The sequence below is a fragment of the Cupressus sempervirens genome, chromosome 7 (assembly GCF_028749045.1).
Source record: "Cupressus sempervirens isolate cs-2001-9-10 chromosome 7, ASM2874904v1, whole genome shotgun sequence".
NCBI lineage: Eukaryota > Viridiplantae > Streptophyta > Pinopsida > Cupressales > Cupressaceae > Cupressus > Cupressus sempervirens.
The window spans coordinates 2,350,980-2,495,158 of NC_143124.1; the positions used below are offsets into that span (position 1 = coordinate 2,350,980).

At 36.2% G+C, this 144,179-nt stretch overlaps 1 protein-coding gene across 1 annotated transcript; it reads left to right on the plus strand.

Moving 5' to 3' along the window:
- Window positions 1–43,802: 43,802 nt before the first annotated feature.
- Window positions 43,803–110,338, plus strand: LOC149545119 (E2F-associated phosphoprotein). Its single transcript, XM_089790519.1, has 3 exons — window positions 43,803–44,104; window positions 44,496–44,661; window positions 109,430–110,338. The coding sequence occupies exons 1-3, from the start codon at window positions 44,059–44,061 to the stop codon at window positions 109,716–109,718; spliced, it is 501 nt and encodes a 166-aa protein (XP_089646645.1). The 5' UTR covers window positions 43,803–44,058; the 3' UTR covers window positions 109,719–110,338.
- The last annotated feature ends 33,841 nt before the right edge of the window (window positions 110,339–144,179 follow it).

The window sequence follows — 144,179 nt, forward strand, 5'->3', positions numbered from 1 at the left end:
TAACCTAGCTCACTTGGGTACCAAAGAGAATTCACAGAAGACAATGTCTACTAAGTTCACTCGGGAGACAAAGATAGTTGGTATGAAAACCAGTGTTAACTGAGCTCACTTGGTTAATGAAGGAAAATCTATTTATGTTAGTGCCTACCAAGTTGGGTTGGCTAACAAAAGATTTTTCCTATTTTAGCTTATTGAGTTAAATGAATATGCTTGATGGTTCTAGTCAATTGAGGAGATGAATATTAATTATTCTAAGTTACATTCAAGTTGACTTAATGATATGTAAGATATAAATATAAGTTCAAGTTGAGATTTTAAAGTGTGCAAATGAATAGAAGATTTGAAGATGCCAAGAGGAAGCGAATTTAAAGGATAAGCAAAATATCCTTGTGGAGATGCAAAGATACATTCAATCAGGAAGGATCGAGTGTTGAATCTAGAATTGAAATCTATAGTCAGCAATTCAATTGCACTAGAAATAAGGTCATCTCAATGTTACTCTCTAACCATTATAGTAGTGATCAAAATCTCTTAACAGAGTTTGCTTAACAACTATTTGGAAATCCTCTAACAAGGTGGCATTTCTACTTAAAGTGTCTTAAAGACCTCTAACAAGGCGACTCCTAACAGGGTGATTAAATCCTTTAACAGGTTCACAGCTAACACTGTGTTTTGTAACCTTTAACAGGGTTGGCTCCTAACAGGGCTCACTTCATAATAGTGAAAATCAATAACTAGTTGCAATTGGTGGTTTTTCCCAAATTGGGTTTCCATGTTAAATCTTAGTGTCACTTACGTTCATGCTATTTATTTTATGGGTATGCAACTAAGTTAAAGTAAAGTTAATTATAATTAATACTCTTAAGATTGGTATTTTTAGTGCTTGTCGAGTTACAATATTTTCTAGTGTTAACCGAGTGCCTATGTGTTTGTCGAGTTACAACAAAATTCAGTTTAATTAGAATGTATGTTTTGACATATAAGGGATCTAGGATTTATTTTTATGGTAACTGCTTCACCCCTCCCCTCTCAATTACTTTATTTATATTTCCAACAGGTTGTGCCCCTTGCAAGGTCTTCAGGTAGCACCCAGCTACACTTCTTATTGTAATACGAGGTGGGATCAAGGGGAAATGCCCCCATGGGCCCTCAAAGCTAAAAATGAATTGACCATTATAAAAGGTGTTGACTATTATTTTTTCTATTAGATGACTTATTCTAGCCCTAATTTTATAAGTGACAAAAAAAACTTGTATAAAATGGCTTAGGGTTAGGGATCTCATAATGTATGATGATATTGTAGCTTCTTGTGATAGTATTGAGTTATAAGGGATTATAGATTGTAATCATCGATAGTAATAATATTGGACTTGCTATTGGTGGATGTAGCCTAGGGATTGCGTGAACCACGTTAAAACCTTGTGGCTTGTGTTCTCTTCTATGTGACTTAATATTTTTCTGATTTTGGTTATATTTGTATGTAAATAGGGGTTCCACTAAAGCTTGTATGTGACAAGCTTTAGTGGAACCCACTAAATCTGTTACTTTGAACTAGTTTGTGTTTCTAAACTATTAAACCTAGATAAACCTAGTTGGAATGCTTGGACAATTGCAAACTAGTTTGGATTGGTTTGAATTTGTATAAATCTTATTGAACCATTTTGAAATGTACTTTACACTTGCATGTACCTATGAACCTTCTTGAACCCATTTTAAATTGGTTTGAACTCGAATGAACAAGTACAATGAGGTTCAAGATTTATGTTTCCACTTACCAAAATGTAAATTCAAAGAGAAAATATTTCCCAAAGTGTGTATGCAAGTGAAGATGACCTATTTTGAAATTTTGAAATATGGATCTATATGTGGGTTAACAAAGTCTAAAGACCAATTTTGAAGGACGAGATAAATCAACAATAATAAATGGACAATCTCGCAAATGATATGAATTAATAAGGTTGAAATTAATTTATTATTATAAGAGAAAGTACGCCTTCTCAAAGTCCCACTTAAGAGAGGGGAATACATATTTAGTAAAACTCAATTGATTATTTTTAATTGGTGATCAAACCATATTAAATTATATCTAAAAACCATTCATGTAAGGGAAGGTATGCCTTTCCAAAGCTCCCTCTTCAAAGCAAGGATAATTGTATTTAACATTATTCATAAGACATTAGTGTTTCAAGCTATACAAAAGGTTTTCTCCCCCATTCTTTTCCCCTCAATGCCTACACTTTGAACTAGGAAAAAACATATTTGCAACATTTTTAAAATTAATAAAAATATTTTGAAATAGCCTTTTACAAATAAAAATATTTTTAAAAAAGAGAATATGAATAAACTAATTCAAGACTTACTAGAGAGTAGATCTTAGTAATCCCGAGTTAGATTCAACAAATTGATTATGAAGCTTTGCCCTTTTGATACCATGCATCTCACAATTTTGACCATCTCTAATGAAACTAGCCTAAGTTGGTGTTATGTCCTCACTTCTTAAACCATCTAACATTTAAATTATTAAATGCCTATAACCACATTAATATAATAATGTAATATAACAACTTTAAATATTTACATTAAAAATGGAAAATAAACCTCAAATAAATTAATGCTTAATCCCCGCATTAGCAAATGTAGTGAGACAATAATATCACAACTTAGGCTCTCATGCTACAAAATTAACTTAATATTGAAAAAATGATCAATGTACAATTGATGTAGTATACAAGACATGATTTATGAAATGTAATCAATTGGTCCTAAGTGTCATCAACTACATCAATAATTTGCAAACTTGAGAGGTAAGAACATGGATCAAACACTTTTTTCCCTACCACAAAGCTTACACTTCCCCAAATGCTTAATGATATAAAGGATACTTGACCCTACATGAAATATCTAATAACCTAGAAATAATAAGTAGGAGGGAACATCAATGCAAATTGATATCAAAAGAGTCTCAAACATCTTTGTTGGCCTTGTCCTATAGTTCAAGATATTTAAATCTAAATTCACGATTTTGGTAATCCTTTTAGGCTTAATATGTTTTTGTGTGCATATCATATTATTAGGGGATTTCCATTCCCTTCAATTATACTCAAAATTGACTTACTTTTAGAGCAAGGATTTATTTTAGCATTGAAAAATATAAACTTACTTTTTGTTATTATTATTTTTTAAACAAAAGATATAAGTCTATATCTATTAATAATAAGTATAAATTTTTTACAATATCAAAGATGACAGGGTGCCAAAATGCCAAAAGAGACAGAGAACATCGATCGTTAGCAGAAAGGAAGAACACCATGTTTACAACAAAAGTAGACCAAGAGATACAGGAGGAACAATGGGAAGAGAGCCCAAACTATAGAAAGGAAGAACCAGGAAAAGAGGACTATCAAAATAATAAGACTAGAAACATAGAAACTAGTTCACTGTACCTATCAAGAGAATTATAGTGCACATGGGTGAGATTAAGAAAAAATCAAAAAGGCATCCACTAGGTTATTAGAACAGTAGCATTATCTAGTATTAAAATTCTATGAGAAACAAAAAAATGCCAACCCCGGGAGGAACATCATACCCAAAGGGACATCAATCATGCATGTCATCGTTGTGAGCATCCACCAGACCATGAGGCAACAATCCCATTGAAGAAGCAAGAGTAGGATGATGAAGATGACAAGCACAATGAAAAGGAGGAGGAATGTTAGCATCGTGGGAGTGATTCATAAGAGTAGAAAGTGCATTCACCTTGGACTTTGCAATAAAGACCATTGACTCAATCAACTAGTCAATGTACTTAAAGAGGACCCGATTGACAAACCTGAAGTCCTACACCTCCAATATACTTTTTGTTATTATTATTTTCTCATGATTATCTTTTTTTCTCTATTTTAAATAAATGATTATTTCTAAGGTTTTATTGTGGAATCAAGTGTATGCAAATAAAGTTAAACTTAATGTTGCCTACAAGATATGTGTTATTGGATTATTGAAGTGATAGGTATGTGCAGAATCATGATCAACCAAAAAATCAACAAATCAAGGTTATGTCATCTTGACACACAATTTTCAACTTTCTATGGACTTTATATCAAAAAGTTGTAAGAAATGAATCTATAGGAAATTGAATTTAGTTTCTAAACTACTAGGCCTAATTTGAAAAAAATAAAATTGATTGGTCAAAATTTTGGATTTTAATGCAATGGTACAAAAATTTTAGGATAAAAATAAAAAGTAGGTGTATGTCTGACCACCTTGATCAAAATCAAATGATCATATTTTTTAATAATATTATAAATATAAGAAGTAGACTCATGCCCCAATGTGACACAATATTTTGGGTATTTTTATTCTAAATAAATAATTAATTATGATTTTTTTTTAAATTAGAAAACTCCCATGTCTAACCACCTTAACTAATTGAAAAAATTACAAATTTTTTCCCATATAGTAGAAGAATCATATAATGTGACACATCTTTTAGATTTCAAAAATGTTATATGATTTGAAAGTTATAGTTGTTTCTCAATCAATGTGTCAATCAGTACTTGTTGAACTTGTAATTTGACAAATATTACATCGATGAAAAGCTGAGAACATTCTTAAGAAACCCTTTTTATTTCATCAAATTTGGGTGAAAAAAAGTCATCACATAAATGCTCGAAGTTAGAAACACAGAAGAACATGCCAAAAACATGTTTTTGGGACTCTTTTTTTCATTGACCATGTAAAGTTGGTGTCCAAAGCAATACTGGGCCTTCTTGAGTACTGTTCTCAAATCAAGTACCCGATATATAAGCCCAAATCATGGTGCCAAATTTAAATGCAAAGGGAGTGGTGACCAATTTTAAATTAAATATTGATTTTATTTGCCAAACTCAAAATGGGGACCAATTTTTAAGCTATATAGTCCTAGTATAATATAGTTATAGTATAATTGGGTCGGGGGGAACCAACTATTGTTTATAGTTAATAAAATTTATTATAGGGTATTATATAATTATAATTATATATCACACACATATTATTGAAGTTATACATTGATTATTATATAATCATTCTATATATATATATATATATATATATATATATATATATATATATATATATATATATATATATATAATTAATTAACCTAAGTTAATTAATTAGATGATGATGTATGTTCCTAGGGGTCCTAAGACCTGTAGGGACATACAAGTTGTGTGTCAATGGGTAGAAAAAGGTCATAAGGTATCCTATGATACCCTTCAATCCATTACATGATAATATTTGTTCCTATGTGTCCTAGGACCCCTAGGGACATACATGTGGTGTTCCAATGGGTCGAGAGAGGTCATAGGGTATCGTATGACCCCAATCCATTACATGACAACATATGTTCCTAGGTTTGTAGGGGTCCTAGGCCCCCTATGACCATATTTTGTCTTGTAATGGGTCGAAAGTTATAATAGGATACCTCATGGCCTCTTTCTACTTGTTGGCTCCTGATTCAATAGTTTTGAAAATGACCAAGAAACCAGACAAATGCATCTAAGGCTAGCAACTTCCTATGATGGATACACCTGACTGCAATCTTGGGCCAACTATAAGGCATAACTCCTTCTTCACTTCAGGCTCTAGAAGACCTAGGCGGGTTAACCTTGAGGTTCTGAGATATGGTACCAGTGCATTTAAAACATAAATCTGAACCTATTTACTGCAGATGAAAACCCTTATATCTCCTAATAACTCATGAAATGACACATATCTATAGCAGCCAAATGCAAATCTATTAATCTCAAAAGTTGAGTGAGGGTTAATTCTTTTTAGCCCACTACAAAACATGAAATACCGAATTTATTTTGAATAAAATATTTTGTGCAAATGACATTCATATCAGCTTGCATCTGATTTAGTGATCAGTGCCTTATCCATTGAAACATATAGTCATTACCAGCAGGATGACCTAACTTGTTTGCATTACAATCAAGTTTATCAACTGAAATCCCCAAATTCTATTCTTATGCAATATCCCCTTCATACACCCAGAAACCCTATTAGAACACTGAAGCATTTACTTAACTCCTTGGGTCAAAAGCAACAACAGATTTGACATTCAACTCATCCAAGTTGCCTTAAATCAAATGAACCTTATCCATTTAATCTCAAAGTTAATGACATATGAAGAATTAAGAGATAAAATTAGAAAACTCAGATAATTCATGTAAATCCCCTTTTGTATTTATCCTTTAAAAGACCAAATACACAAACTGGTAACACAAAATGTAACTCAAGATAGTTCACATAATCTAGCATCAATTTCCAGTATCTCAAAATGACAATACATGACATGAAATGAAAATCTATACAAGGTGGATGTGTGGCCTTCGCTGTTAGAGCTCAACTCAATAGTCAGGCAGCAAAACCATCTAAAATCCTGGTCTCAATAGTAGAACACTAGAACCCTGCTAGTATTACCCAGAGAAAACTGCCAACAACCTTGCAAAAGAGAAGAAAAAAGAAAGATATAGGAAGGAAACAATTCTCAAATTGAATCTACAACTGACATGTGTACCCTCACAATTCCTTCCCAAGAAGATGAAAATCTTCTCTCTACCTTCTCTCTATAATTGCAAGAATCAAATCCTCATCATTTTGTTTCTACCAGCAAGAAATATTTGAGATATTTGATTCACCATCATAGCTGATTTTCTATGCTAAAGTGAACTCCCGGTAAAAGTGTAAAATCAATTGAATATGGCCTTTAGAATACAATATAGTCTTTTCTAGCTTATTTTTATCACATTCAAGCTTCAATAAGTCTTCAAATTTGCTCTTTAACAAACTCTGATGCTCAATGATCAAATTTGCTTGTTCTTTCGCCAATGCCCCAGGAAACACAAATTGACCTACAGACTAAACTAGTAAGCACCTGTGCAAAAACTAACTTCAAATTTGAAAAGTTCATCTCATTTTGGTTCCGATGGTATATTGGAGCATCTATTTCGGTTAAAAATCGCCCCAGTTATGGCCCTCTGAAGTTCAAGCCTCTGTCTTAGGTTTGCACATAATATTTTGCAAAAAGGTAAACTTTTATAGTGTGAACTATATAAAGTTTTAGACTTTATTTAAATGTCTAACCTACACGTTTGGAGGAGAAAATCTTTTTTAAAAAAAAAAATTTAACTCTTGAAATTTTCCCTCACAAGCTTCATTCTGGGTCAAACATAGTTTGACCATCCTACCATGTGTCATCACATGATTTGCTTGGGCTTATACAACTGGGTGCCACATCATTGCCACCTCATCATCAGTTGGTCTTACCACATAGGCACTCGCTATGTCACTATACTAACTTCCTTGCATCTTTTCTTTAGCGACATAGCGAGAACCACTCGATTCGCCATGGGTCGCGATCTCGTTCCATCTCCATTTTATGTGCCATGTCATCACAATAGGGATCCATCAGTGTCCGACTACCACTTGTCAATTTTTGGTTTGCTGATGCTACCACATCACTGCCACACAAGACCCATGATTGTCTGCCATATTTTCATGGTTTTTCGACGACTCGCTATGTCGCTGGCCAAAAAACCTGGGACTTTTCAACTAGCGAGGTAGCGACGGCCAGATTTTGAGACTTTTCAGGCGGCTTCAATTTGTTGATGTCATCACTTCGTTATGCATACTCTTTCAAAATTTTAACTCTTATTTGCTGACCATGGGCCCACCTACACAAAGGAGTTGCCTTTTAAAAGGTGCTTGTTATAAGACACTATGCATTTTGTTTGAAATTGTATTTAAAAAGATGGGAAAGCTATTCCCTCCCCCATGTGGGATAATGTTCCAATTAAACAACTTTTGATGCTACTTCATGTCGTAGTTGCCCCTATCCCTCGTATCCTCTCCTTTCCATTGTCAAAATTTATTGAAGGACGTCTTGCAATCAATTCACAGCTGGGACAATGAGTTATTTGTCTAGCTCTCTCCCATTTTCAGTGCCACAACAGTCAATCATTTGGTAAGTTATTCAATTTGTAAGAAAGAAGAAAAAATAGAATCCTGACCATGGGGTGCTGTCTTAGTCCACACCATTATCTTTCTTAGCTCAGAGCATCATCCTCCCTGTCCTACGCAAGCAGCATTTAGGTAATCATGCGTGTAGTTTCTACCTTGGTAAATCTATGAACTCCCTTCATTGAGCTCCCCTATTTTTGCCTTCCTCAATTGCGTAGGACTCTAGCTTGACTCATCTGCAGAAATATGGGGCTTTGTCCTTTTTATGCTGGTGACTTTCCATTCATTAGTCTTAAATCTGTGGGTTCTCCTTCAAATTGCTAGCGACTATTCCTTGCCATTGACTGCTTCTTATGCTTTGACATTTCTCTATTTTTTTTAGATGCCCTTTGCCCTTTTGTCCTCTTTATGAATTTCCTTCCCTCCTATCATACTCATGTCGAAGTAAGACTCTATCATCTCAGATATCATCAAAATGACTCGGATGATCCATTCGACTTGCACTACTTCCAGTATATCTTGTATCCCAAGAAGAAATTCCAACAAGACCTTTTCCAAAATTATAATCTCGACCAGGAGGTAAGTTGACACCATAACCTGTATGTGGTGACCCCTGACCATATATATCATCGAGACCTCTCCCTCTACTACCTCCAAGAACAGAAGTAGCACTACCAACACCACGATGACCTAGCAAGGCCACGTCTGAATCAAGCCTTGAACCATAAGATCTATCTAATAGGTCCCTCATAGGGGCTCCATATTCTTGTGATACAAGGTGCATAGAATTGCCCCTTCCTAGCAAATAATCTGCAGGCCTTGCACTTGCATCAAGTGACATAACAACAAAACCCTACCTTAATGAACCAATAGATTACAGTTGTTGTGCTTCCATAACTTGTGGCTGGTGAAAAAAAAACCTTAGGACTGTAGCATATAGAATTTAACACACCATGTAACGCTTTGCACATGTATAGTCAAGACACTATGAAAGTGGTGGCTATGCTCATTAAGCGCAGTGGCATCAACTGCCCTATTCATCTAACTAATTTCCATCAAATTTTGAACATCTAATGTTGATTCAACTCGAAACATGCTAGCATCAGGAACACAAAGTCCAGTTTGCTAAGATATGCTTCGGATCTCAAGTCTTTTTTGTGATCCGTCATTTACAAGTAGATCCTGAACTTGTTTGTTATATATTTCAATCATTTGGACACCAATTTCATATCTAAACACCTCTCTTCCTCTTTGCAAAATTTGAAAAAGATCATTTATTGCTCTGTAATTAACTCCCCAATCTTCCTCAGATGATGAATTTGGACAAGTTATTGTGAAAGTCTTTCCAAAACTAGTTTGACAATATGCACAAATGCATACATTATTTCCATCTAGAAAGCGGTAAAGCAACTTCATATTTATAATATTTGCAAAAAAATTGAATAAGGCATCTTTGTTGATCTCTTTAAACCTCAAATCCAGTTCTCAAAAGTATATCCTATTCAAAGTTTTTTATTTTTTTATTTATTTTTGCAAACAACCTCTATCTTTATTTCCTTTTGAAGCTTCTTTTATTGTCCATTCATAGCATCTTAAAATCTCATGATATTTGGGAGGTAGATGTTTTATATTACTCCTCTGATTATAGGCACTTTCCTCTTAAGAATCTTCATGGGCAGATTATGTTGTCCTATACATTTGTAAGCTCACCTCCTCTCAATCTCTGATACATTGTCTATTCAAATCATGATCTTATTTTTGCCTTTGCATCTCATTATATATCATTACATGTTGAGGTTTTAATATCATGATGCATAATCCCCACTCACAATCTCTTAGCAATCTGATGTAGATTAGTTGGAATTAACTGGGCCCCAAAGTGGGTCCAGCTAAAAAAAATTCGTTTCCGAACAACTGAAACCTCCAAATTAATCCATTGACCTTCTCAGACTAATTGGAATCCAATTTGAGCACTAATTGATCCCTAAAAACTCATTTTTCATTAATTTGCAACCTGTTAATTTTGCATCAAGAGGTCTGTTGACTGGTCTTAAAAACTAATCCAAATAGATAATTGGGCTTTGAAATCTGGGATACTGATTCTTTGCTTTGCATACTTATACCACATCGAATCTTATCTCATGATGAATTCAAGGCCAAAAGATATTTGTTGTCAAAGCTGACCTCTCAAAATTGCTTGCACAAAAACATGTCAGAAAGCAATAAACTGGGTTTGGATTTGGCTTTGAAAACTGGGCAAACTAATACTTGGGGGCTCAAAAAATGAGACGTTGGTTCTCTATCATGAGGTAAGTATGGATTTTCTATTTGAGCTCATGACAAATAACTGGACGCAAATGGAAAGCAATCAAAGTGGGCTACTTGGATTTTGCAGATTGGAAACATTGACAAAAAAACATTTTTTGCAAATGGAATTGACCTAGAAAAGTGTGCATACAGATTCATCATAACTTGAAAACTAACACACTTAAATTATTTTTAGAGGACAACATAGTGGTACAATCCATTCAATCTAGGCAATCATGAATCTCAAGTTATAACGTCTCGAACAAGGGTCCTAACAAATCTGCAAATGCTGACACCAGTAAAAAGATAGAAATTTTGTTTGGAATCGCGTTTGAAAACTAATCAAACAGATTTGTCATAAGCTGAAACTTGAAACATAACAAGTCTCTAAAATCTAAAATGAAACACAAAAGGAATTTTAACATTTTGGTGAACTAGTCAAAAGTTATAGCACGTCAAACAGGGCTTCCCAGAATTTTGAATTAATTGCATCAGCATGACAATATTAAATGACCAACTTTGAGGGATTCAAAACTTAGTCAAACGGACTCGAAACAACTCAAAATCTAAAACATAAGTTCTCAGGTATGGACACTAAACATTCCCAAAGTGGTAAGTCATGAAACATTCCTGGGTGCGAGATATTCAATTGCAAACATGGCCTCTTGTCGCTATTTGACACAGGTGAAAATGTAGATTTGATAATTACTCAAAACAAGACTTCACAAAATAGCTCGAAACGTTGATTTAACATCATGGAACATGTGGACATGCTGAATGGAAGGTGTTAGAAACATTAAACACCTCTTAGGCCTCAAAGGTACAGCTAGGTACAATCTCATTTAAAAGCACTCATACGACTCAATTTTCTTAACAGTGCTCAAAATTTGAGCTACAATTTTGAGCACCAAAACTATCCTTTGGAACACAACCTATAAGTTTGTAGGGGTCCTAAGACCCCTAGAAACATATGTTTTCATGTAATGGGTTGAAAAGGATCATAGGATATCCTATGACCCCATTCAACCCATTGGAACACAACATGCATATTCTTAGGGGTTGTAGGACCCCTAAGAACATATGTTGTCATTTCATAGGTTGAAAAAAGACCCATTGTGTGAGAACATATGTTGTCATGTAATGGATAGACTTTTGACCATTTGGAATACAACATGTTTATCCCTAGTGGTCTTATGACCCCTAAGAACAAATATTATCATGTAATTGGTTGAAAGGTGTCAGGATATCCAATCACCCCATTTGACCCATTAAAACACAATAGGTATGTCCCTAGGGGTCCTAGGATCTGAAGGAACATATTTTATCATGTAATGGATCAAAAGTGATCATAGGATACCCTCTGACCCCTTTCTACTTATTAGAACATAACATATATATCTCTAGGGGTCCTAGGACCCCTAGAAATATATATTATCATGTAATAGGTCGAAAGGGGTCATACCCTATGACCCTTTCCACCTATTGGAACTCAGGATGTATGTCTTTAGAGGTCCTAGAATCCCTGGGTACATGTGTTGTCATGTAATGGGTCGAAGGGGTCATGGGATACTCGATGACCCCTTTCGACCCATTATACAACAACATATGTTCTTAGGGAGGGGTCCTAAGACCCTTAGGTACATAAATGGGATCCCTAGAGATATATATTATCATGTAATAGGTCGAAAGGGGTCATACCCTATGATCCTTTCCACCTATTGGAACTCAAGATGTATGTCTTTAGAGGTCCTAAAACCCCTAGGCACATGTGTTTTCATGTAATGGGTCAAAAGGGGTCATGGTATACCCTATCACCCCTTTCGACCCATTATACAACAACATATGTTCTTAGGGAGGTGTCCTAAGACCCTTAGGGACATAAATGTCACCTTCCAATTGGTCGAAAGGGGTAACAGGATACCATATAACCCCTTTTCCCCCCTTGGAACACGCATGTATGTCCATAAGGGTCTTGCAATACCTACAAACATATTTTGTCATGTATTTGGTCAAAAGAGGTAACAGGATACCCTATGACCCATTTTGACCCATTGGAACACAACATGTTTGTCCTTGGGGACCTTATGTCTTAGGACCCCTAAAAACATATGTTGTCATGTATTTGATTGAAAGGGGTCATGTGATATCCTATGACCCATTTTGACCCATTTAAACACAACATTTATGTCATAGGACCTCTAGGAACATATTTTATCATGTAATGGTTTTGAAAGAGGTTATAGGATACCCTATGACCCCTTTTGAACTACTAGAACACAATATATTTGCGCGTAGTGGTCTTAGGAACCTTAGGAACATATGTTGTCATCTAATGGGTCAAAAGGGGTCATAGGATATCCTATGACCCCTTTTGACCCATTGAAACACAACATGTTTATCCCTAGTGGTTATAAGATCCTTAGGAACAAATATTATCATGCAATGGGTCTAAACGGGTCATAGGATATCTAATTGTAGAACCAGAATCAGTATGCAAAGAACATTAACAAATAAAGTAAACATTCACAAACCAAAAACTAAATTCACATATATGCTTAGACAAAGGAAGAAAACAAGCAGTGCAAACCTCACAAGAAAAAGCACTCAATGCTTTCTTGATTCTGTAGATGTGTCCTTTTGTTGTGGATGTATGCTCAAGATGCTCAAAAGCTGCTTCAATGGAGATGGGTAATAGCAAATTGGTAGCTTTGTGAGCTCTCAATTTGGCATTATAAGGGTATGGTTGATGGCTTTGGTTCTCAAAATAGCATGGTAACTTTAGCTCAAAGATTGTTGATGAAATGGCTTGGGATGGGATTCAATTTATAGGCTAAGGGGTAGAGGGATGGAGGGCTTAGATGCAAGGATGGATGAAGGCTTAAGGAGGGCTAGGATGCACTCAAAGGAGAGCACATGGATTGTGCTTGTTTAGCACCAATGGGAAGGTGACACTTGTCACAAGGAGGATGAGTGTGAGAGGGTAGGGTAAAGGGTTGGTTAAAGGCATGATGAGTGGGGTTGAGTATGTAAGAGGGATGTAAGAGGAATGAGTGTGGAAGAGGGAAGAGTGTGTAAGATGGATGTAAGAGTCATGAGTGGGCTTGTAAGAGTCTTTTATGTTTTGTAAGAGCACTCATGACTTAGTGGTTGGGTTTTTTGAGGGGAGACTTTGGTTTGGATTAGGAAAGTTTTAAACTTGTTTAAGGAATGTGACAACATTAGGGGGTGGATTAGGCTTGGGTTTAGGATTAGCTTAGGGATGTTAGAGATGTGCAAGTGGATGGCATTAATGAGGGTGGGTGAGTTAGTGGCTAAGCTTGGTTAGTATGGGTGGATGGGGTGGATTAGGCTAAATGGAGGATTAGAGATAGGTTAGGGGTTTTTGAATTTGAGGATTTCATTTATCAAATAGATTTATTTAATAAATGGGGATTTTTGGAATTAGATGGGAGAAAAGGATTTAATTGATAAATAATAGATTATTTGATTTATAAATTAGGACTATAGATGATTAATTAAATTAATCAACTAGGGATGGCAAAGGATTAATTAAATAAGAATTTAATTAATGATGCCTTTAGAGATGGCTAAATTAGATTACCAAAGCAGTGTAATCAAATTTAGGTGTCTACATTTTGCCCCTCTTTGACATAGTGTTGAGACAACACTATTTCAAAGAAGTTCGAATGAAGACGACACGAGGAAGATGTTTTAGCAACAAGGTTGCCCCAGTCTTGGATAAGAAGAGGAGAGACTAGACTTAGATGATGCCCCCTCAAGAAGGCGGCGGGGAGAGAAATGAGGCTCGACGACTTCTTGAAAAGTACAAGAAATTGAGATGAGTTGAGACGCAGGTTGGCGAAGAGAAGGGGCTGAATTAGCTCAAACTCTCACTACGGGAGAATGATAAAGGGAAATTAGAGGCACAAAAGTAAAGCAAGCTTAAGACTTTCCAGGATTGGGGGGGGGGGGGGGGAGATGGAGGAGCGGAGCGCTATAAAAGGAATCAATGGTAGGGATATGGATGATAGAATGATAAAGCTGATGCAACAGGATTTCAAAGAGTCAGATTGGCAGAAGATGGGTTTCAGAGATCCCTAGGACTAGGATTGTGGATCTTGAAAGATGAGGCTTGGTGGATTGATTTGATTGGTGGATCCCTAAGACTAGGATTGTGGATCCCTAAAGCTAAAGGTGAGGAGTGATTCAAAGAGATACTGATGCATAAGCTGGGATAGGTGTTGGATATGGATGGGGGATAATGGAGATGAAGGGAATCCATTGAAGCTTTTTGAGCGGGGGGATACTTCAAAGAGAAGTACCACCATGTAGTTGAGCACTAGATTTGCTATAGGACTATTGGTTAATTGCCAGGGTTACCAAGAACATCAAGGCCTTTTTACCAACTGTCCAGAGGACTGACGAACTGACTCGAAACAAACACGCAAGGATTGCCCCAGTATCACACATGAATCCCAGAGGAAGCAGCATGGAAATGACACTAGGTAACCCACAAGCAGAAAAAGAAAACAAGTAAAAGACCTGATCAAGACCTTACGCTCTAATTGCCCCATTCACAACATACCCTGATATGGAAGATCGTGGCAACCTTGAGGAGGGAACAAGGAGATTGCTTGGAAAAGATATTTCAAGACCCAAAAGGGAAGATCCCAAACCAAAAGAAAGCAAAAATCCAAAAGAGAACTATTTGCCAACGAGATGGGTAGGACGAGGTACTAACGGACCAAGATTAGACATGAGGAAAGCTATATCCTACAAGGATCTATCAGAGAGCACCTAAGCTGATGGATCTGGATGAGTGATGCGTCTGGCAAGCTGAACTTAGAAGGATAACACTTTGGTGACAGGAGATCTAGCTAAAGGATGCATTGGAATATCTAACCAAGGTGTGCGATGTGTGCAAGATGTTGGCCAAGGACAAACTGACACGAACGCTGGATAGATACAATGATACTAAGCTAAAGAGGATATACAAGCTGACAGACCAAGATATGTTATAAATGTACAAGTTTGTTCATGTTTTGTTTTTTTTGTGAGATGGAAATGTTTGTGAAAGATGGGATGTCTATAATAGTTGATAGGTGGATAGGTAGATGGTTTGTGAAAAGCTTAAGGAAAATGGGATTCTGTGTGTGCATGTGATAGGATACAGGATAGGATACAAGATTATTTACAAGCTGGAATATGGTACAAGCTTTGGACAAGATTTGGATATATACAAGGTATGGTACAAGATTTACAAGGTATAATACAAGCTTTGGTACAAGATTTACAAGATGTACAGGAGGTATTGACAAGCTCCATCAGATTTTGGATATTTGATTGGAACACCAAGGGAACAAGTAGGTGTTTTATGGGATGGCGGGTGGATGGATGAGGGATAGGATAGTGATAGATAATGGATTAGTCTTTAGCACACAAGGCGCCTGAATTACCAGGTTTTCACCAAGGTACCTATCCAAGGCACTTGAATTGCCAAGTTTTCACCATTGGACGCTTATTTCTCTTTACTATTTTTTTCTTGTATTTTTCAAAAGCTGGGTATACCAAGGATCTTCAAGCATAGAACTTCTTGAGATGAATGATGTTAGTGGGATCATTCAAGAGTTCTCCTTCTGGTGTAGATAATTGATAGGCTCCGGAGCCAAAGGAGGCAGTAACCACATAGGGACCAAGCCATGTAGGTTCAAACTTGCCTTTCTTTTCTCGATCTACTTGGACTTTCATATTTTCTTGGAGGACCATGTCACCTGGCTGAAAGTGTCGTGGGAGCACCTTCTTGTTGAAATTCCTTTTGAGATGAGTTTGATAGAATGTGAGATGGTCATAGGCTTGTTGTCTCTTCTCGTCTAAGAGATCTAGCTGGGTGAGTCGAGCTACTCTGTATTCTTCATCTGAGATTTGCCCTCGCAAAGATATGTGTAGTGAGGGAAGTTCAACTTCTATAGGTAATACCGCTTCGGCACCATAGACTAGGGAGTATGGAGTTGTGCCCATGGATGTACGAAAGGAAGTTCGATAGGCCCATAGAGCCGAATTTATTTGGAGGTGCCAATCACGGCCGGAATCATTGACAACTTTCTTTAGGATTTTGAGGAGGGTTTTATTAGTTGCCTCTGCCTGGCCGTTACCTTGTGGGAAATATGGGCTAGAAAAGCGGTGATGGATGCGGAGGGAAGTGCATAATTCTTCCATGTTGAGATTTTCAAAGTTACCTCTGTGGTCAGTGAAGATGGTGGATGGGATGCCGAAGCGGCAAACAATGTGGTACAAGATGAACTTGGAGACTTGAACTCCTGTAGCTGAGACTAGGGGGACTGCTTCCACCCATTTAGTGAAATAGTCTGTAGCTGTTATTATCCATTTATGTCCATCAGATGAGAGAGGTGTGATAGTTCCAACTAGATCAAGGCCCCAACAAGCAAAAGGCCAAGGTGGTGCAATAGGCTGTAGATCCTGTGCTGGAGCGTGCACAAGATTTGCATGCTGCTGACATGGGAGACACTTTCTGACAAAGTCACAAGAGTCTTCTTCAATGGTAGGCCAATAGTAGCCTGCTCTAAGGATTTGTCATGCTAGGACAATACCACTCGTGTGGGCACCGCAAATTCCAGAATGTACTTCTTTTAATGCCATCACGGCCTCATTTTCATCTAAACATCGAGAGAGAGTATCGTGATAACCCCGACGATATAAGGTATTGGCTATGATAACATAGTGGGATGATTTTCGGATGAGGTTCTGGCGTTGGGTACGTGTGAGGTGAGGGGATATGATACCATCGTTAAGGTAAGCGTGAATTTCATGGTACCAAGGGGATTGGGGACCAACCAAGATACAAACACAGTTTGAATCCTCATTCGCATAGGCAGGTGTGAGGAGCTGCTCAACTAAAAACTCATACTGCGTAGCTTCTTGGGGAATTTCCAAGAGTGAGTCGATAGTGGCCATGGCATTTGTTGCCTTGTTCTGCATTCGAGGCACTTGTGTAAACTGAAGCTTTGTAAAATGCTGGGTCAGCTGATCAACTAGCTCTTTGTAGGGTAATAGCTTTTCATCTTTGGTTTGATATTCATTTAAGACTTGTTTGATGATGAGTTGGGAATCACCAAAGATTAGTAACTCAGTGATATTCCATTCTACAGCTATCTTTAATCCTGCTACAAGAGCTTCATATTCTGCTATATTGTTGGTGCTAGGGAATTGTAGCTTGAAGGCTTTTGGAATGTAATCTCCTTGAGGTGTAACTAATAATATTCCTGCCCCTGATCCATGAGAGGTGTATGAGCCATCAAAATAAAGCTTCCATGGGGGTTGTTCTTCAATTAGGCAGATATGCTCATCTGGAAATTTTGTGAGCAAAGGATATGCATCTACTAGAGGTGCATCAGCTAGGTGATCTGCTATAGCTTGCCCTTTGATTGCCTTTCTGTCCACATACTGGATGTCAAACTCACTTAGTAGCATAACCCATTTGGCCAAACGGCCTGTAAGTGTTGTTCTGGAGAGCATATACTTGAGAGGGTCAATCTTGGAGACTAGTTGGATGGTATGACTTAGCATGTAGTGGCGAAGCTTTTGAGTTGAGAAAACAACTGCCAAACAAGCTTTTTCCATAGGAGTGTAATTGAGTTCATAACCAACTAGGGTTCTACTGATATAGTAGATGGCTCTCTCTCTGCTATAATCATCATGTTGTGCTAGAAGTGCCCCTAGAGCAGTAGGTGTTGTTGATATATACAAGATCAAGGGACGACCAGGAACTAGTGGAACCAAGATAGGGGGATTCCTGAGATACTGCTTGAGTTGATCGAAGCTGCGCTGACATAAAAGATCCCACTTGAAGTTCTCATTCTTCTTTAGCAAGTGTGAAAACGGTGTACACTTATCTGCAAGTTGGGAGATGAAGCGCCGGACAGATTGAAGTTTTCCCTGAAGAGAGTGAAGCTGTCGCAGTGTCTGGGGAGGAGGCATGTTTAAGTTAGCCTTGACCTTTTTGGGGTCGATCTCTATACCTCGTTTAGAAACTATGAAGCCTAGAAGCTTGCCAGCTGTGACCCCAAAGACACACTTCTTGGGATTTAGCATGAGATGATATTGGGCCAACCTATGAAAGACTTTCTCCAAGTCAGCAAGATGATCCATGAAGGTGTGAGATTTGACTAGGATATCGTCCACATAATCCTCCAAAATGCTATGGATAAGATCATGGAAAATGGCTGTCATAGCTCTTTGATAGGTAGCCCCAGCATTCTTTAGGCCAAAAGGCATCATGGTGTAGCAAAAGGTTCCCCAAGGGGTAGTGAATGTCGTCTTATGCTGGTCCTCTTCTGCAATCTTGATCTGATTATACCTGGAAAATCCATCCATAAGGGACAGAATTTCATGTCCAGCTGTAAGATCTACAATCATATCTATGTTGGGCAAGGGAAAATCATCCTTTGGACAAGCTTTGTTAAGATCTCTAAAATCAGTGCAGATTCTGATGTCACCGGAAGGCTTAGTGACAGGGACCATGTTGGAGATCCATTCTGAGTAGTCGATAGGTCGGATAACCTTAGCAGTTAACATTCTTTCTAATTCAGCTTTGACTAGTAATGCCACCTTGGGGTGCATTTTTCTAAGCTTTTGTCTGATGGGCTTGATCTTTGGATCGACTGCAAGATGATGAACTACAAGCTTGGGATCAAGTCCTGGCATGTCCTGATATGACCATGCAAATTGGCCAATGTTCTCTCATAAAACCTCAAAGAGGAGGTTAGCTTGGTCTTGTGATAGGGATGCAGCAATGTGAACAATTCTAGGGATCTCTGAAGAACCAATGTTGACTTCTCTAGTATCCTCTATTAGAATAGAAGACACCTCTGGTCGATTATCTTGAGGAGGCAATACTAAGTCCTCATGTTTTGCTTGTGGCTCTGGATTTTCTTGCTGAGGGGTTCTCTTCGCTGCCTTAGCTAGTCCCAAATTTACCTTAGTTTCAGTTTTGGGTGTATCGAAACTAGGTTGGGGATTTTCTCCAAAATACCCCTTGGGATTTAGATTGTAGATGTAGGCAAAATCTGGCTTTGTCTTCTTATGAGGAGTTTCAGCTCCCATGAATCTTAGAAGCACTTCCTCTGATGTGAACTCATCAATATGTATGACACTTGGTTGGTCCCAATCTATGAGTTGTGGATGAGCGAGTGGTAGGTCAATGAGATGGATGGATAGTTCTCGGAGAACAGAGTCTCCTAGGAAGATTTGGTCTAGGATATCGTCGTAGGCTCTCTTTTCAACTTCCTCAGGAATGTCTTTGATTTCGACAAGGTCGCGGTGGATGTTCGAAAAAGCGTGACCGTTCTCGTTGGTGCCCCCAATTGTGGGTATGCCAAAGCCAAGTCCTGAATTCATTTCCCAATTATGTGCTTCGATGGGACATTGCATGCCCCTTTCTTCTGGTCCTAGTCCACCTCCTTGATAGTTCCATTTTTCAATGATGAGCTTATGTTGCTGGGGATACTTTTGGCTGAAGTGATCAAGGCGTGCTTGATTTTTTGGAGGTGCATCCTTATGTAACCAATTATTGATATCTGGAGTGAGCTCTTCATGAAAAGGGGTTTTTGAGGACACAAAGGTGGTTGGGCCAAACTATTTGTATCGAGGAGGTGGAATCTCCTTAGCTTTGTGATATGTTGGCCGTCCATGGGTATGTGGATCAAGTGGGATTGCTCCGACAGCAAATGCATCTGATAGACTATATTCTCCACAACCTTTGTTGTTGATCTTTACAGTAGATAGGGTGGAGGCGAGGATGGTTTCTGCATCATTATAAGTGTGGAATGAGTTGGCGATGGCTGTGCCGATGTCTATTCTAGGGAAATGGTTTGTATATGAAGCTTCAACCGCATTGTAGTAAGCAAAGGGTTTTGGATCGGCATGGATGGTTACCTCAGTGCCCTGATGCGGAAATTTGATGCACTGATGGTAGGTGGATGGAAAAGCCTTCATAGCATGAATCCATGGGCGACCGAGGAGGATGTTAAATGGTAGGTTTAGATCAACAACATGGCAAACTATCTCTTGAATGACTGGCCCAACCTTGATTGGTAGCAAAATAGTCCCTTCTGTGGTCCTTTCCAAGTTGTCATAAGCTTTGATGGTGATAACCTCACTGATCATATCTGCCTCAGTATACCCAGCTTGTTTTATGAATTTTAGGGTGCAAATGTTCAAGGCTGATCCATTATCTATCATTACTCTTTTCACGGCAAAATTGGATACCATGATGGCTATGTGAAGTGGAAGGGTGTGATCTAGCTCAACCGTGGGTATGTCGGTGGGTTTGAAAGATAGGGCACATGAGGATGAAAGGTGTCCAACAAGATTACAAAAATCAGTAGCATTGATATCAGAAGGGACACGGGATTCTATAAGAGCATTGTCAAGGATGTCTTTGTACACAGGACTAGTGCGGAGAAGGTCTAAAATGGATATTTGGGCTGGCATGTTCCCAAGGTGTTCCAAGATATTGTACCGGCTTTTTGATGGAGCTGATGGTGTTGATGAAACTGGTGGGCCTGCGATGTTAAATCGCGCTCTTCGAGTGGTGACCGCACACTCATTGTCTGGTCCTCGGATATTGATAACATTGACAGAAGGCTCTTTCTCACATATACAACCTATAAGGCTACCATAGTCTATATAGGATGAAGTGTGGTCATTGTTCTTCCCATGTTGTTGGTTTGGCTGGCGGTTGTTGGTGTTGTTTTGGATAGGTGTTTTTCCAGGATTTTGGTTGTTGTGTGGAGGAAAAGCATTTTGATAAATCTGTAAGCCTGCATTGGGAGAGGTTTGGGCACCAACAATGATTTCCTTCCGATCAATGAGGTCTTGCACATAGTCTTTCAGTTTCATACATCTGAGGGTGGTGTGACCGTTTACCCTATGGAACTTGCAATACTCATTGTCCTTGTACCATGCAGCTTTGGATTGGCTTGGATCAATTTGTTGGGTAGGAGGAAATTTGATGAGGTTTTCCTTAGCCAATTTCTCAAAAATAACATCCAATGGCTCACCAAGGGGTGTATAGTTTCTAGGTGCAGGTTGGAATCTGGGCTTTTGCCCTGCAGCTACATTGATGGCATTAGCTTGATTGTTAGACCCTTGAAAGTTGGGTCTTGTATTGTGGTTTTGATAGCTTTGGTTATTTCGTTGCTGGTAATTGATAGCTTGTTGGTTGTTTGTTTGATATGGTGGGTTAGACTGTTTTTGAGAAGGACCAACGATGTTCACATGTCTGGTGTCAGTAACCCCATCTGTTGCAACATGCTTGTTTTTGTTCCAATACCTAGACTTGTCATTAGAATGTGATTGATTTTGGTTGGCCTCTTTGTAAATCTTTACCACACCATCTTTGATGAGTCCTTGCTCAAGAATCATTCCTTTCTCTTTGATATCCTTATAGGTCTATAAACAGTTCATGGTCATGTGGTGAGCCAAGCTGGGATGTGCATTATCAATAAACATTTTCACCACATGGCGTTCTGGCAAGGTGCAGGATATGCGGGTGGTAAGGGTTTGCCATCTTTGCAGGTATTCGGCAAGGCTTTCTCCACCTTTTTGCTTGGTGTGGACAAGATCAACTATTGATAGCTCTGTTTCAACAAGATGGGCATATTGGGCTACAAATGCCTCAGATAATTCAGCAAAGTTTTTAATTGTGCCATAGGGGATTCTATAAAACCATTCAAGAGCTGGTCCAGCCAAGCTTTTGGGAAAAAGGCGCAAGAGGAAGACATCATTGTATGCCACGTCCTGGCAATGCATGTAAAATTCTTTGATATGTGTGACAGGGTCTCCTTTTCCTCTGAATTTGTCAAATTTAGGTACCTCAAAGTGTTCGGGAAATGGTGTCGTGGTAATGGCTCTGTCAAATGGGTAAGGACACACATTCTCAAACTTGAATGTCTTTGGATCATTCCCTTCTTGGATGGCTTTCAAAGCTGTCTTCATTTGCTCCCACTTTGAATTGATAGGTGATGGTTGGGGTGCCCCCAATGTAGGAGTGCCTTGAGGTAGGTATGTGATGGATGGGGCCACTGAATATGCATGGCTGTGAGGGATTTCCTGATAGGGATTGTACATTGTTTGGGTAGCTGCATGGTGGATGACGGGTTTTTGAGGGGGAGGCGGCGCATATTGCTGCATGTGCTGCGAGGCTTGCTGTTGATATGGGATTTGAGGTTGGGATTGAGGAACATAAGCTGACTGTGGGATAAATGGATTTCTTTGTGGAGGTAAGGTATAAGATGGTTGTGAGGCTTGGGGAAAGGATCGGAGGGCTTGTGGGGTTTGACCAATATATGTGGGTTGTGCCCCCATTTGGGATGGTATCTGCAAATAATTGGTGGTTGGTTGGGGTGGTGGATTACCTCCTAGAAGTGGCATTGAAAAGTAGTTGGTAATTGGAGGTAATGGATTAGTTGGTGGTGGAGGTGGTGGGAATTGAAAGCTTGGGAATGGAACTGATGGGGTTTGATAGCTTTGTGGCTGGATTTGGAAGCTTGGTAGAGTGCTGGCGGGAGCTGGGGTCACTTGGAAGCTTGGTAGAAGATTGGCAGTAGCTTGTGGGTTTTGATAGCTTTATGGAGTGAAGGTAGTAGCTTGTGGATTTGTGGCTGGTGGTATTGAGCTCCCAAGACTTAATGGAAATGATGGGATTGTACTTTGGGCTGTGGTGAACAAGCTGGGGGCGATGAAAGGTTGATTACTTGGCCCCATGGGTGGCATCCCTATTGTATATTGCTGAGGTTGGCCAAAGATGCTAGCACTGATTTGGGAGATGGGTGGATTTGGAAGGCTGGGTTGGGGAGCAGCAGCAATAGTGAAGGGGGTGAACGGTGAGGTGTTTTGAGTAAAGGGGGTTTGGAGCGGAGAGGTATGAACCAAGGATGGAGTGGTGGTGGTTGGGTTGGCTTGCGGCATGGAGATTTCTACTTGGGTGGATGATGGTATGTTTGGGTCTGTTGGGTCATATGGATTGGCTGGAGGCTCTTCTTTTGGAATATATTGAGGATAATTTGGATCATAAGAGCCTATGGGTGGTGGTAGCTGCCCAAACAACGGGTGAGATGGATCTGATAATGGAGGGGGTCTTCCAAAGTCAAAGGTTCCTACATTGTCCCTTTGAAAATTAGCCATGATTGTCTCTTTGTTTTTGTCTATAATGGCGTTATTTTTGTCTATAATGGCGTTTACCAATACTGCATTTCCTGGTTGGTTCATGAAAGCTTCAATGTTAGTAGGTGATGGCATAGCTTGCTCTGGGTTGAAGGATGGCTGAGTGCTCAAGGGGGGTGAGGCTGTTCGATCCAAATGATAGGGCTCCATTGTTTCTTTCTTCTTGGCTAAGCGAGTGACAGGTGGCATGAAAAATGCTCCTAGGGATGAGATGCAATAATGCTGATGGATGTAAAAGGGGGAAGGCTTTTCTATGCAAATGATTTCCTAGGTTGAGGCAAAGCTATATGACAAAACCTAAGGAGGATTGGGTTGGGGATTCTAACTTCAAAGATATGTTGTCAAAGCACAAAAGGTCTGCTTTCCTATGTGCAAGCTTGGTGGTGATTGTGTCAACTTAAGGATAGACTGATGATCCTTTAGGAAGAACACGAGATTGACCACTTGTGAATCCCAACCTTTAGCTCAAGGTGATGAGGTATAACAAGTGACAAAGCTAGATTACCCTAGACAAAGCTCTGTCAAAGGGATAACCTTGGTGAGATTGGTGGATTTGGAAGATTTTAGGAATGGCAAAACTTTTAGCAAGGTGACAACAATTTTGAAAGCTTAGATGTGCAGATTTTCGATTACTAGCTAGATGGTATGATTCTAAATGAGGTGGATGAGCTAATAATGCTTAAGGGGGTAACCTAAGATGGTTGGATTTTCTACAAAGATGACTCTAAAGTGAAGCTTATCCAAGAAAATGTGGAGAAACAAGGGTGTCTAATCATAGAAATCATGCCTAGTTGGTAAGGCATAAGCAGGATTAACTCTTGGATGTTGGCTAAATTTGATGGTGCGCTTTAACCAGGCCTCTTGAAGTGCTTCGTCGGTAGCTTTGTCCTCTGCTTTGTGGAGTTTGGCAATTCGTGGGCTTGGTGTTATTTCTTTTCTCTTGGCTGAAAGTTCTTGGTATGCTAGAGATGGCTTGAGTTTGACCTTGTGAAACTTCTGTTTGGGTTTGGGTTGTTCCGACATAAATTCCTTAATTTGCTTGGCTTTGGAAAAAATCTCAATTGTTTTGCTTGCTTCAACTTGTTCAACTTCCAAAATAGGCAGTGACTACGCTAAGTGTGCCCTAAGCTAGGATTGACCAAGTTTGGCAAACATTCATTCAATAAATAAAAACAAGCAATAGATAGGAACACCCAGATAGAAGTTTGTGGTTCTCAGAATGTGGTACTTGCGCCGAGGAGTGTGTATGTTCTACAAATGTTTCGATCAGTCACTCCAAACACATTAACATCCTAGATGGTTTTCTGCAAGGTTGACAATTGGTTTAGCTAGGGAGTCCTCGATATACACAAGGTACGTAAGGCCCAAATCCGTAGATGAGACCAAAAGGATGTCACACAGCCGAGAGGAGCAGTAACCCACTTCTCCTCTTTCACTTCTCAAGGGTATAAAGTTCCTTGAGGCTTAGCCCAAATGACAAAATCTTGATCCCAAGAGAGGTGTCTTTCGATTCACCTCCCAATTTTTATACTCCGCCGGAGCGCTGGAGTTGAGGTCGTCCAAGGGGTGATGAAATCCCCAAGCAGGCCTCCTAAAAAGAAACAAGGTTTTGGATCCTAATCTTATGCACCCAAGATGGCCTCGAAAGATGACAAGGGGAGAGAAGACTCGGATGACCTTGGGCTAAAAAACACGCTTGTTCTTTTACCAACCGACTATTATGTGTGCTAATCTAGACTTTGCAAGCACTCATGTTTAAGAGACAATGTTCAATTCCAACTTCAAGCGCCAACAAAAGTAAATCGATCGAAGAATGCAAACAATAAGAAGAGTTAGGGTCAACAAAAGCAAACTCGCGCGCCCGGAGGCCCTCCACGTCAAGTATCGATTAATTTTCTTTAAGGCATTCAAGATTGAGTGTGAGTTTGTTTTAAGCCCAAAACAAAAGTGTGTGAGATTCGATTTCAAGTGTGCGCCCGGAGGCTCTCCACGTCAGTTGTTGTTAAATTTAAGAATTTTGGCCATTTAAGAATTTTGATAAAGTTAAAGCAAACGTTCAAAGACCAAGTGAGTGAGTTAGATTGTGGAACATTTAACACCTTTTTCAAGTAGACCCATCCCCATAAATGGCGCTGAGATTGCAACCAATGGTTAATATTTGATGGGTGATTAGAAAAGAGGTGAGTCCAAGGAACTACTCAAATTGATTTTTGTAAATTTGTATTTTAACTTAACAAAGTTTCTTAAATGTCCAAAAATCAAACTTTACCTAGATTGCATGTGAAAAAGAGATTTGTTTAGTTCAATTTTAGAAGCTCCAAATGAAGTGTTTGATATTGTAATGGTTAATGGATCCTTGGCATTCAAGATTGGATTTTTTTGTTTTAAGCATGCATTCCAAAGAAAGTTGATTTTAATCCATGACATTCAAGAGTGTGTTTTGAGCAACATTCATTCAATGGAAAATGTGTTTAACCATTCAAGTTCATTTTTTTTTTAGCAACATGCATTCAAAGACAAATGGTTAAACATTCAAGTTCATTTTTTAGCAACATGAAAACCTGCAAGCAACATTAAAATGAATACATCAGATTGTATTAATTGAAACACATAATGCAAACATAACATATTAGTGTAGGGTGATCCAATCGAATTCTATTAAAAAACTTGTCCATTTGTGAGGTGTGGAAAATAAATATTTAATAATATAAAACATATTTGAAAAACAAATTCGTGTATATTTCAGAAGCCACTAAAAAGTGAAAGTTTATATACTAATTCGCCTGGTGAAGCTATATTCATTTATTTTAAATTAACCTTTTATTATCTTATACTGTTGGTAACATCTTATACTACTAATAAGATTCAGACCCTTAGTGGACGAAAACCCAAATATTGGGTAAACATTGCTAGACATTCCTACGTTGCGGTACCTAGGAAGGCAACTATTACAACAAATTACATGGCTAGTGAGTGGCATAGGTACTTAGAATTGTTTGATATATGGCCTATGTGAATTGCATGAGGTGAAAAATGCTAAATTCTTTTGCATAAAAACATGGTAACATGGTAAAGTAAATTACTGTAAGAGTCATTTTAAGATGTTTGATTGAACATATGTATCCAACGAAGTCAATTTCTTAGGAATATTAAGGAACATGTAGAGGACTATAGGCCTGTGCATGTATATATGTTTTTCTGGTATATATACATTCTGCATGTACACTTTTTTGATTCTTCCTTCCATGCTACCTATGAATCATAAATCTTCCTACATTGTTGCAATTATGGTATTAGGCAAAGAGTATAAAATATTGGTTGTTACCATAGATGACGCAATTATTGTCAGGTGTACAATTGACAAACCAATTGATGGAAGATGGCTGGTAGTTTTGAAAGAAGATTTGCTATGGTAGGCGATGCTGCTCACCTTGATGGCTTTTTGTTCTGTTTCAATCATCTTGATAACTTGCTGGAACCACTAAATGACAACATTGGAAGGAAAACATAATAATAAACATGAAAAGGTAATGTAATTTAAAAAATATGAGACATGTCCTATGTCTGTGTTTTAAATAGTTTGGAAAAGTAACAAGTAAGAGATGTAAAGGAACTGTTACCATTCAATGCCATCGCTTATCCTCATTTACATCACTCTCCAAGGGAGACAAAAGAGGAAAAGTAGTTTTCCTTGTTCATCTCTAACACAAGCTAGAAAAGGAGCAATGATCCCCTCATTGTAAGGGGGTGTTCTTTGTGGTTTCTTAATAATGCATTATCATTGGACGCAGTTCTTTCTGATTTTGGAATTGCATTGTACCTAAGATGTATTTGAAATGGGATAGAGTTGTATGCAACTGCAAAATGTGCATTTTGATCTCCAAAAAATTCATTTTGGGCTTCTCAAAATCTCCATATTGTATGAAGTTTTGAAAATGATAAATTTAATTCTATGATATCTAATATATTCTTAGCAGCAGAATAATCATCACAATAGAATAAAAGGATAGATTTAGATGGTGTATATAGGGTCAATCTGGGATATAGAATCAAGGGAGACATCTCAACAATCATGAGCTAGGTGAATTAATTGCTTTGGACACTGAAATACGGAGATGCCAAAATACGAAGAGGACAAAACAGATTTGCAGCACAGAACACAGGTGACAAGTAGAGACGCCGATTTGCGCAGATGCCAATTTTCGCAGACGACGATTTTCGCAGACGCAGATTTTTGCAGATGTCGATTTTCGCAGACGCGGATTTTCACAGACGTCGATTTTTGCAGACGCGAATTTTCGCAGATGTCGATTTGCGCAGACGCGGATTTTCGCAGACGTCGATTTTTGCAGACAGAACAGGTTGCAGACGCCAAAACTGTGCCAAAAAAGATGAAAAATGCGAATTTTTTTTTTTTAGATGGTATTTCGTCTTCCTAAGTGCGTTGTTTAACTTGCAAAAACAAGCAAAACACCCTCACAACACACTCAAACAACAACAAACATTAGATGGTTAGAAAAATGACATATAGATGAAAATAGATGATTAAATGACCCATAGTGGGGTCCCACCGGGCGTACCAAAATGTAGAACCAAAATCAGTATGCAAAGAACATTAACAAATAAAGTAAACATTCACAAACCAAAAACTAAATTCACATATATGCTTAGACAAAGGAAGAAAACAAGCAGTGCAAACCTCACAAGAAAAAGCACTCAATGCTTTCTTGATTCTGTAGATGTGTCCTTTTGTTGTGGATGTATGCTCAAGATGCTCAAAAGCTGCTTCAATGGAGATGGGTAATAGCAAATTGGTAGCTTTGTGAGCTCTCAATTTGGCATTATAAGGGTATGGTTGATGGCTTTGGTTCTCAAAATAGCATGGTAACTTTAGCTCAAAGATTGTTGATGAAATGGCTTGGGATGGGATTCAATTTATAGGCTAAGGGGTAGAGGGATGGAGGGCTTAGATGCAAGGATGGATGAAGGCTTAAGGAGGGCTAGGATGCACTCAAAGGAGAGCACATGGATTGTGCTTGTTTAGCACCAATGGGAAGGTGACACTTGTCACAAGGAGGATGAGTGTGAGAGGGTAGGGTAAAGGGTTGGTTAAAGGCATGATGAGTGGGGTTGAGTATGTAAGAGGGATGTAAGAGGAATGAGTGTGGAAGAGGGAAGAGTGTGTAAGATGGATGTAAGAGTCATGAGTGGGCTTGTAAGAGTCTTTTATGTTTTGTAAGAGCACTCATGACTTAGTGGTTGGGTTTTTTGAGGGGAGACTTTGGTTTGGATTAGGAAAGTCTTAAACTTGTTTAAGGAATGTGACAACATTAGGGGGTGGATTAGGCTTGGGTTTAGGATTAGCTTAGGGATGTTAGAGATGTGCAAGTGGATGGCATTAATGAGGGTGGGTGAGTTAGTGGCTAAGCTTGGTTAGTATGGGTGGATGGGGTGGATTAGGCTAATTGGAGGATTAGAGATAGGTTAGGGGTTTTTGAATTTGAGGATTTCATTTATCAAATAGATTTATTTAATAAATGGGGATTTTTGGAATTAGATGGGAGAAAAGGATTTAATTGATAAATAATAGATTATTTGATTTATCAATTAGGACTATAGATGATTAATTAAATTAATCAACTAGGGATGGCAAAGGATTAATTAAATAAGAATTTAATTAATGATGCCTTTAGAGATGGCTAAATTAGAATACCAAAGCAGTGTAATCAAATTTAGGTGTCTACACTAATGACCCCTTTCGATCCATTGAAACACAAAATGTATGTCCCTAGGGGTCCTAGGACCCCAAATAACATAGTGTATTGTGTAATGTGTCAAAAGTGATCATAGGATACCTATGACACCTTTTTACCCATTAGAGCACAACATATATATCCTTAGGGGCCCTAGGACCCCTAGAAACATATGTTGTTGTGTGATGGGTTGAAATGGATCATAGGGTATCCTATGACCCCTTTCTACCCACTAGAACCCAAGATGTATATCTCTAGGGGTCCTAGGACCCTTAGGTACATATGTTGTCGAAAGGGGTCATGTGAGATACCTTGTGACCCCTTTTGACCCATTACATAGCAACATATGTTCCTAGGGGTCTTCCTAGGGATCTTAGGACCCCTAAGAACATAAATGACATGTTCCAATGGGTTGAAAGGGGTGATAGTATACCATATAACCTCTTTGGAATGAATACATGACAACATATGGTCCTAGACACATAAGTTGTGTTCCAAAGGGTAAAATGGGGCCATAGGGTATCTTATGACCCCTTTCAACCCATCACACAACAAAATATGTTCATAGGGGTCCTAGGACCCTTAAGAACATACATTTTGCATTTCAACGGGTTTAAAGGGGTCATAGGATATCCTGTGATCCCTTTTGACCTATTACATGACAGAGTATGTTTGTAGGGGTCTTAAGATCCCTAGGAACAAACATGTTGTGTTTCAATGGGTCGAAAGGGGTCATACGGTATGCTATGACCCCTCTTAACCTATTACATGGCAAATAATGTTCCTAGGGGTCCTTGAACCCCTAAGAACATACATGTTATGCTCTAATGGGTTGAAAAGGGGTCTTTGGACCAAATACATGACATAATATATTCCTAAGGGTTCTAAGACCTAGGACTCCTATAGACAAACATGTTGTATTCCAATGGGTTGAAAGAGGTCATATGATAGTCTATGATAATACATGATAACATATATGTGTTGTGTTATAATAGGGTGAAAGGGGTGTGAGATATCCCATGACCCCTTCCGACCTAGTACAAAACAACACATGTTTTGTATTCCAATGGGTCAAATGGGGTCATTGAATACCTTGCGACCCCTTTCAACCCATTATTTTCCACCCCTAGGGGCATACATGTTGTGTTCCACTTGGTCAAGAGAGGTCATAGGGTATCCTATGACCCATTTTGACTCATTACATGACAACTTTTTTTTTAGAGATTCTAGGACCACCTTTTGACCTATTAAATGACAACATATGTTCTTAGGGATCCTAGAACCCCTACGAACCTAAGAATATATGTCATCATGTAATGGGTCTAAAAGGTTCATATGACACCCTATGACCCCTCTCAACCCATTGGAGCAAAACATGTATGTCTGATTAAATTTTTTTGTGTAATGGGTCAAAAGGTGTCATAAGATACCATATGACCCCTTTCTACACATTGGAACACAACATGTATGTCCTTAGGGGTCATAGGACTCCTAGGAACACATGTTGTCATGTGATGGGTTGAAAGGGTATCCCATGATCCATTTCAACCCATTGGAACATAACATATATGTCCCTAGGGGGACCCCTAGGAACATACATCGTCATATAATTTATTAACTTAGGTTACTAATATATAATATATAATTATAATGTATAATACATAATTATATAATAAGGTACAATATATAATTATAATTATGTAATAATAATATATAATTATAATTATAATTATATAATACTACATAATAAATTTTAGAAACAATATATGATAATTGGTCTCCCCCAAATTAGACTATAATTATATTATACTAGGACTTTATAACTTAAAAACTGCTCCCCACTACATTTTCATTTGAATTTGGTGCCATGATCTAGGGGCAAATAACGAGTACTTGATTTGAGAATGGGTACCCAATTCTAGAATGGGTACTATTTCGAGATCGAGTACTTCATTTTGAGTTTGGGTACTTGATAAGACAAGGTATTACTTTTTTTTATTTGGTATTAGGATTGGTGAGAAAAAAGTCAAAGTAGATTTTGAAACACTTTTAGGCATTTCAAAACTACATATTTTTCATACAACCACTTTTTGGCACACCATGATCCTATACAACCCTGATACCCCTTATGCTATTTAAGATGCATATAAATCATGCATCTTTTCAAGACTATTCTTCTCCTTAAGAGTGTCATCATGGACAAAGTCATTTTGCTTGTGGCACTTTAGGAGCCCACACTAAAGCATTCCCTCCTACTAAAAGGGATTGCTAAGGTTGTATCATGACCTACGTCTTACAACTTTGCCTCTCTACCACACGATGTTGGTGGCTTTATTTATGAAACTAAAGCAATAACTATTACACTGATAATAATGATTAAGAGTCTTTAGTTATTGCTTTAGACTCCACTAATATATGCAAATGACTAGATGCCATCCTCTTCTTTATATATAACCTTATTTCCCCCTCCTCTTAAAAAATGTATATAGTATTATTCATTAAGTCTTAATAGAATCATATTATTCATTAAGAAAATGACTTCAGGTCTAGGAGAGAAAATACCCTTATAAACCCTACCCATGATTATGGGATTACAAAGTTCAATGAAATCATGTATTGTTTCCTTTTGCTCTCCAATTATGACCTATCTAGTAATATTACATTTTGTCCACTAAGGGAGGAGTACCAATAGTATCTATTTGCATGGACCAAGAGATGATCATTTTCAAATGTACCAATAAGCATTCATTTTTTGGTCTAATAATAAGTTTCACATGTGCTAATAGTTGATCATTTTCACATGTATCAATAACCAATTTTTTTTTGGCCTACTAATAAGCATCATATGTACAACAATTGCATATTCTTTATCTTTTTTGGCCTATTTGTGCACCACTATTAAGACATTTGTATACAACTACTTTTAATTTTGAGTGGATAATTATTTGAACATCTTCAAGTAGGTAGTTCACAACATTTTGGAATAATCAGTTGTTAACCCTTTTGTGCATAACGAATCCCATAATGTGCATCATTAATATCGAGAAACTGTTGACAATAGCTATAATCAATCATATTACATATAAAAACAACAACAAAAAATCAAAATCCAATAAACCATTTAAGACTTGTAAATACACAAAGTTAGCTAAAATGTGATTAGTTCACTTTCATACTATTTTGTTTCACATACTCTTACTTCATGTTTCCATACCACTGCTTATATATATTTTTGACTTAAATTTAAACAATTATAATGTTCCTAAGAAAAATTAAAATTGTGAAAAACATAACATATACAATTATTTTCTTTTATGATAGAGCAACTATTATTGTTAGTTTGTGGTGACTAATCAGAGAAGTACTATACATACTTCATAATTCTTTGGGGTTCAGGGCATCGCCCTGAAAAAGAAATTTTCCACACCTATTTTATCACGCCTTATTTAGATAGGCATATTGTAAACCTAAAGTGAGAATATATTATATAATATAGGTTAGGGTCATGGATAATGGTAATGTGATGTATAATGAGATAGGTTGTTCTTGCAGCGGTATTGAGCTGTAAGGGTTTGTACTATAACCACTAGATAATAAGAAACTTTGGACAACTGTGTAGGTGGATGTAGCCTAGGTTTTAGGTGAACCACATTAAATATGTGTGTTATATGTGTTCTTATGGTTTTCTTCTTTTATTTATGTATTTAATTGTTTATTCATATATTGTTTCAGATTTTTTGAATCCTAACAATTGGTATTAGAGCAAGGTTTGTTGCTATAAATTGACAGGACTTTCAGATTTGAGTGGGAGCAATGGAGGATTCCAAATTAAAGATTGAAAAATTCAATGGCCATAATTTTTAGTTATGGAAAATGTAGATGGAAGATTATCCATATCAAAATGATTTGTGGAAGCCATTAGAAGGGAAAGCTAAGAGACAAGGAACGACCACAAATGAAGATTGGGAGATCTTGGATAGGAAGGCACTGGGATCGATTTGATTATGCCTTATGTCGTCTATAACATTCAATATATCAAAGGCAAAAATGATTGTAGAGTTGATGGAGCCAATAGCTAAGTTATGCGAGAAACCCTCAGCTTCAAATAAGGTATTTCTTATGAAGTGTTTATTTAATATGAAAATGGGTGAGGGAGGATCTATAGCGAATCATTTAAATGAGTTTAACACAGTCACCAGTCAATTGTCATCCATACAAATTTCATTCAATGAAGAGGCTAGGGCTTTCTTAATTTTATGTTCTTTGCAAAAAAGTTGGAAGAGCTTGGTTATGGATATAAGTAACTCTGTCTTTGGTTCAAATACTTTGAAATTTGATGAAGTTGTTGGTGTTATCCTAAGCAAGGAAATGTGATGGAAAAGAATAGGTGAAACTTCAACCTCATCAGGTTCCACATTGAATGTGGAGAACAAAGGAAGAACAACTCAAAGAGGAAAAGGCCCTTCACATGACAAGTCATGAGGGAAGTCAAAGAAAGGATGTTCTTAGTCTAAAGGAAAGAAAGATTGTTGGTACTGTGGAAAACCTGGTCATCTAAAGAAAGATTGTTGGTCTTGAAAAAACAAACAAGGAGATGGAAATGAAGATGATAGTAAGGAAGCCAATGTTGCAAGTAATGATCTACAAGATGCTTTAATCTTATGCTTAGATAATGCTAATGATGCTTGGGTAATAGATTCTGGAGCCTCTTTCCATGCCACACCCCATTGGAAATATTTTCAAGATTATGTTCAAGGTGATTTTGGATAGGTATATTTGGGTAATGATGAGCCTTGTCCTATTGTTGGAAAAGAAAAAATAAAGATCAAGTTGCGAAACAGAAATGATTGGATGTTGCAGGATGTAAGGCATGTCCCTAATTTAAGAAGAAATTTAATTTCTATAGGACAATTGGGTAGTGAAGGTTGTGTAGTCATGTTTGCAAACAATGTCTAGAAGGTAACTAAAGGTTCATTAGTGGTAGATAAAGGTGCAAAGGTTGGCACATTGAACTTGTGTATTGGAAACACTTATTCCACTTTAGCTATTGATATTGATAATGCAGGGAAAGCTACTATAAATGTTGCAAGAACATATTCAATTATTTGGCACCATAGGCTTGGGCACATGAGTGATAAAGGGATGAAAATCCTTCACTCTAAGAATTTGTTGCTAGGGTTGAAAAATATTGATTTAGAGTTATGTGAAAATTGTGCTTATGGTAAATAGAGAAGAGTTAGATTTCTCAAAGTTGGAAAAGAGAAGAAGAGTGAGAAGTTGGAGCTAGAGCATTCAGATGTGTGGGGACTGGCTCAAGTATCATCTCTTGGTGGCTCTCGTTACTATGTTATTTTCATTGATGACTCAACTCGAAAGATATGGGTGTATTTTCTGAAGCAAAAATTTGATGTCTTTAAAACCTTCAAGAAATGGAAAGCTTTGGTTGAAAATGAGACAGGAAAGAAGCTAAAGTGTCTCAGATCGGATAATGGAGGTGAGTATTGCAACAAGTCCTTTGAAGATTATTGTTCTGTTAATGGAGTTAGAAGGCATAAGACTATTCTAGGAACTCCACAAGAAAATGGTGTGTTTAAGAGGATGAATAGGACAATCATAGAATGTGCACAGAGCATGAGATTGCATGTTGGGCTACCACTTCATTTCTAGGCATATGTTGTAAACACTGTTGTCTATTTGATAAATGGAGGACCTTCAACTCCTTTGGATGGTGGTATTCTAGAGGAAGCATGGACTGGTAAAAAGGTAAATTATTCATTTCTGAAAACTTTTGGCTGTGTAGCTTTTGTCCATGTTGATAAAGAAAATAGAACCAAGCTTGATGCTAAATCTCAGAAATGTACCTTCATTGGATATGGAATAGATGACTATGGTTATCAATTATGGGATTTTGAAAATATGAAAATCATTAGAAGTAGAGATGTTATATTTAATGAGAAGGTCATGTACAAAGAACAGTTGTAGGAAAAGAAGCATGAACAGGTCAAAGAAGACTATGTGGTTTTAAATGAGACTCTTGAAAAAGAAATGCCATTGGTACCTGATGCTCAGCAACAATAGGTTATCCCACAAACTCCTATAAGTGTTAAACGTTCTACTCAGTTGAGTAGGCCTTCTAAAAGGTTTTCTCCTTCTTTATACTCTATTTTATTGATTGATTCCGATGAACCAGAGAAGTATAAAGAGGCAATATAGGTCGATGCCAGATAATAGTGGAAACTGGGCATGAAAGAGGAGATGGACTCCTTGTTGAAAAATAAGACTTGGGACTTAGTTCCCTTACTTGAAGGAAAAAGAGCCTTGCCTAACAAATGGGTTTATAGGCTAAAGGAGGAAGATGGAAGAAAGAAAAGGTATAAGGCCAGACTTGTGGTAAAAGGTTTTGCACAAAAAAAGGGTATAGATTTTGATGAAATTTACATGCAGCAACTAGAGGGATATGAGGTCAAGGGTAAGGAGAATTTGGTGTGCAGGTTAAGGAAGAGTTTGTATGGCCTAAAGTAGGCACCCTGGTAATGGTATTTAAAATTTGATAGTTTCATGGCTGAACAAGGTTACCATAGATGTCATTCTGATCATTGTGTATATTTTAAGAGATTGGATAATGGGAGTTACATTATTCTATTACTCTATGTTGATGACATGCTTGTTGTTGGGTCTAATATGCAATAGATAAATGAAGTTAAATAGAAATTAGCAAGGTCATTTGCTATGAAGGATTTGGGTGCTGCTAAGAAAATCCTTGGTATGAGGATCACACGGGACAAGAAAAATAGAACCTTGAATTTGTCCCAAAGTGAGTATATAAAGAAGGTGTTAAAAATATTTGATATGCAGGATACAAAAGCAATCAGTACACCTTTGGCTAGTCATTTCAGATTGACTAAGGAAATGTGGCATAGGAAGGGGTAGATAAAATGTCTTAACATTTTGTATTCATCAGCAGTTGGCAGTTTGATGTATGCAATGGTATGCACATGGCTAGATATTGCTCATGTAATGGGAGTTGTCATCAGGTATATGAGTAATCCGGGTATGGAACATTGGAGTGCTATCAAATGGATACTTCGATATTTGAGAGGTACTACTACAAAGGCATTATGTTTCACAAGATCCAATTCTACTCTAAGTGGATTTGTTGACTCTGATCTGGTAGGACATGTTGATACAAGGAGGAGTACTACAGGCTATGTTTTTACTATAGGGGGTACTGCAGTTATTTGGATTTCTAGATTGTAAAAGGTTAATGTACTTTCAACGACCAAAGCTGAGTATGTAGCTGCTATGGAAGCTAGCAAGGAGATGATTTGGTTACAATATTTTCTAGAGGAATTGGGTCAAGTAGGAAGATTGCCCGTTGAACAGTGATAGCTAGAGTGTCATTCATCTTGCAAAGAGTTTTGCTTTTCATTCAAGGACAAAGCATATATAGCTCAGGTACCATTTTATACGATCTATTTTGGAGGATGGCCAATTACGACTTGAAAAGATTCACATAAGTGATAATCTTGCAAACATGTTCACGAAGGCAGTCCCCAAGGAGAAGCTAGTTTCTTGCTCAACTTCTATTGGGCTTCTTGACTGATGAACAACAAAGGCTTTTATCTAGTGGGAGCCCCATGTGGTAGCGATATTACTATAGGATCAATCTCCAAGTGGGAGATTGTTGTCTAGGGTGGAGTTTGATCAATCCTCAAGTGAGAGATTGTTAGTTTGTGGTGACTGATCAAAGAAGTACTATACATACTTCATAATTCTTTGGGGTTCAAGGCATCATCCCGAAAAAGAAGTTTTTCACTCCTATTTTATCATGCCTTATTTAGATAGGCATATTGTAACCCTGAAGCAGGAATATATTATGTAAGATAGCTTAAGGTTAGGGATTGTGGTAATGCAATGTATAATGAGATCTAGTTTGTTCTTGCGGTGGTATTGAGCTACAAGGGTTTGTACTATAATCACTAGATAATAAGAAAGGTTGGATGACTGTGTAGGTGGACGTACCCCAGGTTTTGGGTGAACCACATTAAATTTGTGTGTTATTTATGTTTTAATGGTTTTCTTCTTTTATTTCTACATTTAACTATTTACTTGTATATTGTTCCTAATCTGTCGAATCCTAACAATTTTGAAAACAAAAATAAATTACTAAAATCTAAAAAATGGCTATTAGGAAATATGAGCCTACAAAACATAATGATAGAAATATAGTTACCTTGTGTAGGGTCCAAAAGAGTACTCTTCCCTTCATTGTGTAGGGTCCAAAGTGTACTCTTCCCTTTAATTATAATTATGATGAAAATCTAAAAGATAGAAAAAATTGAAAATCTAACAGAGAGAAATAAAGTTACCTTGTGTAGGGTCTAGAAGTGTACTCTTCCCTTCAATTATAATTATGGTGAAAATCTAACAGTTAGACAAAGTTTAAAAATCTAAAAGACAGAAAAAATGACTAGGAGGCAAAATAAGCTTAAAAAAGAGCTACAAAAACAAGGGCTCTACAAGAGCTGGAGTCCCTACCTTTTGATGAAAAATTAGTTAATTTTTTTAGTGATTGATTTGTCAAATCTTGTATTGGTTATTAATTGGCAACTATATAATTAGAACATAATGTAGAAATATATATTGTAGATAAGATCCATTCATTTCTTGCAAACTAATTTATGGTAATAAAATTAGCAATAGTTATTGTAAATAAATTTATTTTAAGATAGGTGTAAGAGTCATTTAGGAGGACAACAAAGATTATTTATATGGAGTGCAATGTGTTTGATTTGAACTTCTTTTGTAGTTTGCACTTGACTATAGATTACAATCTTTTCATGATATTAGGACTACTAGGTACATAAGTTGTCGCCTTTGTAAATGTAAATTTATTTAATTTTTTTTGAAATATGTTATACTTTGGTATATTAATGTATTATATATATTTTTTAAATAAAAATTTTAAATAAAAATAAAAATAATACTTAATTGTTGAAAGAAATCAATTACAAATTTATAAATATTTAATTTATTAAAATAAGGGAATGTTTGACATAAAAAAAATTTAGACTTGCACTCCAGTTTGTTAATTTCTAATAGTTATTTAGATTTATTATATGCAATTATTTTAAAAATAAAGTTGAAAAATATTATAAATAGATTATTGAAATAAAATTAATTCATTTGTTTTATTGTGACTCTTTTAAGTGCTTAAAAGATAATAATAAAATGGTTATTAAAATGTAAATTAAAAAATTCAGGGGGTTTAAAATGTTGAAACAATAAAATGAAAGTAAGATTATTAAAAATGATATTTAAATAATAAACATTTTAAAAGTTAAACATATATATATTTATTTATCTAAATTAAACAATTTATCACTCATCACTTGTTGAAAAAAATAGATAAGAAACAAGATAGATAACATTGTTAATATTTTTAAATGAAAAAAAAAATCTTAATTTATCTTTAAAAATTTATTAATTTTTTAAAAATTTAATATATATTATAAATTTTTTTAATGTATTGAACCTGTAATATAAATATTTGAATCAATTATAATTTTTTATTTTATAATTAAAAAATATTTTTCTATTATGTAAGTAAACTATAAATAAAATGAATAATATATATTATTATTAAAATTTGATTTATAGTATACAATATTTTAATCTATACTATTTTATTACTGTAAAATAGTTTACTATATAATGTTTTATTACTATACAACATTTTACCGTGTACTAGTTTATTATTTTATTATTTTACATCTTGCAGAACTTCCAAAAGCCAAATGGTTTTGTCCATCTTGTAAAGAAAAGCCAAAGAAACACATGCTAAGGAATAGAAACAGAGTGTCCACAGCTCCAAAGAAGCCATAATGCTATAGTTTTCGAAAGTTTACTAAGGCTATTTTACTGGGAGATTCAAACGAAGAATTTCGTAATTCTACTAATATATTAGTTTCATTTGCTCAATTAAGTATTTTGAGTTACTTGAGCAACTACGAAAATTTGAGAGAAAAACTAAAGAAGGGAATCTTTTTATTATTGGAATATTTGCCTTTTAATTTTGGGATCATTATATTTTTCTTTGTAAAAACATAATTTTAAAATGAATACATCAGATTGTATTAATTGAAACACATAATGCAAACATAACATATTAGTGTAGGGTGATCCAATCAAATTCTATTAAAAAACTTGTCCATTTGTGAGGTGTGGAAAATAAATATTTAACAATATAAAACATATTTGAAAAACAAATTTGTGTATATTTCAGAAGCCACTAAAAAGTGAAAGTTTATATAGTAATTCGCCTGGTGAAGCTATATTCATTTATTTTAAATTAACCTTTTATTATCTTATACTGTTGGTAACATCTTATACTACTAATAAGATTCAGACCCTTAGTGGACGAAAACCCAAATATTGGGTAAACATTGCTAGACATTCCTACGTTGCGGTACCTAGGAAGGCAACTATTACAACAAATTACATGGCTAGTGAGTGGCATAGGTACTTAGAATTGTTTGATATATGGCCTATGTGAATTGCATGAGGTGAAAAATGCTAAATTCTTTTGCATACAAACATGGTAACATGGTAAAGTAAATTACTGTAAGAGTCATTTTAAGATGTTTGATTGAACATATGTATCGAACGAAGTCAATTTCTTAGGAATATTAAGGAACATGTAGAGGACTATAGGCCTGTGCATGTATATATGTTTTTTTGGTATATATACATTCTGCATGTACACTTTTTTGATTCTTCCTTCCATGCTACCTATGAATCATAAATCTTCCTACATTGTTGCAATTATGGTATTAGGCAAAGAGTATAAAATATTGGTTGTTACCATAGATGACGCAATTACTGTCAAGTGTACAATTGACAAACCAATTGATGGAAGATGACTGGTAGTTTTGAAAGAAGATTTGCTATGGTAGGCGATGCTGCTCACCTTGATGGCTTTTTGTTCTGTTTCAGTCATCCTGATAACTTGCTGGAACCACTAAATGACAACATTGGAAGGAAAACATAATAATAAACATGAAAAGGTAATGTAATTTAAAAAATATGAGACATGTCCTATGTCTGTGTTTTAAATAGTTTGGAAAAGTAACAAGTAAGAGATGTAAAGGAACTGTTACCATTCAATGCCATCACTTATCCTCATTTACATCACTCTCCAAGGGAGACAAAAGAGGAAAAGTAGTTTTCCTTGTTCATGTCTAACACAAGCTAGAAAAGGAGCAATGATCCCCTCATTGTAAGGGGGTGTTCTTTGTGGTTTCTTAATAATGCATTATCATTGGAGGCAGTTCTTTCTGATTTTGGAATTGCATTGTACCCAAGATGTATTTGAAATGGGATAGAGTTGTATGCAACTGCAAAATGTGCATTTTGATCTCCAAAAAATTCATTTTGGGCTTCTCAAAATCTCCATATTGTATGAAGTTTTGAAAATGATAAATTTAATTCTATGATATCTAATATATTCTTAGCAGCAGAATAATCATCACAACAGAATAAAAGGATAGATTTAGATGGTGTATATAGGGTCAATCTGGGATATAGAATCAAGGGAGACATCTCAACAATCATGAGCTAGGTGAATTAATTGCTTTGGAAGTTGAAATACGGAGATGCCAAAATACGAAGAGGACAAAACAGATTTGTAACACAGAACACAGGTGACAAGCAGAGACGCCGATTTGCGCAGATGCGGATTTTCGCAGACGATGATTTTCGCAGACGCAAATTTTTGCAGATGTCGATTTTCGCAGACGTCGATTTTCGCAGACGCGAATTTTTCGCAGATGTCGATTTGCGCAGATGCGGATTTTCGCAGACGTCGATTTTCGCAGACAGAACAGGTTGCAGACACCAAAACTGCGCCAAAAAAGCTGAAAAATGCAAATTTTTTTTTTTTTAGATGGTATTTCTTCTTCCTAAGTGCGTTGTTTAACCTGCAAAAACAAGCAAAACACCCTCACAACACACTCAAACAACAACAAACATTAGATGGTTAGAAAAATGACATATAGATGAAAATAGATGATTAAATGACCCATAGTGGGGTCCCACCGGGCGTGCCAAAATGTAGAACCAGAATCAGTATGCAAAGAACATTAACAAATAAAGTAAACATTCACAAACCAAAAACTAAATTCACATATATGCTTAGACAAAGGAAGAAAACAAGCAGTGCAAACCTTACAAGAAAAAGCACTCCATGCTTTCTTGATTTTGTAGATGTGTCCTTTTGCTGTGGATGTATGCTCAAGATGCTCAAAAGTTGCTTCAATGGAGATGGGTAATGGCAAATTGGTAGCTTTGTGAGCTCTCAATTTGGCATTATAAGGGTATGGTTGATGGCTTTGGTTCTCAAAATAGCATGGTAACTTTAGCTCAAAGATTGTTGATGAAATGGCTTGGGATGGGATTCAATTTATAGGCTAAGGGGTAGAGTGATGGAGGGCTTAGATGCAAGGATGGATGAAGGCTTAAGGAGGGCTAGGATGCACTCAAAGGAGAGCACATGGATTGTGCTTGTTTAGCACCAATGGGAAGGTGACACTTGTCACAAGGAGGATGAGTGTGAGAGGGTAGGGTAAAGGGTTGGTTAAAGGCATGATGAGTGGGGTTGAGTATGTAAGAGGGATGTAAGAGGAATGAGTGTGGAAGAGGGAAGAGTGTGTAAGATGGATGTAAGAGTCATGAGTGGGCTTGTAAGAGTCTTTTATGTTTTGTAAGAGCACTCATGACTTAGTGGTTGGGTTTTTTGAGGGGAGACTTTGGTTTGGATTAGGAAAGTCTTAAACTTGTTTAAGGAATGTGACAACATTAGGGGGTGGATTAGGCTTGGGTTTAGGATTAGCGTAGGGATGTTAGAGACGTGCAAGTGGATGGCATTAATGAGGGTGGGTGAGTTAGTGGCTAAGCTTGGTTAGTATGGGTGGATGGTGTGGATTAGGCTAAATGGAGGATTAGAGATAGGTTAGGGGTTTTTGAATTTGAGGATTTCATTTATCAAATAGATTTATTTAATAAATGGGGATTTTTGGAATTAGATGGGAGAAAAGGATTTAATTGATAAATAATAGATTATTTGATTTATCAATTAGGACTATAGATGATTAATTAAATTAATCAACTAGGGATGGCAAAGGATTAATTAAATAAGAATTTAATTAATGATGCCTTTAGAGATGGCTAAATTAGATTACCAAAGCAATGTAATCAAATTTAGGTGTCTACACTAATGACCCCTTTCAAAGGCAATGGTCACTGGGAAAACAATGCAACCTTTCAGAAGTCAATAGAAAAAAAGAAACAACAGGTGGGAGTCAATAGAACAGGTAGAGGAGTATAGGCCACCGCATGTATATATGTTTATCTGGTCTATATACATTCTGCATGTACACTTTTTCATGCCATGTGGCCCAGGGGCAGACAATATACTTCGACGATGTGTGATTTAGGGCTAGAGAATATACTTGGACGAAATTCTAAGACAACTAATGTTTTTCAGCGGAACAAATATTGTGAACATAGCTACATAAACATTAAACTTGACACAAGAATTCAAATGAAACAAATATAATAGCATTTTACCCTCCATTAGATGCCATGAAAAAGCTACGAGTTAAAACCATTTCTTTTGCACATAATATAAATCCTCTTTTCTAAAACATTACCTGTGTTGCACTACTTTTGCACACAATATAAACTCTTTTGGTTGTTTGAGAATGAAAACACCTGCAACAGATAGAAACCCTTTAAAACTATATATATATATATATATAAACTATAAAAAATACATAGCTACACAATAGAATGATGAAAGTGGAGAGACGAGGACTAGTTTTGAATATCTGCAAACCCAAAAATAACAAGCTAAATTGAAAAAATGTTGACAAATCCTAAACTGTAATTTCGCACACCTGTAAAAGAGCTATATGCCCTCCTCAATCCATGCATACTCAAAGCTGAGGAAATTAATCATATTAAAACATGGTATACATTTTTTTTTGCAAAGAAAAGACAACATTTTAAAGACTACTCTCGAATTTTGTGGCACTAGGATGCAATCAATAAAGTATTAAATAAGATGTGCGCCTTCATTTAAATCATATCACGTTCAATAAATGTCCTGCAATAGAAAAATAATTTAAAACATTTTTAGAATACTGCTGAATTTTTTGGCTATTCCGTAAAGTAAAGCACTAAATAAGACGTGTGCCCTCAATTTAAATCATATCATGTTCAATAAATGTCCTCCCACGGAAAAAATTAAATTATCATTTTTTATTCTAATTTTATTTTTAAAATCACTAGGAAAAATAGTGAGAACCAATTAAGAAATAGCATTTAAATATGAAAAATATATTTTAATAATACTAATAAAAATATTATTATTTGAACAATAGAATGAAAAAATGCAAAGCTAGCTGTTGCAGGGTCCACTTGACTGTGCAACTTACATGAACCAGTTTGAAATGAAAATACAAGGGAGAAAAGAGCCTGCTGTAGGGACCATATGATTCTGCAACTTATATGCACCAGTTTGAAATGAAGATGAAAATATAAGGGAAATACAAAGAACTTAGACTATTAACACTGCCAACGGACGGGTGCACATAAGTTGGCCCGTATCCATGGCCATTTGAGAACCCTTCAGTTTTTCTGTGTAGGTAGTTATACTGTCAACAGCAACAGGTCTAACAGGTCTATTGGCATGGATTCTGAAGATCCTTCCTCTGCTACCGCGGTCGACCAAATCGGTACTTGTAATGGACACTTTTATTTTTAGATTTTGTTAAATTTACATACCTCTGGTAGGGATCAATTTCTTATATATCTTGTTCAGAACATGTCGGTCTCCTTGGTTTAGGGTTTAGAGACTTACATTCTCTGTAGACTTATCGCAGTGGGGTTTTAATTTTTTTTTCCACCACAACCATGAAGAGAATAGCCGAATAATGATCTGTTGTTTTTAATTCTATTTCTCTTAAGATGTTTCATGTCTTTTTCTCGGTGGTCTCTATCTTTCTGTAGGATGTTTGTTTTTTCCATTTTTGTCGAAGAAGGAAAAATAGCCAGAGTTTCACAATCTTAGTTGGGAACATTAATTCTTATTTAAATTAGAGCTAACTGTAACATCTGCCTGTGCAGTTTCCGACGATGACGAAATAGACTACAGTGTCAAACCAGAATTTTACGACCCTTGTAGTGATGACAAGGATGAAGCCTGGTCGGAGCGTAAAAGGAAAGGCAGAAACTCTGATGCAATACTCAGCTGCCCGGCTTGCTTCACAACTCTCTGTATCGACTGTCAAAGGTTCAAGTTCAAACAAAAGTTTTTGATCATGGGTTCGATTTTGTAACTTTTCTTAGTTTTTTTTGCATGCTACAGTTTCTTTCTAAGTAATGGATGGGGCCAGGTCTCCAGACAACAAGCAATATACCTAATATTTCGAAATTCATTGTAGTGCTTCCTTTGTCTTTTTTCCATGGGTGAGGGGTTCCTCCCCGTGGTTTAGACCTAAGACCTCGTTCTCACCGGGGCAGCGGGTTCGCATTGCATTCACCGCTTCTTCTTTGATAATGCTAGTACCATGAGAAGCCCCGGCGATCCCTTTTTCGCCTCTAAATTGCGTCCACGGCAGTAACTTTCGTACTGGGCGTCACATACAGTGGCCCTAAATATAGTAGAAAAAGGGTGAATGGAAAGAATAGGGAAATTTCTGTAAATCAAATTACAGGATATTTCAGTAGTCTCTGCATGAACGGAGTAATTTCTTTCTGGTTCACATTGCATAATATACAAATACTCATACGCTGAGCAAGATATTCCAAAAATACTCTTCTCAGGTATAATCATCGAGCAACTGGGTTTGCTTGGCTGCAATGAGTGGTATGTTGTCTGCTGAACAATGTCAAAATAGACAAGTTTTGAACTTAGGCATCCTAATTAGTACTTCGGTTCTGATCCTCTTACTTCAAAATCAAATATTTAATGGCAGTCATCTAACGAATTGGAAACAAATGGTACGGCCAGAAAGCTGAGCAGGCCAGTCCCAAGCTTCTTTAGCTTTGGGGTGAATCTTGAACACCTAAGTGACTCATTATTAGAACAGAAAGGATACTTGAAGATATAGAAGAGTCAAAATGCCGAAGTTCCTGGCCCACAATAAAGCCTCGGGAAATTAGATTTAAAGAAAAGCTAGCGGTTTTTTGGTTCAACAAGCTTCCTATTGCTTTATGCTTCAATCAAGTCTCCTGTATAAATACACGTGCTGAGTTGCTGCTTTTGGCATTCAATCTTATGTATGGTGCAAGAGCAGGTAGCCATCGATGGGACATTTTTGCTTTGTAATGTGTAAAGGGGTATTTGATTTCACTTCAGTCCTACCTAGCTTCTAGAGAGGAGAAAACCAAATCTATGAAACAAATGTCTTCTCTGATCAATGCTGATGCAGTGGATCCATTGACCTCAGGTGCGTACATAAGTTTTTATTTAGGAAATAGAAATTCTGCAATGATCCATAAACTTATATGATAAAGCCAAGAGCTGATAATGAATAAATTTACTCTAAGGGACAAATTTTCAAAGCAAAGTGAAGGAACAATTGAGAGTGTGATGTTGAAGGAGTAAAAAGTTGAAAACTTTTCCTAATCTCTCTTAAGTCTCCGTAGGTGTTTTCTTCCATGCCTGATATAAGTTAAGAGTTACAGAAAATTTGGTACAAATTCTCAATACCCTGCTGCAGGCTAGTGTTGGCCAAGATTGAAACTTGAAAGTAAATGGACTTTTGATTTGTAAATCTGTCAAACACTTTTCTTATTAACTACAAATCACCAAAATGAACGGCTGTTCTACTTAGATCTGTTAATTTGCTCTTGGGAGTTCATTGGTTTCTGCATTTAACTGGAAATAAAGCAAGGCTACACCAAGTTTCAAGGGATGGGGTTGGCAGGGGACGGGGTGATGGGTGTCTAGCACATTAATTTTTTTGGTCAATTTTGGGGATGGTTAGGGCATGACAAAGAAGATCACTATATATGTTATAGGGAAAACAAAAAAGACAGAAATTTGAAATGTCTATATGAAAACATGGATAAAGCATGCATGTGTACATTATAGTCTTACGAAAACATGGATAAAGCATGCAGATATACCATACAAACAAGACTTGGACTCAGTGCGAACTCAACAAGACTGGCCTAATTTAGGAATCAGGGTTCAAGCAAAACAAACTTGACAAGATTCAACTAAGTAAAATACCCATTAAATTAGAGATTTTTAAGGATTTTAAAGCTGTTTAATACACCTTTTATTAAATAAACCTTAAAGACAATAACAACATCAAACAAAAGCTAATTTGATCACATATAAAGTATAAAAAGATCATGTAAGTACAACTCAAATTGTAGCTGAAGGAAATAACAAACTTAGATAAATGAAATTATAAATCTTGTCAAATGTAATGTTAAATAGGAATGGAAAAGTAGCTTGTTATATATGTGTTGGTTAACAGTTTGTCTTCCTTATCTTTTTGGTTTATACCTTACTCTTAACTTGCCTAATAGCTTATGGAAGACAAAGAAATTAACAACAGAATGAGTCAGTGTAGTAATCTATCAAAGACCCCTGAATTGAAAGGTACAACTCCTTTTTATATGCAAGATTTGCAATGAATTATGTTTTTCGGGTTTTGGGGGTATGCTCTTAACCAGAGAGCAGAAGAGGCAAATACCAAATTGCTCAACACTATAAACAACCTAGGCAAGAGAAAAGGGGACTAACTCACAACATGCAATCTATTCTAAAATGAATGCAGGATATGGAAACAAGCTTGACTAATTATAACAATGAGAGAGAAGGGGAAGGATGGCTGAATGGGTAATTCCCGGATTACTAAGTAACTGACGTCTTGACAATACTCGGATTGTTTGTTTCTCAACTACTCCATTAACCAATGTCCGAATCTTTCATGCAACTAACTACACTACACACCTAAACTACGATGTACAACAGAGAGAGCAAAAGAGATACTAATGTTGAAGAAAGTAAGACGTATAATCTATTGAACGAAGGAAACAAAGCCAAGTTCATTTACATTCATTCAATTCTCAACAATAACACATTCATTCCATACACTATACTGAAACTAAATGAACAACAAAACTAGAAATGGACTCATAGTCACACGCAGTAGTCCCAGCTACAGGGGTTTGCCCAAAAGTAATTTTGCCGATCTTATTAACTTCTCAAAGAGTTACATATATAGGCCTTCTCAAAATGGCTGGTTACACTAAATGGTTGCTTCGTAGAGCATCTTTGAATAGAATAACTAAATAAGGACAAGCTTGAATCATTGTCCGTTATAGAGATTGACGAAATGCCATGAATGGCTACAAAAAGAAAAAGAAGAGGGAGAATGACAAATGTTTGGAAAAGCATCAGAGCATCATGCCTTCTTAGGGGTAACTGCTTTGGCTCTATAAGCTTTCATTACATCAGTTACTTTCTTCAGTTCCTCGACATTTGGAATGATGATGTTGTCAGCTCGAACCATCCGGTAGTCATGCATCTCAGTCAATTCATTAATTCTGGAGACCCTTGACTGGAACTTCTTTGATTCTCTTCTTATGATTGAGTCTGCTGTTGATAGTTCTTGAATCTTGGACATTTGGAAATTGAGTGGATCAACAACTTCATCAACAAATGCCAAGAACTTTGACTTCATCCTCTCAATATCCACAAGCTTACCATTAGCAGACACATAGGACTCTATATGCAATGTCTTTAAATATTGAAATAATTTCTCAATGACCTTCTGCACCAGGTCATGTGCATCCTTGATCTCATTTGTGGACTTCATAGAGCTCTCTAACAAACTCCAAGGATTGTTTCCAGTGAAGACTCCTTGCCTGTCTTTAGGATCCCATGGGTAATGACAACATTGGTCTTCATGTCAATAACTTCTTGCAGTAGGGCCAATTGCTCTGTCAGTTTGTCTGCCGCTTTTTGTATGGTGGTCTGATGATTGGAAGCTGCCTCACTTAACTTGTGAGCATCTAACACTAGACTTCCCAGATTTTCAATTAATGGGGAACCTTGAGCTTTCATTTGGTCTACCCATGCCCGACCAACCTGCCCAAATTGCCTCTCTTGTTGCAGCTTTAGGAGTAGATTTTTGTTCTCCTCTGCATTTGGGTCAAATTGGCTTGATGAAGTGCTCGTGAATGAAGACCTAATCTACTCCATTAATTCTCTGTTCGAGGCCTTTAGAATCTCCTTTTCCGTTCTAAGCTCTTCCAACTTATCTTCGATCTTCTCTTTAGTGGACTTACATATGTTTACCATGGAGTCGTGGACAGGGATGCCAAGATCCACCATTTTGATTTGGAAGTCATCTTTGGAAAGCTCATGGAATTTGCCTTCCTTTTGTGGCTGAGCAATCTCTACCAACATATGGCCAGTTGTCGAATTAGTAGCCAATGCAGCAATTGTCTTCTGCTTCTTAGTCTTCTTGGATGGTTGAGAAGAGGTGGCTTGCATGATCAAGTCCTTTGATGGAGTTGCATCTTCATATCTCCTCTTCTTCCTATCAATGGTCTCTTCGAGCCATTAATTTGTAGAGAGCACATTGATAGCCGACTGCAGGGTAGTAGGATCAAATAGCTTCCTCAGTATCAGGGGAGTTTGCTTGCTCTATGAAGCAACAGGGAAGGTAGCGACCTTAGTCATTGAGAGGGCCAAAGTATCCCCTTACTGAGATGTGTCTTGTTCTTGGCCATTCATGGGGTTGGTGTCACCATCTTGATGATTTGGATAGTGGAAGCAGGCTTTGCCACTGAATTTTCTTGTTCTTTCCCCTTGTCCTTGTCTCCCTCCTCCTCAACTTTCCTGGTTTCCGGAAGAGAGTCACCGCTGTAGGTAGGATTGATTGGCACATTCTTTTCTATAGGTTGGTCTCTACCTTGACCAATGGACTGTAATGGGCTTGCAAATGTTGAAGTAGTAGCTGTGGTGGTCGTTGTTGCAATTTACTGGGCGGCTCCAACAGATACTCCACCTGTAGAACTAGTGCTCCTGGTCCTTTTCTTCCTCGCTCGAGTCCACTCCACCCACTTATTTGTTCTTTAGATTATTCCATGCATAAGAACCTCCATAGTGTCTATGACAGGACCTGTAGGTGGGGTAGACAAAATTGGGGTGCCTTTGATCTTCTGTTAGGATGTGGGATGCATGTAGGCTCCATCATCTGCAAGGTTAGAAACATCAATTGAACCGTTATATAACTTAATCTCATTAATTGTTAGTCGTGACCAAAATTTCTCTCGGGTCTAGTATTCGTTGAGACGCTTAGGCCAGAAGTCTTCAATATTTGGAACATGCCTGTAGGCATATCCTAACTTCAAGTGATCCCTTATAAAGTTGACTGGATCATTTTGAGGCATGAGTACCTCATAGTCTACCAATTTGATCTTGTTCTCGAAGCTCTTCACCAGATTTCGAGCATCGGATCTGGAAACAGAGGAATTGGGTCCAACCACAATAGGGAAGGGAATCCCGGCTATTTTCTTTACATTAGAACTCAAGGTGTTCACTTCAAGGATCTGTCGACTCAGTTTGACTAGAACCACCTTGTCTTCTGGATACCTTGGAAGCTTCTTAGGAAAACTGTTGTAAGCTCCTATCTGCAAATAAGAGAAACTCGGAAAGTGGATGAATGAGCATCTGAATTAGTTGATGGGCTAAATTGCCTCTGGTGAAAATCTCCTGTCAAGGTATCCTTGCAATTCCCGGCGTAGCCTCATTGTGAAGGCATCATCTATAGCCACGTACTCCTCAAAACTTCTTTGCAGTTGTAGATGTGGATAGAACTCATATACTTTAGTGCGCTCATCATAGTTTTGGATGCTAGGGAGGCCGGGCCACAAGTGGTGAGTAGCCAAGGCATAAATTAGATAGGACTTGTAAAATTGCTTAAATCCTTTGGCCGAATTCAATCACGAGGCGAGCTCATTGCAGATAATCTGTGCTCAGTCAAGCTTCATATCCTTAGCACATATGGCTTGCACTAGGAAGAAATGGTGCTCGATAAACTCCAAGATCTCCTCTTTTCCTTTTAGTTTGAGAAGTAGTGCAAGAATATCCACTATTTCTCTTTTCAAATTTGTGTCGAATAGGGTCTTGGGCATTTTGCTCTTCTTTGAGTGAGCAGGTTGGAACCATTTCCTCTGCATGTCTTCTTGTTTGAGGGTCTTCTCATTGAACATAGATGTGGAAGAGCCGAAATCAACATCACTGTACTCCTCTTTAATGGGAATGCTGAACATGGACTACATTAGTGCCTTGTTGATCGAGATGAGCATGGATTGGTTAGGGAACAAAGTCTGCTTTTTTTTTCGGGTCATATCTCTCGATACATTCCCTCACAAGCTCCGGTGCATGTACTGGCATTGGAATACCAGTGGCCTCAACCAGTCTGCTTTCTTTAAGGTTTTCAGTGATTGGGTGAATTGGCTAAGAATTGAGTCTCTTATGGAAATCTCCCAAATTGTAGAATTCAAATGATGTATCTGTTAGCTCTTTCAATTCACTTTCGAAGCCAATTAATTTATCATAACCAACAACTCTGATTGCCATTCGTTATGATTGCACAGGATATAGTTCTCGATAAATAGCCTTTTTAATACACTTGAAGAAATCAATTGTAGGCAATTCCGATGAAATAGGTATAGGAATTAGAATGTTGGCGCCACACGAACGAAATTAAGTTTGGCCAACTATTCTAACAGTAGAATTTGTATTTAATTCGATGATCAACGACTATTTAAACTTTCCGTTCATTTGCATGTAAAATTTTTTATTTTCGGAAGCTCTATTGCTTTACTTAGAGTAAAGTGATAATACTAAAAATCACTTAACAAAACAAGTCTTTAAGTTTCACAGGAGAGAAAGAGAAACTTAGCTTTTCCGCAAACCCACTTTCCTTCTATTTGGAGTCGCAACACGGGGAGTGATCCTCTGTTAGCTTGTGCACTTCATTCTTTCACTTTCCGCCTTAAGCATTTAACACTGCCTTTTCTTTATATCGGGATCGCATTCTCACCACTAACTTTTCTAGAAGTATCCTTTGAGCATCTCCGAAGAATATTCACACTTTAAGGTGGCTTGTCTTTTTGTTTTCAAAGCTTTTGGGGAAGTGACCTTTTCCATTACTTGGGGATGGAAAACCCCTTTCTCAACAACATTTCTTGGAAGGAAGTAAAGCTAACAACACTTTACCCTCTAACCTCAATCTGATGGTTTCAAGGCTAGATCTGGAGCATGCTCCACTGATTAAGAGCTCGAAACAATTCATTCGACATCGTGCTCTTACTACTTCTATGTAAAGGCTTGTATTTCACAAACCATTGTAGTTTCAGAAGCAGAGCAAAACACCTTCGCTTCCATTAGTGCGCAGCGGAACACCCATAGATCCGCTCTTCCTTTTGAAAGTAGAATTTACTTGTGCAACATGAATGGGCTTCTTCCTGATCTAGATCTGCAGCTTTGTGGGTCTTTCCATCATGCCATAATCGTATACACAACTTCTAGATTACTTTCATGGCTTCCTCTTTTCGGATACGCACTTGATTAAGTTCACCAATTCAGGAAAACTAGTTCGATTGCTTAGAACCTGTAGGAAAAAGGATGTCGAGGCAAGATAACATATTGTGAAATGCAAATAACTTACTTCTCATCGGGAAGATGCCAGAACATGCCCCAACCATGCCTAGATTCCCTAGACCCCTCGCGCACTTGAAGAGAAGAAAACCCACAAAATGATTAGGTAAAGGTAAAGCAAGGGAGACCGGGAAAACAAAGAAAGTAAGGCACTCGGGCAAGATGAGAATTAAGTAACCTAAATGATACTTAGACATCACACTTCAAAACAGACTGACTTTAATACCAATGACATTAAGTTTTACAAGGGTACGACTAAAACTTGGCAACAATATGGTATCAAAACATTGGGTTCGACACTGAACCTTGGGCTCATCATTGTTTTAACTAGAAAATTGAAAATGTAACATTAAATGGAAAACAAGATGCACTCCCGAATTACTCCTTGAAAGAAATTGTAACGTTCCCATTTTAGCCAGCATTGGAGATTGAGAGATTAGCCTATTATTGTGATTCTTGTAGGCTAATTATTGTGAATAAAGGGTCTTCTGAGATAGTGGCTTGGCTTGGGAGGGCCTAGTCTTCTCCACAATTCAGTAAGTTTCAGATTGGTCTTCGTTTGACTTTGATTGGACCTTGTTTGTTGGGCGTAGTTTTGTGTACTTACTATTTCTGGCAAGTCGGGTGTTGATTGAGATAGACCCTTTCTATTTTTAGAAAGTGCATTTGGTCATATGGAGAAATAGTAGGTGTGACTGCTATTTTAGATGACATTTAAATGATGAGTAATTTGGGAATTATTTTATTTTTTAGTGGCCAAATTATCATTAATTCATTAAATGACTTATTGTGAAGTTATAATTTAACTTTATAATTTCACTTAAGTTGAGGATTGAGTTATCATTGCAAAGGGCCATTTATCTAATCAGTTATAACCCAAGTCAAGTAAAAGAATCCAATGGAAGCTTCTCATTAATGTTTTCTTGGTGAAGCTTTTAATTAATGTTGTCTTGGTGAAGCTTCTTGAGTGGAGTTTCATTTGGGAAACAAGTGGTTTTTGGAGATTATAAATATGGGCTCATTGTGAAAGGAAAGGCATCCGATTATTTGATTATCTATTTGCCTTTCTCATCTTTGTGACAATTCTGAGTTTGTGGTTTTTTTGTACTCTTGCTGAAGTATAAAGGTTTGAAGTTGATCATTCTTTCCACAACTGAGGTATTGTGGTTTGAATTCTGAAAGTTGCATGTGCAAATTGTTACTGATAAAAACAATTTGCCATTACTCCTTACTGTTTTTACTGTGCCTAAGGAGAGGGTTGTTGCTGAAGATTATTGACTGGAAATGAGAAGAACTGGTTGCAATACTGAAACTCTGCGTCCACATCATTGGAGGTCAATCTGGTTTATTACAGGATGTTCATCAATTTAGCAGCGATTTAGCATTTATTAAAATTGCACTTGCATTTAGAGAGCCTGTGTGACTCCTTTAAGGATTGGCGCCTCACATTCAAGTGCTGCGAATTTATCTCCAGGTCTGCCATTACAATTTCAGAGGCTGTTTTCTCTAGAGGCCTGCGGCTGTATTCAAGACGGAGGAATAAAGTTTCTGCTGTGCAATCAGAATTTAAGGCTAAATGATCTGTTGTAAGGAATCTGCGTTTGGGATTTAATGCTGCAAATCTGGGCTTTGTGATTGGCGAGCAGGCTGGGAAAGTTCTAAAGCCAGCATTGAGGATTTTGCTGACCAACAAGCATTTTTGTTGAAGCTGATGATTTCTACTATTGATCTGGAAGCAAATAACAGGTTCCTTTGTTTTCAAATTTGTATTTGGAGCCAATCCCATTCATAGCTGTTGTTATTATCTCAATCAATTTGGAAATTAGAATAATAAAGTTGTCATTGTTATACTACTATTGTTTCTTCATTCACTTCATATCCAAATTTTCAAAAGAAATTAACTACATGCAGAACTTACATTTGACTATGACAAAGAATGTTAAAATATGTTTATTTTTCAATCACACTGCTGGAGAGTTCGTTTGCCAACTATTTGACAAAATGCCAAATCATTTGATTGGTGTGAAAAACTGGTAAAATCAAAGTTGTCCAAGGTATAACTAGGTGGGGTCATTACAGTTGTAATGTCCCCATTTTTGTCAGCATTAGAGTTTCAAAGATTGGCCTATTATTGTGATCCTTGTAGGTTAATTATTGTGGATAGAGGGTCTTTTGAGGCAGTGGCGTGGCTTGGGAGGGTTTTGTATTCTTCACAATTCAGTAAGTCACAGGTTGGTCTTCGTTTGGCTTAGATTGGACTTTGTTTGGGCTTGGTTTTGTGTACTTACTATTTGTGGCAAGTCAAGTGTTGATTGAGATGGACCCTTTCTATTTTTGGGAAGTGCATTTGGTCACAAGGAGGAATAATAAGTGGGATCCCTATTTCAGACGACATATTTAAATGATGAATATTTTTGGAGTTATTATATTTTTAGTGGCAAAATTATTAATAATTTATTAAATGGCCTATTAATAAGTTTTAATATAACTTAATAATTTCACTTAATTTGAGGGTTGAATTATCATTGGAAAGGGCTATTAATTTAATTAGTTATAAGCCAAGTCAAGTAAAAGAATCTAATGGAAGCTTCTAATTAATGTTGTGTTGGTGAAGCTTCTTGAGTAGAGTTTAGTTTGGGAAACAAGTGGTTTTTGGAGATTATAAATATGGGCTCATTGTTAATGGAAAGGCATTTGATTATCTATGTTAACTTGTGAAAGAGTTTTTTCCTTTGGTTTATTTTATGCCCTTGCTGAAGTATAAGCCTTAAGGGTTTGTAGCTTATTGTGCATTCCACTATTGAGGTATAGTTGTTTGATCTGAGGGTCTAGATTCAGAGTGCAATGTCTCCATTTTTAGCAAGTTCCTATAGTTGGCTTGGTTAGTTCACTATGACTCTCATGAGCTGATAGTGGGATTTGAGGGTCTCAGTTGTGGGGTTATAGGCTTTTCAACAACTTATAGTGTGTTTTGGCTCCATTTGAGGGACTTACTATTTATAGTAAGTCAAACTGTTGGTTTTGATGAGCTTAGTTGAGTTAGAGGAGTTGGGTGATGCTCTCAGTTTTTATTTTGTGCTTCCGATTTGGGCTCCAAGAATATTGGAGAGAGCGTCTATTTATAGTAAGTGACCTTGTCAGGTTCATTCATCGTCTTTCATTATCAGGATCACTTTGGTGTTGTTAGATTTTGATTTTGATGCTTCTTTAGTTGTTTTCGCAAGACACGAATTATTATTATTATTCATCTAAATATGCTGAGGTTGCTATATTTGTTGGTGTTGTTTATTGGTCACCTTTGTTGTTGATAAAATGTATGGTATAGCCGACGGGTAGAATAGTATCCGAACGGGCGCGTGATGCTTGAGTCACCCCTTCGGAAGGGTATATGTACATATCCGAGATGGACTTTGGAATCATCATTGTGATAATTGTAGTCATTGTATTCGGATTGTAATCATTAAGTGCATATATGAATAAAGCATCAGTTCTACGTTGAATCGTATTATACTAGATGTGTTAAGTTCTTACCTTGTTCGGTAAACAACCTTAGTATCATAGCTCGTTGGAATCGGGACAAATTTTTTTTAAATTGTGGGAACAAGAAACAGTGGCTTTGTGTGTCAGAATATTAAGTTATGGTGGAAAAGGTCATTTTTTGGAGCCAAAAGCAATTAATAAATTATAATGACATTTTATTATATTTTAATGTTGTGTAGAGGAAGCTTCTTAAGTGGAGTTGTTTTGAGAAATTGGTGCCATTTGGAGACTATAAATATGAGGACATTTAATGAGAAATGCATCCAATCATTTGATTATCTTGTCTTTCTTTGTTGTCTTTTGTGCCCTTTGCTGAAGTATAAGGGTTTGGGATCTACAATTGAAGTATTGTAGATTCAATTCTGAGAATTATTTTGAGATTGGTTGGCAAATTGTGCTGAGGCATATGGTTTGTCATTCCTCCTGTCTATTGCTATTGTTTCTAAGGAGAAGGTTTTAGCTGGCCCTTATGATCCCTCTCATATTCTTTCGCATATCCGATAAAGGCATTGAGGGAGGCAAGGGTGCCCAAATGCTTCTTCTTGATGACAACCTTTCCTAACTCATCCAATCTTGATCGAAACTCTGTCTCATTGACGTTCTCCTCTTTGAGATCTTCAAAATCAAGTGCAACCCCAACATCGCTCATCATGGTTGAAATGGAAGTGTCAACGCTTGGACTATGCTGTGTAATCTCATTCCTTATCTCTTCAAGTATCCTCATTCTGACGGTCAAGGCAACATACCAAGACTCCACCGTACTCCTTCCTTCATCCACCAACTTTGTTCTCTCCAAATATCTCTCCAGTAGCCCAATAACTACCTATAGCATGGGAATGGACAATTCCTTGACTCGAAGTTAATCCTTCCACTCCCCCCTTCAAATGTTTTGAATTTGTGTCTAATAGCCACCAATGACTTGAATGTCGAGATAAAGGAAGGCAAGAAATTTCACCTGTCTTGAATTATATCATTGATTCAATATTTGATTTTGTGCAGTTGAGCCGATATCTTTTCTATGTTGCTCTTACTATCTTGCAGAAGGGCTACCTAATGCAACTGTTGGATAGGTTGGCAATCTCTCCAGTACTTGTTTTCGAGCTCCAACTTTACAATCCTCTTGTTTGCCTTCTTCAACCTTTCTCTAATTGAAACCATGCCTTCCTGGATCTCCTCACACTCCATGTCATCTGTGATTCTTCCCAAGTCATGCTCTACTATCTCATACTCCTGGGCTACAATCTCATCCACTACCTTGCTAACCTTTGGTATAGCGATCCAAACTTTTCGGTGACCCTTATCATCACTCTTGATTACCTTTGCCATCATTTTTACAATTTATTTTTGTTTTTCATTATCTTCCTTTTCCATTGACCCTTGAATATCTTCAACTGTTCGGACAATCACCACCTTGCCTCTTGGCATAAGCATTTACCTTAACCATAGTGGTGCAGTGCATTTGCCCAAATTTGGATTTGGTTCGACTAGCAAAGCATCAACAACAGTCTCAAGTGCCTGGCTTACTTCCTCGATATCAATTGGCCTATTCTTATCTTCACTAGTGATTGTCATATCATCTTCATGCTAGTTCTCCGAGAGAGGAAAGTATTTGGTACTGTTACTGTAACCACTTGATTCCGAATCAGAGCTCACCTCTAGCGCGACCATTTGTCCACTTGTATTAACCTCTTGGCTCCTAGCCTCAATTATGCTCTCCCTTGACGGTGCTGTATTCTGTCTCTTTGTTGGAGGCTCCTAATGTTCTTTACGTTTCTCAACCTCCAAATTTCTCTTCTTGCTCTTAACTGCTCTTTGTTGTTGGCTACTACCCCCACTTTTTTGTCCGACTGACTTCACAAAACTTTTCTCCGGTTTCATCTTCTCATAAGTAAGGTGTACCTTATGACTTTGTAATTGCCTTAACTTCTCATTGCACCATGACTCAGTGTGTAGATCAATTGTCCTTGTAGCTGCCTCTAAGGAAGGATCTTGATGATCATCCCAATCCATTGGACCCAATTTTGTTCTATCCACTGTATCATAATCTTCTCTTAGCACATTTTCATCATCTTCCAGCTGATCAGGAATATCAAGGCCTCTCCATTAGATTGCCCTCATCATGACCACTGACAACCTTGAGAAAGCTAACATCCTCACATGAAAGTCATCCTGTGCTTTGGCCCAAAAATCTTCTATAGTATGAATATGTTTGAATGTGTTTTCGTGAGATGCCTTGATAAGACCATTAGGATCGAATCCCTGTCTTGCTCTATACCATCCTAGATGATACCTTTCTAACTCCTTCGTAGCTGCAAAGGCGATAGGATTGGGGCAAGTATCATTGCCTATTCCAAATGAGAAAGTAATCCTTGTCTCACCCATAGTTTAAAAACTCGGTATCGGCAATATCACGGCTGGCCCAAATTTTTTGAAAAAATCGGAATCGGCAAAAACTTGGCTATAAAATTGGCAATAAATCGATACTTTTATCGAACATTTGAAAATATATAATTTATAAAAATGTTCTTAGAAACCACAAACATATAACACCAAATTTGTAGAACATATACTAATTGAGATTTTTGTCATATATTAATCAAGGTTTTGAGTTAAATTCATTATTAGTATTTTATTTTATCTTAAATCAGTCAGTTTGTTTTTTATTTGTATTTTATTTACATATAATTAGTAAAATACTAAATAAATTTGTCATCTACATAAAATTTAAATTTATTTGATGAATCAAATACTAATGATAATTTATTTATTTTCTATTAATATATGATGGAAATACATTTACATTAATACAAAATATATTTACATTTATATTACTATACATTAATATATTACAAATTACAAAATATAAGGTATACGAATCATTTGATTAAAACATATTTGGACTGAACAAATTAAAAGACTAGTGCAAATTTGCCGTTGAACGAAGTCTCTACATAAATATAAAACCCTAAAACGCATATATACACCAGGTTTGATGAGCACGAAAGCTGGAAATGTGGGCGGGAGGTAGGAAATGGTGCGGAAGAGACGACGGCATGAACAAATTTTTTTTTGGCAGTTTGTGATGACGACGTGGAACAACTTTATTGCCAATTTTAATTGTCAGGTTTAACATTTTATGGCGATATCAACTTGAAAAATACGCTGCGATTTTTCCAAAAACACGTTGCCATGTTTTATTGCGTTTATTTCGTCTAGCAATACATCTCACAATATATCAAGGCTTTTGCGATTTATCGTAGAGTTTCTAAACTATGGTCTCACCTTTAAGTTTCATCATCTTGTCATAATGCTCAAGTTGCTTGGCCAACTCCAAAACTATTTCGTCGAGTGGGTACCTTGGAAGTCTCTTGGGACAAACTGTACTTCCTGCTACTTTGATATATGTGAATTGTGGAAATTGGATGAACCAACTCCCATACTTCTTAACTTTTTCTTTCGCCTTTGATGAGAGCCTCATGTAATATTCTTATCGTCTTCATAGCAAAGGTGTCATACAACATCTTATAATCTTTGGTGTTGTGCAAATGAAGCTGTGGATAGCACTCATGCACCAAACATTGCTCCGGCGCATTGCCAATCACTCCTAAGGCCTTAAGTCCAGGATGCTCATATAGTCTCGCAATCAGATGGAAAAGGTAGGACCCCATGTAATTGCTTTTGAATTTGTATTGTCCTTAGTTGCAACTCAAAATTTTCACTTATAATTCTAGCCCAATCAAACTTTCTCTTTCCATTTTCAATTTCATCAGTAAAATAGTACATCCAGTTCTCGAATTGCATACCTTGAGCCATGCCCATGATTCAGCTAAGAAGCACAATAAGGTCGCCATACTCTGATTTGAAATCTGACTTGGTGAGCTTTGACAACTTGGTAACTCCCTTCTTGCCTTCCTGTAACCAATTCTGCTTTAGATGAATGAAGTAGACATTCTGATTATCCTGAAAGAACTTGGCTGTTTGATCCATCATTACCATTATCACGCCTCTAAGCTGGGGAATATTGAATACTTCTTCGACCACTTGTCCATTGATGTTAGCCAACACTCTCTTCCCTTCATCAAAAATGATGGACTTAGTCACAATATCAAATCAGGATGCACACTCCATTACTAATTTTGGACAAGGCAAGGTAGGAGGGAAAGCCCCCACATGTGCAATTCCGCTCTTGTAGATCTTTTTCGCCATGGGGAATTGTCCTTCCTTCAATCTATCCTTCAACTGTACCATGTTCACCGTGCCGATATTGGTGTCACTTATTCGGCTCATTTTCCAGAAGGTCTTAGGTATCATGTCTTCCTTGCCTTTTTGGTATTCATTCCCTTTGGGTCCTTGCTTGTACTAACATCCATCATCCTAAACACTTATTTTTGCCTCTTCGCTCTAAATGATATGGACTACACTTATAAATCTCCCAACTTCTTTCTATCAATGTAATCTGACTTATTTCTGCCTCTCCAAATGTTATCTCTACACTTATAATCTCCTCTCCAGCCTAGGGGTGGGACTACCACTTATTTTTGCCTCTTCGTTACCTTCGGATGCACTACAATTATATATCCCACCTTCAACCTATCTATGGAGATGATGAAGTGGTGGATGAATAGTGCAAGAAGATAAGGGAAACGAACCAAGCAAGAACAAGGAATAAAATCCACCTTTAAAACCAATTTTCACCTCTAAAGATGAACAAGAATCTTACCTTAAATCTGCCTTCTACCAATAATCGGGCCCCTTCAAATTCACATCTGATCTCAGAAATTTCAGTCCTCCTCCAAAATGCCTTAGCAAATGGATTACTTGCAAAAATCTGCTCCTCACCAAGTTTTGACCTCCTTGCCAAAATCGCCCAACTAGAAGGAAAATCGCTGCCTTAGGAAGAAAATCAGACCTCCAAAATTGTCCAATCCTGCCTAAAATCAAATCTTCACCCACAAATTTGTTATAGGGTAGAAATCGCCCAACCTCTAGGAAGAAATTCGCTGCCCAAAAATGGAAATCCTCAAGCCAAAATCTCGCTGCTAAAGGAGAAATTTGCCCAGCTAGAAGAAATCGCTTAACACCAACGAAGAGGAGTGGAAATGGAATGAGGAAATAAGAGGGGGGAAGCCCCTTCTTATATCTTTTTGTTGACCTCTAGAGTGGGCCAACTTGCCTAGAGGGAAATAAAAACTTAAGTTAAACCCCCCAAAATGACCTAGTTTTAAATAAAACATGAAAATAACTAAGCCTCATAAACGAAATTGACCCTTTTAATTGCCAGTTTGACCCATAATTGCAAAATAGAAATAAGGTAAGTCTAGGAGATGTCAAAATTTCATTTAACAACATTTTGGCAATTAAAATATCATTAAAATCAAATCTGGCAAGCCAAAAATCAATTTTCAATTCCAAATTACCAATTTCCTTTAACATTTCTAAAATCCTCTAGGCAAAATGGTGCAGGAGCACCCACATAAAGATTGTACATGTTGTCGCATTTCAAACTCTATCGAGTTGCAAAAGTTACCGAGCACCAGACATTGTTAAGGATAAGATCTTTTCTTGGGATTTGTTCAGACCATTGTGGGGTCATTCTTCCCTATTCTATATTGATCTAGAATATTCTATAAGCTGGTTTGGCGGGAAGTCTCTTTGGGTCGGTTTTCCTATGTTGTAATAATCTAGAATGTTTCGTAGACCATCCTAGCAAGTATAAATAGAGTTTTTAGGTTTAGGTTTAATCAAGTTTTTGGATATGAAGTTACGGGGAGAAGAAATCTTTAGGAGAGTAAGTGTATATACTGTTCATTTGATGAATCAATTAGAAGAATATTGTTATCTATCTCTTTCTGCTGTTGGTTCCTTTTGTTTTTGTTTCTGTTGAATTTATCTCTGCATGCATCATTTTTGGTATCAGAGTTTGTGGAAAGCTCTTGAGGCAATTGGATTTTATGTCTAGATCAGAGTTAGAAGCTGAAACATCAAATATGGTCACCAATGCTGAACTGGTCAAGAAGACGCAAGAACATGAGAAAACCACTAAGTGATTATTAGTTGAATTTGAGAAACTGAAGGGCCGGATGGAAAAGAGAGCAAAGGTTTCCTCAGAGCAAGAGGGAGAAGGGGAAGAAGAGGATACCCCTGAGTAGGAGGTGGTTAACTTACCTGTAGACCAGAGATACTTCATAGAAGCCTTTGAAAGAGTTGGCAAGAAGGATGCCAAAGGTGACCTACCCATCTTCTCGGGAAAGATGTATGCTGATGCTGTTGTGGATTGGATAGAAGCCTTGAACAACCATTTTGAATGTGAAAATATAGCAAAAAAGGACAACGTAAAAATTGCCAAGTCAAAGTTGAAGCGACCAGCCCTCACTTGGTGGAATTTCACCCAATGAGAAAGGGTCAAAGAAGGTAAGAACATGATAACTTCATGGGAAAGGATGTGTGCCAAGGTGAGAGAAACAAACTTACCTGAGGATTATGAAATCCAACTTCATCGAAAGAGACAAAGTTTAAGGCAAAAGGAGCTAGATGTCACAGCCTATACTGAAGAATTCCAAAAATTAAGCCTAAGGGCAAAGCAGAGTGAATGTGAAAGTGTAAAAGTTGCTAGATATCTCAATGGATTGAGGTTGAACTTTCAAGAAGAACTTAATTTATTGTGTTCTGGTATAGTATGGAAATGTTATCAACTAGCATTGAAGGTGGAAGCCAAATTGAAAAGAAGGCAAGAACAAAATAGCAGAGGAAGAGGAAGAAATCAAAGGGGAAGAGGAAATTTTCAAGGAAGAGGACAAAACCATGAAGATCATAAGGAGATAAAGCAAGAAACTAGTCAAAGCGAAGGAAATTTCAGAGGTAATTTCAGAGGTAGAAGAGGCAATTCAAGAGGTGGATTTGGTGGTAGAAGGGCAAGTCTGATCATTTGTTTCAATTGCAATAAGGAGGGACATTATGCATCTAGGTGTCCGGATAGAGCTAGTTCAAGTTCACAAGGTGAAAGAACACATTTGGTACAAGATGATGAATACCAAGAGAAGGAGATGCCTGATTCAGATAGTATACTTGAAAGAGGAGAAAGTTTAATGATGAAAAGAACACTTTTGAAAGTGCCTACTACTATGGAACCACCACAAAGGAAAACTATCTTTAGGACTGCTTGCAAAACTAGAGGTAAGGTATGTAAAGTCATTATTGACTCAGGATCTACTGAGAATTTAGTTTCTCTTGAGATGGTTCAGAAGTTAAAACTTAGGAGAATACCTCATCCTTTTTCTTATAAGGGTTCATGGCTAACAACGGGTCAACAAACTCTTGTAAATGAGCAAGCATGAGTTGATTTTCAGATTGGAAAGTATAAGGACAGAATTTTGTGTGATATAGTTGATATGAATGCATGCCACCTATTATTCAGTAGGCCTTGGCAGTATGATTTGTAGGCACAATATGATGGAAAACTCAATATATACACCATCAAGAAGGACGGAAAGGTGATTAGATTGATTTCATTTGCTGATCATGAAGAAGTGGAAGAAAATAAAGAGCGGGAAGCCAAAATTATAATGGTTGATGAAAAGGAATTCTTATGGGACATGAAGGATGAACCTAAGCCTTGTTTTCTTTTGATGCCTAACCCACAACCATAAGAACCTGTTGGAAATGAAAGAAAGGAGGTTGAAACAAAGAGGGCAATTCCTAAAACTTTTGGATAAGAATGAAGGTTTGATTTCAAAAGGTATGCTGAAGTCTTTACCACCTATACGAGACATTAGTCATTGTATTAATTTCATTCCTAGAGCTACTTTACCCAATAAGGCTGCATACAAGATGACACCTCAACAAAATGAGGAGATTGCTAGACAAGTAAAGGAGTTACTCGATTCTAGCTTGATTGTGAAAAGCTTAAGCCCATGTGCTGTACCTGCTGTTTTGGCACCCAAGAAGGAAGGAACCTGGAGGTTGTGTATTGATTTTAGAGCCATTAATAAGACTACAATCAGATATAGGTTTCCAATGCCAAGAATTGGAGATTTGTTTGATTGTTTGGGAGGTGCAAAGTATTTCTTCAAGATTGACTTAAAAAGTGGGTACCATCAAATAAGGGTAAGAGCTGGAGATGAGTGGAAGATAGCATTCAAAACCAATGACGGATTATATGAATGGAAGGTAATGCCATTTGGACTCTCTAATGCTCCTAGTACCTTCATGAGACTTATGAATGAAATACTCAAATACTTCAATGGCAAGTTCATCATAGTGTATTTAGACGACATTAATTTTCAGCAAGACAAAGGAAGAACACCTAGAGCACATTGACATGGTTTTGAGAAGACTTCATGAGGAGAAATCCGTAATAAACTTGGAAAAGTGTTTGTTCATGCAAGAGGAGCTGACATATCTTGGTTTTATGATCTCCCAAGGTAGCTTGAAGATGGATAAAGATAAGGTAAGTGCTATACTATTTTGGCCATACTCAAAAACAATTGGAGATGTTAGAAGCTTTGATGGTCTTGCTACATTTTATAGGAAATTCATAAGAAATTTCAGTCATATATGTGCTCCTATGTTAGAAACTATTAAAGGAGGAAGGAAGTGTAAGTTTGCATGGAGTCAATCAGCAAATGAAGCTTTTGAATTGCTTAAGAAAAAGGTTAGTGAGCAGCCAATTATTTCTTTGCCTGATTTTCACGAAGTTTTCCAAGTAGAATGTGATGCTAGCAAGGTTGCTATAGGGGCAGTTCTTAGTCAAGAAGGTAAACCAATGGCTTTCTCAAGTGAAAAGCTCAATGAAGCCAAGCAGAAATACTCTTCATATGACCTAGAAATGTATGCATTGGTTCAAGCTCTCAAAAGGTGGAGACATTACTTGTTGCCAAAGGAGTTTGTTGTGTATACCGATAACCAAGCACTTAGTTTTTTGAATAGCCAAGACAAATTAAGTCATAGGCACATGAAATGGGTGGAGTATTTACGGACCTATACCTTCACCATCAAGCATAAGAAGGGCATATCAAACAAGGTTGCTAATGCTCTTAGTAGAAGGAATCTGACTGTCTCCCAGATATAGCTAGAAAGTGTGGGAATTGAAGCACTCAAGAACATGTATGTAGGATATCCAGATTTTGGCGATATCTACAAGGTATGTATGGAGTTTGGTGAAAGATACCATGCTGATTTTCGTGATTTTTTGATACAAGACAGACTTCTTTTTAAAGGAGGACAACTATGTGTATCGAGGTGCTTTATGAGGACACACATTATCAAAGAGAAGCATAGTGGAACAATGGGTGGACATTTTGGTTTGGATAAAACCTTAGAATTGGTTAGAAGGTACTACTATTGGCCTAAACTTCAGAGTGATGTTAGAAACTTTGTGGAAACATGTATGATTTGTCAAAAGGCCAAAGGAAGGACTACAAATGCAGGGCTTTATCAACCTTTGCCAATACCATCTAGACCCTGGGAAAGCATAACGATGGATTTTGTAATGGGGCTGCTATGAACACAAAAGGGGCATGATAGTGTATTTGTTGTAGTAGATAGGTTCGGCAAAATGGCTCACTTCTTACCATGTAAGTCGACCAATGATGCTTCTCATATAGCAGATCTCTTTTTCAAGGAAGTCATAAAGATTCATGGGCTACCTCTGAACATAGTTTCAGACAGGGATGTGAAGTTTGTAGGACACTTTTGGAGAACTTTATGGAGGAAACTTGGAAACAATTTATCATTCTCATCAGCCTACCACCCTCAAACTGATGGCCAGATAGAGGTAGTTAATAGAACATTGGGCAATTTGTTAAGAACACTCAGAAGACAACATGCAGCAAAATGAGATGTAATCCTACCCCAAGCTGAATTTGCATATAATGACTCCATCAATAGAAGTACAGGAAAGTCACCATTTCAAGTGGTGTATGGAATTCGTCCTAGAGGGATCTTCGAGTTAGGAGATAAGAGTTCGCAGCAACAAGTTAGTGCCCAAGGAGAAGAATTTGCTACAGCCATAAAATAAATCCATGATGAAGTCAAAACACAACTCCAACAAACCTCTGACAAGTATAAGAAGCATGCAGATCAGAAACGGAGACACTTAGAATTTGAAGTGGGAGATTTGGAATGGGCAAATCTCAAGAAAGAGAGACTACCAAAAGGTAAATCTACCAAGCTTATGTTGAGAAAACTAGGTCCTTGTCAAATATTGAAGAAGTTTGGAACCAATGCTTATGAGATTCGATTGCCACCTGAGATTGGCATCTCTCCCATCTTCAACATAGCAGACCTCACACCATTCAAAGCACCCAATGAAGAAATTGATACAGGACGGATTGCTGATATAGAAGACATTTAACATCTACCATTTAAGAAGACACCATAGCTAGAAAGGATACTTGACACCAAAGTCATAAAGCAAACAAGAGGAAAGGAGTCCAAGTAGTATTTGGTAAAACTCAGAGGTCATTCAGATGTAGATGCTGTGTGGATGACTGAACAAGAAATCAAGAAGCAAGGTACCACTCTACAAGAGCTCATCTCAAGTGGGCTTGAGATAAAATTTCTTGGGGAGTATGGTGCAGGAGCACCCACATAAAGATTGTACACATTGCTGCATTTCAGACTCTACTGAGTTGCAGAAGTTACCGAGCACTAGAAATTGTTTAGGATAAGATCTTTTCTTGGGATTTGTTCAAACCATTGTGGGGTCATTCTTCCCTATTCTATATTGATCTAGAATATTCTGTAAGTTGCTTTGGCAGGAAGTCTCCTTGGGTCGGTTTTCCTATTTTGTAATAATTTAGAATGTTCCGTAGACCGTCCTAGCAAGTATAAATAGAATTTTTAGGTTTAGGTTTAGTCAAGTTTTTGAATACAAAGTTACAGGGAGAAGAAATTTTTAGGAGAGCAAGTGTATATACTGTTCATTTGATGAATTAATTAGAAGAATATTGTTATCTATCTCTTTCTGGTGCTGGTTCCTTTTGTTTTTGCTTCCGTTGAATTTATCTCTGCATTACAAAACTTCAACCAAAATAATGAGATTTTGCAATTTAATCCAATTTCAATTTTGCAATACAATCTTAATTTTTTAACAAAATAAATCCTTTTCCTGGCAATCAAAATTCAAACTCTAAATTTAATTTCACTATCAAAAATTCTTTTCATCGAAAAATTTCAAGATTTTCCAACACAACTAAATCTAAAATTCATTTTGAAAATGTTCAAGTTTGTTCAATTAAATCAAAATTTCAAAATCTGTCTAAGTCCAAAATTTGCAATTTTATCTTGTCGGGTATCGTTTTAACCATGAAAATAAATGTTGCTGTTGAAACTTGTTAGGCCTAATGACGAAATTACATGTTCCGAAAAATCTAGTTTCGCATCAGGTGAAAACAAATCAAATCCTCTCTTGGCCCAAAGGCATCCAGGGTGCAAAATTGCCAATTCAAAAACCTCTGGACAACTCCAAATTTTGCTAAGGCAACCAAAAAATTCCTAACATCCGTGAAAATTGCCAAGGCTTGCCTAAAAAAGGGGGTCCCCAAATTTTTTGGGGCGATGGTGTGAAAACCTCACAACAAAGGGCTGTAGTATTGCAGCCATTGTTGGCATTGTTGGTGACTATTGAAGGATTTGGGCCTTTTCTATATAGGCTGTGATTGGTGTTATTTAAAGCTCAAAGGTGGAATGTGTTCAGTCTGCTGCAAATTGGAATTATATCAAACATTTCAGGTTCCCCTTATATTCAATTGTAATTTTCAATTTGTGAAGCAATAAATTTGCATGTCATTAATTGCAAGATTTTTTAGACTTTGATATTTGGCATTGTTAGTTGTGAGTTATTTACTTGCATATTTCAGTATTTGATATATACCATATATTTTGAAAAAAACACAAGATTGCAAAGACATTTCAAAACAAATACAATCTTATCCATGCGACGACACCATATACCAAACTGAACACATATCCAAAAGTTGACTTTTTATCGTCAACAAAGGCTGCCCAATCTGAATATGTGAATCCACTGAGTCTAGGATTAAAACTATGAGAGTAAACTCGTCCATAATCTGAAGTGCCCTTCGCATAACGAAGCACACACTTTGCGACCATCCAATGGTGAGCCTTGGGAGCTGTCATAAAGCGTGAGATATAGCTGATTGCGAAGCTGATGTTTGGCTTAGTAGCAGAGAGGTAGATGAGGCTGCCTACTAATTGCCTGTATGTAGTATCATCAACGGGAGGAGAATCAGACTTGGCTAATAACTTGAGACCTTCCTCCATGGGGGTAGATGCAGGCTTACAATCCTGCATACGGAATTTGTCTAACAAAGCCTTGACATATTTGGACTGAGAGATGAATATAGCCAAACTTCAACACCTAGGCAATAATGCATGAGCCCAAGGTCAGTCATATCAAAGATTAACATAAATTTTGTTTGATTCCTTGAATCAAAGATGCCAAACTGTCAGTGATGATCAAATCATCCACATAAATAACTAGAAGGATGATGTCACTGTCAGTAGTCTTGATGTACAAATTTCAGTATGAAGAACTCCTCTAGAAGCCTTGATTATTGAGGTACTTATCAATTTTCATGTACTATGCTCGAGGGGCTTGCTTCAAGCCATAGAGATTTTTCACTAATCTGAGAACCTGATGTTCTTTTCCGACAACCTTGTAACTAGTAGGTTGTGTCATATAGGCCTCTTCATGGAGATCACCATTCATGAAAGCACTCTTGATGTCCATTTGATGGACCTACAAGCTAAATTGTGCTGCCATCGCGTGGACTAATTTGGTGGTGCTCATCTTTGCCGTAGGAGCAAAGGTTTCCTCATAACCAATGCCTAGATGCTGAGAAAAGCCCTTCGGAACTAAACGAGCGTTGTACTTATCCAAAGTATCATCAAATTTGTATTTGATTTTGTAAACCCATTGGCAGCCAATGAGTTTCTTCCTTGATGGAAGATCAGAAAGGACCCAGGTGTTATTCTTTAGCAAACTCTAGTGTTCAGATGTCATTGCTTGTTCCCACTCTGGAATTCTTTAAGTCTCGGAATATGTTTGAGGTTCAAACATGCTATGAATGTTGGCTATGAGAGAAAAGTTAACAAACTCTGTAGGTTTGCTCTTTTTTTGAGTAATTCTTCCATCAATGAGCACATCATCACGAAGATTAGAAATTGTCTTAGCCCACCACTTAGGCCGGAGAGGAGAACGATCAACACTAGTATCAGGAGATGCTAGGTTATCAAGTTCCTCATCAAAAGAATTTGGATCAAACTAAGGTGAAGCATCTACAAATCGAGGTGATCTTGTAGGAGAAGTTGGAGGTGTTTGTGTACTGGGATCACTGGTATAATTGGAGCTGCAGGAGCTACTGGAGTCCTCCCATTAGGTGGACCTAATGGAAGCCTAACTCCCAAATCATGAGCCTTCATAGGCTGGCCTGTTGGATCAGGAACAAGAGAAACATGCATAAATGGTCCTCGCTGCTCATCAAAGACTATATCATGACTGTACATGAGACGAGATGTCGCAATGACAATCAAGCGGTAGGCTTTGTGAAGACTACTATATCTAGCAAGCATGAGTTTCTCACTCTTGGCATCCAACTTGGTGCGTGACGCATCAGGGATCCTAACCGTGCCTTTTCCAGAATTTTACCTTTGACCACCACTGTGGGTGATCGGTTCAAAAGATAAACTACAGTGTTGATTGCTTCTTGAGCCATCTTGGTGATTGTTCTGTTTTGACGTTCAACTACACTATTCCGTTGTGGTGTGTGGGGTGTTGTTGGTGTTTGATGCCATGAGTATCAAAGAAGTTAGAGAATTCATTAAAACAAAATTTCCCCCCATTGTCTGACCTAAGAGTAATAATTGATTTCACAGACTTTTTTTCAACTAAAGGATTAAACTTCTGAAATATAGGAAATGCATTTGATTTCTTTTTAAAAAAATACACCCACACTTTTCTACCGAAATCATCAACAAACAATAGAAACTACCTGGACCCAAGAACAAAAGGAGTGGTCATAGGGCCACAAATATCGGCATGAACACACTGAAGTACCTAAGAAGCTCGCCATGAATTGCCACTGGTGAAAGTTGTGCGATGTTGCTTTCCAGCCTGGTATGTAGCACAAACTCCAAGCTGTTGAGTCTAAAACTCTGGCAAGCCGAGGGCAAGCTCTTCCCGAGCAAGCCAAGAGAGATGATGCACATTTAAGCGCTTATATCGTTGATGTCAAAGTGTGCTAACAGAAGACCGCCGAGCAACTGTAGCTAAATCCCAAGAATCACCAGAATCAGTAAGTCGGAAAAGATCATGATCCTCAAGACCTACAGCAATAGTAGACTGAGTCACCCAATCAGTCATGGTACACTGATGTGAAATGAAAGTGACACTCAAGTGTGGAGAATGTCACAATAACTGACTAACTGAGATTAGATTTAGTTCCATCCTTGGAACATAGTACACATCGAGGAAAATAAGATTCCTCTCAACAGACTGAATTTGAATGTTGCCTTTATTGACAACAGTGTACTTTTCTCTATCACCAAAAATAACAAAATCTGAATAAGGCTGGTAGTTAGTGAACCAGTCTCTGTGGTGCGTGAAGTGCCGAGAGGCACCTGAATAAATATACTAGGCAGACGATTTCAGATGATCTGTAGGTCTTTTAGCCATGAAGGCATAAAAGACAAATTCCGTCTACTTAGTGTGCTCTGCACTATTTGCTTTGGGCTGTGAACTTGATTGCTTAGATTGGGCAGCTAAACATTTCTAACATTCAACCTTCATGTGACCAAACTTATGGCAATAGTTGCATTGAATGTTCTTCTGGGAGCCTTCTGAAGTTGGAGCAGATGACTTCTATTGAGAAGACTGTTGAGACTTGCCTTTATCCTTCTGAAAGGATTTAGTAGCAAAGGCTTACTTTGTGGAGGTGGAGGTGGAGTTGCTATCGAACCGTTGATTTTATTGATCTTGCTGAAGGAGAAGAGTACAGAGATCAGTGAACTTCATATTAACAACAGAAGACGTTATGTTGAGAGTCTTGATAGAATGCTCATAGGACTTTGGTAAACTCCGAAGAGTGATAACCACAATGTCCTCTTCCTCCTTGCGATTGATGGCAAGCTACTGATCACAGATTTCCTGAATCCTATTCAGGTGAGCCTGGAGTGAGGTTTACTTATTCATGATAATATAAATCAGAGCGTTCATCAACAAGAAGGCTTTGCTTTTGTCAGAAGTCTCATGAAGACTTTTGAGATGTGCCCATATCTCGGCAAATGTCTTGCCAGATGGAATCTGAGAGAGCTGATGATCAGCCATAGATAATTTGAGAAGCATCATCGCTTCTTGATTATTTAGATCCCATGTATTCTAATTAGTACTAGAGGCAGTCTGACGTTGTGTAACACCCAAAACAATTTGATTGGTATTCCAATATTCAAAAGTTGCTATGATCCGTTGCTTCCAAGTGCCATAATTCCGACCATTGAATTTTGAATTGCTCTCGAGTAGAATATTGGTCAATGATGCCATAGCACGTTTTCCAATAAAAAAAGCGTTAAATTCTGTGAAGGTACATTCTTCAAGAAAAAAATGGAAGACCGAGAAAATTTGAAGGGGTACCCAGAAAAGAGCTCGAAAAACCTAACAATAATTTGTTGTTGGTTTGAGGATGCATTGGCTTGAAAATTGAGGCACAAAAATCAAGGCATCTAGAAAAACTTTACAACAACCCAGTTGAGCTCTCAAAAAACCCACCAAGAATTTGTAATTAGAAAAAATATCCGAGGTCAAAAACTAGGGTTTTGAGCTAAATCCTACCCCGCTGCAAAATGAGCTCCAAACAATGGCAGATTTAGACCAAAATAATTGCAGAAGTCGACCAAAAACGAGCGGATTGCAAAGATGACAAGGGTTAGGTGAAGGTCGCAACTGTATTTAGAGGAAAAGACAGGAGAAATGCAGACGTTGAGAGCTCTAGATTTGAGAAAGAGAGAATCCCGTTGCAAGTTGCCATACACCCAAAAAAATAATGCAGATAGATTGCACGAAATGAGGCAAGGAGGAAACAAATTTCGGCACTCACAAAAAACTAGACACGATTCAGAAAAAAATGCATGGGTGCAGATAGAAGACACGATTTTCTAGTCGCGAGTAGGAGAAAATTGCATGAGATGTAGTCAATGGCCGAAACTTTTCATCAACAAACCTTACACGAACTAGGGATCTTTGAGTTGCAAACAAATTTGGTGATATTTGTCTCTAAAAACTCTAGCCGAATATATTGCATATGCGAATTTTTAGTAACTACTCTCGAAGATGTGAACGTATGGACGTCTCACAAAAACGGTAACCCTAGACGGGTTTTTGTGAAAAATCTCAGAAATAATTTCAAAAAATCTTAACAAATAATTTTAAAAGAAATTATAATTTTTTGAAACAATTTGAAGTATTGGCTTTGATACCATATTACAAAGTAATTGGTAAAATACTTCTTGTTATTATCAAAGACCGAGAGGTCAATAAATTATAAATTTTTTGATTTTTTTTAAAGTATTGGCTTTGATATCATATTACGAAATAATTGGTAAAACACTTGCTTGTTATAACAGAGACTGAGAGGTCAATATATACAAAAGAATACAGCAACGTTTCCTTACGAAACGATCGTAAAGAATAGAAATATTCTATTCTAGCTAAAGAAAGCTAACGGATAACTATAACTAACTAAATATTAGAAACATTTTAATATTTACAATAGATTACAAAAAGATTACCATTAACTAATAATAGATGTTTATCTATTATCGTAATATAGTTTAATTGAATATATTTGAATAACATACTTTGACTAATAATGATATCACTATCAATATTACACCATTTTTAAAATCTTGATTGAAGAACCTTGACATCAATGACAATACTTTCATTAGAGTATTGCTCTTTTAGAATATCAACATATGATATTCACCAAATACTCCGAGTAATGGCCTCTAGAATGAGATGCAAGATATTCACCAAATACTGTGAGTAATGGCCCCCAAAATTGGTGATCATTGCGATCAAGCCACTCGATGAAGTCTGGGTATTTATGGACTTCTTTATATTTCAGTATAAGCCAAGGAAGTCTAAGGTTGTCGAGCACCTAGTATGGACCGAGTCATAGTATATGCTGAGTAGAGATAGAGGCTACCAAGGAAAGCAAAGACAATATATGCCGACTGATTCAGTTACTGCCCAACATATAGAAGCTGAGGGACAACATGAATATCAGTTATGAGCGAGTGTCAGGATATTCAAATGCCGAGTAAACCAGTTTTGACATGTGTTTCTGATGGTACAAACACTTATGTAAACCGTTTTTGGTCGACTTCTATGTGAGATTTTAGGAATGTGGAGACAACTAAGGAGGTAATTATGCATTTTGTTGGAGGACATCAGTCCCTAGGAAGGCAAAGTAATCAATCAGAAAATTGGAAGGACTAAGTGGCAAAAGGGAGAACTCTAGATCGTTGATCATAATCTAGAACCTTCTCTAGTTGTCTATTTAAAAAGGATTCAAGCCCTAAATTAGTAGTAATGATCGTGTGTGTACGAGGAGGGTCAGAAGAGAATGAAGGAAGGCTATGTTTGATGATCAGAAGCAAAGATCAGACAGAGCAACCTAGCAGTGAAGGGTTGAACGTAGTATGTTAGATAAGGAGATCAAATCAATCAAGGAAAGAGAAGATCTGAAATCTAGCATAAAGTGCTAATTGAAGGATTAGGTAGTGAGACATTCTAACAAGTGGATCAGGGTAAATCTCTTAGCAGAGTGGTTTTAACAGACCCATATAAATCTCATAACAGAGTGCTTACTTAGTTGTAAGTTTAAATCCTTTAATCAAGGTAAACTGAATAAGTCTTGTAAGCTCCTAACAAGGCTGACCCCTTATAGAGTTGATCACTAGAAGTGATCAAACATTGTAGCCTTAACTGACACTCTTTATTCTTGTAGTAGCGAAGATTTGTGGGTGTCATCCCTACCCCAGTTTTACCATCACCTTGGAGGGTTCTGAGGGTTTCGTGTTATGTGTTTACATTTACTTTCATTTTTATGGATGTGATGCAGACTTAGATCTATTTCAGCATAACATTTTATGGTTATATGGTTGATGATATAGACATGAGATGGGTCAATGGTGAATGCGTTTGATTTACTGTTTGTTTTAAAAAGTGAAAAGTTTTATAGATCTTGATTCACACCCCCCCTCCCAGTATCTTACTTTCCCATTAAGACTTCAAACACAAAACATCAAGTCGCGTGATATTCACCAAGTACTCTTTGTAACGGCCTCCAGAACATCAATGTGTTTAACATTCACTATGTACTCAAAACATGTTTATATGGCATGTGTGCACACACATTCACATAATGCATACCATATAAATATCCACCATGCAAAGTATGATCTATCATGATCTGCATAGACATCATAAGATATCCATCATAATAGAAAATTAAGTTATTGTAAATTGTCACCTTTCAATAACTTCTACAAATACAAGTGATGATCGTTAGGAAGTTGTTACTTCCCCATGATGTATATATGTGTGCACTCACACACATGATACCAAATGTTTACATGAAGTTGAAACTCCCTCTAATTATGAAATGGTCTTGATCTTCAAGGATCAATTGAAACATGTCCTCTATCCGCTCCTTTAGGCAAATGTGATACTCTTTTTGAATCTGATATCAATCATTTTTCCTACAATAACAATCTCGGAAGAAAAGATCAAGGCACATAGCTTTTATAGTGTGTATGGAAATATAAACAAGAGAGATTTACTTCATTAAAAAGTACGATACTCAAAATTGTACTTAGAAGAGAATACTTATATAGTCAACGAATAAAGACTTATTCTCTACAGCTCACATTTTATCAATTACCTACTCATATTATTGTTCACTTCCTAACACTCGTTCTTTTATTCACTTAAATTACACATCATTCTCAATCTTCTGACTTCTTCTTTAGGCCTTTTGACTCATGCACTCACACACATGATACCAAATGTTTACATGAAGTTGAAACTCCTTCTAATTATGAAATGGTCTTGATCTTCAAGGATCAATTGAAACATGTCCTCTATCCGCTCCTTTAGGCAAATGTGATACTCTTTTTGAATCTGATATCAATCATTTTTCCTACAATAACAATCTCGGAAGAAAAGATCAAGGCACATAGCTTTTATAGTGCGTATAGAAATATAAACAAGAGAGATTTACTTCATAAAAAAATACGATACTCAAAATTGTACTCAGAAGAGAATACTTATATAGTCAACGAATAAAGACTTATTCTCTACAGCTCACATTTTATCAATTACCTACTCATATTATTGTTCACTTCCTAACACTCATATTCTTATATTCACTTAAATTACACATCATTCTCAATCTTCTGACTTCTTCTTTCTTTACTAATGCAAATGCATTCTTTATATTTGCTTTATCTAATACCCATAAATATTTGAATGGGATTTAGATTAACCATCGTTAAGGAAAGTGATATTTAATCGTATGCTGATCACGAGTACCCACATGTACAAAGAGATAATTGTCTAGGTTGACTGAGAATGATTATTTGTGGATCTCACCTCATCCGTGTCATAGGTGATCGATCCACATGTGATGGTGTCCAAAATCGATGCAAGGACTTTGTTCATTTATTATTTGATCTTGTATAATCCATGTATCGATTGTCTAGATAAGCAATTGCCGATTTTGTGTGATCTTTCTTTCTTGTGACCAAGCCAGGGAAGGGTTTCATTGCAAACTATTCGTCTCCTTTGATTTATACAGACAATCATTTCGTTTATTAATTTTCTTTGCCCTTTTTTCTCTGTCTAAACCGATGATTCCCAACTCTCTTGTATTGCTCTTCCTCGTCTTGCTTATTGTGATGATTTTTAACAGTCTTCCAATGTGACTTATCCATTTAGAAAAAAATTATAATGTACTTCTTTATAGTCATGGTTTGATACCATCTTCATTCAATTAACATATGCTGCTCATGCTTCATCTTTGGTAACAAGTGATCTCATTATACTAAGTGTTTACTCATTTCTGGGAAGTTTATCAATAGCGTAGAGCTGATATTGAAAATGTTGCCCAACTTTCTTGTTGCTTTGCAACAATTCAATAACAAACAAAAGCCATTGAAAAATTTCACACCACAAATAATGAGCTAATTTGTGAATGTTTCAATTGGATATTCAATGATGAAATTCTAGGAAGCACAAAATTTGGGTTGCACATTTTAAATTTAAAAGTTAAGCTATTGAGTCTCTAGACACCGAAATCTTTTATCCATCAATTGTGAATGGCTGAGTTGTACTTTACATAAGCCTTTAACTTTCTACAACTTTTGGTCATTTTTCTAGACTCTTACTTTTTAAAAATAGAGCTTAATAATAAGGTTCCAAAAAATTGCTGAATGTTTTAGAGAACGATGGGAATCTCTCCTTCAATGTCACATTGTTTAAAACTGATTATTCCTCCTAAACTTTGCTTTTTAGATTTGCCTTCTAGATTCTAATACTAATTTGAAGGATCCTGGCTCTGATACCATGTTGAGTTTTGGAGGATTGTTGCAAATGTAAAAGAACTGCCATGTGTATGTGTTTTCCAAATGGCAGTGACTTCTTATATCTGTAAAGAATATACGCTTTGAAGAGACATGTCTGTTCATTAATTAGATTATTAACATAATCACAAATTTCATTATATATATATATCATTATTATATTAATTTCTCTCATAAACTTATATCTCATATATAATTATATATATTCATAGGTTTATCCAACTGAAGCTACCAAATTGATTTGTTTGTATGATCGGCACAAGGGTTTGTGTGGTTGTTTGAGGGACACTTGGTTATATTGGAAGGAAAATTGAGTGGTGACTCTAGTTGAATTCTACCACGACTTGGTTGAATGAGGTTTGATTTGGAACTTGGTTGAGTGATGATTGACTTTGTTGAATGGAACTTGGTTTTGGACTGGTTTAAAATTTGTTTGTCATGTTTGTTTGTTGGATGAGAACCAATATGTTTTATTTTCAAATGAGATCTTGTATACCTACTTTCCCAAGGTATTCATTTGGATGTCAAAGTATTTTGTACATCTTGAACCCATTTTTCCTCTGTGATGGAGAAATAGGGATGCCATTTTTTTTGGACATGAGAAGTTTGGTTCAAACTTTGGGACATTTATGAGTTGGATTGAGGTGATTGATGGATTGATTGTGGTGACATAGTCCCATGAGAGTAGGAAGGTTGATGTTGAGGTGATGTTTTTTCAATTGGAGGGCAACCTTCTCTATGATACCAATAACACCAAGTCATCATGGTTCTTTTGGACTTTGGTCAAGGATCAATGTTTGTTGATGATGTTTGGTTGATGTTTTGGTTTTATTGTTTCATAGAAGCGTGGAATCTTGTTAAAACAATGGTGAAAGATACGACTCTAGGGAATGAAGGACAGATGCTAAAATGCAAGTTATGCCTTTGGTATTTTTTGGGAATTCTGAAAATGCAACTTAAGGATGATAATGCAATTTTTAGTTATGGGAGTTTTTGAAGGATGAATTCATCTAAGGAGGATAAATGCAATCTGTGTTTTGGGATTTTGGGATTTTTTGACAATGCTAACTTAGGGATGATAAATTGCAAGGAATGCAATTTAGAGATGACAAAATGCAAGCTATGTTCAAAGGCTTTGAATTTTTTGGGAATATAATTCAAAGGTATATATTACGATAATAGATAGTTTCTATTATCTTTGTTTAGTATCTAATGGCTATCTATTGTAATCTCCTGTAAATATTAGAATGTTTCTAATATTTAGTTTTCTATTTCTAGAATATAATGTTTCTATTCTTTAGGATTGTTTCCTAAAGAAACATCATTCAATATCTTGTATAAATTGATTTCTTAATCATTGTTAATATCAAGCAAACATTTTCCAATTACGTCGTAATATGGTATCAGAGCCAATACTCTAAACTTTTTTGAAAATAATTATAATTATTTGGTTGAAATTATATTCCTTTTATTTTCAAAATTATTTTCATGCATATTTGCTTTTAAAACCTTTGGTTCGACTAGGGTTTTCTACTAAAAAAATCACACCATTTTGTTTGTACCTCTTGCAATTTTTTTCAATCTGCAAACTCGCACCCTTCTATTTGCAACTAATGCGACTGCTGAAAATCGAGGATTATTCTCCATTTACGTGGAGGATCTGTTGGGCACCATTTCTCTGAAACTCACACCCAAAGTTTTTTGCAACTCGTTGTAAGAAGGTTAGGTTTGTGTCCAACGTCCAAAAGCTTCTACAAGGGTTTGCGTCCTTAAAGAGAACCAATGTTTCCAGCTCCTAGATTAATATTTGTTTTTTAAATATTATAATTTTCATGCCTTCCCATGTGGAGCCTGTTGTACCTTTATCACTTTTCTCAATGTGATGCACACCTTTTTAGGCAATGTGGGATAAAACACCTTATTTGTCCTTTAGTCACTTAAGTGAACATAATACCTTTTTAAAATAAAGTGACAAGTTAAATGAACTTTAAAAGTCACTTAGTAAACCATATTGATATAATCATTAGGCATCAAAATAACTGACTAAATGAACTCGGACAAGCACGTGCAATAGCTTGTTGCAAAGCTCTCGGCGAGACGCTTCCAAACCAACACTAAGATACCAAAAATTCTGAGCTTAGTTTACTTACTAAAAATAGTAAGCATCTGGACAACCTGCCAAAATTACTCTACTGGGTCTGAAACTAGAATTATCTAGGCCAAATCTTGACCCGAACCTTGTAAAGAACCTTTTTGCCCCCGAAACCTAGGTGAAGTGAGCCGGCAACAGAAAATTATAATGTCCCCGAAGAAAGGGAGATTACACTCGCATCCAATTTTCTCTAAAAATCGCCCGTCTGTTTTGTGGCCCGTTTTTTCCATTAATTTTTTTTTCCATTTAAAAAAAAGAGTGGTCGTTTTTTGCCTATTTGGAGGCGTCAAGTTTTTTTTTACAAACCTCTGTTGTTTATTTGCACCCAGATTTTGCAATTTTCTTTGCAAATCCGCCATAAGCTTTTTTTGCAGCTAGGGTTTTTTTTGTTTAACCCTAAATTTCTATACTAGATCAAAATTTTTTACAGATTCTTGGTGGGTTTTTTCAGAGTTCAACTTGGTTGTCTAATTTTTCTGGGTTGTAATAACCCCAACTGGTTAGAACTTCGACAAACACAAATTCTTTTATAATTTTGTTGTTTGACATTTCGTCAAACACTTTGCAAACAAGCTTTGATACCACTATAATGAGCCTTGCTAACACAAACAATTTGTGATGAAGAATTGGTTCCTTTTTTTGTTTTTGATGTTATACAATTTTTGATACAACAATATAGTAGCAAAATAGAAGATATTGCAATAATAATTTGAACTCAAATTTTTGAAAATTACATTGGGAATATACAGCTGAAAATTCCAGATATTAATACTAATTTAGATATTGAGTATTTTCACAAAATATCAACAACCCAATGGATAAAATATCCCCTATCAACTAAATCAACAATACTCAGAAAAATTAGAAGTTAGAGTCAATGCACTTACATGTAGACATGCTTTAAAACTCTTTGAAATGAAGATTAGTAGCAGCAAAGAATTCTCGAACAAACAAATGCAACAACAGATATGTTGCTCCCAAAGTTTAGATAGAAAATAATGCCCGACAACAGATATAAACGGTGCCTAACCAACTCCAAATTAACTAGTACACAATTCGATATAACAATTCTAGTGAATGCCTTCACAAATTGCAAAACAATCTCCAATAGCAAGAAAAATTAAACTTCTCCTTAGCAATAGTTTAGACAGTAGGAGAAAAAAACAATTGTATACCTCAGCACAATTTTAAATGCAATCCTCAGAATGAAAACTCAGAATTGAATTTGCAATACTTCAGCTATAGATCCCAAACCCTTATACTTCAGCAAGGGCACAAAATTTCAGAACTTTAGAAGTATCACAAAGACAACAAGAGAAAAATAATATTCAATCTGATGCCTTACTCATCAAATAGGCTCATATTTATAGTCTCCAAATGGCACAAAGTTTCCCAAATGAACTTCACTTTAGAGTCTTCCCACACACAACATTAAAATATAATAAAGTGCCATTATAATATAATTTTTTAATTGCTTTTGGCTCTGAGAATGACCTTTTCCGTCATAACTTAATATTCTAACATGTAAGGCCATTGTTTCTTGTTCCCATGATTTAAAACTTTTTGTCTGATACCGAGGTGACCAACCAACAACACCAACAAAAATAGCAACCTCAGTGTACTTAGATGAATAATAATAATTCACTTGTCTTGCAAAAATAATTGAAGAAGCATCATAAATGAAATTTGACCACCAAAGTGATCTTGATGATGAAAGATGATGAATGAACCTAACGGGGTGACTTACTAGAAATAGACGCTCCCTCCAAGATTCTTGGAGCTCAAATCGGAAGCTTGAAATAAAAACTGAGAGCATCTTCCAACTCCTCTAACTCAACTGAGCTCATCGGAACCAACATATTGACTTACTATAAATAGTAAGTCCCTCAAATGGAGCCAAACACATCATAGGCTGTTGGAAAGTCTATAACCACACAATTGAGACCCTCAAATTCCACTGTCAGCTCACGAGGGTCATAATGGTGAACTAACTTGGCCAACTACAAGAACTTGCTAAAAATGGGGACATTATGTGGGTACCTCGATTTTTGTGCCTCAATTTTCAAGCTAGTAGATCTAGAATCCGATAACATATTCCTGCTAGGTTTTTCAAACTCTCTTCTGGGTACCTCTTTTTTGGGTCTTCTGTTTTTAAATTTTTTGCCTTAAAGTACATGCCTTATGTCTTCACATATTTTCACGCTTTGTAAAATGTGCTATGGCATCTTTGACTAATATTTTGCTCGAGGAAAATCAGAAGTTCAACGATCGCAATTATGGCATGTGGAAACAACGGATGCTAACCATCTTCGAATATTGTGACAACAATAAGGTGATTCTTTTATAATAGTCTTCTCAACAGAGGTCCTCTCCTCCAGTTTCAGAAGGCTCCAAGAAAAAGAAAATTTGATGCAACTATTGCCACAAGTATGGGCACATGAAGGATAAATGTTAGAAGTGCTTAATTGCCCTATCTAAATAATCTAGTTCGTAGCCCACAACGAATAGTGCAGAGCACACTGAGCATATAGAATTTGTCTTTTACACATTGAGCATATAGAATTTGTCTTTTACACCTTTTGATAGCTTCATTCTTTGGATAGATTAACCATTAAGGGAGGGTATTATGATAATAGATAGTTTTTATTATCTCTATTTAATACCTAATGGTTATGTATTGTAGTCTCCTATAAATATTAGAATGTTTCTAATATTTAGTTTTTTGTTTCTAGAATAAAATGTTTCTATTCTTTACAATTGTTTCCTAAGGAAACATCGTTTAGTCTCTTGAATAAGTTGATCTCTTGAACATTGTTAATGTCAAACAAATATTTTCCAGTTACTTCATAATAGTATAAACCTAAGAAACTGAAGTGAAGCCAAGACCTTAAAGGACCAAAGGACAAATTAAAAGACAAAGGACTAAGTCAATCTTGTCATTTATAAGTTGGGTTATAGATTTAATGATAGTGACATAGGATAAAGTTTTTTACAAGGTCTATTAAAAGACAAAAGGTCAAATTAAAAGGCAAAGGACTAAGTCAATCTTGTCATTTATAAGTTGGGGTATTGACTTAATGATAGTGACTTAGGATGAAGTTTTTTACAAGGTATATTAAAAGACAAAAGGACAACTTAAAAGACAAAAGGACAACTTAAAAGACAAAGGACTAAGTCAATCTTGTCATTTATAAGTTGAGGTATTGACTTAATGATAGTGACATAGGATAAAGTATTTTACAAGGTCTAGACTAAGTATTCAACAATGTAAAGTATTACCCTAAAACTTGGATTTTGAGATTATGCAAAGTCTAATTTAGGATCTAAATGCAATAAATTAATGTGAGGAAGATAGTACAATGACAAGGCAAATATGAGGAGGACAATGATAAGGCCAATATGAAAAGGATGATGCAATGAAAAGTAAATATGAGGACGACAATGCAATGATATGGCAATATTACTTAGGATCCAAGGAAAAGAATGAAGACTAATGCAAAGGCTTTGACCTAAGGAGACATCTAATCATGCAAGGTTGAAAATATTCCAAGACCTTGGTAGTTTTGAATCTCCATGTTTGTTTAAGGTTTGATTTTGGACAATCTTTGAAATGTTTGGACAATTGTTTGATGATTTTGAAGAGCACATGATTATACCGAGAGGAGGGGGTGAATTAGTATAATAACATTTTTACAATTTAAAACTTTTATCCAAACAATTGCCACAATAATTGAATTAGACAATTATGCACATGAACACAATAACATAAGTTTTATGTGGAAACCTAATGCAGGAGAAAACCACGATAAATAAATGCTTTTTATATAAACTTGTTCTTATACAATGTTTTGTAGGCTACAACCCCTATGTTAATGAGCATTGACTCACTGGAAGCTCCAATTCCCGCTTCTGTCTTCGTGAGCACCAACCCACTACTCAAAAACTTCTTCACCTTGATGATGTTGCTTACTTCAAATGATGATGGATGCACCTATTGCACAATTTCTTCTCTTTCAAATTGATATCGATATCTGCTTTAAATCTATATTTACTTTCTTTATATTATGATAAATGTATATCAAATTGAAAATCTGAATATATATTCCTGGTGCAGGAGCACCTAGTTCAAGTTTTCATTTTTGGTTTAGTTTTTGGCTTGTATCTGTAATCACCTAAAAATGGTCATCTAGACTATTAGCCCCCTTTTCAACATTTTGGCTAAATTAATTTAATCACTTACCTAAGCCAAATTGCTAATAATCAATTTATTTGATTATAACCTATAGTTTGACTATGCTATCCTAAGTTCATTATTTGATTAAAAGAACATGTCCCCTTTTAATTAAATAAAAGACCCCATTCTTCTAACTCACTTAAAGTGCACACATAAAGTCTTTTTTCTATTTTGTAATTAAAAGAAAAGGCTTTGTGACTTTTGTCTTATATGACAAGTCAACTTATATTCTATTGGTTGATTTGTGTGTGCACATGGATCACTCCTATTTTCGAATTCCACCGTTGATCATCCACCATCTTCATCTTGATCTCTACCGTCCATACATCTTTAAAAGGGAGAGAGCTTTCCCTCTCAATCAATCCATCTTTTGAATATTGTTATGCTGCAGGTTTTCTAACAGGTTTCTTTGGAGCTTTATGGAGAACTTCTATTTCTTGTCTACATTCTCTCATACCATAGCATTTTAGCTTAGATTCATGTTGCATGTTAGTTTAGCTTCTATTTTGCAATAATCTATCTCACATAGCTTATTAATGGTATTGTAACACTCTCATCCATGCTTAGAATAGCTGCATTTTTCATATTCATTCTAGCTTAGTCTTCATTTGCATTGCATTCTTGAGGAACTCCTTGGGACATTTGCATTCTTGCATCTTGTCTTTGGAACCTCCCATTGCATGGTTTACTAGCAAGAAGAGTATCTCTAAGGCTCATCTGAGAGCCCTTGAACTTGAAATACACTCTCTTGCACTCCGTGGATAGGGAGCTCTAAGCCGGCATCCAAGCATTCCGAACTCATGGAATTGTTTGGATAGAAGGGTTTAGAGTGGGACACTTTTGAGTGTACAGTATCGACTCTAGCCAAGTCAGGGATGTGAGTAAGTTGGGAGTTGTTGGGTAGATGTTTTTTGTGTGTTTCTAAGTTTTGATTTGTATTAAGAACATAGGTCTAGGACCTTGAGAAGTGTGAAGAAGGTGTGTCTCTAAACCACCTTGTCATCTATGGGGTGATTTCACTCTCTTGGATGACTAAGGACTCCTAGCATGTCATGTACGAGTTAGTAAGTGAATAGATGGGAAAGATGTCAAGCTAGGCAACAACTGACAAAAGTTGTCAAACAAGCCAAAATAGCCTAAAATCTTGCATAGTGATGTTCTAGAGCCACAAACATGTTTAGACATCATTTTTGGTGCAATCTAGACAAGTTAGGAGGTTCCAACATGAAGGAGAACAAAGTTGCTCATTGAAACAAAAAGTTGTCAAGTTTGTGCAACTTTTTGAAAAGTTGCTTGACAACTTTTTGGCAAAAGGTTGCAAAGCGCAAGAATGAACTTGGTGGTTATGCCAACCACCTGCAACCTCCTTGGAAACCTTTATAATCATCATTCAACCATGCCCCAAGGGTTGGGAATTGTAATAAGCAAGCCTGAGAAAGTAAATGCACGTCTTTCTAGACAGTTTGCTCCATTTGATTGACTTGTACGGACTGATGGATTGAACAGTCCAATCTGGTGGTGGACTTGTGTTTCTCATGTTTGTACAGTCATTTTCTTTTCAAGTTGTTTAGTTGTAAGTTTCCATCTTCTTAGGTTTTGAAAATCTTTTCAAATTAGACAGTATGCTGTTTCCGTTTTGGGTTTTTGAGCAATAATGGCTCTCCCATGAATTCCTGCCGTGAGTTCATGGTTTCAAGAGACATGGTAGTAGAGCCCATGTACATATGTATACTAGATCTGGGGCCCTGGAAAGTGATGCCCTAGGCATGTCTGCTGTACTTGGTTAGGAAAATCATAGCTTGGAATGAGAAGTTTAAGGGTTTGAATGTGTCTGATACTTCAAACCAAAGTATGTAGAATGAGGAGAGTTGTTTAGTTGTAAGTTTCCATCTTCTTAGGTTTTGAAAATCTTTTCAAATTAGACAGTATGCTGTTTCCGTTTTGGGTTTTTGAGCAATAATGGCTCTCCCATGAATTCCTGCCGTGAGTTAATGGTTTCAAGAGACATGGTAGTAGAGCCCATGTACATATGTATACTAGATCTGGGGCCCTAGAAAGTGATGCCCTAGGCATGTCTGCTGTACTTGGTTAGGAAAATCATAGCTTGGAATGAGAAGTTTAAGGGTTTGAATGTGTCTGATACTTCAAACCAAAGTATGTAGAATGAGGAGAGTTGAGTAAGGTCAACTTCTAGCAAGGGAAAAGAATCCATGATGAGTGTTGAAGGAGGAAATACCATACCCTAGTTAGAGCAGTCAGCATTGTCTTGAAACCCTTAAAAGTAGGCTAAAAAGTTGCTTTTGGGTGCACAGACACTTCAGGGGTCTGAGACCCACAAAATCTTTAAGATTTTCCAAAAGGGTATTTGAATACCTAGTTTGTTTGCCACCTCCTTTGGAGCAATTTAGAAATAAAGTCCAAAAACCCAATTTGGAGGGCTAATCCTAGCAGCCCTGTTTTGAGCAATTTTGATTTAGGAGCAAAGAACTTGGTTTGAACTTGCAAGATTGCTGTCCAGAAGCTCAAAGGGAGTCCAAGACCATTGATGAAAGTCAAAACTCTACATGGATGGAGGTTTTGATCAAGAAGCCATAGAAACAAGGTCAACAATGAGTTATGAAGAAGCATTCGTGTAAGGAAAGAGCACTAACCATTGGTGTAATGTGATGTCCCCTTTTTTTGGGACATTATAATTTAGTGTTGTCGGTTCATTTCGCCTAGGTTTCGGGGGTGAGAAGGTTCTTTACAGGGTTTTGTTCAAGATTTGACCTAGATATTTCCAGTTTCAGACCCATCAAAGTAGTTTTGGGCAGGTTGTCCGGATGCTTACTATTTTTAGTAAGTAAATAGAGCTCAGTATTCTTGATATCCCAGTGTTGGTTTGGAAGTGTCTCGCCAAGAGCTTTCCAACGAGCTATTGCACGTGCTTATTGGAGTTCGTTTGGTCAATTATTTTAATGCCTAACGATTACATGGTTTACTAGCTAAGTGACTTTTAAAGTTCATTTAACTTGTCACTTTATTTTAAAAAGGTACTATGTTCACTTAAGTGACTAAAGGACAAAATGGTGCTTTATCCCACATTGCTTAAAAGAGCATGCATCACATTAGGAAAAGTGATAAAGGTACAACAGGCTCCATATAGGAAGATATGAAGATTATAATATTTAAAACAAATATTAATTTGGGAGCTGGACACAGTTGCTGGTTATTTCTTCGGGGACGCAAACCTTTGAAGAAGCATTTGAAGGTTGGACGCAAATCTAGCCTTCTTACAGGTTTTATCTACATTTGCCAATCTGACTGTTTTTACTGTTTGTAAGATTGGATCATTTGGATAGTTGCATGTTATTGTATTGCTGTTGTATAATACAGTAACACATTTAGTGGTTATTATGATAATTCTTGGTTTATATATGTACTTTCTGAATATTGGAGGAATAAAACAAAGTTTTCTGAGTTTCCTTGTATGCAAATCTGCGGGTTATAAATCGATTAAAGTTCTGAAATTTATATTGAATATTGGTTTACTGTTCGGATTTAATTCTGCACTTTTATATCATGGGTTTTTGGAAAAATATCCGGAAAGGGATATTTCATGTAACTAGGTTGCAGAGTGATTAGAGGATAGGATGAAGGTCCTCTAGGGATTAGGGCATCAAGGAACCCTAATAGGCTAGTATCAAGCCTGAGTGAACCCTTACCTTTTCTTACACTCTTACTTCCCAATGTCTGACTTCTTCTAATCAGCTTCACTTTATATATGTGTGTGTGTGTGTATATCTGTGGGTTTATCCCATATTTATATTGGCAATTCTTGTTCATTATTTTGTCTTTAATAGAGCAGCAGTAGTTCCTCTTCCCTTTTATTTTCAAATTAATATGTATCAAAAGATCTGCATATATGATCTGCACTTTTTCTTTCACTCTTGTATAGCTCGCATTCCTCTGTTCCACCGTTCTGCTCCTTATTTTTAACTTCACCCTTATATATATATATATATTCTGCTCTCTAACATATTCTTCTCCAATTGCACACACACATCTTCAAAATGAAATTACTTTATTTTATATTCCTTTTACTCAAATGATATGACTTTTCAAATATAGAAGTCATGTCATATCTTAACATAAGATAACATTGTCTTTATGGATTGATTGTTTACTGCTTTTGTAATGTTTGTTTAAATAAAATATCATTTAAACCATTTTTGTGACTCGTATATGCTGCCAGATATACCTCCGTCCATATGTATCCGCTTTTGTTCAATCCTCATATGATTCACGTTACTACTATATATGTTATTGATTAGTCTTCTGCACGATGACATGGCTTCCTTCATATCGTTGCTGCCTTATATGCTGACTGGGTGAATTTGAATTCCCTCCTGTAGACATTTTGAAATTCCTGCGATACATATGTTTATTGCTCAATATATATATATTTTGCTGTATAGTAAGTACACATTGCTACAAATAAATGGTCATCGGGATGCTGTTCCAAAGCTCTGGCTCCATATTATTCTTACACTATCTCCATATATATATATGTCTGAAAGTATCGTCGAGATCTTTGATAATACAGGCTGTTTATTGATTGAATACTGTAGTCAGTAGCATGTCGATGTGAAATACTACTTTGTATACTGTTAGTGCTACTATCATTCTGGCCAACATCCTTTTTACTATATTCGTATATTATGTCTTCTGTCTTCTTTGTACTTAATTGTGCCTTTCATTTAGTTGAAGTCAGACTTTATCATTGTTTGAATATTGTCTATATGTTTGCTATTAAAAAAAGCTTCAGATGTTCATTATGAAATGATAACAGAGATGCATCTGCAGTAGTATTTGTTTGATGTTTTCAAACTTCACGGCACCATATTGCTGCTTCCTGATGGATTTTATTGACAATGCTTTTCCCTTCCATATTATAAGACATATATATTTATGTGCTTTTGGTGTGGCTTAACCATTTCATTATCCACTGTGGCAGTTTACTTGAGACAAAAGCCATGGTGGCTGTGTATAAGCATGCCCTTCTCTTTATTGCTGGCTGTCCATAATATTTTAATATTACCTTGTATGCAGGAGGCTTCATTTCGTGCTATCAAAAATCACCATTATGATATAAGCTTATGGTCTTTATTTCTAGCCTTCGATATTACCATTGATTAATAGGACATGTCGGTATTGACTTTTCCACTGTATACAATATACAATTGCTTGTGCAACACAAGAAATGCCGCTGACTCATATGTAGTATCTGTCAGATTCAGACAGATGTCTTTTGCAGCTGCATGGAGTTCCATTGTTATTGATATGCACCTTCCATATTCTATGTGACTTTGAGGATTATTAACGTATGGTCAATATATTACTCCCAAATAAGCATTTATCCTTATTATAGCCGCTTGTTCTTGATGGATTCTGTAGTATCGCTGCATTAATCTTAAATAGTCACATCTTTTTTCTTTTTTTCTTTGATGACTTGGTAGGACTTACAAAGTTCATTTTGTATCCATTCCTCAAAGATATTGTTGGAATATGGCCTTTACTCTGTTTGTGAACTTCTGGTCACAGTAAAGCCTTTCTAATCCTTCTTTGCTTCTGCAGTTTGGATTGCCTCTCTTGTCACTTTTGGTTTCTTTTCATGGTGACATTGCAAACCATCATGCGTACTTAGTTCTCCACCAAGGCTCATCACATGAGAGCAGATCTGTCTTATTTAATAAATTAAGTCGATTTCATTTGCAGTTGTTTGAACGCTACAGAATCACTTCACTATGTATGTTGCACTGCATATTGGAACCATCGTTCTGATTTGTCTTTTAGAATCGCTGTTTGCTTCTTTTCATCAGTGTTGTAGCATTTAATGCATTAGCTTTGCTATCATTGCATATCCATAGTCCACACGAGACATGCATTAAATCCATAGCTATGTGGTACAGTTCTGCATAATTCTCCATATACTGGTAATAAACATTGATTGTGGTAATAAACGCTGATTCTCTTCATAATCAGCATCATTATAATATTATTGGCAAATATTGTTAATTGGACTGAAAACTTCGTGACTTTATTCTCATAGACTTTTGCTTCATCAGTACTTCTAATACTGATTGTCATAGCTCCATAGATATGCACTTTCATTCTTATTGTTTGTAATCTAATACAACCACTATTATATTTTCTGCTGTAATATCAAAAATAATTCTCGTGATTGCATTGTTCATAGTTTTGACTTGAGATTGAGGATTCCAAACTTCTTTGTATGTTGATCTTAGCCCCTGCATTCTCTTGATCATTGATATGATATCACTTTGTTTTTGTTCTTTCATCTATTCCTTTTAGTGTTTCCATCATTGTTAACTTTGTTTACCGTACGGGTAAACTAAATTAATGCATACAGATAACTGGAACACGAATAGAAGAACTTATATTATTATTCGCATACGCCAAACAGTACATACAAAGCATATCATATCACAAGATGCATTACAATGATCCCAGATGGGATATAAATACTACCGCCGAATCTTCCTGAAGGAGTCTGTCGGCCACAAATATTCTATCCGCTACAAACTATTTACCGTCGGCTACAGAATACAGAAACACCGCCGGACATCACCCCGTCGGCTACAGAATACAGAAACACCGTCGGACATCACCCTGTCGGCTACAAAATACAAAACACCGCCGGACATCACCCCGTCGGCTACAGAATACAAAACATCGACGACCATCATTCCGTCAACTACAGAAACACCGCCGGAACCATCTAGTCGGCTGACACCATCCCCCCCAAAAAGAAAAGTTGTCTCCGGACAACAATTACAAAATATCTGAGACAAATTAACAAACAAAATATATCATCAGAGTGACTACAACAAGAAAAGTCTGCTTCTGTCACATCGCTTCACTTCGTCCCGTGCCTATAGCCTCTGCTAACACAATACTGTCTCCTAAAGCTGACCTTGATAGCCACCTGTGCTACTTTCTCTGCTTCCAACATTGGGTCCACTAAGCTAAGTGTCGCTGCACTACCTCCAACTGGATGATTAGCTCCTCCCAAGCTCTCTACGCATCCACCAAGACAGCCTCCTGACCAACACCTACTCCCAGTGCCTCTGGTACACAGAAAGTCCATGCCTGCAGCCACTTCAACTCTTCTCAACTGGTTAGACTCCCACGATTGATATCCGCAACGACTGGGGGTCCAGGGGGCAACGCCCCCGGTGGGGTCGAGTGGCAGCGACCCCGCGGGGTCCTGGGGCAGTCGCCAAGACCAAATTAGCACTTCGCAACCCACACAGAAATGCACGGAACACACCATCTCTATCATTTTCTGCCGATTCTGCACTCTTTCCGGCAACCACGGATGCATCCCCTTTCCTTTGGCATCATCTATAACTCATTCCAAACAACTTGAATCTGTCTTTTTTTTTAAAAAAAAATTTCTTTTAAAGAAACCCCCAATTCAGTGACCGCAGGTTCTTCTCATTCTTTTTGCCTTCTAATTTCCAACATGCCACTCCTAGTTCGGTCGTCATGGAGAGACGTATGTGCTTGAGAGAACGTGAAGCATCCCATTATGTTTGTGTAGAGAGCGTATTCATCAACACAAAGCTTGACTTCGACAATGAGCTGGGTTCATAGGGTGGAAAATTCGACACAGGCAGAGGTGTTGTTGTGGCTGCTATAGTCATGCATCAGATCTTCGCCAAGGGTTTAGACGGAAAGACAAAAATGCAGGTTTCTATCTGAGGAGGAAGCTTGAGTAAAAAGTCCCGTATCAATTGCATAACATGATGACCCTCCTGTTGCTGATGATCCTTTGCCGTGGCCGATAGTTCATCATAAATTGTTGAATGAACCAAACGGTGGGTGAGCGCGGAGGGAAATTGCAAGTTGAGCGGTTTGAAAACAACCTTGTGGGTTGGTTCCGCGGACCAGACAGACAGTTGGGAGGTGACTGCGGGACAACCTCTGCGGAGATATGCCCGCGGGTCCCTCTGACGGAGAATTGCCCGCGGAGAGTTGCTCGCCCGCGGCCCCCTTTTTCTTGTTCTTTTTTTTTTGTCAATTTTTTTTTTTTTCAATTTTTATTTATTTATTTATTATTATTATTTTTTTGTTTTTTGTTTTGTTTTTTTTTTTTTTTTTTCAAAAAATATACAAAGCACCTCAAATTTGCCTCTGACCGTCGCCATTTGGCAACGATGAGGGAGTCTCCTTCTGCGACAATGACAGTCTTCCTAGGACCATATATTTTGAATTTGGATCCGTTGACTTCCGGAGGTACCTTCTGCCCGTCCAAAGTTGATAATTTGATTGCTCCATTGTCGCCTACCTTTCGAATCTGATATGGTCCAACCCATCTGCCCTTAAACTTTTCCCCTTTGATTTCATTCCGACTGTTCTACACCTTAAGTCTGTTCTGTGCCACCTCCGTCGCCCACTGTGCTTGCGGTCGTCGCGCAACTAGATTATTTCCTTGCTGTCGGTGCCCTTCCACTAATTTTATGCTGCAATGTGACCTTTTCTTTCCGCGCGGTCCATTCACCATGTACCGGGCAGTGGGATCTTTTGTTTTTCTGTGTTTAGACTGTATGTTGTTCCCCTCAGCTTCAACCATGGCAGCTTTTCCTTCTTCCGCTTCCCTGCATTCCTCCGGACATTCATCTTCCTGTGTTTTTTCACGTTCGTCGACTGTTAACATATTGCAACTTGGAAACAGTTCGTAGTTTTCTATCTGCCAGTGGAACAGGCCATTCACCGAGTCCAGGTCGTCGTCATTTGATCCTCCGTCAAGTCTCAATACTCCTCCTTCGTCTGGTTCCATTCTCCTCTTTGCTTCGTCGTCATTTTCGCTGTCACTTTCTGAATTTGACGATGCTGCCTCCTCACCGACCATTTGTGTATGCAGGTCAATTGTGAATCTTTTGCCTCCGTGCTCCATTGATAGGGTATTTCGTTTCCAATCATGTTTTACTCTTGCTTGCACCAACCAATCCCGTTCCAAAATAGCATCATATCCTTTTCTTTTTAATGGAATGACCACAAAATCCAATAAAAATGGTTGCGTACCAATTGTTACCGGTTGCGCTTTCAAGATTCCCAACGGTTTGATTCCGTGCTGGTTTGCCGTGAGCAACTGAAATGCAGGTGGCCACAATGTCAGCTTTCTCAACTTCTTCCAAGTATCTTCCGACAACACATTCACGCCGGACCCTCCGTCGACAATTGTGTCTGTCAAAACCTTTCCCAAAATCCCCATCTCGACGACCGCCTAGTGCCGTCCGGATGTGAGTGCCAGCAGCATTGGGTCTGTTGTCATCACTTCCCTACTATCCCTTCCTGTATCCTCCGGTGCTTTCGGAAACGGTGTATGATTCAGGATGGCCGTCCGTAATTGGGGCATTGTGAGAAGGAGGTCACTTATCTTGACCGGTATCTCCGTTTGTAAGATCTGTCGTACAATGTTTTGTTTTGCGAAGTTCTTTGCCAAGGTGCCGGTGATATCCTTCAACTGAGATGTCCCCGCCAACGATGCCTTTGCAATGTCCGCCTGCGCTTCCCCCACTTTTCTCTTTTCCTCCACTTGCCTTCGTGTAATTGCCAGAACCTCCTCTACATCCGTGCCAACAGTGATCAAGTTTACTCCAGCCTTTGGACACTTGGAATCTTCGTGATCGCCGGGTCCGCACCATCTGCATAATAATTTTGGTGTGTTTGCCGTTGTACAATCCCGCGCAAAATGACCCCACAAATTACACGCTCGGCATTGAACGATCGGCCGTCCATTTGCATCATACTGAGTTCGACTTCGGCTCCCATTATTGTTGTTATTGTTTGCATTGTTGTTATTTTGCCCTCTGTTATTATTCCTGTACCCTCCGGATGTGGCACCTGCGCTATTCGTATTTCCGCTACTGCTCGACGGGGAAGCCTCCTATGTGAAAAACACCTGCGGAGATCCTCTTGTCTTCATGTTAAAGGGGCACTCCTTTGTCAATATGGCCCATGATCTGACAAATGTCACAGAATTGGTTCTTGGGACACGATCCTTTAGTATGCCCGTCTGTCTTACACTCCGTGCACCACAGCTCACTGCCTTTTGGCTCTTTCTGCATATTTTTAAACTCCATCATTCGAACCATATCCTTCTGTAAGGCACGAACCTTTTTGCTACTACCTTCGTCGTTGCTGCTATCATCTCCAGCAGATTCGTCGTCATCAGAGTCAGAGGAGCTAGTTTTCTTCTTCTTTGTCTTCTGTGCACTTTCAAGGTCCAATGCTCTGTTATAAGCATCCACATATGACGACGGTGGTACAATTTTCATTTTCCTCCGCAACTGTGAGCGTAGGCCGTCCACAAACCACCTTTTCTGCAATCCGTCCACTGGCTTGCTTTCCATTTTGTTTATTAAGTCTTTTAATCTCCTAGCGTAGACGCGGACAGTTTCGTGCTTCCCCTGTTTCGTATTGAAAATCTCTGCTACGATTTCATTATCATCCCGCAAGAGTTTAAATTCCGCCAAGAACTCCTTTTTAATGTTATCCCAGCTATTTAGCTTCTGCGGATCCATATCCGAAAACCAATCAATCGCGACACCCCGTAGGGTTGCCGAAAATTGCCTGGCCCATTCGTCGGCATTTGTGATTCCATTTGCTCGCCAGATTGTCTCACATGTCTTACAATGTCGGATGGGGTCGGTTGTACCATCGCCTTCAAATTTCGGCAGCTTCTCTTTGGGTCCCGCCATCACGACACTGGAGGTCTGCACTGTCACATCGGAGGTCTGCACTCCTACACCGACAATTGGCACTCCCACACTGGCGGTTGGTACTCCCACACCGGCAGTCTGAACTCCCACACCGGTGGTCAGCACTCCCACACCAGCAGTCGGCACTCCCACACCAGCAGTTTGAACTCCCACACCGGCGGTCTGCACTCCCGCACCGGTGGTCTGCACTTCCGTACCGGAGGTGTCGACAGCTGCGAACTTTGGTGAAGAAGAAGGATCCTTTGAAATTGTTTCCCGCGGAAGTCTATCCTGGACGAAGAGATCACTCCACGCTCGTGCTCCGTCGGCATTGCGAGCCGTGCAAGTTGATGCTCTTCTGTCAGAGTTTTCCTCCCTTGGTGAACACAAGTTCAAGAACTCCTCCCGTGCTTCTTCCACCAATTCCATCCGCTGCCGAGTCTCCTCCAACAATTCTTCCGCGCTCCGGTGTTCGTCGGCAATCTTCTGAAATCTCTGTCGGCGTTCGACTTGCTGTGCCAGAATTAAATTCTCTTGCGCAGTACAGATTTCATCTTTTCCCTTCGCCTTATTTCGATCCTTGTTAAGCTGATTTGGCATTAATCTTCATTCCTCCCACCTTCCAGGTTCATAAGGCAACGACGCCAAATGTTTACAGTACGGGTAAACTAAATTAATGCATACAGATAACTGGAACACAAACAACAGAACTTATATTATTATTCGCATATGCCAGACATTACATACAGAGCATATCATATCACAAGATTCATTACAATGATCCCAGACGGGATATAAATACTATCGCCGAATCTTCCCGAAGGAGTCTGTCGGCCACAAATATTCTATCCGCTACAAACTATTTATCGTCGGCTATAGAATACAGAAACACCGCCGGACATCACCCCATCGGCTACAAAATACAGAAACACCGCCGGACATCACCCTGTCAGCTACAGAATACAAAACACCGCCGGACATCACCCCGTCGGCTACAGAATACAAAACATCGACGACCATCATTCCGTCAACTACAGAAACACCACCGGAACCATCCAGTCGGTTGACAAACTTTATTAGAAACAATAGTCCACCAAGATAATTGAGAGTGGGGGGCAGGGGTGAATCAGATATCCAATAATTAAAACATTTATCCACCTTAAATAATCTTAACCATTCAACCAAAGTAAACAACAACCATAACAAGATACACATACACAATTATACCAGATATGTTAACTAGGGAAACCCTTGATTAGAGGGAAAACCCAGGTGGGAATGATCCCCACAAGATGATGCACTAATATAAATATTCCTTGTTAGAGGATGGACTCTGTTAGGAGTCTATTACAACATTTAGTGCATATGAGTCCCTATTAGGAGACTTTAAATCTTTGTTAGAAGATTCCAACCCTGTTAGGAGTTGTAGAAGATAGGACTCATTGTTCAAACAGCTTTTGGGGCAAGGTCACCGAACTCACTGTCCAACTGATCTCTCAACTATTCCTTGTAGAATACTTGTATGTACTGTACTTCAACTTCTTTCCTCTGTTTTGTCAACCAAACTAATCACTGTCAGACCTTGTAGACCATGTCACAAACCTTGGATCCAAGTATCAAACTTCGGATCACACAATAAAACCTTGGCGACAAAGTTTCCTTCACCTTCGCTTTGCTCTGCTTATCTTCGCATTCTGCTCTTTGAGCTGCTCACAATCATTCACATTTTTCTATACATGATAAAGGAAAATGTCCTTCCTTTATATACCGAATCCATACAACAATTCCCTTAGTCGGCTATCACACCTTCTCAATTAATTATTATAGGACCACATTAGGAACACGTTACACTTAGCGATAACATTAATCTTCCGCCTTGTAACTTGAAGAACTTTCTGTACATGCAATATTATGATGAGTGAGCTTAGCTACATCATCTCCAGAATGTCTTCTTCACATCTTTAACTTCGGCTTCATAGAATAACAACTTTGCTAAGAGATATAACAAGTTTACCAAAACATGCCTATGTAAACTCTATCTCAGAACAGTCTTCACAGAAACTTACATAACTTCTTCCAGACTTAATATCTTATGCTTTTGAGTTTAGCTGCATATACTAGACACTTAGTAGTATCTCCCTTTAACCTCACTTAGTGAAAATGCTCAACTATCTATCTGTAGCAACTTGATCTTTCCATTGTTTTTTTGTCAGATACCACAAAAAACTGCTATGTTGACATCAATGACAAACACAATCATTAATGTAACATATCATCATGATAATGATCTAATCATGTTTCTGCAATACTCCCCCATAGGAATATCATCAGCATTCATGCTTCCAACAAACTCTTAGTCAATGGTTTGCCACTTCTAATTTACTCATTAGAGTTTCTTCATTGATCCAAGATTCTTTCGGACATGGCTTTAGCTTAGTGTATCTTTGGCACCAATAACAATATTTCACAATCTCCTGAGTGCCTTTGACATCAATGACAATATTTCCATCAAGGATTTGAGTGAATTGTTTTTGGATGTTGAAATTTGTTAAACTTTCACACAAGGCCTTAGATGAGATTTCTATTTTGACTTAAACAGACAATCACAACCTAGGTTGGAAAGGATAGTTACTATTGAATTTCCACTTGGATTTCTCCATATACTCAAACTAAGCAGACAAATAGAGAATCAAGTGCTACTAGCTCCTCCTTACAGGACACAAGTGTTATTTGACTCTCTTACCCAAAAGGTCCAAAGAGCTTGAGGATTTTTGTCTCAACAATGAATAGGATGTGTGGGGTGTCTTTGTGGGTCCGACCTTCTAACTGCATGAGCCCAAATTAAAAGGATATATGAATATTCAATAACATATTATATAATGATAATAATTAAGAATAATAATATTAAAGTAAAATATATTATAATATATTATATATTAGTGATATATTTGACAATATAAAAAATAAAACAATATATAAGAATATAGCATAATTGTAATGTAAAATATTATATTACCATTATAATATTAATGAGTTAAATAAATTAAATAACAAATAAATATTTTGATTATAATTGATAAACAAATATAATAATTGTTAAATATACTATATATAGTTATAATATCAAATTGATATAATATATTATTATTATATAAATTGATATAATAATTGTATAAAAAAAATACTATATATAATAATTGTATGGAAATAATACAATATAATATGATTAATTGATAATATTAAAAATACATTACTATTAACTATTGATATAATGATAAATAAATATAATAAATTCATTAAGTATGATATAAGGTTATATATGTTACCATAATATAACGTAATTTTTATATATATCAACATATTGATATAATAATGATATTATATTAATATAATAATAAATATAATATCAAATAGTAATACATCCAATACTATGATGTATACTTATTTGAAAAAGAGTAAATAATACATATAATCATTTACTTATATATACATAATGGTGTTTTTCACAATCTAATAATCATTGTTAAGTTAATAACAAATAACTATCGAATAATCATATAATAGTCTCTATTGGGCTAACAATGAACTCAAAATAACATAAACAATAAATGTGATAAAACAAAGTGTAACAAGTGATAATACAAAACTTAATTATATTTCCTAAAGCATTGTGTCTCTTCCACGTAAGGGCATGACCCACATACTATGCATTATATGTATAATGAATTATGAGTTTGACAAGGTAGGAAAAAAGGCAAAAAAAGAGAACCAGTGATGAGCCACGATAGAGGATTTCAAATGAATATATGTGTCAGCAATGAGTAAATAGGAAAGAGCGGGCAGTTCCACATCACCTACGGAATGCGCAGATTGTGTACTGTTGGTTTGATAAAGCAGCATCTATGTTTAACAAAGCAATTAGGAAAGCATTTGAATGATATTCATCGATATATGGAAGGCATCACATGTTGTTTACGAATAAGACAACGATAAAGTCAACATGGAGTTATAAGTGGCATCTCTGGCTATCAGGATTCATATTAAAGACTAACCACAGGGGCAGATTGAATTGCACAAAGGAAAATATGAATTGAATGAAAATGATGTTCAGACTGAACAAGTCTCACATAATACAACAATGGCAGCCTGGAGAACATTCAATCGCCAATATTGAAGACCATCAGGAACAGCTTGAAGAGTATGTTAATTACACCCAATCGGGTAATAACGAATATAAGTGAAGGAGAGAACAAGAATACACAACAACATATCAAAGAATAAATATTTGAAACAACAACCTTTATAAAGGAGATCTGACAACATATTGAAGATTGAATGGTTAAGGTTAATGATCAATGATACATCAAGTTTGTAATATATGTGCTGACATGGTTTAAACCAAAAACCATCATCATTAAAAAATAGTAGGATAAGTCAAGGGTTCTCAATATGTCGCCTGTAATACAAGACGTTTTATATTGCTGAAAGATACCAACGGAGTTGTGTAGTGTTGGGTGTGAATAATTACATGCATAGACGAATACCCAAAGACTTCCATGTCACCATATAAAATCAAATATTCTTCAAGAAGGCAGCAACTTACTTGGAACAGCTAATAGGATGATATGCGTAGTGAGAAGGATATGAAGCGTCGAATCATGCCATAAGGAAAGAAATGGACAATCAAAACATACACTCCATATATCACATGAAGACTGAAGATGAAACAATGAAAAGTTGTAAGATATTGTAAAGGAAATTCGGTGGACACTTGATGAAAGTTTTATGATCAATTTAGAGAAGATATTATCGGAGAAAATATGGCAAAAAGAATATAAATGAAAGGAAAGTCGTAGTTAAATAATGGACCCCCCAAAAAGGGTTCATTACACTAACTCTACATACAACACTTCCAAGATGAAATAAAAGAGCGAAATAATTTCCACAAGAGAATGGCAAGATAATTGCATTAGATGCAAGCATGATATTGTTGATTGGAGACATAGTTAAAATATACATAATAGGCTTGCATATATAGGCAAGGCGATAAGACACAATGATAGGGAGAAGATAAGCTGTTATTTTCACAAGTTGGAATCTCGTGGACCAGAGGTGGATCATCTTCCATTGTGGAATGAAATATTGGCCATTTGACGAGGATGATAAATTGATATGTCTACTAACGGTGGATCTCATGCATAAGGCGGAATGGGATAACAAATATCATCACCTAAAGAGAAATTCTCCTACACCATGTTTTTAGAAGAGTTGCTAACTCCTAGGTATCTTAATGACAAACTACCATTCAATGCATTATCCTAATTAAGCTTAGGTATAATTAGTGAATATTTTAATTAGAGGACAAAAACTACCAATTACTGAAATGGAAGAATGGCACAATATTGATGAATGATTAAAATCAAACACCCAATACATAGAACATGTTTAAGAAAGGGGAGGTAGGCATCGACCATTGTTTAAGTGTCTAAAGAATGAATTCCTTGTTTTGTATGATTTGAGGTATTGGTGAGTGATGATAAGTGATTGTTGATTAGATGATTAATGAGTGATGATGTAATGAATGTTGATTTTTTATATTGGTGAATGACGATTGGACAAATGCTAATTTGATAAAGTGATTTGTTCACTGATTCTGTAAAATACGAACTTTCTAGTCTTGAAAAGAACTACATTTCGAAATAAAACAGTTATGAAATCAATACTTGAAACCATATTACCGAAGTGAACATCCTTAATCCATTTCATGAGAAATTAATTGAAATAATGATCAACTAAATAACTGATTTCTATAGCATTACAAAAGAATTTAAATCATTACCATCAATTCTATGATATTTAATAATTACAAGAAAAAGAAATGCATAATAAAGAATTGAAGAGGAACATACATAATTTGATTGGGGTATCTTATAATGTTGTGCAAGCCTCAACTTTCGGGTAAGAGGAGAAGTATTAGTTTAGGCTTAATCTCCCAACCACGGACCTTATCGTTTCCCCACACAATCTTTTATCAAGAAAGGCCCTCCCTACCTTGGGGTTAGGCTTGGGGCACTATCAGTCCAATCATCTGAGCAATATCGGTGTTTAGAATGTCCGCTTAGTAATAGGCGGGCATGCCTGATTAATTGGTACCACTGACATCATGTGATCTATAGAAGGCAAGCATGCCTTTAACGACCTTGGCCAAGGATTTAGATGGGTTTTATGATACCCGATCACTACCGCTCGACTTGACAACAAGGTATTTGAATTGGACAACATGAGCTTACTTGGATGTTCTTAGAGTTTAATTATATATTTTATCATGTTTGATAGTTTTGATTTTTGTTCTTTTTGCAGGGATCTCCTCCACCTCTTCACCCTCTTTCATTGGTCCCTTCGACCAAGGTGAATCCTTGGTGATCGATCATGCTGCTAAGCATGGAATTCCTCCATTAGCGGTATATTGTTGACTCGCAGCTGAAAACATGAGATAAAACAACTCTGGCATTAAGTCGTTCTTGTGATTCAAAAATCATGAAATAAGATGTGTCACAGATGTATGTAGAACTGCTCATTATGAGAGTCACGCTTGTGTATTCTGACTCATTTCTGAAGCTAAATAGCTGGCATTTAATCATGAAGAAAGAACAAGAAAGGCCGACAGACATGAGCCAAGTACTTATACTTCACTTGTAACATTGAAACATAAAATGATTGAGGAACAACGACAGGTTTAGGTTTATTGTTAGTGAAATAGGATTTGTAACTTGTAATAGCACTTGTGAATATTTTATGTGTTTTTCAAGTTACTATATGAATGAATATATATGTTAAATAAAGAGGCATGTCTCTTGAAGAGACATGTCTCTTTAACATATTAACTTACATTAGTTATAGTTATAACACAAGTAATATATCCTCAATATATATATTATAATTATTATCTAACTATATATATATATATATATATATATATATATATATATATATATATCACTCTTAATATAAGTTAACTATTCCATTTATAATATTTGTCATATATTATATATCTCATATATGTAATATAATTTATCCAACAAAATTATAACATTAACACTCCCTCTTAATGAAGAAGGATAAAACACATAGATATTACACCATAGTTAATATTTCAAAAATAACACATATAGGAAATCTTTGATCAGAAGATTCCTAGAATATGATATCATGTAAGTATTGGCTTATCAGAATATCAACATATGATATTCACCAATTACTATTTGATATCATATTTGGTAACATGAGCATTGGCCTATCAGAATATCAATCAAATGATATTCACCAAATACTCTGAGTAATGGCCTATCAGAACATCAACTAAATGATATCCACCAAGTACTCAATGTGGTATTGGCCTATCAGAATATCAAGGCAAGATATACACCAAGTACCGAAAATATATCTATACAAGCAACTTGTAGATAATCAAATTAATGATATCAACCGCCTAGTTGTTGATTTATAAGATAAAGCCTTTACATGAAACAATTTCACAAAAATGAATCATGCTACAAGTTATTGTAAGGACGTCACTTTACAACAACTTCTCCTAATACAAGTGATAATCATTTAGAAGTCGTCACTTCTTCATGATGTACACAGGGGACAGGCTCATACATGAATGACATAAAAATTTCACATGATGTCTCCATGAATATTGTCATGTGGTGTTGTCACAACATTCACCATAAAACATATCAGAGAATAAGGTTTCTCCCTCTGAGTTTGATATCAACTTTTCTGACCTCTTAGCACAAGGTTCTCTTTGATGAAGTATCAGACTTCCTTTGAATCTGTTATCATCCTTCTAACCTTTTGGTAGTAAGTCATGTCATGCTTCCTTAGTTCAATGGTTATCCTGATAGCATAAGGCCTTGCAATCTACATACATGAAGCTAGAGAATCCATCTCACCAGGGTTTACTCCCTCTGAATCAATATAATGAAAATTGTCAAAAGTTTAACCAAAGAATATCTTATATCTGCTCCCTCTCTTTGTCCAAAGTTGTCTCTAATGAACTTCTTTTCCTTCTTAGATTATTCAAGAATGAAACATTTCCTTAAAGATGGTTCACGTGGCAATGGAACATTGTTTATTATATTTCCCTCCACAATGTAAAATTCTCACTCTTATGCCATCAAACAATTTTATTTTTATTTTTATTTTCACATCAAATATGATAGGCTCGTTTCTGTTCTTCTTTTTCTTCTCTACAAGGAATCATCCTTGGGGATCAAGGAAAAGAACAAGAGCATAATAAAGAAAATAACTCTTATGCATGAATGTAGTTAAGAGATTGACTACGATATGAAAATAAGATTAGTATTCAATACTTATCTCAAGATGCTCATTAACATCCTTCCTGATGCAGTTTGTATCTTTCTTCTTTCCCTTTTGTAATGTATTTTAAAATAATTCCTCATTGTCCTTTAATAGCTAGAAGGGGAGTAACCATTTCCAAAGAAAGAAAAAAAAAACATGTCTATTCATGAAGATATATATGTAGCCTGTATGCAACATGCGAGAAAAATCTTGGCTATATGTGAAGACCCGTTGTTCTATAATGATCTTAAGCCATCTCTCCTTGATAGAAAATGTTGAATAAAGACTTCCATGGTTCAATAATCACCTCATCCAAGAACATAGTTATCATCACCATCTACTTAATTTCTTTTATATTTCATTTACCCTTGTCATTGTTGATGTCAAGAGTTGTTGTTGCTAGTCACTACTTACCAAGGCTTGAAGTGTATGTTCCATAAACTTTTCATTAAACATATGTGTCAACCAACATCATGAATAATTCAATATGTATAGTAGTCACTGCTTTTATTTCATGCCATCAATTTGTTTTGAAAACTTTGCCAATTTGGGGATCTTTCTATGACTCGCTTCCTTATCAAAAGTGTATGAATCATTTTCTCATTATGTTGCACCCTCAAAACTATGACTGGTGTAGCTTCTCATACATCTTGAAATAGCTTGTCATTGTAATTGCAAATGTTGAGGTTCAGGGATCAACCGAGTATAGTATCCACACCCAATGAGTCTCAAGAAGGATGAATCTATGTAGAAGAAGAGTCTTGGATTCACAAAAGATGATGATCAATGCTTTAGTTACTTCAGAATTATCATGGACTTAGATCTCTCTCTCTCATTTGTCAATCATCTTTTACTCCCCATTTATTATTGACCCCTATGCACCGGACACCTCCAGTGAAGCATTAATGTGAGTACACCATCCACATTGCAGGTCACCTCATCGATTCAAAAGGTCAAACCCCACGCGGGTCATCCTCACAGAGATTTCATTGTGGAACTGTGAATGATCTACCTAGTGTATTGGCAAACCAAAGTAGCCTATCCCCAACTCGATTTGCATGCTAGACTCTTATCACAGATCTACACACGAGCATCGACTATCGATAGGTCTCAACATGACTTTTTTTTTTTTTTGCAAGAGCTTGAGTTACGATCAGATCAGAGAGCAGAGCTTATCATATTCAATGCACTCAGACTTCATTCAGGATCGACCTACATTTTGGCATTGATGTTGAGTTTCCGACATCTGATCTAAGAAACATCAACGACTTTAGATCTTTGCACATTCTAAACTATAGAGCGAATCACGTGATCTGGCAAGTTTATAAATACCAATGACAACTCTGCCACTATGGAACTTTGTCATTTCAATAGAATTTGGCTCTGAGCATATTTAATGCGTTGACTCTAAATGTTTAAGGCTCATAATAGCATTGCAGACAATTTCATGATTTCCATATAATCATTTTTCTTAAAGCCTTATTTGCTCCATATATTGTGAGATGTGAGTTGGGACAATATTATATTATCAAGCCTTTGTTGTCTTTTAAATAAATTGTTCTTTGATAGAAACTACTTCCAATAATCATCCATGGAATTGTCTCAAAATATCCTACGTGCCATTAATCGCACTTTGTAATTTTGATCTTTGAAAATGCTTATCGCTGCAAGGACTTCCGTCAGAGCATTTTCTAGGTCAGCTTCATTCTTTCATTGCCGTTAAATTGTGACTTAAATTATATTGTGTTTAGATAGTTCATGCAATCCTTTTCTTTGTATATGGAATTTATGATACTAGCCATTCTACAATATTCAAACTATGTAGCATATATCACAGATCATGGTTTAACCAAATCATCTTGAACTTCCTCTACTAATTACTACATTAGAGTATCCCATCTTATGTTTCCATCGCTTTTATATGTTCAATCGTGTGAGACCAGGGTAGATTAGTCTTTATATCATGGACGAGATATATTCTTTGAAACCTTCTTTGTTTTCTTGCTAATGACTATAACATTATCACAGATCATCTTCATCTCGCATAGAATAGGGTGTAAGGGCTTTCACAGATCTGTATGTGTTTTCAGACATTCTCCACAAGATTATGCTTTTTGTTCTTTGGCCAGTCATTAGGAAATATAAATTGCATGGCAACTCATATCACTATTTATTGGTCAATTTGAAGAACTGCTTGAGATATCATGAATACCGATTTCTGATCTTTATTATCAAATTTCTCTCCCAAGATTGAAACGTGCTCTGATACCATGTTAGTGAAATAGGATCTGTAACTTGTAATAGCACTTGTGAATATTTTATGCGTTTTTCAAGTTACTATATGAATGAATATATATGTAAAATAAAGAGGCATGTCTCTTGAAGAGACATGTCTCTTTAACATATTAACTTACATTAGTTATAGTTATAACACAAGTAATATATCCTCAATATATATATTATAATTATTATCTAACAATATATATATCACTCTTAATATAAGTTAACTATTCCATTTATAATATCTGTCATATATTATATATCTCATATATGTAATATAATTTATCCGACAAATTTATAACATTAACATTTATCAAGATAATTATTGGCATCGATTTCTGAATAAGAATGAAAGTAAGTGATATCAACATAATCAGTGAGGCTCGGGAAGTATTGATCAAGCGGCTCAAGCCATCCAAATTGTTGAGACATAGTAACACGGGGACGCATCCCCCCTCTTTTTGCCCCACGTCTCGGAGACTTCAATGCACCGGGGACTTGGGGACTCCATCCCCCCGTCCCCAGTGGCGCCACTAGATTCTGCCACCTTCACTGAGGATGGGGGACATCTCGATGTTGATTATTTGCAAATTCGACTATTTATGTTTAATGTTTGATGTTCCAATTCAAAGCAATGTTCAAGTATTTACTCTTTTACATCTTTATATCATATATTGCAATACATATTTTCATAACTAGCATTTTAAGTACCATATGTACACACACACACACACACACACACACACACACACGTATATATACCTCCTCCTTGTCCCTCGCCGCTGTCACCCCCACCGTCCCCTCACCATCCCCAAATTAAGGCCCCTCTGTTCCCCTGTCTCGAAAACTTGTCCCGTCGTCTCGTCGTCCCCCCATCGCCCAAGGTGGTGTAACTATGAGAGACAATGCTAGAAATCTGATATGTAAAATCCCGTGAGGTAAAAGAAACTTGATCTTTTAATGTGAAGGGAGTCGAGAGGAAAGAAAAGCTGAATGCCATCCTCGGCAATGTGAGAAGTTTTTAATATAATGCCGCAGCCCAAGGTGGCAGTTTTAAAAACAAGATCCTCGATTTTTTTGAATTCACCAATTTAAGGCGCCAAATGTACTCAACGTCTCTCATAGAGATTTATAATTTTAACACAAATATCAAAGGGCTCCTTTGAAGAGTTATTAAAAGAAAAAAATCTATATATATATGTAATTTTCAAAATGATGTCATCATACTATTATTATGTCCAAGGTCATACCTATTAAAATACGCTTATCTATATACGTGCATAATTCAGAGGATTATGATTTAACCTAATCTTGTATCCTTTTGATGTATATATATGCATGTACATATTTATACATATGTTAATAGAGACGAGCATGGAGATTTAATATCATGGTGGCATCATACCTTTATACAATGTGCATATGTATGTATGCACACACGCGCGCGCACACACACACACACACACACACACATATATAAAAATGATGAGGAAAATGAAAATGCCAACATAGAATAACAAAGGTACGAATTGTGATTATGTTTAAATATATAAATGTTTTATATGTTTGCCCAAGTAGCTCTTGCGTGTCCGATGTATGTACCTTGTTATGAAGTCGCTAGATTCTTGCCAAGGTAGTTAGAGGCCATACCTGACAATCAGACAAATGGACTAGAGTATTGCCCCCTTCCGTTTGGCAATGCTTTCTCCCCTTCATTTGCTCCTGCAACCACCCATGCAACATTTCCACAATAATAAGAAGTTCTTCTCGTTTTAAATCAATACCTTAATGTAACACAGATAATTGTAACAATGGCTAGCTACCACAATCCAATAAATATAACAAACAATTGTTAACTACCATTATCAAATATATGACAAGCAAGGGTTAACTACCATCATCAATATATGACAAGCAACAGTTAACTACCATCTTCAATATATGACAAGCAATGGTTAACTACCATCTTCACTAAGCAATTATACAAATTTATTGCAAACAATCAAGTTCACATGAAATAAACAGTTAACTATAACTTCCTTTTTTACATGATCAGAGGAAATGATGGTTTTAGACTAATTATCTTAATGGCTATAATTTAAACTTAATTACGTCAAAATTTTGGGATCTTTCCTTGATTTTGTTAATTGATGATTTCTTTTGTGGATTAAATGATCCTTGAATGATTGGAATGATGTCTTTCATAAGACTTGAATCACCGCCCTCTAGTGCTAACCTGTGAAAGTAATAAATTATTTTGCAAATTGATCACTTTTGCATCTCCTCCATGAAACCCTCTCTTGTTTTTAATCTTCCAATGAGAGCAAGAAGTCACACCTTTTCATGATGTCTACCATCTGCAAGAGGCACAACTTTTCACAATTGCCATTCTTTGAAAGAGTCAACCCTTCATCATTTCCACCCTTCGAAAAAGTTACTTCCTGTTGTGACTTTTTCATACCATTACCCCATTACAAATGGGGACCCCCTTCTTTTTCTCATAGTTGTTTCGTTAGGTAGATTTTCTCATTGCGTTTGACAATTTAGAGCTTTAAAAGATTGATGGGTGATAGAGAAGCCAAGTGGTTAAGTTGTGATTTTGAAACGAGATTGTCAACATTGAAGTTTGTCTGGGTCATGTTAGAATGGGTTGAATGTAAATTCTGAACTGTACTTAAATTTTGGCTAGTCATTTTGTTCAAAATTCCATATATAGGCATATTCCATGTTTAAGGGTCTTCAAATCCTTATATAAATTGATTTTTCATGTTCAAAATGGCCAAATCCTAAGGAAAATCAAATTTTCTATTGTAAAAATACATAAAATTCAGTGTACACATGAATTTCTGGTCATATTTTGATCAAAATACAGACTATAAATTGAATTAATTTCCATATTTTGGTCAAAATCTGGACTAAACATGAATTTCCCTCCTTATTTTGGCATTTTCAGAAAAAATTAAGCATTTGAGGTCAAAATCCAAGCATATCATGAATTTCCACCACTTTGGATAATGTTTGCTTGGGATTTTTTGTTTGAAAAATCTATACTAGGGGTGATTTTCGCCCAAGGGTGGGCTTGAATTTTTTTCCGAGTTTGGAAGTTGTCCAGACTAAGGTCATTTTTCCCTTGGAGGGAGTTGGGAACTTGGAAATTTCTCCAGACTATATATGAATTTATTTCCATATTTTGATCAAAATCTGGACTAAACATGAATTTCCCTCCTTATTTTGGCATTTTCAGAAAAAATTAAGCGTTGGAGGTCAAAATCCAAGCATATCATGAATTTCCACCACTTTGGATAATGTTTGCTTGGGATTTTTTTGTTTGAAAAATCTAGACTAGGGGTGATTTTCACTCAAGGGTGGGCTTGAATTTTTTTCCGAGTTTGGAAGTTGTCTGGAAGTTGTCCAGACTAAGGTCATTTTTCCCTTGGAGGGAGTTGGGAACTTGGAAATTTCTCCAAGTTTAGCAATTGTCCAGACAGGTCGTTTTCCCCTCAAGATTGAGTGTGGAACATGAAGATTTTTCCATCTGGAAGTTGTCCAAACTTGGGTCGTTTTTCCTGGGGTGGTAAGATTGGATTCCAGTTTTTCCCTAAGTGCTGAACTAAGGTCGTTTTTCCCTTAGGGAGAACAACAAATGATGCAAAATTTCTCAAATACTGGAAATGTCCTGACGTGTTTTTCTCCCAAGGGGAGTATGGAATGCGAATTTTTTTTGAAGTTTAAGAATTATCCTAAGATGAATCCTATTCAAACCCTTAATCGATTTTCCCTACCTTGCATGGATGGAGAGAGTTTGGACATGGTTTTAGGTCTATAAAAGTTGTGGACGTGGGCAAATTTGGGAATCCCAACATGGATCGTTTTTCCCATTATGACAACATTTTATAAATTAATTAAAACTAATGTGGAAAATTAATAAAGTTAAGAATCTTTTAGAAAGTGGCTTTTTCTTGAATCCAAAATTGCTTGTGGGAGGTGAACTACAAGCTAAGACTCCTTTATAAAGGCTGGTGGCTCCATGATAAAACCATCAAGAATTATAAAAGCTGAAGCTAGGGTTGCTAAAATCTGAAACAAAGGAGTTGGAGATGACATCAGTCCAAGTTAGGGTGGCTGAAAGTGGATGGTGAAGGTGATAGGTGCTATGGAAGAGAGACTCATATCTCCATGATTGAGAGCAAATTTGAGGTAAGCCATGAAATTTGCAGCTTTAAATCTGAAGACTTCCTTCATGAATTTGATTTTGTTTAGGACCTTGATTGCCGCCTCTGATCTCTGAATAGAACACTAAAGAGTTCTCAGATTCAGATGGGATTAATGAATACACATCTCTCAGCTGCAAGCTGCAGACAATTAACTGAGGCAGCTTAATTTTAAATTGCTTGTGCAAGTAAAATCTATGGATGACACCTATCGACAACTTGCATCTGAAAGTGGCAGTTTGCAGTTCCAGTTGCAATAGTTTGTGAACCTGGATGAAGATTCATTGAAGTACCTCAAGGACTCAATGAAAGTTGAAGAATGCTTGCCTTGTGCAATGCAAAGAATTTTGGCAGAACGTAGTTCGGAAGGATGCACCAAACCTCATGCAATTTCCTGATTGTAAGTTTGGGGTTTGTTATTTATTGCTAAAATTGATGAATTTTTGTGCCCATTCTCATATTGATTTAGTGTTTTGACTATAGAAGTCTTTTTTAGCACCATGAGAATGTTGGCACCATAATTTAACTCATACTGTAACATGTGCTGAGAATAATGTTAAGCTATGTACATCTTGCATACCCTAACATATTTCTTGTAGATCATATGAGGAAATTTCTTTATTACCATTTTAGATGATCCGACCTGTTGTAAGGAAACATACATTTTCAAATTTCTTCTGTGATGAGAAGATACTTGTACTACTGAATAATTATAGAATTATAGGGGTTTTGACCCTGAAGGAACAAATGATCTTACCTTGATATAATAAATTTGTTGATCTGTCTTTCAGTTTATCCCACTTTAATCTTACAAGTGAAATTTGATTTATGTAGAGGTGAATTCTGAGCAATTATCACTATTGCTTGTAAGTTCTATAAGCTTTGGACCTTGGTTTTTGGATGGTCCAAAACTTTGGATCTTACTCTTTTGTTATTTGTTGGGATTCCTGTATAGAAAAATTCGTGGTGATTGTTAATAAAATTATTAGAGTTACATGAGAGTCAAATTTATTGGAAACAGGTTATATTTGTATTGTGATAGTTATTTCCAGTAAGCATAATCATATTTAAATAGGTATTCATTTGATGTTGATTTTGATATCTGGATGCATTTTAACCTAAAAGTCTTTGTGCTTTGGTCTTGATGCCACAGACATGAAAAATATGTTACTCAGTACAGGGCTATGTTTGTTCTCAACTGTAAAGTTGTGAACAACCAGAGATTACGACTGCCTGCAGGGAGTAAGAGAAAGCGAGAAAATAAAAAATTATCAAAGGGACAGTTCAAAAGAAATGATGACAAATCGCCCGAAACTACAAATGAAAACTTAAATGATGAAGTTTTCAAGCCAGTCTGCTGCTCTGTTTGTCAGACTGAAGTTGCAGTATTAGATGAAGATGAAATCTATCATTTTTTCAATGTCATGCCAAGCTATGCTTAGTGCAAATGAGTTACAGTGCAGTGAATCCCATAGATTAATGGCCGGTGATGTTATGGATTAAGAGGAATCATGTACAACTTGGAAGCTTGTCACAAGCAGAACATTGCACAAAAAATGTTTTGGCATTTATTTGTGATAAGACAAGACATTTCCTTGTTGGATCGTAAACATTTATTTGACAAGCCAAAGAGTGGCATTGCAAAATGACAGAAATTTATGTTGTCGACTACACGTTGAGTCTTCAGGCTAAACAGCAGATATCACTTGTGGAGTTTTCTCTGGCATGTGGATCAAATTGTTTTCAAGTAGGTAATGCACACACATCAAAGAGAGTAAATATCAATTACAGTAAGAATATTGTTATCTGCTTGACTATTGATGTTTTAGTTCATTTCATTATTTGATGACTGTAATATCAGTCAATGACCATCATAGGTGACATCTTGTCAATGTGTGGATGCAATAACATCTGATGAAGAGGCCACACGACATTGTCACCTCTTATGTAGATACCGTGTTACTTCTTCTCTTATGTAGATACATTATCTTCTCTTATGTGGATGTAATGTGGTTGAAATGGTGGTTGTATCTTAACAAAATAGTAAAATTTTCTGTGTAAATCTTCTTTCAGATCTTTATGGATTGATATCATCAAAGTCCAAGGTTTGCAAGAGAAGACAAGGTTTTCTAAGCCATCCATCTTCCTTCCAGCTTGGTAAACCTTTTTTTTTAACTTTTAGGTCTAAAGGTATATATGCTTAATTTTGATTTCTAGATTATATTTATACAATTTCGTCTCTCAAGTGATTAAATTATGCATATCAATTGCTGAGTAATTGTAGTTGTAGGGCACAACTTAAACTGCCCACAACAGATAATTTTTTGGTTTAGCTCCCTTTAAGATGTTTTTCGTAACGGAAGAAGGTATTCCAAAGACAACATTTAGGACTGGATGTGACAATTATAAGTTGAAAATGTTCCTGTTTGGGTTAACAAATCTTTGGATATTTTTTCTGAACTTAACGAACAGTGTATTCTATGATTTCTTGGACAAATTTGTGATGCTCTTGGCTGACATATTAGTCCCTACTCAAAGGATGGTGAACACCTCGTTTTCTAAAATAGAAGTTACATGGAAAGTTTTTAAATTAAAAACACGAAAAAAACAGATCCAATATTTGGGGCATATCACATCATTTGAAGCTCTTGCAATAAATCTTGCCAAAAACAAGTCAGCAAGTGGTGTTATCTATTATACAAGGTTTGTAAATGTTTTTTTCAAGGGTAGTAAATGCTACAATTTCCTTGCAAAATAATACATTTGTTTTATGAAACAAATGATGTAAAGACTCTTATCAAAATTGAGAGGAGAAATTGATGGCAAATTCAAGATATGAAGGCATGTTATGATAACATTTAGCAATAATTGAGTACGATTTTGTAGTGCAAGTAAACTCAATCACTTCTTTGTGAAGGAATAATACAAAGTTTATGGAACAACTTGATAAATATTTTCAAAATGTAAAGTTGCAGATCAATGGCATTTCAAGGAATGATTTACGTATTTGAGTTTACAAAACCTAGAAATGTAACTAGGGAAGCTCATAATGCTTCTTATTCAAGACATTTAAGGGTAAGAAAGATATATCATATGTTAGAAAATTATATTTTTTGGCCTAAAACGAAGGAATAAATAGTTAGCTTGGTTACTATGTTTCATGAATGCTAGCAATTGAAAGTAGGACATTTTCATCTGATCGGACTTTTATATACTCATAATATATCACATAATCTCTCTATCTATCTATATTCTTGCACCTCTCTCTCTCTCTCTCTCTATATATATATATATATATATTCTTGCATCTCTCTCTAGAGAGATGTAATAGAGATACACATATAAAGGCCTACAAAGAGTGAGAGTAGGACAATTTTATTTTTTAATGATATTGTATTCTTTTTTTCATAAGTGTCTAAGTATGCGACTTGAATGTGCATCTTCACAATGTGATTGTTAGATTAATTTAAGAAAAAATGCACTCATCTTTAACCAAATGCACTTATTTTTAATCAATTTAGGAAGTTATTGCTACTTACACTGCTTCCTTTCAAATGGTATCATAGCCTAGCAAATTGTGATTCCATTGTTGGATAGAGTTTTTTCCTTGTGTTAGATTATTGTCATTGATGTTATAGTGCTCAAAATCTAAGAGTGATATCAAACAAGAATTTGTTGGTCTAAGAATATTGTCATTAATGTCAAAGATGAATGGTTTGTTACTTTCTACGAAGTAAAATTCAATTTGTTGTTATCATTTATATTGAAGGATCAAACACAAGTTGAACATGAAGACTTTATGAAGATTAGTGTTATGTGACTTAAAAATTGTGGCATCTTAGATTAGGAAATATACATTATACTTATCAAGGCTTAAGCCTTGAAGAAATAGATAAGTAATTTTTATATTTTAATATGATATAATGCATGTTGACCTTTTAGAGATAAGATAATGATATTAATGTCCAACAAGAGACCAACTAGGGTCTATGGGACTGAAAGATACAATAATACAAAGAATAAAACAATGGCGGGAATGCCAAAAGGCGTTCGAGGAAACCAACAAGGAGAGAGAGAGAGAGAGAGAGAGAGAGAGAGAGTGAATCAATCCTTTCTAGGTACAAAGAAACCCTACGTAGAAGGATAAGGCCTAGGGCGAACAAGGGTTAGGTCCTGACATCGTTGCTGTCTTTGTGTAGCAGTGGGGGTAGAGTGTCACCATCTAAGAGGCCCATGTCAAGGTCTGACCAATCTGGTGTGTTTGGAGTAGAGTGCATGGAGTTGTTTCATGCCCCTAGAAGTGGACATGGAAGGAAGAAGTTAGTGATGAGTTGATCCGAGGTCTGGCTCCGAGGAAACAAGATCTGTAAAGTATGGTCTCTGAGCTGGGAGGCCTCCTTGAGGTTGAGTGCTAAGCATTGCTAGGAAATGTATGTAGCCTTTAGGACTTACTTCGATCTCGACACCCAACTGAGGGAAAGTGGCTCGAATCATAGCCTTGAGGTTTTTTATCACTACCCATTTACCCTCTTGTCTGGCAGCCACACAAGAGCCTGAGCCTCCTTAAATTCTGCCACCTGCAACCTAGTGAGATCCTCATCTTGATGGGGAGAGAGAAGAGTTTCCTCTTTGCCCTAAGAGATTGAAGGTGATCAACAAGTGAAAGGAACGGGATAAAGAGGGTATTGTCATGCCCAACCTAGGCACAATCAAGTGAGATGTCTGTGATATCCAATTAGTCTTTAAGGAAGGAGTAGCTTGCTGCAAGAGGCTTGGGGCAAGGAATAGGGAGACCACAGACCCTCAAGTTTAGCTCATGGGCATGCCTGACCCTTTCATCTACTAACTTAGTTTGGATCAGCTTCTCTACATCAAAGAGAGTAGTAGAAAGAGCAGGGGAGGAAGAATTGTTGCAGATAGATGCCCATGATTTTAGCTGCTGTTTTGTTTTGGTCTCTAGGGACCATTGTTTGCTTCATCTTCAAGTCATGGTTTTCCATCAGTTGCATTGTGTCTTGAATTTTTTTGAGATCAGTGACCGCTTTCTGTTGTAGGCAACGGTCAAGTTGCTCCTTCAAATCCATCTGTATATCTGTGAGAGAGTTGTCAACGTGTTGTTTCAAATCGTTAACTGTCTCGCATAGGGACTACATAGTAACATGAAGAGTTTGATTCTTAGATTCAGCCTCTTTCAAATAATTACAAAGCTTAAGGGAGAGCGAAGATGTCGCAACAACAATGTCCTTCAAGGCTGCATTATCGGTCTCAACTTTTGTCATGCGGTCAAGTAGTTGTTGGAATGGGATTGGGTCGAGTTGGGGGTTCATAGTGGATGAACAAAGGCCTAACATTCTATCAAACGGTTTGCAGGCAACCTTACAGTTGAGTACCTCCTTTCCTGGAAATAGTCTTGCATGATGCCCTAGTCGCTATCCTCTGGTTCCTACTCGTGTTCGGCTCTGGTTCCTGTGGATCCTTAGTCGCTCCGTTACTGGTCGTGATGTCCTAGCTTTTGTTGCTGTTAGCTTCTGTTTCTCATTCTCAAGGCTATGTCCGTGTTGTTAGCATAAAACCACGAACCCTTCAGAGTGTAGATCATGACCCTGGGTGACAGGCTCCACTCACTCTGCTACTTCGCCGGATCAAACCGAGCAAAATACACGACATTATTCCCTCAACGGCCATTAGAAGACATCAACCATTTTGAACACATTTGGCTCACGAGCTCATAGCCATAGGAGGTCACAGGCGCAGAGAGAAAGCTTAGCCACGACCACAGAGGCTCAGATGGAGCTCACGACCGAGGGCACAATGTTACGACCGAGGGTATAGTGTTACGGTGTTACGCAGAGACAGTGTGAAAGAGAAATGAATTATTCGATGTTTATAAGTGGGCATGTTCCTCACTCTTGGATAAGAAATATATTTTTATGTGGGCAACCTCTCTTGAGAAGAAACCTCCTTTGTTGAAAGGATATGTGAAATTGTATTTAAGGAAGATGGGATGGGACAAATAATATAAGAAAGATAATGACACTATATTCAAACTTCAACATAATTAAGCAAAGAAAAAATGAAGAATGCAATAGATATATTAAGTATTGTTAGCATATTTGTGAAAAGAATAATGACAATTCTGAGAAAGGAGATTGATTGCACTTTGGAAAGAAGATAGGATAGGTCTGTGTAGAAGATAAGAGCAAATTTTGTAGCAACATTATGAAACATATTAGAGAGAATATTTGAACACCATTTAAGAAGACTAGAGAAAATTTTATAATAATATAATGGATTGGTATATAAAGATCTTATGACTGTACTTTTGAAAAATATGTGTGGCAGATTTTGAAGGTTAATTCTAGACATAAAAATTATTCTTAATTAATCAAATATTTATTATTTATTAAATAATTCTATTATTATTCTTCTATAATTAATATATTATTATTTATTTAATTCATCATTTTTCTTTTGATTAAATAAATGTATTTTATTTATTTAATTAAATTTCATATCAATTCTTCCTAAAATTTATTATTTATTTAATTATTATAAATTATTTATTTTTCTATTAGTTAAATAAATATTAATATTTATATGATTAAGTCTTTTAGCTTTATTTTCCTCCTAAAGACATGAATTAAATAATTTATTTACCTAAATCTTCTCATGATCATGATTACATATTTCTTAATTATTTAGCCCAACTATTCTTCCACTTCCACTTCCACCTCTTAACCTCCCATGTTTTGAGTTCAATTAATCAATTTTAATTTTGTCTATCTAGGCTAGGCAAATCAATTTGTCTAATAAATGCTCATTTGTTGATCTCCTAGATCTCATCAAATCTCCACCATGATTGCCTTTGAGTTTTCTATAAAGGAAGCTTCTTCCTTATCATTGCAAAACCAAATCATTCATAAAACCAAAATCATTCATACTTTCATGCTATCATTTTGCCATTTTTTTACCATACTTGTACCATGATTTTTACATCCTAAATTCAATCACACCATTCCTTTGTTCCATCTTATGCATGTGTTGCATGGCTAGAGAAAATAATAAATTCACTTGATCTTGTATGGTAAGAGAAAATGGAGTACAGTGTATCATGGATTGAGGTTTGACACAAGCTACGGTATTGCATTTCATGATTTAGAGCTTCATTGGTTGTTTGTTGAATTTGTTTTATAGATCTAGCTTGTATTTATGTTGATTAGGTGTGCAAAAGTGTTTCACATTCATAATATGCACTTTGGCATGCCTAATGGGACACTTGTCTCATTTTCTAATCCTTTATGACTTTTAAAGTTTTTTTTTTTTCTTTTGGTTTTTTTTTTAATTTTTAATTTTTTTAATAGCATTTATATGTTGTTTTTGCACTTGTAATCACTAGAGATGCACATACTCCATCTAGGCATACACACTTTTTGTTTTTACGTTAGTCTTTCATTTTTTTAGTTTTTAACATTTATGGCCATTTTTTGTTTCCGCACTTTTGATTAGTGTTGCTATGCATTTTCACTTTATTGTTGTGCTTTTAAATCTTCTTTTTATGTAGTTCCATCATCTTATTTTACTTTTGTTGTTGTATTTGTAGGATTTTTTTCATGTTGTCTTCACGTAGCTTCGATCAATATTACTGTGCATTTGATCTCATCGCCTACATATTTAATTTATTGGTGTTGTGCAATTGAAACACACACTTATGCTTTTGTTTTGATTGCGATTTTTTTTCCAATTTTGATTATTTGTAACCTAACCTTTTGGTCTAATCAAATGATGAAACTTATCTCTCATGTGTCTAGTGTTTGAATTGAAACTACTATTCCATTTGTGGGTGTAGGTTTTGGAGCTTCTTGGGTGTTTGTTTTTATTATTGATAAAAGTGTTTTTATTATATATATTTGTTAGAAAAGTTCAGTAAAAAATGGCTCTCTACATGTTCTCAGTCAATTGTCTAGAATACATCATCCCATAAAAACATTTACCACCTCAACATACAAACACAAACATAATGGAATCCATGTATAATAAGTGCATGTATATTGTACATTTTGACACACCACCCCTATAAACTATACAGTGAACCAAAAGTTTGCAAAACAAATTTTATAGTCATTACAAAATGAACTTGTTTTCATCACCATAGATACAACAAACAAGTACTGGAGACATGAACAACTATAGAAATAAAAGTATATGGAAAGCACCATTTGCGAATTCTCCTCATTTTTTGACCTCTCCACCTTCATCTCCTTTGGCCACCCTCCTTCCATTTTGGGACTTTGGCACCATATACACACCTTCCTTCAAACTATCAATCAATAGTTTTTAGTGTGATGTGTCATTTCTCCAATGTTGTTATATGGAGCCTAATCAGACTCAGAGGTTAACTTTTCCCTACTTCCTTTTGTGTAGTTTCCCACCATATTTTTCTACGGGGGTTTGAAGGTAGCACCCCCATGATGGGGTCAAGGGACAATGCCCCTCGTGAGGTGTTGGAGAAGAGCCACAGACACACTACCTATTGTGATACAAGGTAGGGTCGAGGAAAACACCCCACGAGACAAAAAAATGACTATGTTTATAAAAAGCATTGAGAGTTATTTTTTTATTGGACAACATATTCTAGCCTCAAATTTGTATCTGACATAGTCTTGTATAAAATGGCTTAGGGTTAGGGGTTTTATGATGTATGATGACTTAGTAGCTTCTTGTAGTGGTATTGATTTGCAAAGGAGATTGCAGATTGTAATCATGTTGAATCATTGGATAATATATTAGATTCACTATTTGGTGGACATAGCTCAACAATTGGATGAACCATGTTAAATCTTTGTGTCTTCATTGTTTTTGTTTATGTGTGCTTTATTCCTTTTTGATATCTGTCAGTCTAATCCTAACAAGTGGTATCAGAGAAAGATTGTTTTAGTTATCCTCTGTAAAAAGGTCTCACGATTGAGTGGGGATAATGGTAGAGAAGGGTAAGTTTAAGGTTGAAATTTTTAATGGGGACATCTTTCAACAATGGAAAATGCAAATGTAGGACTATCTTTATCAGAAGAATTTATGATAACTATTGGGAGGAAAATCCAAGAAAGACCCAAATACATCAGATGAGGACAATGATATTTTGGACAGAAAGGCTCTTGGGAGTATTCATTTATGCCTGGCATAATTAGTGGCATTTAATATTATGAAAGAAAAGACAATTGAAGAATTGATGGAAACCTTAGCAAGGTTGTATGGAAAACCTTCTGCTTAAAATAAGGCATTTCTACTGAAGTGTTTATCCAATATGAAGATGGTAAAAGGCGAGTCTGTTCTTGATCATTTAAATGAGTTTAATATGATAAACCAACCAATTATCTTCTATAAATATCACTTTTGATGAAGAAGTTAAGATTCTCTTGATTCTGAGTTCTTTGCTTCAAAGTTGGAATGACTTGGTAATAACTATTAGTAACTCTATTTTAGTTCAAATACCCTAAAATTTGATGGTGTTGTTGGTGTTATTATGAGTGAGAAAATTTGTAGGAAAAGAGATCAAGTGGATCTATATCAGGAAGTGTCTTGAACATACAAGGCTGAGGAAGATCAAATGAGAGGAAACAATCTTGAGAATTACAAAAAATCATGAAGAAAATCAAAAGGAAAGAAGTCTCAATTTAAAGGACCAAGAGACTACTAGTATTGTGGGAAACCATGTCATAAGAAGAAATATTGATGGTCTCGAAATAACAATGAAGGAGATAATCAAGTTGGAAAATGTGGTAAGTAATAAATTCAAAGAGGATTCTTTGCTTCTTTGCTTGATTAGCTTCATCTCATGCTACACCCCTTAGAAGTTATTTTCTTGATTATGTCCTAGGGGATTTTGGGGTAGTTTATTTGGGAGATAATGAACATTATCAAATAGTTGGAGGGAGAAGAATTAGGATTAAGTTGTAGAATGAGAACCAATGACTACTACAAGAGGTAAGACATATTCCAAGGCTAAGGAGAAATTTAATTTGACAAAGACATCTGGATGATGAGGGTTTCACAGTTACTTTCAATGATAAAAATTGGGAGGTTTCTAAAGGTTACTTATTAGTAGAAAAATGTGTGAAAGTAAACACCTTATATCTTTGTACATGTCATACTATTCCTTCTACTTCAATTATTACAGAGAAAAGTCAATATTCGGGAACAATTGCCATTATTGAGCATGGAGAACATCCAACAGTTATTTTAGATTCTAAAATAGCTCTATGACACAACAAACTTGGGCACATGAGTGAAAAAATATGAAATTACTTTAGTCAAAGAAACTTTTACTAGGTATAAAAAGTGTCAATATGGATTTCTATGATAGTTGTGTGTATGAAGAACAAAAGAGAGTTAATTTGTTGAAGATAAGGAAGGAAAAAAAAAAAGAAATAAGAGCTTGTCCATAAAGATGTATGGGGACTAGCTCATATATCTTTCCTTGGTGACTCTTTGTATTATGTTACATTCATAGATAATGCAACTAGAAAAGTTAGGATTTATTTCCTTAGAAATAAATCTGATGTATTTGAAACTTAAAAATAAATAAAAATCTTGGTTGAGAATGAGACTGGTAGAAGACTAAAATGTCTCATATCTAATAATGGTGATGAGTATTGTAGCAAAGAGTTTGAAGATTATTTTTTCTCTAATGGTAATTGTAGGCAAAAGACTATACCAAGAACCCCACAAGAAAATGGAGTGGTTAAATGCATCAATAGGACATTAATGGTGCGCACAAGGAGTATGAGGTTGCATGCTGGGATACCCTTAAACATGTAGGAAGGGGTTGTTAATAGTACTGTATATTTAATCAATAAAGGTTCCTCTACTTCTTTGGGTTGTGGTGTTCCAAAGGAAGAATGGATAGATAAGAGTAAGTTATTCTTTTCTCAAAATCTTCAGTTGTGAAACATTTGCACATATAGATTTTGAAAATAAAACCAATTTGGAACTTAAATCTAATAAATTTCTATTTTTTGGATATGACATTAATGAATTTGGCTATAGACTTTGGGATTTTGAAAAATCATAAAATTATAAGTAGGAATGTCATATTCAATGAGAAAGCAACATGAGAAGAAAGAAAATGATTATGTAGTGCTAGATGATACTCCAAAAGATGATGTTCTAGTGGTCCATCATGCTCTGCAACAACAACAACAACAACAACAACAACAACAACAATAGAGAATACCACAAACCCCAACAAATGCTAGACAATCAACAAGGCTAAGTAGACCTCCAAAACTATTCTCTCTCTCTTTGTACTCTATTTTTGTAATAGATGCTGGTGAACCAAAAAGATATGATAAAGCTATGTAGGCAGATACAAAGATTGGAAGGATGGAGGTAGGAAAAACTAGACTTGGACATTATTTAAGTTACCTATAGATAAAAGGGCTAAGAGTTTATAGGCTGAAAGATAAGGACAAAAGTAAGAAAATATTTAAAGTCAGGTTAGTTGTAAAAGGTTTGCATAGGAAAAGGGAATTGATTTTGATAAGATCTTTTCTCTAGTTGTTAAAATGACTTCTATTGATATTGTTTTAAGTATTGTGGCTATTGGAGATTTTCATTTGGAATAACTTGATGTTAAAACAACTTTTCTTTATGGTGATTTGGATGAAGAAATATTTATAGAGCAACCACAGGGATTTATGGTCAAAGGTAAGGAGTATTTAGTGCACAAATTAAAGAAAAGCTTATATGACTTGAAGCAAGCACCTTGGCAATGGTATATTGAATTTGACAATTGTATGAATAAGCATGAATACGTTCAATGTCATTTGGACCATTGTGTTTATTTTAGAATGTCGGATGATGATAACTACATAATTTTATGTTTATAAATTGATGATATGCTTGTAGTGGGATCTGACATGGATCACATTAAGGGATTGAAGTAACAATTAACATATTCATTTTATATGAAGGATTTGGAGGAACAAAATAAATCCTTGGTATGAATATTTGTAAAGACATGAAGAATATAAAATTGACATTATCTAAGGTTGATTATATTGAAAAGGTGTTGCAACATTTCCATATAGAAAATAAAAAAGCTGTCAGCACACTTTTTCTTAGTCATTTGAAATCAACCAAGGCAATGTGTCCAAAGACATAGGAAAAGGAGGATAAAATGTCCAAGTTACTTTATACTTCAGCTTTAGGTAGTTTAATGTATGCTATGGTATGTAGTAGACTAGATATTGCACATGTTGTGGAAGTTGTTAGTAGATATATGAGTCATCCTAGAATTGAGCATTGGAATCCAACCAAATGGGTTATAAGATACTTGAGAGGTACATGAGAGGTACATCTAGTAAATGTAACTATCACCAAGGTCAAGACATGAAGCAAAGAACACAAAGTTCATATTAGTATTTGGGTGATACTTGTATCTTGCCAAAATCTATTCATCTTCTAACAAAGTGAAAAATAACATAAGAAACAAATTCATTAGTAGTAAATATGTATTTCATTTTTTCATTCATAACCTCTTCCTAGACATAAATCTATTGCTTCTTTATTCACAAGCTAAAAGTATCTTCCATGGTCACTCAAACCCTACTACAATTATTGTAGACAATTTGACCTTAAGATAGTACACTACGATGAATGCATTGACATTCACCATTTTCTACCTCATAACTTTTTCAACTACTTTAACCTATTGCAATACTCTTAGATCTAAAAATATATTGCCAAATTTTTTTAATGAAAGAACACCACCCTTTTTGAGAGGGGTTGTATGTATTTATATGTCTGTACACACACACACACACACACACACACACACACACACACACACACACACACACACACACACATGCATATGTACATACACATATATACATTCATATATACATACATATATACATATATACATATACATATACATATACATATACATATACATATACATATACATATACATATATGTGTATATACATATACATACACATATACATATATGTGTATATACATACACATATACATATATGTGTATATATATACACATATACATATACATATATGTGTATATATATACACATATACATATACATATACATATATATACATATACATATGTATATGTATACATACACATACACATACATATACATATATACACACACACACATATACATATATATGTGTATATACATCTATATATATATATATACACATATATGTATGCGTATACATATACATATGTATATGTATACACACACATATATGTATATATACATACATACATATACATATACACATATATGTATGTGTGTATACACACACACACACACACACACACACACACACACACACACACACACACACACATAACCTTCTCATAAATATGAGAAAATTTTGACATTTAAAATTCTCAATCTTGTTGTGAGTGATATTTACTATTTTTTTCAATTTTCCACTCTCGCACCTTACCATTATCTATAGAATGAATTATTTTAAAATTTCCTTGGAGGTGGAGTTGTTCAATATTAGCCTTCTAGGCCTACTCGATAGCTAGTATATTCTTCTTCACTTCTGCATCTTTATTAGTGCTATATTCTAATCTATGAGTTTCTATGTCCAAAATATTGTTATTCCTATCTCATGCTACATAGCCTGGACCTGAAGACTCAAGATTCCTTTTAGACATTGTATCAAATTTTATATTAGTCAAACCCTTCTCTAGCTTCTCTTATTTCACTTTAGATTTGATATTTGGAACACTATTACCCTAAGAAATCCCATAGATAGCTGAGTTTTTTAATGTTTCTTTTATTTATACATTAGATTAACTTTGGATTTCATAAGTTCATGCATGATTGTCTTGTGTAATTAGTTCCCTTGTAGACTTTGCATTACCTAAGGGCATTTTTGATGCAGGAGCATCTTGGGTTTATTTGGTGACTACTTTGGAGGTCTTGGAGGAATGCTCAATAGTTTCTTTGGAGGTAATTTGTGTGTTTACCGAGTGTGCTTGGTTAAGCTTTGGTTCATGCTCAGTGATTGAAGGAGCTCGGTCATCTTTGGACAGTTCTCGAATGGAAGAAATGTGGCCTCACCAATGAACTCAATGGATGAATGGACTTGGTGATCTTGGAGGTGCTTGGTCATCGAAGGAGCTCAACATAGCTTATGGCACTCAATCGCTGAAGGTACTTGACAATGCTTATGGTAACTTGACATACACTAGGGAGCTCAACTTGTACTACATGGCTTGGTTGCTGTGCTAATCGAGTAGCTTAGTTAATGAAGGGGCTTGATTAGGCTTGGTGGAGTTATTGATACTCGGACACTACAACATTTGGGGTCAAATTGTGACGGCGGTGTAATTTGTGGTCATTTTCATATTTTTTTTTGTAATTGTCCTCAATGACGTCGTAATATTGATGTTGGCATCATAATTGCAACACCCTTGCAAGCATTAAAAAAAGAAACATGACAATCATTTTCCTTTTGTTTTGATTTTGGAGAGAGGTGTACACAAAAGAGGTGGATAGGTATGAATGTTGTCGTGGTGCCCTTGTGATTGGTGCATTTGGTTGCTGCGCCCTTGTGATCTTTTCATTTTGTTGCTGTGCCCTTACTCTACGATTTCATTGTTATGGCGATCTCGTGCTTTGCGATTTCATTGTTGTGCCATGCCTTTGCTCTGTAATTTCATTGCCGTGCCGTGCCCTTGTGATCTATGTGCTCTTGCTTTGCGATTTTCTTCTAGGGCAAGGAGGTACATATGTAAATGTTCTTTTCCTTTCCTTCTAAACATGTATGTCTTTATATTTTCTTCTAAGTTCACGTATCTCTTTATATATTCAATGAGTTTTTTTAAGGTGCTTATTACATATTATCTACACAATAGAAAAAAGGATCCAACTACATACATATTCCAAAATCCAAATAATAAAACAATAAAACTTACTCAACTTGTGCTAAGTGACTTACCTCAAGATCTTGCACTAAAATAATGCAGAATAGGAAAAATGGGAATAGTTTGTAAGAAATTTTACAAAAACATATCATAGTAGATATATTATATATTCAAAGATAATTTTTTTAAGGTGCTTATTACATATTATCTACACAATAGAAAAAATGATCCAGTTGCATACATATTCTAAAATCTAAATAATAAAATAGTAAAGCTCATTGAACCCATGCTAAGTGACTTACCTCAAGATCTTGCACAAAAATAATGCAGACCATGAAAAATGGGCAGAGTTTGCAAGAAATTTTACAAAAGCATATCATAGCAGATATCTTTACTATTGCATATCAAGGACCCAAAAAGAGTTTACACTTCAGTTCAGAGCATCAAAAAAGTACAAAACAAAGCACAACTGCTGAAATGAAGAGTTAACAACATATTACATCATTATAATTACTACTATAACATATAGAAAAATGACACAAATTTACTCTTCTGCTTCATCACTAGACTCAGAAGTAGTGATCCTTAGAGGAGAAGGCATAAATGACATGCTTGGCCTCTTCTGATCCTCATGCCCTCCACTTGCCTTCTCTTCCGACTTTCTGCATCAATTGAGATAGAGGGACATTGAAGTCATCTCCATCTTCAAAAGTTTTGTCATCTTTTTCTTTCATGGTAGTGAATCCATATTTCAGGTCCTTCTTGGTCAGTACTCCTTTTCCTTCTGCATAAATTCCCAAAATTGTTCCTCCTTCAATTTGGAGATGGCTGTAACCTACATAGAAATGTCATCCCTTATGAGTCTTGTTAGAGACTCAGTAAGAGTCCTTCCTTTACCCTAAAAAATGTTTTTTTCCCTAATTTTCCATAGATACCAGAGTGTGAAAGAAGAGAGGATATACTAGAACACATTAAGAAATTTGCTCCCGTAATTTTTTTTGCAAAAAAATAATATTCTCAACATATACATTCTCATCAAAAATTAAACCAAATATATGCCAAATAGCTTTAGCAAAGGGGTAGTGAAAAAAACATGAGTAACAAATTCAGGTTGAAAACAAACAGAACAACAATTGGGCTCCCCCCTAGCTTAGTGAAAGGTAGCCTATTCAGCAACATCCTCCAAATAAAACAAACAATCTTGGGTTCAATAGGCCTAGTCGACAATTGGATAAGAATTTTTTCCATTCATTATGTGTAAGGGATAACTTCCAATAGGAATTAAGGTGTTCATGGACAACAATACTAGATGAGAGGGAGAAGTAAACATTCTTGGATTTAACCAGATGAAGGGGAGAAGAATCAAGCCATCTTAGCTGGAATGTGCATGACTCAAGAGAACAACTCCTTCTGACCCCAACAACATCAAGAGAATTAGAAATCATAGAGTAAGTCTTCCTCTGAGAATCACATAGGAAGAATTTGGCCTTAAGTAGAGTCCAGTCAATAAGATTGTCACCACTCAAGATGTCCCTAAAGGTTTTAACTCTAGCTTTGGCCCATTTCTTTGCTGAACACCCCTGAACCAGGACTAGAGGCTTGGAGTTTCTTTTCAAGTTCCACCAGATAGAATAGTTACCACACCATATATTTCCCAATTCTATTCTTGGAATATTGGTCCCCAATAGTGGTTTCACTTTGCCCCAACTTTTCCAGATTTGATTAAAAACATTAGATCCTCCCACTACTGTCCTACAGTCAAGAGCAAGAAAGTCTAAAATATTTAGATTATTCCAAAGCTTGGCACCAAAAGAATATCCTCTAGTCAAATTATGCCTAATGAAGAGTTTCCAAGGTTCATCCCCCTGAATGGCTTTTACAATCCATTTCACCGCTAGAGACAACCCCTAGCTCCTTACTTTTTGTACACCAATCCCATCTCACTGCATGAGTCTTATCATTCCCCTTCCCATCTGATCAATGAAAGTCCTAGATAATTTTTTGCAGATAGTCAAACTGATTAACATTAAACAACCAAGTTGATGATAAATAAATAGAGTAAGATGAGAGGATCTTTTGACAAACCTGCGCCTTGCCTGCTAATGATAAATAAAAGTTGTTCAATTTGTGAAGCTTGCCACTGATTTTCTCTTTAACCCAAGTCCACATGTCATTGATGCTAGGATTGATGGAAAAAGGAATACCAAGGTATCTAGCTTCCTGGTTAGGGCGACCTTAACTGAGTCCATATTTGAGGCACCATCTCGGAGGATCAGGATCCCATCCCAGGATTATAGTTTTAGCAACTAATATCATACTACCTAAGGCAACATAAAATAGATCTAATTTTGCCATTAGGTGCATCATATTACTCTCATCAAGTTGAAACAATATTGATGTGTCATCAACAAATTGAACATTTAAAATCTCATTTCCATTTGGAAGCACGAGACCTACAACTTTAGGAGAGATTGATGAATCTCTTAACAAGTAATGTAGAGCTTTTTCCGCAATCACAAACAAAGCAGGGGCAAGGGGGCAACCCTATCTAATGGATCTTGACAATTCAAAGCATTCCAAATTCATACCATTCACTTAAATTGCCACATTAGCATCCTTCAATAGAATACCCACCATTTTACAAAAGATAGCTGAAAAGCCTAAAGATTCCAACATCCTAAATATGAAACCCCATTCCACCCTGTCGTAAGCTTTCTCATAATCTATCAACATCATACCAATATTTTTCCCTAAGTATTTTTCCCAATCCATAGTTTCCTAGCATGTGATAAGGTTTTTCTAGAATATATCTGCCTTTGACAAACCCTATTTGAGTTCTACTAATGATCTTGGGGAGGATGAGGACTAACCTAACAACCAAAATCTTAGCAAAAAATTTGTATGATACATTCAAAAGAGTGATTGGTCTCCAATTTTTGATCAAGGTTTTATCCCCTCCTTTATAAATAAGTTTGATGAGGCTTGACTTGACACTCGGCCCCAACGAGCCCTTCTCAAGAGACAATAGGTAAAGTTCAATTGAGATGGGGCTGATCCATTCAAGGTTCACTTTGAAGAATTCAATTGTAATCCCATCTAGTCCAAGAGCTTTTTCTTTTTCTAGGGTGGTAATGGACTCTTTGACCTCTGTGAGAGAGATAGGAGCAATCAACAGATCTACATCTTCATCTGATAGATTCTTGGGGATAACCTCTTTCACCATTCTCTGAGAACTCTCCATGTCCAATCCTTTACCTTCAGAAGAAAAAAAGTCCTTGTTGAATTGAGTAAAAGCCCCAAGGATATCTTCAAAATTTGTAAGCACTGACCCATCCTCCCATACACACTCAATCTTATCTTTGGCCTCCTTAACTTTAAGAACCTTAAAAAATAACTTTGACCCCCTATCACCCTTATTCAACTAGTTAGCTCTGGATCGAATCTTGGCCCCCTGAATCCTCTTAGTCTAGAGTTTTCTCAACTCATGCTTATAATTGGAGATTATCTCTAACATATGGAAATCCATAGGGTGCTCTTGGAGAGAGGCTTCATCTACTTGCAAAGACTCCACCAAGGAGAGTTCCATAGCTCTACCATCCTTGGCCTTCTTCTTACCCACCATCTTGAAAACATTTTCCAAGATTTGACTGTCTAATCCTATCTACTGATAGGGTTTTCATGCTTGCAAACCTTACCATTATACTGATTTATAATTTTAGAAGTAGCCAAGATATCCTAGTCATCCAACAAGGAATAGTTAAGAGCAAAAGAGGAAGAGAAGAACCAATTTTGAGAATTTCAATCACAACAGGGTGATGATTAGATAGTGAATAGGGCAAGACCTAAACAGGATTTCCATCAGCAAAATTGGAGCAAATAATTACATTTTTATCAAAGTATATTCTGTCCAATCTTGAATAAATCCTCTTATCCCCTCTCTATGAGTTAGACCAAGTGTACAAAATTCTTAGAGAATGAATCTTTAGATCAGCAAGGGGATTGCCGATGTTAAGCTTGTTCAACATCTTAGACCAATACATCTACTCATGCCCTTTCAATTCAAACTTAAGACCACTATACTTGTCTTGTGGCCTCTCCACCATATTAAAATCTCCTGCTATAATCCATGAGATACTAAGAAGATCAGCCATTCAACACCACAACTTGATTCTTTCCAAATGCTCATTAGGGGCATAGACAGAGCATAAGCCAAACTCAAAGATGTCAATTTTAACATAGATCCAAGATGTTCTGTTGCAGGGTGAATTGCCCCATTTGTCAATATTTTTTCTCTAGTTGGGTCCAACAAGGATGGTTGTTCCCCCCTTCTCCTTAGAGTGGTTGGTAAAGAAAGTAGCAACATCTTTCTAGATACATTTCAGAGAAATTTCCAAATTAAACCCTATAACCTTGATCTCTTGTAAAAAAAAAATGTCAACATTATTGGACCATCTAAAGAATCTCTTTACAACATACTTCCTATCTGAAGTCTCCAACCCTTTAACATTCTAGGATGCTAATTTTAACTTATCCATATCAAAACTTATTTTCTAGTGTCCATTAGGGTCTGAAACCCTATGAAGCATTCAAGTATTTTGTATCTGGCCTTTTTAAAGGTTGGTATTACCATAGGTATTAGGTGGTCTACCAATTTTTTTAAAACCACTTCTCCATTATCAACCCCAATTCTATTACCACTCAAAATTTCTCTCCTCTTCTCTGCACTGAATATAAAAACCTCCTCCTTGATGATGCTATCTATATTGTGCATTTCCCTACTTCAACTTTAGGGACAACATCAAGGAGTCCCTTCTTTGAATTGCAACTCTCCTCACCCAATATAGGTCTAAATTATGAGACCTTATGTTCCATATTGGATGGAGGATCCCCTTCCTTTCCGTACATTGGCTTGATAGGATTACCTGGGATCACAATGAGGGAATAATTATGGAGTCTTTCTTGATCATTCAAGCAATCCATATTGCGAATGATAGGGGTAGCCTCATCTAGACAATCTAGAATATCAGAGCCAACTACACTACTCTAGAAGTAGCCAATAAAGGAGGGGCAACCTCGTTTCTACTCTTGGTTAGGGAGGGGAAAAGTCTTACCCCAAAGGAAGGTCCGTTCTTATTAAACTTACTAGCCTTGTCCTTCAAATATCTCAACGCTAATTGTTTAGCATTGAGTCTCCCATTATTACCACCCTTAGGCTCAAAGTTGAGCCCAAAATCTAGATTCTGTTCTTCTGGGAGGGATATCAAAGTATCTAGAGAGTTCAAAGATTTATGACCACTATTTGAAGCTGGTTCCTTACCAAATTGGACATTGAAAGCCTCTAAAGAGGCCAATAAATTATCAAATTCCTTCATCCATGAAGATGCCTATGGGTCAAGAGGAGTACGAAAAGAATCTTTTGGAGCCAAATAAATGGGATAATTAAGCTTGGGAGGTGGAGGGGGGGGGGGGGGGTGAGGAGCGAGAGCCTGAGAAGAGTTCATTTTAATAGCTAGTAAAGGACAATCCTTACTCTTATGTCCTTCTCTTCTACAAAGATAACATACATTTAGGCCTCCCATATAAACAATAGGACACCATATAGGAGAAGGGGCCACGTCCAAACATAATTTTCAGGGGCACCCACCTCCAAAAGAATGGAGATGAGGGCTTTAATATTAGCATTAGGGATCAGAGAGTTAGAACGATCAATTTTTAAGACTTTCCCAATTGGCTCCAATAATTGGGGTATAAAATTCCAAGTAAAAGGAGGAAGGATACTAACCGCTACCCACCTAGGGCTGGCTAAGGCCATGATTTCATCATTAATAGCATCCAAAGACCAAGGTAACACCCTAAATTCAAAATTTTCCACCTTCAAAAATTGGTTATCCACAACCATTTTTTGGGACTCATGGTTACAAAAAATAACAATGAAAAGACCTTTTTGAACTATACGATAGAATGAAAAATGATTCCCTAGTTTAAGGCTCCAAACCCTATGAAACTAGTCATTGAGGTAACTCCTAGCAAGCAATTTATGAGGATCCATGATAGAAAAAAAAATAGCCATGTTCTTTAACCTTAAATTTTATTTATCCAATTCTACTACCATCTGATCATTAGGCTTAACAACGACATAGGATGAAGCAAGAACCTTATCTCCGTCTCCTTGGCAGTGTAGAGGGGTGGAAGTGTTGATGGAGAAGGGAATCTTGATGAGCTTGGCTTTGAATGAGACTTTAGGAATGCCTTGGAGATCCTATTTGAATGAAACTCTCCCTCTTCCCTCACTCATTCCTTTTGTACTTTTCCTTTGCTCTTGATGGGGACTCGGGGCACAATTCTAAGTCAAATGCTTATTGCAAGCATAAAAAAATTCATTATGCTCCTTGTTACTAACCTTTCTAAATGAAGCTGGGATGAGATGCCTTAAATGATTCATATTCTTGGCCCTCGACGAGAATGAGGCCATTAATGCCTACATGGGGAAATCGATTAGGGCTCTACGAAGTACTAGTTGTAGAGCCCTCTCCCGTCCTCACACACACCAATCACCTATATCTTATAGTAGATATCTTTATATATTTAGAGAGAACTTTTTAAAGGTGCTTATTACATATTATCTACACAATAGAAAAAATGATCGAGCTGCATACATATTCCAAAATCCAAATAATAAAATAATAAAAATCACTCAACCTATGCTAAGTGCCTTACCTCAAGATCCTACACAAGAATAATGCAGATCACAAAAAATGGGTAGAGTTCGCAAGAAATTTTACAAAAACATATCATAGTAGATATTACAAAATACATAGAATACACAAAATGATTTTCTTACTATACAAACTCTTCCTATTTTGTTGAATAGAAAAATAAATAGAGTTGAAAGCATGAGCTATGCAATATTAGTTAAATTTTATCAACCCTAGACTCTTTTCTTAGCTCCACCAAATGCTAGGTGATCTTCTACTTCTAAGATATACTCCATTTTTTATTTTCTTAAGCCTTTGATTTCCTTAGTCATTTTCGGGTATGGATGAGTTTTTACTCTCTAGCTTATTGATGTTGATCAAGAAACACATTTACTCCAATAGTTTCCTTTGTAATCTTAAAAACTAAATTCCACCATTAATAAAAAGAATTGCAATGATCTCAATGCTAAATGTAATTGATTCTTGAAATGCATGTGGGGATTAAGTCTTTTTTTTTGATTTAATCAAAGGAGAAATAGAATGTACCTGGATGACATCCGAGATAAGATAACGCTTAGAGTGCTCATGGGTTGAGCACCATAACCCAAATTCTTATACGGTTATCTAAAATAGAGAGATCTAATGGTAGTGGCTTTTGAATTGGGTGTGGATGAATATCCACTGGGTCTATGAACAAAAATTCTAAGAGCTATTTGTGCTTGTCCCAATACTACTTGGATAGAAAACATGGTATGCCCAATTCAAGGGGATTACTTCCCAAATTAAAAAAGAAAAAGGTTATTGACTAACAAAAAATTTGTATAGTAAAAACAAGGTTATTGATTTTGGTGTGGACTAAAAAAATACACAGAATGATATTACATTGTAAATAGGGTTGTCTTTGATACTATGTTTAATTCATAATTATAGTTAGATACTATATGACTCCCTATTTGAATTTTGTTCCCTCTATTTTTTTTTTCTGAAATTTTATGTACCAAGATCTTACTTTGTGCATACTTTGATTTTTATAAGTATATGATGATTAGCTGGTTTAGTATTTCATTAAATAGCATTAGACACACAAATTATTTATTTAATTGAACTTCTTTTTGAGTTCTTTATTCATATATTTGCAACCACTTTCCTTGGTGTTATCCTAAGATGATATGGGCTTTTCTATGCATCATAAAAACATGGAGAAATAAATTAAAAATCTATTATAGAATATATAACAATAGAGAAACAATATAGTTGGAAGAAGCAAGGATTTAGGTTACTTGAAGATGGAGAAATAATTTTTCAATTGAAAATAAATTTAAGCAATCAGCTGTTCCTAGCTAGTAGGATCAAATACAGTTTTTCAAGGTGATAAAATTGCATATGAAAATGCATCAATTTCATGCTAGGCATGAAGTGCATTTGCCAAGTTATAACGAATGGTTGGATATAAAGGCTCCATATGATGGCCCAACAATGGAAGCCAAGGATGTAACTGTGCATATATTAGCACATTCTCCCTGCGAGGATCCCAAGTATCTATTGCTTCTGTTAATTTGGGCATCACTATATGATCCAAAATATTATGAAGTATTGAATCCGATAGTAACTGTGTTGCATAAAATTGTAACCAAGATTATGCAAACCTCAAACTATGAACATAACAATGGAGAGTATGTTCGGTATGCTCTTAGGAACACAACAATGGATGAATCTCTTGGATGTGTGAATGCAAATGGAATGATGAAATATGTACCTAGACTAGATGATGTGAGAAATAAAAATGACAGAACGATGATGCAATGATAAAAAATTCTAATGGACTTTGAATAACTCCTAACCCAGCCAGTATCAGGCCATTCTTCTCGTAGATGAAAGCTTGAGACAAGACATCTATTTAAAGTGGATGGAGGAAGCATCTAGAATGTGCTTAGAAACCACTAAGAGATAAGGATACGAATTGACAACTAAGCACAGGAGATAAGGATAAGAATTGACAACTAAGCACCTTATCTCACATTCTAGATAGATAGATAAGACTGATGAGATGGCATGTGTGTGTAGAAGATTCCTATGGTGTAGACAACATGTGCTTAAAAGATGTGATGACAACTCATATGAATGCACATACTTCTAGGCGGTTTGAATAAAGATTAAATTAAATAAAATTTAATTTAATCAAGGTCTAGAAGAATTAATGGGAATATGGAGGATTTTAAATAAATAAAATTTATTTAAAAAAAAATATGTGGAGAATCATGTGTTAATTTAAATTAACACATTAGAGCTAGAAAGTATTTAAATTAAATTTAAATACTTAGAAAAAAATGAACTTATTTAATTAAAATAATTTAATTAAATAAGTAGAGGAATGTGACTAGTATTAATTAAATCAATATAGTCATTCAGGACAATTTTTAATGTATACAGTAACTTCTCCCATCTCTCTAGAAAATGTAGTATACATTCAAGGTCCCTTGGATCCCAAGAATTTGTAGTAGCTATTATCACTACTGGAAGAATAACTTTAGTGAATATTTGAGTGAAAGGAGTTGAAGAAGAAAGTTCTACTTTTGTGTAAATGCCATAATCACGAGGCTTATTCCCTTGCAGAGACTCTGCCACAATGATATTACCTATGCAAAGGATGTTGAAGTGGTTTCCAACCTTGAAACACTCTTATAAGCAATGGCAAAGAAAATGTCGAGCAATACATGACAAATTCCAAGGTGATCATGAAAAATCCTAATATCTTAATATCTTAAATGCAATAAATTGGAGGGTAAGAATCTTGTGAGAAGTGCGTATTCTTTAAATATCCCATATTTCACAAACTTTGAAAGGAGAAAGTAGATAAATAATGTACACAAAAACCAACAAAATGTTTCAAACGAACAAATTTGACATACCAATGTTTAAGATATTAGGATATGTTGGTTTAAGAAAATGTAGATGCTATTTCCAACGTGATCATGATAAAACAAGAAAGAATGTAATTCCTACTATAGTTTGGTAAAAAAAAGATGAAGTTTTGACACAATAATGACTCATGTTTAAAACCATTCACTTGCACATGTATAAACCAATATATGGCTAAGTTGAAGGAAAATAGAATTTGATTGAAATATGAACTAATGAGGAATCATGTGAACAACTCCCTAAATGTTCAATAAAACAAGAGGAATGAAGAGGAAGGGGATAGAGGACAAGGGGCATAGGTCTTTGATCCTTGATAACTTTCAACTTCACATTGTGTTGTAACTTTGGCATAGGTGTTTGATCCTCAATAGCTTTCATTTCAAAATTCAAGTTTTCAAGATTGGTCAACACCCTCACTTGTAGGCTTCTCATGTCAAGCACTTTCTGTACTATTTCAACACCATGTTCTTGCTTTTGAGCTAACAATTCTTCAAGTACATTTTCTTGTAAAACATTAATTTTGTAAAACTTTATGTACTATTTCAATATCAAATGTTTCTTTCAAAACCTTATGTGTAGATATAAACATCAAATACAACATGTCCAATATTTTTGCAGATATACACATTAATTACACCAAATGCTTCTTTCAAAACCATATGTGCAGATATAAACATTAAGTATAACATGTCCAATATTTTTGCAGATATACACATTAATTACACCAAATGTTTCTTTCAAAACCATATGTGCAGATAAAAACATTAAGTACAACCAACTCAATAAGGGTACATGAATAATTTATTCCTATGAAGAAGGATCATGTTAGATATTACAAGGGAATTTGATCAAAATAGGGAAACAATCGCTAGATTGTTCTCTAACTTTCAAAGACCAAGCGATGAAAAAAGTTATTGTCCTTGCAAGTGTTGTAATGACTTAAAGACAAGAAGAATCAAAATCAAAACAACTAAGAGACATTGTTGGGAGAATGGTCACACTGAATGGGGGTTTGATTATCATCAATTGGTAAGTTATTTTTTATATTGTTTTCACAATTAATATATTTATGAACCACAAAACAGGGATTTGATTATCGTCATTTTTATATAGGTCGATCTCCCTAGGGTAGTACATGATATGGACCAACACATCTCAAAGGAACATGAAGGTGTGAATATGGAGGAACATGGAGGTTTGAATATGGAGGAACATGGAGGTGTGAGTATTGAAGGAGAAGATCATGATCCCATAGAAGATGATGATCACGTGCTAGAAAACAAATTTGAAGATGATGGTACAAATGTATTGATCCATGAAACATTTGGTACTGGTGTTGCTGTTATTGCTACTGCTGCTACTGATGATGATAATGATGATGAGGACCACATTGATGCCATCCATGATATATCTCTATTTGAGAAGGAAAATATGTCTCTTTATGAAGGATTCCAATTAACTCTTCTCTCTATTGCATTGTTGTTGGTGAATTTGAAGGTTATGAATGGTTTATCCAACATAAAAATGTTACGTATGCTAAGGTTTTTGATATATGTCATTATAGTCTATAAAAGGTGAAATATGTGCCATTAAATTTTTTATACTAATGACTAATATTTTTTTGCTATAGATTGATAGGTGACTATTTGTTACCACCATCAAATGTTCTCCCTCGCTTGTATTGAGAATTATGTGCCACTATGAAACATATTGGAATGGAGTATCAATCAATAGATGCTTGTCCTCAAGATCATGCAATGTATCATAAAGAATATAAAAATGCAATAGAATGCTTCAAATGCCATACGAGAAGATATCGAGATGATCAAGTGACAAAAAAGTTTCCTTGCAAGGTTCTTTATTACATCCCCATTATTTCACGTCTTAAATGATTATTTAAGTACAATAGCTTGGCACAATTTATGGATTACCATGAACACAATAGAAGTCGAGATGACATTATTTGAATGCCTGTGGATGGTTCAACATTTAAGGACATAGAGGAAAAGTGGCCATACTTTAAAGAAGAACCTCAAATCTCAGTCTTTCTCTTGCAACTGACGGTGTCAATCCATATGAAGAGATGAGATCTGTTTACTTGTTCTAGCCTATTTTTGTTATCAATAATAACCTTCCTCCATGGATGTCAATAAAGAGCGAGTGCACTATGTTGGCAATGATTGTTCTAGGTATTTAATTATTTTATTGTTACCTACATGTAATTATAAGTCTTGGAGTGAAATAAACACGATAATTATTTGATATTGCTCATTCAACTAGGTAAGTACCAGGTGAAAGATATGAATGTATATATTACACCTCTTATTGACGAGTTGCTAGTGTTATGGAATGGTTTAACTATGTATGATATATCTAGACCAGTTGGACAAAAATAATTTCAACTCCACGCAATGCTTGTGTAGACAATTCATGATTCCCTAGGGTTGTCACATTTCTGTGGTATATTATGTTGAAATCTAGTTGTACATAACAATACTAATTCAAAAAATGAACATATTTAATCCAATTGTATCATTATCTTGTAGGTCTTCAAACAAAGGGAAAATTTACATGCTGAATGTGTGGTCCAAAGATGAAATTTTGTCATTTTAAAAGTTTAACAAAGTAGGTGCTTGATGAGAATAGACACTTCCTCCACAAAGAAATTAAGTTTCAAAGTGTCAAAAAACATCTTTTCAATGGGAAAGAAGAGACTACATCAAAGCCAAAAAGAATTACACCTCACCTATGGTAGTTGGAATATAATATAATTTGAGGTCGTCAAGGCATCAATACTTACCACCTTCTAAAGGGATTAAAATGTTACCCCAGAGAATTTAGTAGACTTCCCTACTACGAGTAGCTACAAATCATGCATTTATTTGATACCATGCATATTGGAAATAATCTAATAGAGACACAGTGGAAAATATTGGATGGAAGGCATGACAATGAAAAACTTGCCAAAATTTGTAGTGAAATTCATGATTCCAATCATGCAATAAAAAATATCATTAAATCAAATAGTAATGGAGACTGGATTAATGCAAGTGCCCCTCCTTGGTTATTAATGGAGCAACAAAGTAATGCCATATAAAAGAAAAGTGAATTTGGCCCATGGCTGAAAATGCATGATTGGCATACCTTCATCAAGGTAAGTCATAATCTTTTGTATTTACAATATATTTGTCAAATTGCATTCAATTTTCATTGTATTATGTTAGAAAAGAAAAGAAATGATCAGTTGACAATTGTTGCCGTATATGCTACCCCTATCACTCCCAAATGACTTTGACAATAATATCAAACAAGTGATATATGATCTTTGAAAATACATGAGGTAAGCAGTGATATTTGTTCAATATATCAAATAAGTAATATATTGTAAAGTCTCGTATTTATATTTTTTTGTAGATTTGAAACCTCAATCAATGCATTGTGGATGGAGACACTTCTCCCATCCTTTCTGTTCTTCCTATCACTGAAATTGTCACAACAGTACACTCTAGCACCTATCTTTAATATAGTAAAGTATAGTATGGTCTCTTCTCTTTATCCATACATTTGTTTCTCTTAAAAAGGTTTGAATTTTGTTTAGTTTAGGGACATCCGAGGGAGAGCACAAGTTGTTGCTAACTAACATGGATGATGCAAAAAGAAGACATTTCTTCTTCGGTCTTCTAGGGGTGCTAAGAAATCAGTAAGTTTTGTGAATTCTTCATTTCATCAAGTATCATTATAAGATTATTTTTAGATTTAGTTGTGTACATTCAGTAATTTATAATTATTGTATTTTTTGTTAATGATCTGATGCAAAAGAGATTGCTTTTCAATTCACAATGTTGGCTTTCTGATCAACATGATTCTGGATGAAGACCATGTATTTCTTTTTTAACCATCCCTCCTTAAGTTTTTTGAGCAATATCTTAGATCACTTTCAACGAACAAAGATCATATTTGCATCTTTGATCTTTTTGAAGAATTTTAAAAAATTTTTTTAGATCATTTTAAATGAGCAAAGATCATGTTTACATCTTTTTCTTTTCCTTAAGTCTCTGCTTTTCATCAAGACCATGTCCACAAAGTCTCTACTCTTTTTTTATTCCATATTTGCAATGTAGGAATGAAGGGCAACAAAAAGAAACACAGAAGGTTATATATCAAAATAAAGCATTATATTGAGTGAACATCTGACTAAGCTTCAACTCTTACATCCTATAACTCTGTTAGAAATTTCTACATACAACTTACAATGTTCTATTCACAACTTCTATCTGGAGAGTACATAAAAACATTATATAGATACTATGGAGGAGATTGAAAGCCCATAAAGTATGTCAAATTGAAAATGTGATGGTCGACAGAATAATCAGACCTAATTGTTAGTGTAAATAAGTATTCACTATTTACACTTTACTTATGTTTACTTAGGTCAATGCATTATTTTATTATTTATTAGGAGTTTGTGTACTTTTATGAGTTGTCTTGTTGACAACATAGGAGTAAGAAACTCTAATTCAGCACATGGTGTCTACAACACTGGAGTTTGCATAATTACTGAGTTGTCATGTTGACAACACAACTATTTGCACTCTTAATTAAGCACATGATGTCTACAACATAATTTTACATGCTACACCTTTGTAGGCTTATCCTCTCATCATTGCACTTACTCCCGTGCTTAATGGAGGATAATCCACTCATAGTGGACATGTTCCTTGTTGTAAGACTTATTAGTGTGTTGACTCCTAAACATTCTAGAAGCATTCCAGAAGCCTTTATATTCAGGCACTCCTAGTGTGTATGTACATGTAATTACATCAATTTATTTTGATATTGTTATTCTGATCATACTTTGTTGGTCTATTCTTATGCTTGTGCTTGAGTTCCTTGATCTTGGGTGATTTTTCCCTAAGGAAAATTCTTACATGGTATTAGAGCTGAGGGAATTTCTTTTCACATAGCCGTTCGAGACCATTCTCTTACTTCACCTCTTGGAGGACCTCGACCTAGATCTAGTGTATCATAGTCATTGGGAGCGTCTAGAGCCAAAGCGGACCTCACCATTATATTTAGAACATTGATTCAATGAAATTTGACTATAAATCCACCTACCCTATGCCATAGTCAAATTTGAGGAAAAATATTCTTGCAAACAGGCACTCGAAGGCCCGATTTGCAAGTTCGGTATGATTATTTTTTAGATCTACAAAATTAATTCTTTAGATGTGATTTAATTTCTTTGAAATTTTCATTATTTTTTTCTACCATTTTCATGCAAATTTTCAAATTTTTTTTTAGCCCGTCAGGCCTGTAGAGATTTTTTTTTGTAGGAATCGAGTGGTGAAATCCTGGCTCCCGCAACTGCAGAATATTCTCTGTGACCTTGGAATATCTCTCATTCCACTCATGACCACATATTCCTTATTTCTAATAGTTTTCATACCAATATTTTGTAACTGACCACGTCTACTCCACCGAAAAAAACTACCAAACTAGTGGTTTGTGCTTTGATTAAGCTTGGCAGGTTGACTGTGTTTTAAACACATATTGTCATACACACCGTGTGGATGTGGGATAATTCCCATCCCACCTTGGCATCGTAATTTAATTCCCTGATAGTGGTTTTTAAAATTTCCAGCGAGCGCATTAAAACTATCAACAACCTCTATGAATTCTAGTGATTACAATTTTCTAGTCGCCATATACCCTCCGATTTCGATGCATAGCTTCTATGACTGGAGCTTTGCTGACTTAGTAGCACCCAACACTTGTGCTTTGCATCGTCACTCCACATGGTATCCACCTTGGTGATCGGAGATCCCAGTCAGTGCCAGACACACATCTATCACATGGACCAAAGGCCACCTCAGCCCAGACAGACCATGTAGCTCAATCTACCACATCACCACAGACCTAGTCACCCACCCCGTTAGTAGAAACTGTTGACATCATCACTAGCTGAGTCAGCCAACACCTCAGTAGATTTGTACAACTACCATGTAGGATTGTATGGTGACACATCATTTTCTATATAATTTGTACATGACATGTCAGCGTTGACGTTACTGAGTGCCTGAGTTTTTAGTTGACGTCAACATTTTACTATGCTAAATTTGACAACTGTTTGACTATTTTTTGTAGGCCAATTATAACTACTATGACAATTTTTTGACCAGAAAATTTAACCCAATGTTTTGCTACCAAGACCCCTCTTCAGATGTAGTTTTGATTTGACAGTCCAACTTTGGAAGGCCATATCTCAGTCATCCGAACTCCAAATCAAGTGTAATTTTTTTTGATTTTGGGTAGAATTTACTAAATTTTTTAGTGCTATAGTTCTTTTCTAATTTTGGTGCATGGATTTTTTATAAATTGCATCTTTTGGTGATTGTACCTGTCCAATCTTGCATTTTGCAACTTCAAACGCTCCATATAGGCTCATCTGAACACATTTTTAGGTTCCATTTTATTTGAAAGTGCTTAATTTTTTATCTACTTTCTAGATCTACAATTAGATTATATGATTGTGTGGACAAAAATATCACTTTCAGAATTAGGTCCTTTTTTGCATTGTATTGCTTTGATTACTCTTCCAAATTGTTGTACATTTGAGCTATAGTGTTTAATGATAGATTTGAGCCTCAAAAGGTAGTTGTAAATAGACAAATTAGAAATCCACTTTGTGCATTTTGATAAGTGACCTATTGTACACACACTACATATAAAGTGCTAAAAACATCATTTTTTGGGGGGTCTTTTGATTTAGTGAATGGGGGGGGGGGGGGGGGGGGGGGGGGTTGTCTCTTGTGTTCTTGCGTCTCTCTTTTGTGCTCTTTTTCATTTTCTGCATCATGGGTTCACTTAAAACTCCACTTCTAACTTCACACAATTATACTACATGGAAAGATATTGTATGGAGTAGATTAATCGAAAAAGGTTTAAATCTATATGTTGATGGTACAAACACCAAACCCACTAATGCCACAACACTAGTTGATTGGAAAATTAAAAACAATCAAGCTTTAGGAATTATCGAGAGTTGTGTTTATAAAGATCTCTTCTTCCACATTTCTAGCTTTAAGGAAGCCAAGCCTACTTGGGACAAACTTGAGGGGTTGTATGGTAAGGTGGATGAGGAAAAGGGGTACCAAATTGAAGATGACTTAATTCTCTTGGATCCTAAGAATTTTGACACAATTCAAGATTATATCAACAAAGTCAATGAATTGAGAGCACTACTTAAAGATTGTGGTAATCCCATGAAGGATGATAGATTGATTCATCACATCTTGAAGAGGCTATCTTCAGAGTATGCATATTTTGTGTTGAGTTACAACACTCACAAGTTGACCATGGGAAGTGCCTTCACTAAGCCTTTACTTGATGCATTTGCAAAAATGTAGATGTTGGAACAATCCAAGTTGATAGATATGGGAATTCTCAAATCATCAAAGATGAAGGCATTGGTGGCTCGCAATGAAAATCAATCAAATCAACAGGGAAAAAGTTCTACCAATAGCAAGAAAAAGCAGTGGAAGCAAAAATCACAATCAGAGACATAACAATCTTCCTCCTCACAGCAAGGCAATTCTTCTTCCAACAAGAAGGGAAATAATGACAAGAAGGATAAACTATTTTGTGCATATTGCAAGAAATTGAATCATGATGAGCATCATCGCAAGACTAAGAGAGTCAATGAGTTGGAAAACCTACTCAAGAAGAACAAAATCAATGTGCCAAATGCTTCCATGGATTCAATTCCACCCACTTCAAAGTGAAAAGGGAAAGCACTTATGGCTGGTTCAAGTTCTTCAGGGGAATGTATACTTGACTCAGGTGCCTCATATCATATGGGTTCTTCAAAAGGAGACTTTTATTCATTGAATCAATCTAAGGTACCCCACATCTTTGTAGGAGATTATACAAAAATGGAAGTTGAAGGGAAAGGTCAAGTTGAGATAGAAAATGGGGAGTTCAAAGAAGTTCTCTATATTCCCAACCTTAGCTTTAATCTCCTTTTAATCTACCAAATCACTCAATATGGAGATGGCAATAAAGTTGAGTTCCTTCCTAATTCGATAATGGTGCATAATCTTAAAGATGATTCATTGGTTGTAGTGGGTAAAGTAAATCATCACAAAAGGCTTTATTCTTTCTCCCACTTTGTGCCTAAGTCTCCTTCACATGCCTTGTTGACTCAATCTCATTCACAAAGTAAATTATGGCATGAGCAGTATGGACATCTTGCCTTCTGCTATCTTCATCAACTTTGTTCCAACAATATGGTCAAAGGTCTACCTACAATTAACTTTTCTAAGGGTGAATGTTCAAGTTGTTCAATAGATATGCATCTCGAGGAGAATTTTAATATAGGGAAGTCTTCAAGAGCATTTTTCACTCTTGAATTGGTTCACACAATTCTAGTAGGTCCTTTTGTAGTAACATCAGTTAGCAAGGGTCGCTACATTCGTACTTTCATTGATGAATTTTCATGCTATACATGGGTCTACTTTCTTGATCACAAGAATGAAGTGTTTGATAAGTTTCTAGCCTTCAAGAATCATGTTGAGAAGTAATCAAGGAAAGCCATTAAGGTTCTTCGTATGGACAATATGTGAACTCCAAACTAAAAGAATTTTGTACACATGAGGGTATTGATCTTTAGAATCCATTGGCATTTAGTCTGCATAAGACAAGTGTTGTAGAAATGAGGATTAGAACTCTTTAGTGTATGGAAAGTTGCATGATTCAAGCCAAGTCTCTTGATCCATCACTTGAAGTCAAAGCTATAAGCAAGGCCAATCACATACTTAATAGGTCTCCTCATTATATCTTAGATGGAAAGACTCCTTTTGAGGCATGGTACTGTAGAAAACCAGTTGTGAAACACTTTAGACTTTTTGGTTGTCTAGTATGGGCAAACATGTCTTCAAGGGAATGCAAGGCACCCCCACCAAGGGCTTGTACTATCATCTGATATGAAGATAGTGTTAAGGCATATAGACTTATGGATCCTAAGACTCATGAGATCTTTATAGAGAGGAATGCTCATTTTGAGAAAAGTTCATCTAGCTTATCCTCTACTCCTCTCCACACTTCATACATTGTGGAAACTGATAGTGACAATAGTGATAGTGATTCAACAAATTCAAATATTTGGGATCCTATTGACAATTACAACATGGAGTCACAACATCAACACATTCCACATGCATACATTGCCACAATGATAGGTCCAACACAACAGGGTACACCTTGTCTTCCAACTCTAGCATCAGTGGATGACTACATAGCAAATATTTCAGGTTTGTTTGTGGAGTCATAAATAGAAGATTTGGGAGACATCATTGATGATATACATCTTCTCTTTGATGAAGAAGATCCTTCTTCAGTTGTTGCAAGGGCTTGCTTTGATCCTTCTGTCGATTCTCTACATGATCAGTCTGTACAGGTTGATATGATTATGGATCCTTATGTACAACAGTTGCAAGAGGTCTCTTTATCATTCAAGGAGACACATTTTTCTTTGGGATATGTTCTATATTCATCTTTTCTAGATTTGACATTATTCTTTTCAGTAGCATTGGAAGGGGTGACAATCAGTATCAACACAGGGATAGTTGAGCAAGTTTCGGAGACACCATTCATCATTGGGATTATTTCTACTCATTGGGGAAGCATCTCATTTTTACCTATGATATTGTTTATTCCAAAGGGGAGGAACATTATTCAACAACCATGGATCAACTTCTACATTGGAGCAACTATCACTAATCAACATTCTACATTTAGGGGACACTACCTTGTCTTCTTTCTTCTTCTCTCTTGTGGGGGGGACCTTTTCCTCTTTTGTAATTGTGTTCTTCTAATACTTCTCTATTGTATATAATTGATGTATGTCATAATGGAGGGGGGGGGGGTCTCTTGATTGCTCCATCCATGCATCTTGTTTTTTCATCTCTCTTTTTGGGGGAGGGTTTTTCCCATGAGGTTTCCCCTCTTTCTTCGCTTTATGAGAGATTGCATTATATTTTGTACATGGGTACCTAACATGGCCTAGTAGTTAGGACCCATAATGCATATTCATCCTAGCTTTTGTGAGCTTAAGTGCATTCTCCTAACTTTCACTTAAGGGGGGGTGTTTCTATAAATAAATATTCACTAATTACACTTTACTTAAGTTTACTTAGGTCAATGTGTTATTTTATTATTTATTAGTTTGACACCTAGGAGTTTGCGTACTCTTATGATTTGACTTGTTGACAACACAGGAGTAAGCAACTCTAATTCAGCACACTGTGTCTACAACACTGGAGTTTGCATAATTAACTAAGTTTTCATATTGACAACACAATTATTTGCACTCTTAATTAAGCACATGGTGTCTACAACATAATTTTATGTGCTACACCTTTGTAGGCTTATCCTCTCATCATCACACTTACTTCTGTGCTTAATGGAGGATGATCCACTCTTGGTGGACATGTGCCTTTTTGTAAGACTTATCAGTGTGCTGACTCCTAGACATTCTAGAAGCATTCCAGAGGCCTTTATATTCAAACACTCCTAGTGTGTATGTACATGCAATTACATTAATTCATTTTGATATTTTTATTCTGATCATACTTTGTTGGTCTATTCTTGGGCTTGTGCTTGAGTTCCTTGATCTTGGGTGATTTTGTCCTAAGGAAAATTCTTACAATGAGGGCTCTTCCTTGTAGCCCTATCTTGGGATTTAGATAAGAACTCAAACTCTTCCAAACATCTACCAAAACTAAAGGCAGATTCAAACACCCATCATTGAACTCTTTCTAATTCCAAAATCTTAGGTTCTAACTTGTATACACATTTAACTTGTTAATTAATGAACTTGCATATGCATTTACCTTACCAAAACCTTTCCAACTTCCAACTTGTGGACTCCTAGCTATTGAGGAGATAATAAAAACTTCAAACCCTTGCCTTCTGTTGATGTATAGATTAGTTGAGGAGTTATTTATAACTCTTATAATTAGACTTATGTTATATTATATATGAGATATTTAATAAACACACACACAAACACACACACACACACACACACACACACACACACACACACACACACACACACACACACACACACACACACACACACACACACACACATATTACGACATAAGATCTAATTTCATATCTATTAATATTAATATTATATATAAAATTGACTCTTACTATGGTGTGTCAGTTTATATTAAACTCAATATAATTTCGAGTGCTTCTATTACGTTTGCGCAGTTTCTTATGTGTCAGGCGCAAGTCTTATACTAATGAGTTTAGTTAAGCCGTGACTTAATAATAGTCACGTCTAATAGACGCGACTCATATATGAG

Coding starts and splice junctions, on each gene's coding strand:
- LOC149545119 (XM_089790519.1), top strand. CDS start 44,059: ATGGATTCTGAAGATCCTTCCTCTGCTACCGCGGTCGACCAAATCG. Junction 44,105..44,495: donor TACCGCGGTCGACCAAATCG/GTACTTGTAATG, acceptor CTGCCTGTGCAG/TTTCCGACGATGACGAAATA. Junction 44,662..109,429: donor CTCTGTATCGACTGTCAAAG/GTTCAAGTTCAA, acceptor TTGATGCCACAG/ACATGAAAAATATGTTACTC.